General features: G+C 45.3%; 2 protein-coding genes across 3 annotated transcripts; one reads left to right on the top strand and one right to left on the bottom strand.

Moving 5' to 3' along the window:
- The first annotated feature begins 829 nt into the window (after nucleotides 1-829).
- On the top strand, nucleotides 830-17,313 carry DERL1 (derlin 1). Its single transcript, XM_082235925.1, has 9 exons — nucleotides 830-1,115; nucleotides 4,971-5,082; nucleotides 6,702-6,766; nucleotides 8,263-8,289; nucleotides 10,979-11,074; nucleotides 12,766-12,818; nucleotides 13,718-13,828; nucleotides 15,236-16,409; nucleotides 16,670-17,313. Exons 1-8 carry the CDS (start codon nucleotides 963-965, stop codon nucleotides 15,372-15,374), a joined length of 756 nt encoding a protein of 251 aa, XP_082092051.1. The 5' UTR covers nucleotides 830-962; the 3' UTR covers nucleotides 15,375-16,409; nucleotides 16,670-17,313.
- Nucleotides 17,314-21,117: 3,804 nt separating this feature from the next.
- Nucleotides 21,118-69,542, bottom strand: ZHX2 (zinc fingers and homeoboxes 2). 2 transcript variants are annotated; one of them, XM_082235590.1, is made up of 3 exons: nucleotides 69,170-69,542; nucleotides 24,920-27,490; nucleotides 21,118-22,288 (listed from the first exon to the last, which is right to left on the bottom strand). In XM_082235590.1, exon 2 carries the CDS (start codon nucleotides 27,328-27,330, stop codon nucleotides 24,925-24,927), a length of 2,406 nt encoding a protein of 801 aa, XP_082091716.1. In that variant the 5' UTR covers nucleotides 27,331-27,490; nucleotides 69,170-69,542; the 3' UTR covers nucleotides 21,118-22,288; nucleotides 24,920-24,924. The 2 variants fall into 2 exon arrangements, with proteins under 2 accessions (XP_082091716.1, XP_082091715.1); XM_082235589.1 differs by lacking the exon at nucleotides 69,170-69,542 and adding an exon at nucleotides 68,845-69,150.
- Between the last annotated feature and the right edge of the window lie 52,354 nt (nucleotides 69,543-121,896).

The raw sequence follows: 121,896 nt of genomic DNA, 5'->3' as shown, positions 1-121,896 counted from the left end.
GAGATTTTCCCCAAAAAGCTCAACAACGTTGGTGGTTTCCTTAAAAAAAAGCTCAACTCTGCGGGAGTCAGTAATTACACTTTTTGAAATATGGCAACCCTAGATTTGCGGTTAAGTGTCATGTAAGCTCTGAAATATATATATGACACTTAACCGCAAATCTAGGGTTGCCATATTTCAAAAAGTGTGTGTGTATATACACACGCCAATGTTTTAAATATTTATATTCACCCAGATCGGTTTAGAGAAGAGAGAGAAAAACTAATGCACTACAACTTAAGTGTCACACACTCTGATAATAGTTACAGGTAGATAGCCCTGTTGGTCTGCCGTAGTCCAAACAAAATAAAATAAAAAAATTCCTTTCAGTAGCATGCACACGAAAGTTCATACTAATAACTATCTTAGTTGGTCTCTAAGGTGCTACTGGAAGGAATTATTTTATTTTATTTTAATTATTTTATTTTGTTCCCTCTGATACTAGTAAGCCAGTCTGGGATAGTATATGCTTGAAATTGGCATTTAAATAAAGCGCACTTATTGAACATTCGTGCCGCGGCTTGCAGCAAACAGGGATGACTTGGGATCAGGATAAACAGTTAAAAAAACAAATTCAAGCCTCTGTATGTTTACTTCCGCGTTTCTATATTTCCCCCCAACACGCTCCCACGTGTATTAGTAAACAGGGGTGAGAAACGGCGCCCGCTGTCCCTTTAAGAGCAGGAACTTCCGGAGACGCTCCTTCCGCCCCGCCCCTCCTCCGAGAGAGGAAAAGGCGGAAACCGGAAGCGGCCGTTGCTCGGCCGAATTCGGCGCGGCCACGTCGGAGGAAGGCGGGCCCCTCCCACCGCCCCACCTCCCGCGGCTTGGCTGTCATAGGAGCAGCTCCGGTGAGCGCGTCGGGCAGCGGAAGGCCCCAGACGCCCAGGCCTCGCAGCGGCTAGACCGGCGGCGGAGGGGAGATGTCGGACCTCGGGGAATGGTTCCGGAGCATCCCGCTCATCACCCGCTACTGGTTCGCCGGCGCCATCGCGGTCCCCCTCGTCGGCAAGCTAGGCCTCATCAGCCCCTTCTACCTCTTCCTGTGGCCCGAGGCCTTCATCAACCGCTTCCAGGTAAGCGAGTGGGCGGACTGCAACTCCCGGCATGCTCGGCGCGAGCCTGGCGCTTAAGAATCACCCGCGACGCGGCGCTGTGCATGCCGGGAGTTGTAGTTGTTGGGAGACGGCGTGGGGCTCGGCAGCGCTGGTTGTCAATGGATCGCAGGGAGTTGGAAGGGGATCCCCAGGGCTCATCAAGCCCAGCCCCCTCCCAGCGATGCAGGACAGCTGCCTACCGCCGTCCCTGGGTGGGCTCGATCCAGCGACTTTCTGGTTGACAGTCAGGCGCACTGACCCCTTGTGCCACCCGAGGGAGCCACGCGGGAAGTGTCAGTGCTTTGTCATGGCCACTTGTTGCGGGGATGGGACACCACTTGTAAGGGGTTTCTTCATTCGTTTGCTTCCTCCCTTCTTAAACGGGAATGGGTGAGGAGCTGTGAAAAGGTGCCTTGTTTTGAGCCCAGGAGTTCCTGCCTCTTTTCTGAAAGCAAAGCACACTACCACGGTTTAGTGGGGAATGTTTAGGTCTTTACCATCATGGGTTCAAATTCCCACAGTAAGTCCTGAAACTCATTTGCCGCATCTGGAAGCTTGAACATCATCAATAACTCAAAATCAAACATTGTTACAGTGGTACATCGGGTTACATACGCTTCAGGTTACAGACTCCGCTAACTCAGAAATAGTACCTTGGGTTAAGAATTTGCTTCAGGATGAGAACAGAAATTGTGCAGTGGCAGCGCGGCGGCAGCAGGAGGGCCCATTAGCTAAAGTGGTGCTTCACGTTAAGAACAGTTTCAGTTTAAGAACGGACCTCCGGAACAAATTAAGTACTTAACCCGAGGTACCACTGTACTTTGTGTGCAGCCACTTTACCCCCTTTTTTGTGCAGATGAGTGAACAATACAGTATATGAAGCCAAGAGTTTAGTGTCAGCATCTTGGTTTGATCAGAAACCATTATGCTTAATCATTTTCTAGTTTGGATATAATAAGGAACTATGACGGAAGACTTTCTGGTTTGTTTGTTGGTTTGTTTGTTAGGTTATTGTTTTTTGCTTCCAAGATGGTAGGAGTAAAGCAGGCATGTGATGCTTGTTCATGGGCACAGCGCTTGCTCTACAAGTGAGGGGGAGCCTGGGCTAACAAAGTCCCTTTGCCCTAGTATTGAAATGTCAAGGTAACAGTTCCATTAATAGGGTGAGGAGGCCAGGGCAGAATAGGTTTCCATCTGGCCCTTGCTAGGCTTACAGGATCGCCATCTTAAAGCAGCCATAAACAGAACACCTTCATGGTGGTGCTCTCTGAAATGTTACCCACCCTACATACATGGCCAGCTAAACATTCTCAATGTGTTTGTGAGACAACAATCTGGATTTGTTAGGCACTGAGGAAACATTATAGAACTCTCTAGGCTTCTATGAAAGGGACAGGTTTCATTGAACCAGGGAAGAACTTGGTTCTTAAAATTAGCATTGTAACAGAGCAGCTTTAAAGTTGGTCACCGGAGGAACAGCTGGTTTGGAATATGCGAGGATAAACATGTTGTTTCGTGCAAGGGGGACATTATAGGAATTCAAAGAGGCCAAAGTAAAGTAGGATAAAATGCATGTGCCAGATACGTTTGGAAACAAAGATCATGAATAGACGTTCATTTGTTAATTATAGAAGCCTCCAAGCCAGAATGGATGTGCTGGAATGCTTGGTTTTAAAAGAGAGAATAGATGTATTGGGCATAGTGGGCAATGGTAGCACACCGTTGTCTCCGCATCTGGACTCTATAGGAAGAACAGAGAAGGGTGTTCTGGAGGTGGTGTCACTCTGCATGTCAAAGAGGACACAGAGTCGCGTGAGATTGAAATCCCAAAAGGGGCAGACTCCACCACAGAATTGTTACGTGGTGATATTGGACCCCAAGAATAGTACTGGGGACCTGCTATCATCTCCCTGATCAAAATGCTCAGGAAGATCTTGAGAAGAGAAGGAGCTCAAAGAGGCATCCAAAAGAAGGAATGTCATAGACAGGATAACAACAGGAAAACCCCCAGAAACCCAGAGGACAAAAGTCAGAGATTAATGTGCATTATAATGAGTGAAATATGTATTTGATCCCTTATCAACCAGCCAGATGTCAGGCTACCTGGCATCTTCACTGTATGTAACGAGCTGAGATGAGAAGCACCTGCTATAAGTGAGAGATCTTACCTGTAATCCCAGCTCGTTACAGTACCTGTACAAAAGACACCTGTCGACAGAAGCAATCAATCCAGCAGATTCCAAAGTAGCCACCATGACCAAGAGCTGTCCAAGGGGGAACTTGTCAATGATCTCAGGGCAGCTGGGACCATACTCACCATGAAAACAGTTGGTAACACTCTAAGCTGTGAAGGACTGAGATTTTGCAGAGCCCGCAAGGTCCCCTTGCTCAAGACAGCACATGTACAGGCCCGTCTGCAGTTTGCCAATGCACATCTGAATCACCCAGAGGAGAACTGGGTGAAAGTGTTGTGGTCAGATGAGACCAAAATCGAGCTCTTTGGCGTCAACTCAACTCGCTGTGTTTGGAGGAGGAGGAGGAATGCTACCTATGACACCAAGAACACCACCCCCACCGTCAAACATGGAGGGGCACATATTATGGTTTGGGGGTGTTTTTCTGCTAAGGGGAGAAATACTCATTACAATGCACATCAATCTCTGACTTTTGTCTTCTGGGTTTCTGGGTGTTTTCCTGTTGTTATTCGGTCTCTCACAGCTACAATAAACCTACCATTAAAATTATGGACTGGTCATTTCTTCGTCAGAGGGCAAACGGGCAAATTTAGCAGGAGATCAAATACTTTCCCCCCCTCACTGTAAGTGGCTGACTTCTTTCTGTGTCAGAAATGCAAGCATGATCAGCCCCTTGTGGCAAGGCTATTTTTTGTGGCTGCTGCTACTCAGAGTTAGCAGGGCTGGAAATGACATAGGCAGGGAGTTTGCTAGAACAGGTGGAATGTGCTCTATTTTTTTGTGTAAAGACAGGCGATGCTTGTGCAAGTCCTACAATATAGCACTGGGGACGTAGCCACCTACTGCTTGGAGATTTTTGAAATATTAAGTGTTATTTAAATGCTGTTATATATATGAAATAAACCACCCTTATAGAAATACATTACAGTGGTGCCTCGAGTTAAGAACTTAATTCGTTCTGGAGGTCTGTTCTTAACCTGAAACTGTTCTTAACCTGAAGCACCACTTTAGCTAATGGGGCCTCCTGCTGCCGCTGTGCTGCCACTGCACAATTTCTGTTCTCATCCTGAAGCAAAGTTCTTAACCCGAGGTAATATTTCTGGGTTAGCGGAGTCTGTATCCTGAAGCGTATGTAACCCGAGGTACCACTGTACTTCATTTCTATAGCATGTATAAATTTGGGTCCTCCAAGGAGAAGTTACTTGTGTACTGCCATGCTCTTGGATCAGAGCTTTCCAAACTTTTCATCTCGCTGACATACTTTTTCGATGTGCATCATTTTGCAACACAGTAATTCAGTTTTACAAGCAAGCTGGAGGTTTAACTAACCCCTTTCCAGCCCCAGGAGGAGCATGGGGAGCATTCGCACAACACATGTACAAACTGCAGCCGACATACTAACATGTTGCAGCACACAGTTTGGAAAGCTCTTGTCTTAAATGATTGTTACTCTGACTTCACCCCCCTACATTTCTCTCCCATCTGCTAGTCAAATGAGGCTTACATACCATGCATCATGTGGAGTTGCTAAGCTTATGCCAGAATAAATTTGTCAGTAGTTAAGGTGCCACAAGACTCTCGGTTGTTTCACTGTGATAAACCTCTGAATTCATACTCTCTCTTTAAAACGTTTGAACAGATCTGGAGGCCAATCACAGCAACCTTCTATTTTCCGGTCGGCCCAGGAACGGGGTTTCTGTACCTGGTGAACTTATATTTTTTGTATCAGTATTCATCACGATTAGAAACAGGTAATGTAACATCGAATATATAACATACTATTTAGTTTTCACATTCAGTGGCACTGGTTACTTTCCATTTTCTTTTATAACCTTCTGGGTCCATCTTGTGGAGATAGATGCTAATTCGGATGCATACAGAATGCATACAGAAGCTGCCCTATACTGAGTCAAGGCATTGGTCCATCAAGCTGTCTGCACTGACTGGCAGTGGCTGTCCAGGATTTAAAACAGAGGGACTCTCCCAGCCCTACCCGGAGATGCCAGACATTGAATCTGTGACCCTATTTATACAAGGCAGGGGCTCTGTCAATGGAGCTGTGAGAATCTAATCTTGCTAAGATGCAGAACTCGCAGGGTTGCATCCAAACTTCCACCCATTCTTTGTGTAGCCCTTAGCACTGCCTCCTAGCTGTCACCTTCTGGAGCAGCTTTCTGAGGGGCACGAGGCTGCAGGCAGAATTTGTGAAAACAGCCTCTCCCCTCTAGTGGGAGAGGTTCCTGGGCAGAGTACCCATGATAGTCTGGACCCATGGGAGGTTAATGAAAATTCAAGTGTGTGTGTGTGTGTGCGTGCAATGCTAGTCTTGGGGGCATTTGTCCTGTGAGGGTTTTGGGAATGAGAGGAAAATGGAGGCTGGTTATTTTGAATCAAGGTCCTGTTTTGAGGCTGCTGTCCTATTCCTGTGTGGTCTGAATTCACTGGTACAGTCACACCTTGGATTCCGAACGCCCTGGAGCTTTGGCTCCCGAACGCCGCAAACCTGGAAGTGATTGTTTTTTAGCGTTCTTTTGGAAGCGAAATGTCTGACGGGGCTTCCATGGCTTCCAATTGGCTGCAGGAACTTCCTGCAGCCAACCGGAAGCCTCAATTTGGTTTTTGAACGTTTTGGAAGTCGAATGGATTCCGTTTGACTTCCAAGGTATGACTGTACCTCAAAGATGCACTGCAGCTTTGTTTCCTGTATTTTTTGCAGAAAAATAGTGCTAGATACAAAGCTGGTACCCATATTGAATAAAGAGGCTTTCCTCTTCCCAAATGTGGAGATGAGATATTTCGTGTCTATTAAAACAGCCAGTTTTCCCCCCAAGCATTTCTTAAGTGGAAGAAAAACCTTCCCTGACTCTTCCTGCGGGCTCCTGAAACGGATCAGCCTCTCGTTTCTTCCTCTGAACGAAAGCCGCAATTGTGTCGTGCAATATAATCATAGCCCTTAAGATCCACCCAGTGTCTCTGGGGGGAACAATGCAAAACAACTGCCAAGGAAGAAGACTGGAAGAAATTTAAAGACTATCTACAGATAGCAACTAAGGGGTTTCCGGCTGTAATGATTTAAGGGAATATGAAAAAAGGGTTATAAATGGGTTAAAATCTAATGGTAAGGATTTGCTGAACCAATAAATTGAAGTGGAATGCAAAAAAGGGAGGTATGAGGAGGTCTGGGAAATAAGTTAAAAGAAAATAAGTAAAAGGAAAAATGTATGTTTTTAACTGTTTTTATTTTGTATTTTGTATTTTTCTTTTTCATTTTTACCGTTATATTTTAAAAAAAATTAATAAATATTTTATATATATAAAAAAACAACTGCCAAGGTTTCAGCTCGCTCTAACGCCACTCTTTTGTTCACAGGCGCTTTCGATGGAAGACCCGCCGACTATATGTTCATGCTTCTCTTTAATTGGATCTGCATAGTTGTATCCTTTTTTTATTTGCTACAGCAACATTTTGGCATGTTTGAGTTCTGCAGAGGGGTGGGAGTGGGCTGTGTGGTCCTCACCTGTGTTCAGTCACACATCCACTGCATGGCCTTAGTAGTTGTAATAGCATTTATTAAATTTGTATAACGCCCTTCATCTGAAGATCACAGGGCAGTTCATAACGTAAAAATACAAAACAAGAACACAAAATATATAATAAAAAACAGAACCTAATGCCCGCCCTCCCACAAACACATTCAAAAGGCCATAGATTGTTTAATCAGCCGAAGGGTAATATTTTCGCCTGGCAGCGCCAAATGAGCCTCTTTTGGGGGAGCATTCCACAAATGGGAGCCACCACAGAAAAGGCCCGTTCTCGTGTAGTGGTCCTCTTGTGGAGGGAGCACACAAAGCAGGGCCTCAGGTGATGATCACAGGGTCTGGGTTGGTTCATATGGAGAGAGGCAGTTCTTGAGCTATTGTGGTCCTGAACCATTTAAGGCTTTACAGGCCAAAGCCAGTATTTAGTCAAGTTAATCTGCTTCACTCCTTTCTGCCCCCTTTTTACTATGATGTGGTGTTAATTATTATTAATAATTTTATTATTTATACCCTGTCCACCTGACTGGGTTTCCCTGGCCACTCTGGGCAGTTTCCATCACATATAAAAACGTCAAGCATTAAAAACCTCCTGATACAGGGCTGCCTTCAGATGTCTTCTAAATGTTGTGTAGTTCTTTATCTCCTTGATATCTGGTGGCTTTGTGTTTGTCTGTACGTGTAGGAATAGTCGTAAGGATTGCAAGTAAAAAAAAACCTCAGAAAGATGCTGTATAAATAGTTTTATAATATGGCATCACTGGCCCTGTACTAAACCCTGATTGAGTGGCTGAGCCTTAACGAGCTCAGAGTGAAGTCTTGGGCCTGTGCCCGTCCACTTCTTGTGTAGCTAGGGGAAAGACTTCTGCCAAGTTGAGTTTAGCTTTCGAGGAATCTTGGCTTCGCATTCTGTAAAAGAACAGGACTCCTCCTGGCTTAAAATGACTAATGGTTTAACAGTGGCAGCTTCAGATTTGGCAACTGTGTTACACCAGGATATCTCATTTGTACCTAATGCTAAGATGAGATTCTTTGAAAGCAGAACTAAACTTTGCAGAAGTCTTCCTCCTGGTCCTGCCGGAGGAGAGGTGAGAGGGGAGCAGGCACATCCTTGGTTGCACTTGAGTCCAGCGAAGCTTGCCTGCAGAACAGTAATGGCAGTGTCTAGTATGTCCGGCTAACAGAACCTTTTCTTCTGCACTGTACTGTGTTGAATCTGATTCACTTGCTCTCTCACCAGCAATATTTCCACAGGCTGTTTCAAAGCCATGCTGCAGCTTTCCAGACAGATTCTGTCCAGCTCTTTTAGTCCCTTGAGTTAAATGTGCCTCATCACAAGGTTGCGCTTCTTGTCTTCTGTTTTAGTTTGGTTTTCCTTAGTGAAACAATGAAAGATTACTGGTTTGGCAATGAATATGCAGGTAAGCATGTCTGTTTTCAAAGCGACCTGGCTTCTAAAGTGCCAGGTCTTTCATCTACTTGCACAGAATTCATGTGGGCCAGATCAGATCAGAGTGGATTATGTGTACTGTGTATTCAATACTCTCCCATCTAAACCAGTGTGCTGGCAGGGAGAAAAAGGGCCAGTTTGTGTTTCTGAACACCTGAAAGAGCACTGAGCAAAACACTCATCATTCCTGTTCAGCAGGTTTGGTGTGGATTTTCTGCTGATACCCAAGTGCAAAACTGTAGGAGAAATAACCCTAAGAGAAAATGGCTGCATTCAGGTTTTAACAATACCTTGCTGCGACCCTCCATCTTTCTCAGAACATTCCCCAACCACACCCTCCCCAAGTCTGTCTGTCTGTCTGTCACACGATTGGCCTTGCTTTGCATTGAAAGGTGCCATTGAACACTGATAATGTTTCATGTTTGCCTGGAGGACAGAGAAAGGGGTGTGGGTGGGTGTTTTGTCTACTGTGCAAAGGTAAATTTTACATTAGTCGATACTGTTTTGTGGATGTGTCTCTTCGGCTCCCCTGCTCCTCTCACGCAGCTGCAAGGAGGAGAGATTGGAAGCTTTCCCTTCTGTTCTTATCTAACTGCAATTTTGCATCGTGTCCACACAGGGTGTATTGTGCTTTCTCTGTGGTGTGGCTGAAAGAAGCAGGTTTAGGAAGCTGACTGCAGATTAGGCATTGGACATTGAAAATAGGGGCCAGGGCTTCTGATCTTCTCACAGGCATGCTTTGGAAGGAGAAATTACACAGGCTTAAGGCTTATTCATGTAAGGTAGGGTTGGGAACCTCTGACCACCCAGACGACTACAACCCACATTGTCCCTAATCATTGCCTGTGCTGACTGTGACTGATGGGAGTTGGGGAGTCCAGCAATATGTGGAAACTGCCAGTTTTCCATCGCTGGTGTAATGATGCTAAACCACATCATACCCCTTGAATGCATTCTATGCAGGTGATAAGCAGTCTTACCAATGTCAACAGTGAGTGTGCCGTAGGTGCATTCCTTTTCAGCTGAAGCTGCCCTAAAGCCTTTGCCCTTTGTAGGAAGGAGAACTTCCGAGACGCGCCTGGAGCTTCAGGCAGAGTTTCCAACTGCACCCTGTTCTTCTCAAACTCAGAATCCCATATTTGGGCTCTAGGAGCTGTAAGACCTTTTGATTTCCAGAAAGAGGGAGAGGTGTGCATTCCTGCTTTTGATTACGTTTCCACTGTGAGACTTTGAGGCTGAAACATTTCCTGGGAGTTTCATAAGAGCACTTCTTGGGATCGTATCCATGAACTCCTCGCCAGCTGCATGGGGCCCAACCTCTCCCCGCTCTCTCTGAGGGTTTCCATTTCAGGTCCTTCTAAGCCACTCGTGCCCAGTTCTCCCAAATGCATGCATCATTTTGCACTGCAGAGAAGAATCGTATTTAACTTTACATCTAAAATAGCCAGTCAGCCTTCATTGTCTAAGACGTGTGTGTGTATGTGTGTGTGTGTAATATAACTTTCAGGTAATTAAGCAAGCCTGGTGCTGACACCTCTGTCAAACTGTCCTTGCCAATTGCACAATCACATCTCTCGGTCACATTAGCTTTTTAAAAAGATCTTGCTGAAAGTAAATCAACACCATTTTTTCTTGCGATGGAACTCATTACGCAAGAACCAATATGGATGTTATGAATAAGGAGGCCTAAAAACCTGCAAGCCCCCTGTTAGTGCTCAGTTCTGTCAGTGCAGAATAAGGAGGGGATAGCTGGACTTAATTTTAAAGTTATTTTTATTTCTATAATTTGAGCAGACTCCTGTAATCTCGAGGGCTGCGATCCGAGGTATATTTCCATGGAAAATACACTTGGTGAGATGCCGTGGGACTTAATTCTAGGAATAAACAAGGCTAGGAACCAAGTATTTCTCTGTGCACCAATCCTTCATCACTTGTGACCCCCTAAGCTGAAGGCAGCCCACAGGCCACGTATTGTGGTTTGACTGATCTTGACAACAGGCCTTTGTATTTGCTATCTGGGACAGGCAGCAAAACCAGATTTCTCACGCCCTGGCATGCTGTCCTGTCTGGTGATAGGCTGCTTTCTGCTTGGCGGATCTTAAATTAGGGAGCCTGGGGCAAAGAAGTAAAATGCCTTTCTAAAACATTTTCTTAATGACGTTGTGCTGTCAGGTGTGGAGAGACCTCTCTGTGGCAAGCATCCATGAAAGAGCCACAGCAAGCTTTGGGCTTCTGTGCTCTCTATCCTGCTTGCTCTGGCACAGCTGTTAGAATATCAGAAACTTCTTCATCTGTTTTATATGAACCACAGCTTAGTGTGTTGGATGAACTCTAAGCTATGGATAATTGTAACTATAGTTAGTGATAACAACTCAAGGTTATAACCACTTCTCAAATTCAGGTGACATGCTGCAGTTAATCAAAAACAGAAGGCAGAGATTTCAAACTCCCCTGCGCAACCATGTCAGGAGTGGGGAGGAGACACGCGCCAGAGTCTTGTTTCCATAATACTAAATCCAGGTTTGAAGTTACGTGCAAATTGGAGAGAACACTAAACAGGCCTCTGCATTTCTTTTTATTCTGAGCATTCTGCAGTTGCTTAGGTCTCCTGTACCAAATCTCAATCTTTTTGTCTCTTCATTCTCTTGCTTCCCTTGTAGCTGCTGATGATTCCCTTGATCATGTCTGTACTTTACGTTTGGGCCCAGCTGAACAGAGACATGATAGTGACATTTTGGTTTGGGACACGGTTTAAGGTAAGGCCAAAGGGCTTTCCCCTTTCCTCAAGCCTTCTGCCCATATCAAAGGAACTGCTCGCTCACTGAGGAAGGGAGACAGTTCCCCCCTGTGACTACTTGTCCCTTCCAGATTCTTAAAGGGATACTGGCATCAGAGGAGCTCTTTTGCTGCCACTAAAGGTGTTTCACTTCCAAGCCTTTCTGCAGGGTAGCCTCGGAGTTGATATCATGTGCCTTGGCCACAAGAGACGTAGACCCATGTGTGAGATGGCAATGTCTTTATACCACATTGTGTGCTCTAGAAACACCTTGCGATGCTGCAGCCAGGCATGGGCTTGTAGCAGAGCTCCTTGACCTCCACCCACCTCCCTGATGCTACTAACCACCTCATGTCAGATCGCCATGCTTTCTCTTGGCTGCCAGATACGTAGTTGTGGGGGCTATGCTATCATGGAATGTTAGGATTGGAGAAGGGGATTTGTCATCCTTGTCTGGTATGCAGTGAGGAGGTGTACAGACAAGGAAGATATTGGCAAAGGCAATGCAGGATGGGAGGGAAAGGCAGAGTTGGGAGAGAGATTTTGTGCCAGCGCAAGGGATAGAGGAAAAAAGCTGAAGGACATTTAACTGCAACTTGGGTGTCCTGATAGCATGTTGCAACCCAGGGAGAGGTACTGTACTTCTAAAATGTGAATTACATGTCGCCGACTAGATAGAGCAAAACCTCCATAGTTGAGGGGGGAAACGTCTATATCAGCTAGACTGGTGACTGGCAGCGGCCGCCGAGACCACATAACACCGGTCTTAAAAGACCTACATTGGCTCCCAGTACGTTTCCGAGCACAATTCAAAGTGTTGGTGTTGACATTTAAAGCCCTAAACGGCCTCAGTCCAGTATACCTGAAGGAGCGTCTCCACCCCATCGTTATGCCTGGACGCTGAGGTCCAGCACCAAGGGCCTTCTGGCGGTTCCCTCACTGCGAGAAGCCAAGTTACAGGGAACCAGGCAGAGGGCCTTCTTGGTAGTGGCGCTCGCCCTCTGGAACGCCCTCCCATCAGATGTCAAAGAGATAAACAACTACCTAACATTTAGAAGACATCTGAAGGCAGCCCTGTTCAGGGAAGTTTTTAATGTGTGATGTTTTAATGTATTTTTAATCTTTGTTGGAAGCCACCCAGAGTGTTTCCTGCTTGGCAGGGGGTTGGACTCGATGACCCTTGTGGTCTCTTCCAACTCTATGATTCTATGATTCTATGAAATAATAAATTATTATTATTACGTCATGAAATAACCATGGGGTTTCCAGTGAGGTGAGCAGAGCTCTGTTTGATCCAACTGGAGCGTGCTGGATCAGCCTAATAGCCCACCTAGTCCAGCAGCCTGCTCTCTCAGGGGCCAGCCAGCCACCGACTTTGCCGTTCTCTGCTCCTCAAATATGCTGCAAAATGGACCCCGACCCTCTGGAGCAGATTTTCAGGGTTTGCAGTGGGCTTCAGAGATGAGCTCTGTTGTGCAAGTGGAAGTCTTGCCCAAGTAGAACATCAACATTGGATGCAAACCCTGTACATTAAATGCTCAATAATGTATTTAGCTAGCTATATTTCTGTCAGGGACTTGTATTTGGAGAATTCTGAAGGAGGTGGAGACTAAATTGCGCTCTTCAGTTTCCTTGCTCACAGCAAGTTTGCATGTGCTCTTGTTGTCCTAGGCATGCTATCTACCGTGGGTTATCCTGGGATTCAACTATATCATTGGAGGCTCGTAAGTATTCCCAAATACCCGTTTTGTATTACAGTAAATGCAGTCCTTACAGTAACATGTGGCTTACTTCCATTCCCCGAAGGACATCTGAAACATCTGGATAATTAAGAGGAATGTGTGTGAATGCAGTAGTCTTTTTTTGCAGTGGCAAGGAGACGCCCTTTCCCTTGCATTGCCTAGCTCTTCCACTGACCTAACCTCCAGATCTTCACTGGCAGGTTTCTCAGTGAGCAATTTCCATGGCGAAAGGTCCCAGCCATAGTACCAGCCCTGCTCAAGCTGCAGTTTCTCCTGCATGAGCAGCAAGCTCCTGTGTCCTTCCCTCTCTGAAAGAAAAGGTGAATGCGGGAAGGAAAAGAACTTCCTGTGCCCGATTGACTCTTCCGTCTGCCTTATTTTTTAGCCTGTCCTTTGAGCATGGCAATTGCTAGGAGTTGTGGCTTTGTATGGTACATTTTTTGCTGCTATACAGGAGTATAGCAATATAGGAGTATTTTGTTGCTATACAGGAGAGTCAGCGTGGTTCAGTGGTTAAGAGCGGTGGACTCGTAATCTGGTGAACCAGATTCGCTTCCCCGCTCCTCCACATGCTGCTGCTGGGTGACCTTGGGCTAGACACACTTCTCTGAAGTCTTTCAGCCCAACTCACCTCACAGAGTGTTTGTTGTAGGGGAGGAAGGGAAAGGACATTGTTAGCCGCTTTGAGACTTCTTCGGGTAGTGATAAAGCGGGATATCAAATCCAAACTCCTCCTCCTTTCCTCTAGCCCCAGCTTAGTCTCCTTGGTTGTATGTTGGGGCAACCAAGGTTCCGTGTGTATAGATTGCCTTCAGGTCGGCAGCAGAAAATGCTTTACTACAGAATTGTCAAACGTTGATGCCATTCTCTTCTCCCTGCAGTATCATCAATGAGCTGATTGGCAACCTGGTTGGCCACCTGTACTTTTTCTTAATGTTTAAATATCCAATAGACTTGGGAGGAAGAAATTTCCTATCAACGCCTCAGTTCCTGTAAGTTGTTTTAAAAGGTTTTCTCTGTTTTTAAAAGGAAAATCAGGTTGCTTATTGGGAAACATTTGAGTTATCTTATTTGAAAAAAGGGTTTATAACAGTGATAACTAGAGAATTTAGGTGACCCAAGCAAGATTTTCCAGTTTGCTGGATCTATGATGGGGTCTTCCACATTTATCAGAGCATGCATCTCTGACAGTGAAACGAATAAGGAAAGCTTTTCAACTGAAACTTTTAGAAGCCATGAATCGAAGAGGAGGAAGGGGGAAGATGACAATAGACTTGTAAAATGAAGTTTGAAAACAAGCAATTCAACTTAAACTGACTTACACATGCTTACTCAAAAATGTCTTTCTGAATTAACGTGGGGAGGGAGCAGCAGCAGAGATACATTTCAGACATCGCGATATATCAGCATATACCAATATTTAGCTGTTGATATATCACAGTGCTGAAAACCAGATATTGTCCAGTCCTTGATGCAAGCACACATCCTCACAATCTCTCTCTCTCAGAAAACATATTGGTTCTATCCCAGTTCAAAGCCAAAAGGTGGGATACATCCACACCGTTTCGAGGAGAGAAATAATTGCTGTATCTCTTAAGAGAGCTGCCTAGCACTTCCTGGAACCCATAGGTGACACATTTGCAGTTGCTGCCAAATGTGACAGATCGTCCATTTTTAAACTGGGGCATTTAACACTTCTTAATGTATTAATAAGGGACGCAGGTGGCGCTGTGGGTTAAACCACAGGGCCTAGGACTTGCCGATCAGAAGGTTGGTGGTTCGAATCCCCGCGACGGTGTGAGCTCCTGTTTCTCGGTCCTTGCTCCTGCCAACCTAGCAGTTCAAAAGCACGTCAAAGTGTAAGTAGATAAATAGGCACCGCTCCGGCGGGAGGGTAAATGGTGTTTCCGTACGCTGCTCTGGTTTGCCAGAAGCGGCTTAGTCATGCTGGCCACATGACCCAGAAGCTGTACGCCGGCTCCCTCAGCCAATAAAGCGAGATGAGCGCCGCAACCCCAGAGTCAGCCACAACTGGACCTAATGGTCAGGAGTCCCTTTACTTTTAATGTATTAATATGCAGTGCTTTCCCTCCCACTAAGCTAGGAAGGGCAATGCTTTTGAGATCTGAGTGTTTGATAAAAGAATGAAAACTGACAAAAGAACTTCAGACTTGTTAGGGGGTCTGCCAAAACAGTTCCAATTAGGTTAAAACTGCACTCAAAGGGGCAGGGTGGGATTGAACAGTATCTTAGCCATATGTCATCCAATCATTTTGCTGTTTGGCCAGCTTATAGCTCTTACTGTGTAGATTCTACATGCACAATGCCGCAAAACTGGAACTAGTCCTGATTTCAGAAAGACCAGGCATTTCTGAACGGCTCTTTTGCTTGGCCCCCAGGTACCACTGGCTGCCGAACAGGAGAGGAGGAGTCTCTGGATTTGGGGTGCCCCCCGCCAGCATGCGCAGGCCTGCAGAGAACCGCCAGGGCGAAGGGAGACACAACTGGGGCCAGGGTTTCCGGCTGGGCGATCAGTGAAAGAACTTCCTGCTTTTTCTCTTCTTCTTCTTTTCCTTTTTGTGTGTGCGGGACATCTTCAACCATTCACGGGAATGGCTCCTACTGAGGAGTGTACTCAAGAACTGGGTTTGCTCGAGGGCAATTGGGTCTCGCCCATTAAGAAATCTTAACTTTTTCTTTTCGTTCCTGGTGGAAGATGACACAACGGAAGGCACAAGATAGATTTTACTCCAGGCTGTTGAATAGTGCTCAACTCAGTGCTGCCATTAAAAAAAAAAAAAAGAACACACATTTTTAATATTGTCTAGCACAGTGTATTTTCTTTTACCAACCTCTCCTCAGGTGAATTTTATGTTGTTGCATCTGAATTTCACGCCTTTCATTGCGTAAGAGCCCTACAGTCCAGTAAGAATCTACTCCTTGGGTCAGAGAATTGTCCAACACAGTAACTGGTGGTAAAAAGGGTTACTTCAGAGTTTGCTGTAATACTAACTAGCAGGAGCTCTTCGGGTATTGATAACTGTGTTGGTATTTATTTAGCAGGATCAGAGCCTAAAATTTCCTGTGTAAGGCATCAGATATGTGTTTTGACTGGAGGAGATGCGAACCTAGGCCACTGAGGCAGAGCGCTAGCTCTCTCTTGGGAAATTTTTGCTGCGGCCATCTAAATGCCTCTGCCTCTTCAGCTGTAGATTGGGGGCACTTTAATGCCAGTCCTGTGCACACACTCACTTGGTGGGGCTTACTTCCGAGTAAGTAACATGCATAGGACTGAGACAAAACTCAGTTCTTTGGAATCTGTAAGGTAATCATGCTTGGGTTTGTCTCTTGTAAAGGGGAAGGCAAGCCGTGAAAAACAAAGTTGGAGAGTTAGCAAAAATTATTTTGTGTTTTCAAACAAGACTCCCGACCAACCGGTGCTTCAACATTTCTCATCCTGGAAGAAAATTTGGGTACCTGCGAATGTTCAGTAGTAACCTTCATTGCAAGTTAAGCTGCTCGATTATAATATGAGTAATGGGTATCAAACGACTGATGACTGTTTTATGTGGGGTGACACTTGAGATACCGTTTTTTTTTGCTCTATAAGACTCACTTTTTCTCTCCTAAAAAGTAAGGGGAAATGTGTGTGCGTCTTATGGAACAAATGCAGGCTGCGCAGCTATCACAGAAGCCAGAACAGCAAGAGGGATTGCTGCTTTCACTGTGCAGTGATCTCTCTTGCTGTTCTGGCTTCTGAGATTCAGATTTTTTCCCTCTTGTTTTCCTCCTCCAAAAACTAGGTGCGTCTTGTGGTCTGGTGCGTCTTATAGAGCGAAAAATACGGTATTTGGATAGAGGGAGGAGAAAGCAGACCTAACCTTGTCCTCCCAATCCGCTGGTTTGTTCCTCTTCCTCCTCCTCTCCCCCAGCCCCAAGCAAACCACACCAGGTTGTGCTTACCTGTGGTCCCACCTGCAAAATGGGACTGCAAAACATTTCACCCAGCTGCGCAAAGTAGGCACTCTTTCCATAGCACTGCAAACATGGAAAGTGCTGTAGAAGTGATTATGAATGCTTTGGGTTGCAATTGCTACTGATATTTTTCCATGCATCAAAGGTGTAGCCAATGGGGCACCCTCAAGATGTTGTTGGGCCCTCATCAGGGCCAACTGCATTTGGAGGGCATTGTATTGTCTATCCTTGCTCTGTGTATATTTGTCTACTCAACTGGGGTGGGGTGGGGTTGGCGAGAGAGCAATATTTTCACCAGATGTTGCTTTCCCAGAGGTGTGAACCCACTGCGGCAGTCTTCATTGAGGAAAACAGAAACCTTGCAATTATGTGTCTTGATAGTGGAAAAAACGTATAGATTAAGAAATCATTTAGCAGTGTCCTCATGGTAATAAACCTTCCGGTGGCTCTTGCTTGATTTAAAAATACATATTTGTAATAAAAAAGATGGCATTTCCCCAAGGCCATAATGTATTTGTCATTAATTCTGGCTTGTAGCACGTGGGAACCCAAAGTCCTACAGCGTATTGTCATGAATTAATCCTGGTGGTTTTGTGAATTGGCTGTCCCCATGTGCACGGTGACAGTATAGCTTTGCTTGCTGTTCATTCACACAACAGGTTCCATTGGCAAAGAGTCCAAGCAGCTTCTTAACATTGCACTCTAGGCTTGCCTCTTCAGCAGTGGGAACAGTTGTACCGAAACCAGAAAGCAAAAGTTTCAGCTGTGTATGCAGTTCTTTGCCCAAGGCTGCTTGTTCTCTTTTCATACTGTGTAAATTTTGAATGTTACCCCAACCCAGGTTCTAAAAACAGGATCTCATTGTGAATACTTCTAAGGATTGGGATTTTGTCTTCTCTGCATTCTAGGAGAAATTGGTCTCTGTACTGCGTGAGGTTTTGTTTGGTCTGTACAAAAAGCTGAGTTTCTCCCAAAGACCATTTTGTAGAATGGAACACTGGATTACAACCAAAGTGAAATCCATGAACAGACATGACTAATTTGGGTCCATTAATTCTGATGAGTCTACTCTGAGTCAAATCTAATTGGCTACAACCCCATAGCTATACTGATCATAGAGCTAATCAACGCATCCATTTTAAGCCCGAGGTGCAGCCAACTTCATCATGTAGGTGGGAAATCGCAGCTCTGAATATGTTCTTATGTAGGAAGTACTCCATGAAGGGGAAGAGGGAGTAAGAATAGCTTTCCGTAGCTTTAATAATTGCTCCTTGGCAAGCTAGCATTCCAAAGCCAGGGATATTTTGGGGTCTTTGTGAAGGTGGAGGAATCCACTCATTTTCAGTTCTCCGCCTCTGTTGGAAATACTACTACTTCTGAATGGTGTAAAGGTAAAGGTAAAGGTACCCCTGCCCGAACGGGCCAGTCTTGACAGACTCTGGGGTTTGTGCGCCCATCTCACTCAAGAGGCCGGGGGCCAGCGCTGTCCGGAGACACTTCCGGGTCACGTGGCCAGCGTGACAAGCTGCATCTGGCGAGCCAGAGCCGCACACGGAACGCCGTTTACCTTCCCGCTGGTAAGCGGTACCTATTTATCTACTTGCCCCCGGGGGTGCTTTCGAACTGCTAGGTTGGCAGGCGCTGGGACCGAGCAGCGGGAGCGCACCCCGCCGCGGGGATTCGAACCGCCGACCTTTCGATCGGCAAGCCCTAGGCGCTGAGGCTTTAGCCCACAGCGCCACCCGCGTCCCCTCTGAATGGTGTAGCATGGCTCTAATTTAAGAGATCTCTTGCACTGTTTTAGCAGATCCATTCCCCCGATGCTGAATGGCAGCAGCCCTGCCGCAGCTGAAGAGACCTGCCAATCTTGTGTAGCCAACAAGGACCATTATTAAGCCTGCATTGCACAGCTTCTCACTTGAACCCTGGTAGCAGAAAGGGGAAAGCAACACCCCTCATCTGCTTGCAGCGGTTGCTGATGCTCAAAGAACCAAGCATGTTTTTAAAGGGAACCTGTAGCTTGGCTCTTAAGCCACGAGGATTGCTGTCCTACCGACCCAAGCTCCTAGTTCTGCAGGAAGCTGCTAGGTCACCCTGAACGGAGCAATGATTTCCACCCCTTTTACAAGTATAAAACACACCAGAGGAGCAGAGAAGGGGGCAGATTCGGTGTCCGAAATTTCTGTCTGCACCATAATATTAAAGCAAAAGTCAGATATTCAGGAAGGGCATATGGTACAGCAATTGTACCATGTGGCAGTGCATGTGAGGGGTGGCTTGATTAGCGAACACCTAAGCCAGTGACATTCTCCTTTTCCTCCCTGAGCCCATGTTGATTTTTGCAGTGGACTAGTCTCGTGGAAGACCAGTTCTTCTCAAAGCTGGATTTGGCTATCAGAATGTGTCCCTGCATCTCTGCACATAGGGAACACAGCAGGAAGACTTCTAGCCTGCCTTCTCACTAGCATGTTAGCCGTCCACATGCAACTGGTGCATATCCAAGCCTGGTGTCCATCCTAGATCAATACCATGTGCCTTTCCTGGATGTTAGAAGCTCACTTTTTGGGCACTGCGCACTACTTTGGTTTTTGTTCACCCGAAGCACTTTTCCCTCCTCACTCTCAAACTGCCACCGGCAGCTTCTGTTACGAAATGAGTACTTCTTTTTGTAGATAATTTCTCTTTTTGTAACCATTTTTTTTTTTTTGTTCTTGGCAAAGTTTTAAATTAAAGATGTAAAACTCTAGAAACCTGTCTGACACTGAATTTGTTTCCGCTTTGCATGCCTTCGACTTCACTGTGCAACCGCAGGAGAGCTTTGTAAGTGCTCCCCCAGCCATAAATTGAATACTGCTGTTCTCACAAAGCAGTAAAAATTCCCCACAGGGCAGTAGATTATTGTTGCCAACTTCTCAGGGAGCTCTTCCTACATTGTGTCTTGGTCAGCCTTGCAAAACGTCCTATGTAGCCGAGTAGTAATATCGGGTCATTAAAAGATGCATTGTCTAAGGCCATCTTTGAGCAATTCCAGCATTGCTCCATCGGTAAAGGTAAAGGTAAAGGGACCCCTGACCATTAGGTCCAGTCGTGACCGACTCTGGGGTTGTGGCGCTCATCTCGCTTTACTGGCCGAGGGAGCCGGCATACAGCTTCCGGGTCATGTGGCTAGCATGACTCAGCCGCTTCTGGCAAACCAGAGCAGCGCACGGAAATACCGTTTACCTTCACACTGGAGCGGTACCTATTTATCTACTTGCACTTTGATGTGCTTTCGAACTGCTAGGTTGGCAGGAGCAGGGACTGAGCAACGGGAGCTCACCTCGTCGTGGGGATTCGAACCGCTGACCTTCTGATCGGCAAGTCCTAGGCTCTGTGGTTTAACCCACAGCGCCACCCGTGTCCCATCTGTATTCCATCTGTAGGCTGTGAGAAAAACCCTTCCTCGTGCCAAGCCTATGGATGAGAGGACATGTGGCAGTATCCATAGAATTCCTTCCACAGGTGCCATTCAGCATCCTTTTCTGTGCCCGCTCCCAATCCTGGGCAGGAGCAAAAGAAGGATGTACCTTCGTATAGTAAGCTAGTTTCTTCGCATGCTCCTCTACCTTCCATTCAGGCAAGCAAGACGCACCAGTGTTTAAGGAAATATTCTAACCAGGCAGAGACTCTCAAGAGGCTGCAAAGCAAGGCAAGGGGGAGAATACATGACCCAGAGATAGGGCCAGACAGGAGTGGAAGGCTCCATTTGGGCCTTTTGCCTGAGGTTCCCTATCCACGATGCAAAACATGCCTGGGAAACTTCTGGCCTGTCAGGCCTCATCACCTGTCCAAGCTCCAATCTGCACCCTAAATTTCACCCTGCTTGCTGCATGCTGGGTGACGAAGTTGAGACCTCCTTGCATGCTAGACTGAGGGTGAAAATTGGTCCTTTCTCATTCATCATCCGATTGGAAACTTAGTGTTTGTGCACTTAAGGGGTGTGTGGGTGTGTCTATTTTAAGGGTGTGCGCACATCCATTTCCCATCCCTGCCCATTTTCTCCCAAGGCAACGGAAGCCCGAGAGAGGGGAAAAAGGTTCTTCCCTCTGACTATAGAGAATGATAGCAGTGGGATTTCAATGTCTCTGAATCCGGCTGGCAAAATAATGGCTGTGAATGACAGTAGGCCTTGCTTCTTCCCGGATAACTTTCTTTAAGCTGCCACTCAGCATTCAAGAGCAGGCACGCTATGCTGTATTTAAAGCTACTTAGCAGCATGAAGAAGATGTTGCATTTAAAAAAAAGAAAGAGAGACAAGAGGAAAAGCTTACCAAAAACATTAAAGCCTTTGTTTTACTGAGTTACAACAAACAAGCAAAAAGTTAGAAAAGTGTTTTGTTTTAATTCAAACTCCCTAGCAATTAGATTTGTGCAGTGTATGTTGGGATAGGAAATGGATCCGTCTCTCCAAACCAAAGCAACTTCACCATTTGACCGCTACCCAATAAGACAGTTCGTCCCCTCTCTCAGCAGTTATTTGGAGAACAAAAGTGCATTCTGAGGACCTAGAAACAAAGGAAAGATGTAGTGGCTGAGGGTTCAAGAAACCACGTTGTGCACTAGAGCACCTAAGGCTGACAAAAATAAGTCTCTGTATTTGCACCAAACAAAGAATTGTGAGCAAGTTCAGTTGTTAAGAAGCTTAAGCCCTCCATTGTAAAGTCTTTTTTTTTTTTAAAGGATTGTACTACATGTAGTAGAAAAAGGTGCTTAGAACAAGCCAAGGCGTACTGTCAACAACTCTGGAGCTCCATAATCCAGATGTTTTGGCAAACGGTGAAATGCAGGATGCGTTAAAGAGATCGGCTGTCTCTCCTGGACAAATGTTTTTGCTGCTTTTCCTGCATGCAGAGGAACAAAAGGGAGCCAACTGCAAATAAAAGGCTCTTGAGAAAGTCACAACGAGCAGCTAGCCCTAGACTGAACAGGTAAAAATGTGTTGAGGTGGGTAAACTCTCTCTGCGAAAATAGAAACACATCTTTAGAAACATGTGCAGGAGGCCAAAAAGGTTTCCAAGTCGTCATGGATGTAGACGCAGCAGTAACTAATTTTCAAGAAAACCGATAAGCCAAATCGTGACCTCGAGATGGCAATGAGAATCCACAGCGTACGCACCAGCCAGGAAAGGCAGCGAGACGTCTCCACGTTGTACATGGGAAGTTACAATGGGAGGCAAGCAAGTTGGATGCTGTGGGGAAAAACCTATGTACAAGGGCCCTTGTTAGTAAAGTCCCCTGGTGGAAATTTGGCACCGTGAGATCTGCAGTGATGCTCCCAGGACTGTCCTTTCTCCACCGCAGCTGTAGCCACGTGCCTTGAACCGGGAGGCAAAACCCGTTGGATTTCCCTGCTTCCAAAGATCCTGCTTGCTCCCAGGGTCAGTGGCGGCGTACTCCCAAAGAGTGGAAATATAGGTCTAGAAAGCTGAATGATATGCCTATGACAGATAAACAAACGAGTGCACGGAATACGGTTATTATTTTGCAAAACGGAACATAGTTTGCACACCAGCAACAATCCTCCTTTGTGCTTTTTGGCTGTGGGGCACTGACTCAGATGCATGAAATTCAATGGGTCTTCTTACCTGGATTGAAACAAATATAGCTGTGTGTGTAGGGGAAGGCTTTGGAGTGGCTGGATTCATTTAGACATGCCCATAATTTTATTTATTTTTGCAGGGGAGGGTGTATGCCAGCCCTGGAAGTGACATACTTAATTTCCCCTTGCACCAAGACCAGTGGTAAGGATTTAAAAACAAACAAACAAGGGCTCCAGTTACAGATAGGTAGCCGTGTTGGTCTGCCATAGTCAAAATAAAAAAAATCCTTCCAGTAGCACCTTAAAGACCAACTAAGTTAGTTCTTGGTATGAGCTTTCGTGTGCATGCACACTTCTTCAGATACACCGAGACAGAAGTTGCCAGATCCTTCTATATAGTGAGAAGGTGGGGAGGGGTATTACTCAGAAGGGTGGTGGGAATGGGAGATTGGCAGATAGCTGAGATGAGCCTGTTGACGACTCTTAACGACTGCAATAGGTCTTACAGGAAAAGGCAAGGGGTGAGAAGGTGAAAAATGTGTATCTGAAGAAGCATGCATGCACACGAAAGCTCATACCAAGAACTAACTTAGTTGGTCTTTAAGGTGCTACTGGAAGGAATTTTTTTATTTAAACAAGGGCTGGAGCCCATAAAAAGCTTCCGTAAAAAGAAGTCGTCTCAGCTCATCTTCATTCTCCCTTACTGGGTTGCTCTGCCTGGCTGCAAATCTACACACACTTACCTGGGAATTAAATCCCTGTTGGACTCAGCAAGGCTTATTTCTGAGCAAGCTTGCAGAGGAGTGTACAGTGGACGCTCAGATTGCGAACGTGATCCGTGCGGGAGGCACGTTCGCAACCCGCAGCGTCGCGTCTGTGCATGGGCAGGTTGCAATTTGGCGCATCTGCAAAGCACAATTTAGCGCTTCTGCGCATACGCGACTGCCGAAACCCAGAAGTAACCTGTTCCGGTACTTCCGGGTTTCGGTGTGCCCGTAACCTGAAAAAGCACAACCTGAAGCGTCTGTAACCCGAGGTATGACTGTATTTGTAAGAGACAGCATCTCTTCTCGCCCCCAGTAAGTTACCTGGATGCCAAATGCTTGCCAAAGGATAGACCTGCGCAACACACCTGGCGTATTGCATGTGATCCGCACCCGTCACCTCTCATTCCCTGCATTCTGTGCTTGCCTTATTAAGCCATACTGTGCCCACCTGGGCACAGAAAACTCCCAATTTTACTAACAGAAATAGTAAGGAGAATGCTGAAGCTAACCAAATTAATTTTTCAGATTTCTGTCTGGTACAAAGCAGCCCTTTACAGGGCTCCACTGTGTGCAGTTCCTGTGGCAACTGCATTAAGATACCCTACGATCAAAAAGAAATCTTTAGTACCTGACCCCAGCTTACAAACAATACAATACAATATTTTCAATAGCAAACCCGCTGACTTTAAGTGTTACCAATTCTTTGCTGGATGGTGTCCTGAAAGCATGATGAGACCATGTTAATAAGCATGTCAGAGTTTGTATGTTTTTCCCACTAGAGGGCCTAAGCTTGCGTTTTCAGCAATGAGGAGTGTTTAAAAAGACACTAAGCCAGGGGCAGATAAATGAAATCAAAATACACACACAGAGAATTGGGAGACTCCTTGGATTATGATTAATCAGTTAAGGTGGATCTGAAAAGCATGCAGAGGCTGCTGTCTCCTAAGCATATAAAACAGGTCAGTATTTTTCTTGATTCCAATCTAGAGCCAAATACATGCGGTGTTCGAAATTTGCCAGGCGTGTTGACATCGCATGCGTGAGCATCACTTCTCCCTCCCTAAATTGGGCAGGAGCTTCCTGGGCTTTGGGAAAGAGGTGCCAGGCCTCTAACAAGATGCCGCAGCCCTCCTGCCTCCTTCCCAAAGCAGGACAGGCTTTGGGGAGGTGGCGGAAGGGCTCTTGGACCCCGTCGAAGCATCACACAGAAGCTTCCCAGGCTTTGGGAAGGAGGTGCCAGGCTTTAATACTTTAATACAGTGGTACCCCTGGTTGCGAACAGGATCCATTCCAGAGGCCCGTTCACAACATGAAAGGAATGCAACCCGCAGCGGTGCGTCTGCGCACGCGTGGGTTGCGATTCGCCGCTTCTGCGCATGATGTCATTTTGTGCGTCTGCGCATGTGCGAGCATCAAAACCCAGAAGTAACCCTTTCCGGTACTTCTGGGTCGCCGCGGGACGCAACCTGAAAAAACATAACATGAAGCAAAAGTAGCAAGATATACGACTGTACTCTAATTTACCAGGAACATTTTGGGGGCAAGCCTAGTTCCCCATGTCCACTGATTGCACACCACCGTCTGCAAGTGTGTTGATGTTCCTCTAACACTTCAGAGCAGATCTGGGAACTGTGGGGGTGGGGAGGAGGAAGTCCCGCTGCACAAGTGGAAGCTGCTATATCTGGATGCAACCCTTGAATTAGAACGCTGAGCCAAGGAGGACCATGGCCAGTGTTAGGTCAACAAACAATTCCCATCATTACCTGTCTTAGGTGTGAGCGGTATCGCCAGGTATACTTTCAGAATCAAAACCTGCTTTGCTTCCCTGCGCTGCTTGACCCCAGCTGTCCATACAGTCCGAAGCGTCATCGTCATCGTCGATGGTGACTTCCACCCAACTCACATTTCCCTTGTTCTCGTTATTGCCTTGACTACCTCGGTCACTGCATTCAGATTTCTCCAGGCCCTCTATGTCCTGCTTCTCTGGCTTCTGAAGCTCTTTACTGGGTTGCTGAACCCCCTCACTACTGCTACTCGCCGTCTCGGTGGCTGCTGGTCCTTTTGCCTCGTCATATCCGTCGGCGGCATACTGCTGCTGGTATTGGTCCAGCCATTTTAGCGTCCCGGTTCGTAGGCAGCTCCTGTTCTCTTTGAACCAACGCACTATTTCAGTCCTCGTGAGCCCCGTCTGAGCTGCCAACTCGTCATACTCCTGTGGAGTCGGCCACTGCGTCCTCGCAAATGTGGTCTTCAGCAGGTGCGCCTGCTCTTGGCTACTTGGGGCAAATGCCGTTGAGCACCTGGACAAAGAGGTCGCTGCCTGGGAGACGTCAAACTGCTCTGTCGGACCGATGGCACCGTTGGAAGCCCCTTCCTCCTTATTCTTTACGCTCGGCCCCATCGAGTCCAAGACGGCTTGTTCCATATTATCCCTGAGCTTTCTGCGCTCGGAGAACCAGGCCTCAACCTCTCGACTAGTCATGCAGGCTTCGTTCCGGAGCCTTTCCAACTCGCTTTGGGTTGGAAAAGAACTCTTGATAAAGCTTTCTTCAAGGACCGCCAGCTGTTCTCTGGATTTTCCTTTGAACTTCTGGAAAGTGAAGTCCGGGTATGGATTATAGTTCCGCGCCTGCCTTGCAGCCACAAGAGCCACCTGGTCTTTGGCTAGCGACTCGCTCGTGATGTGGACAATCCCTCGCTGGCTCCGGTATCGGTGGTCGCTGAACCACTTCTTGATCTCGCTTCGGGAGAGGCCAGTGACTTCTATCAGCCTGTACACTTCCGCGTTATCGGGGAACTGGCTGACAATAAAACTCGCCTTCAGGGCTGCTATTTGCTCCTTGGTCTTTTTGCGGTCATTCGCCAGCAGCCCAGGAGACAAGGGCACTGCGGTCGTGCTCATCGGAGCAGCAGGGGCGATCTGCTTGGACAAGACCTCCGCGGCGACAACGTGCGGGCGCTTGACTTCAGGGACGGCCTTCTGGGCCTGCATGCTCCGCTTCTGCCCTTGGTTGGCCGCCACGGCAAGGGCAATGGGGGAAACATTGGACCCGTTTGAGACTTGCGTCAAAACCAGGCCGGTCTGGCTAAGGATCTGGCAAGGCACAGCCGTCTGGATCATTGGCTGCGGCATTTTTGCAGCGGTGACGTGAGCGGGCAGAACGGCAATGGTCTGGGCCGCTGGTTGGATAGTGCCGTTGAACATCTTCTTCCTTGCCTCCTCCACCTCTTCCGGAGACCAGCTGATGCCGTGCTTCAGACGCTGGGTGGCAAACCAAATCCGGATCTGCTCCTCAGGGTGCTTGGATGCGGCCGTCAACCACGACAACTCTGCCTGCGTCGGGTACGGAAACTTGTTGAAGGAGCTGATCATGGTTGTGTTGGTGTCCAGTGCGGAATTGTATTTGGTACTGTTCAGCGGCACGGGGACTTTGGGAACCAGGCTGATGTTCGGCGGGAGCTGCACAGAGGGCATCACATGGGCCAGGATATCGTGGAGGAGCTCTGCTCCGTTAATGCATGTGATAGGCTCTGTGGCCTCCGTAATCAGGTGAGGGATCCCATCCAGGTGGTTCTCTAAAGAAACTTTCCTGCCTTCGACTTTAGGCTTCCCAACGTTAATCACTGGGGTGGTCTTGCTTGTACCGCTAGGCCCGTCAGGAACCACCTCGATTTCGGGGGTTTCCACAGCAACAGAGCTGCTCGCCGCCTCAATGGACTGCTCTAGGACGGTCTGGTTGTTGAGCTTGATCAACTTGAGCTTGAAGTTGTTCTCTCCCGGGTGGAGTTTGGCGTTGTGTTCGGATAAGGAATCATACTTTTTGGTTGTGAAGTTGCACTCGGCGCACACGTACAGGGGGTTGAGGATGACGTTGGGGTGCTGGGTGTCTATGTGCTCTGTGAACTCGTTCAGATTCTGCGTGGAATAGGGGCAGTACTTACATTCGTAGCCTCCGAGGGGTTTCCTGGCCGGGTTGGCCGGGGAGGATTTCCCTTCGATCACCTCACAGTCATTTTCGCAGCTCTCCTTATCGGCCACCAAACCATTGCTCGCATCCTGCTCTGGAGTGCTGGTTGCTTCCCTTCCCATGCTACAGTCCTTGGGAACTTCCTGCTCAATGGCATCAGATGCTCGAACCATACATGGAGTGGTCGATTTCCTTTTGCTAGCCATGGCAGCTGTGCAACTGTCCTTGGCAAGAACAGCTTCTTCTCCCAGGCAAGATTGCTCTCCGAGATGGCTTATTGTGTGATGTTGTCCAGGATGTGTGTCCTAAAGAATTCTAGCCATGGCTTTCAGTTCTGGCCACCACAGCAATCGGGCTGCATGGCACCTGCAAGACAAGACATGCGCTGTTAATAATAAATAATAATAAATTTTATTTATACCCCGCCCTTCCCAGTTCAGAAAATCTGGCTCAGGGCAGCTAACAACAAATTTAAAACAATTGATGCAACAAAAACCAGCATAAAATACAGTATAAAACACATCATCTTAAATACACACCCCCCCCCCCATGACTGCTTTTAGTGTCTTGGAATTCTACTCAATATTGACCCAGAGTAGATTCCAACGTATAGTTAGCAGAGTACAGTGGTGCCCCGCAAGACGAATGCCTCGCAAGACGGAAAACTCGCTAGACGAAAGGGTTTTCCGTTTTTGAGCTGCTTCGCAAGACGAATTTCCCTATGGGCTTGCTTCGCAAGACGAAAACGTCTTGCAAGTTTGTTTCCTTTTTCTTAACACCGTTAATACAGTTGCGACTTGACTTCGAGAAGCACCTCATAGAACGCAGTGTACATAGTAGCCTTTTTTGAGGTTTTTAAAGACTTTGGTGATTTTTGAAGCTTTTCCAAAACTTCTTTTGCAGCCATTTGGTAAGTTAAGCTTTTAAAACTTTTTTTTTTGGGGGGGTTGGATTTTGGGTTGGGGTGTTTGGAATTCAAGGACTTGGTGTTGGGAAGGGGTTTGCAAGAATCTGGAAGCTTGTGTGTTTTTCTTCTGCATTTTTATGATTTTCTGTGACCATTGGGTCACTCTGCTGTTTTTTTTTTAAAAAATCTGGATTTCAATTTCTGTGTGCTGGGTGGCTGGGGGAACAGTTGGGGAGGGGTTTGCAAGAATCTGGAAGCTTGTGGTTTTTTTTCTGCATTTTTATGATTTTCTGTGACCATTGGGCCACTCTGCTTTTTTTTTAAAAAAAAATTCTGGGCTTGAATTTTGAAATGCTCTTTACAGTATGTGTGACTTTAAAGAGCACTTAATAAACTCTTGTTGTACCAAATTTGGCTTTGTTTGGACTTTTTTTTGACCATAGGAACGCATTAATTGATTTTCAATGCATTCCTATGGGAAACCGTGCTTCGCAAGACGAAAAATTCGGTACACGAAAAAATTCGCAGAACGAATTAATTTCGTCTTGCGAGGCACCACTGTAAAAACTTGAACCATGTTGCAGGATTCCCAAAAAATAGACCAGAGGCAATTAATATTTCATCCAGCAGAGCTTTACTGCTACTTGAAGGCAAATGAGCATAATGGTCACAAATCCAATACATTCAGGATTGGCACGGTCCATAACCCAGTTGCAGCGGACTTAACTTAAACTTATCATAACTTATTATAAGTCTAAACCTTCACTAAGCATACAATGTACAGAACACCATAGAGATAGAGAAAGTGAAGCCCGGGCTCCTTCTAGGCCTTCATTTATAGGCAGCATGACCGTGACAGAAAGACAACCAGTTTAAACCAGCTGTACTCAGCTTCTCTGAAGGAATAACCCAAACATCATGAACCTTCTGCTTGTTTCTTTCACACAGCAAAGCTTTCAGAAACGTCCAGAACCCTCTTGAATTAATTAGAATAGGAAAGATCTCTACATATCAGATCAATAATTTCTGCACCAATAAATGCAAACTGACATTTAGTTCCTATGCAAGTGCATATAAATTTAATAAACTGGATTAACTCGATCATTTGCCAGCTAAAATTTTGTTGGAATGAATGTCAGTAACCTAAAGAAATATACTCTAGTTTGGATACAATCTAGAAATGGTGGTTTGTTCAAAACTCTTCCCCAAGGAAAGCTGGCCCTGAACCCCATGTCATTAAAAAATTTTATTACTGAGGATCAACCATTTATTACTGAGGATCAACCATTCATTGCTTAAACATTGGCTATTTACTGGAAACGTTTCTCATTTTAGGACAGAAAAATGCAAGTGAAGTTCCCACTAAACATTATGTCCGCACAAATATTTCAACTTGCACATGAGAATCTTTGCTCTCCCCTCTTCCCATGCATGCCCTGGGATCCTGCCCAAATCTTCTCCAATCTACAATCCTGAGCATAGTAAGAAAGGAATAAATTACCTCCTTGCATGTTAAAATCAAGTTAAGCAAACCTACTTTGCACCTGTTACCATTCTTAAAATTATCTTTCTTACAAAATTCCTACCATTATGTACGGTTGTGTTAAGTTGTGGGTGAACATGTCAGACGACACAGCGATTCTTCAAATAGCTCTTGTTTATTCACAGGCCAGGACAGGACTGAACTGAAGGGTTCAGCCAGCCTGCTTATATAGAGCTCAACTGCAAGGCAACAGTAACAACTTTCTGTAACTATCCAATCACTGAATGTCACTTTCATTCCCTTATTTGCATATGTGGACCTGAGTGAAAACTATCCACAGCATCCCCCTGCTGGCCCAGGGTGAGAACTTCAGTACGTAACAGGTTGCTAGCATATTCAAATCAAATTAATGAAAAAGGGGGTATTTCCCTTCTCTTGGCTCAGACTGTGTTAAATAAGCTTATTTAGTTAAATGTCTTTTATGCTATTTAAGTAAATAGACTTAAAGTGGTTTTTAATGCTGCTCTTCTGGATCATAGATCCTGCCAAACTGGCTTACAGTAAAAGGACTGCAATAGAACAACAAAAACAAGAGCTAAAACTCTATACATAATTTAGCCGATTAACTAGACAAGTCAAGCAGATAAGAAAACCATATAAATGCACCAACAGAGCCATTGCCCTCATTTCTGGTACAGAATACCAGCCACTCCAGCTTATCTCAGCCAAGCCACAATTGGAAAGGAAAATTATTTCAGGCTTGTCTTAAAGGAAGCAAGGAGTCAAACACAGCTTTGGGGGAAGGGAATTCTACTCTTTGCCTCCTACTGAAAATGTCTGCCTGGACACATGGTTATCTCATATTATAATCATCAATCTGACAAACTTTCACAAGTGCCACATCGTGTTTGTTCTGTACCTTCAAGTAATCATTGACCCTTCCGTGTGGCAGCAACTAAACTGCCTGTTTTTGCTGCACAATAATTTTTTTTGTGTGTTTTTATATTACGTTGGAAGCTGCACAGAGTGACTGGGTCAACCCAGTTGGATGGGTGGGGTATAATGAATAAATTATTATTATTATTATTATTATTAACCCAGACGGGTATTTTAAATATGTCATTTTATGATACGTATTTTTAAATCTGCTGATTTTATTTCCAAAATGAAACAGGGTTGTTTGTTTAGGTTTCAATTCTTTCCGTTAGTAGGCTAAGTTGTTTTAAACATCTGGTTTTGTTGGTACTATTAATGTATATTTTATATCAAACGCTAAGATGTTTTGTATTGTTGCTTTGTTTTTTCATGGTAAATCTTTATTAGTTTTAAAATACAAATGTACAACGAAGGTAAGTACAGTAAAGTTAAATACCAAAAAAGAAACCATCAAGACATAAAAGTAATTAAAAAAGAAAGAAAGAAAAGGGGGAAAAAAATCAAAGATTTATACAAAATCATATCCATCAAATAAAAATTTCTGCATAAAACTTCCAATTGTTCTCATTATACTGTTTCTATTGTCATGGTTTTGTTGCACAGCTTTACTCTATATCCGTTTTCATTCATTACATTAAAGTATTTGTTTCGTTCCTTTTTGTTCACACGTATCATTCAAGTTCTGCTAAGATGGTATTATTTTTACAATATAATATTATATATTCCTTAAACATTTTCCATTCTCCATATGTTTTCTGATTTAAAGCTCCCCTAAGATGTTTTGATATACAAAGCCTGTTAAATATAAATGAGTAAAACCAACATTTCCCATACTCTGGACACCCACTGTTAAGTTGTGGGTGAACATATCAGACGACACAGCGATTCTCCAAACAGCTCTTGTTTATTCACAGGTCAGAACAGAACTGAACTGAAGGGTTCAGCCAGCCTGCTTATATAGAGCTCCAGTACAACGTAACTGTAACAACTTTCTGTAACTACCCAATCACTGAACGTCACTTTCAATCCCTTATTTGCATATGTGGACCTGAACTATCTACAGTATCCCCCTGCTGGCCCAGGGTGAGAACTTCAGTACATAACACCCACCCTCCTCCCAATTTGTAACTGAGGGATGGTCAAGCAGCAGTCAATTAATGTACCATCATTTTGACACTTTCTGATAAAACCATATTCTTAGCTTAACGCGTTGGATCTAAACGGTGATTTGCTTCTTGTGGTATTCTTTACTTTCATTTATCACAGGGATCTAAAAAAATTTTTTTTTTCTTAGGAGGCCACCAAAACATATCAAACGGTATCTGCCTGGCTGATCTTCACTTTTATAGAGAGCTGTCTCCAAGGACAGTCCACTGGAGTTTAGCACAGCTGGAAGGTGGTTTTATTTATTTCAATTGTGCAAGGTGGTTAAGGGTTTTAACAACACAGCATGGTCGGCTACTACTTTGAAATTAGCTGTCAAAAACCAATTCAGCAAAGATGATGATCAGATGATGTTTTAAGTAGTTTTCCTCATCGTACTAATCAGTGAGACAGAAATTGCTGCTTAAGAGAGAACAAGTCCTCTAGGAAACTCCCCAACTCCCAGGAAGAATTCTTTAAGGACAGTCCAGTGATTTCTTTACTTGTTTTTTCAGTTTTGTGGAAATGTACTGAGAACTGTAATTGGTCAAAAAGTTTTGCACAGAAGCAGTTATGGATTAATTAACTTTGCATATTAAAGAAACAAGATGTTTGCTACCTCCCTGGAGGAGCCTGGAGAGCTCAAAATAATTGGGCCACCTACAGAGTTCTCTCTTGTGCTGAGGGCTCCTGAGGAAATCCCCAAAAGGCTTTCCGCTGATGGGAGAAGCAATTCCCTGGAACTGCGTGATCGGAAGACTCTTGTGGAAATGCATAAAAAGGTAAAGGGACCCCTGATCATTAGGCCCAGTCGTGACCGACTCTGGGGTTGCGGTGCTCATCTCACTTTGTTGGCTGAGGGAGCCGGTGTACAGCTTCCGGGTCATGTGGCCAGCATGACTAAGCCACTTCTGGCAAACCAGAGCAGCTGGAGCGGTACCTATTTATCTACTTGCACTTTGACGTGCTTTCAAACTGCTAGGTTGGCAGGAGCAGGGACCGAGCAACGGGAGCTCACCCCGTCGCGGGGATTCGAACCGCCGACCTTCTGATCGGTAAGTCCTAGGCTCTGTGGTTTAACCCACAGCGCCACCCGCGTCCCACTGTGGAAATGCATAAAGCTGTAGATATCCCAGGATCCGTTTCCACAACCGAATCCCCAAGGGAGCTGGCTTCAGGAACCCATTGGCAGGCCAACTCTGCACTACAAAGATGTCTGCAAACGTCACATGAAGCCTGGCAACCTCAGCCCTGCTGTGTGGGAATCCCTTGCAGATGATCACAGTGCCTGGAAACGGACAGTGATGGAGAATGCTGACCACTGGCCATGCCACCTACAGCTGACGGGAGCCAAGCCCAGCAACATCTTGGAGGCTGCCTCTTCATACAATGAGACACAAATCCGTTTCTCTACAGCTGCCAAGGAACTTGCCTTAGTAGCGCTGCAAGACAAAGGGATTTCCCCATGCTCTCTGCATCCTTTTAGGCCTGGCTGGACTCCTGCTGGCAAGAGGAAGGGATAAATAGCGCACAAGGTCTTTATGGCCTCCGGAGATGTGCATTTCAAAGCATCACTAATCTGTCAGTGAATGTACAACCAAACTAGTGATTCTGACCTTACCACCACAAACATGGGCCTGCAAGGCCTACAGACGCCCAATGCCCAGAACGTCAAGGTGTCAAGGTTTGGAATACTGCAAGCTTTGGGATACATCTTATCAGGGCAAACGTATATCAAGAGGGTAAAAAAGGAGGTTCTTGCAAGCTGCCCTGAAGGTGCCAGTCAGTGCAAGGATAAAGGGGCTGTATGCCAAATACCCAGAAAATCACCTTATGGCTCGGGAGTGGCTGCCACATTTAATCCCAGAGCTCTTTGCAGGGGGTGCATGCGAATATCAGCGTTCTCTCTCTCTCTCTTTGAGGTGGAAGCATCCTGTCAAGGCATCAAAGCCTGAGAAGGGCAGCTTCCTCGGGAGAAAAGGAGCCTTTGCCACAGGAGAGGGCTGCACTTCCCAGGTTTCAAAGGGGCAAAGAAGGATGCCAGCTTATTAGCATGAGGCACCACACACCGCCTGCTGCTTGGCTTAATGATTTGTGAAAAAAAGACAAATGGAGGATCTGAGCTCCACCTGACTTTGAGAAGCAAGGATTTTGTTTTTGGAGGGCATTAAAAGAGCCTGGAGATGAAGCCACCTCATTCGAAATAAGTAGAACCTGAAGAAGATGATGAGGAGGAAGAAGATGGTGAAGAAGAGGAGGAAGATGAAGAGTGAAGTTATAAAGCTGCTGTAAAGATTTTGTGCTCAAAAGTCAACGATTTTGCTAAGAATGTGAAGTCGAGTGCAGCTCATTCTTAAGTATAAAAACTACAGAGTTGTGTATAGGTAATGTGATTGTATTGAGACCTGTATTCTAATGTAAGTAGTAGCTGAATGCCACTACTGTTAGATTTTTAAAAGCTGATATTGTCAAATGTTCAGGCATATTTAATTGTTCTTTGGATTCAGTGACAGCTTGATTTTGAGCAGAGTTTTAAAAAAATGGTAGTAAAATTGGTAGTCAACCTTGTCTTGCATACTATTGCAATGTATTACTTTTTAAAACAATTTTGTAATAAAATGATGTACATTAAAAAAAACCCCCAAGGGCTGGTTAAAATTGCTACCTGCAGTAGTGCAAGAAGTATTATATTGCAAACTACCCGGTGATCTTCAGATGAAGGGTGGTATAAAAATTTATATAATAATAATAATAATAATAATAATAATAATAATAATAATATATTGCACTGTGTTTACGAGAAGGCGATTGGGCCGCATCCAGCTCCCTGGCCTTAGGATGCCTACCCCTGGATTAAATGTTGAACAGAACTCTCGCCAAACCTCTCACATCAAAGACAGTGCTTCCCAAAGGAGCTGGTTCAGACATTCAGTGCCGAGTCATCAGCTGATGAGTCACCAGCCTTTGAAAATCATATCCAGCCGTACTTCAGAAAGGAATCCAAGGTGGCTCGTGAGTCACCAAGTGAAGAGCCATCAAGCAATCACGACGACTCACGATGCCTATATTACCTGCCGTATCTGAATTCCACTTGGCAGGAGACGACAAGTGGGATAGGGCTGGATATCTGTTTACCCACTATGGGAAACAGGACGTCGGATTAGACAGGTCTTTGGTCCGGTCCAGTAGGGCTCGTCTGATGTATGTGCAAATTTCACAGAACGAAATCTCCCTCAATCCTTGGGCTTTTTGAAATGGCAAGAAAAGCCACAGCACTCTCCGTTTCCTCCGTTGCCATTTCCCACCCTGCTTCCACTATTTCACCACTTAACTTCCTTTACAGCGTTACACATAAAGGGGTAGGGACTCTGTAGAGATTGCTGGACTACAACTCCCATCGTTCCTGACCACTGGCCATGCTGGCTGGTGCTGATGGAACCTGGCGTCCAACAGCATTTAGAGGATCACCCCTGCTTTAGGATAAGCCATTCCTCAGGTTGTTGCTCACAGCTCTTCAGCTACTGAAGAGTGACTGCCCCATTCAAATCCATCCCCTATGTAAGGCAATGGCCATGTGCACACTATGCATCTAAAGCATTCTCCCCTCCAAATAATCACGGGAACCGTAGTTTACCCTTCACAAAGCTCCATTTCCCAGCACCCTTAATAAACTATACGGTGGTACCTCGGGTTAAGTACTTAATTCGTTCCGGAGGTCCGTTCTTAACCTGGAACTGTTCTTAACCTGAAGCACCACTTCAGCTAATGGGGCCTCCCACTGCCGCCACTGAACGATTTCTGTTCTCATCCTGAAGCAAAGTTCTTAACCCAAGGTACTATTTCTGGGTTAGCGGCGTCTGTAACCTGAAGCTTCTGTAACCTGAGGTACCACTGTAGTTCCCAGGAATATTATTTCTGGGGAGGAGGGGAAACGTGCTTGAAATTTATGGTGTGTATGCAGCCGATGTTGACTCCTTAAAGCAGGGGTCAGCAAACCTTTTCAGCAGGGGGCCGGTCCACTGTCCCTCAGACCATGTGGGGGGCCGGACTATCTATCTATCTATCTATCTATCTATCTATCTATCTATCTATCTATCTATATTTTGGGGGGTGAACGAGTTCCTAGGCCCCACAAATAACCCAGAGAAGCATTTTTAAATAAAAGCACACATTCTACTCATGTAAAAACCTGCTGATTCCCGGACTGTCTGTGGGCCGGATTTAGAAGGCGATTGGGCTGGATCCGGCCCCCGGGCCTTAGTTTGCCTACCCATGCCTTAAAGTTGCACATACTTTAGGTTGTGGCGCAAACCGAGAGGAGTAGATATACCACTCATTTTTGTAATGAAATATGACAGAAATTCTAACCAGATGTTGATTATCAAATTTCCAGCTCCTTGTCACTGTAGATTAGTCGTAAGAAAAACTGGTACACTATTTCCTGAGCTCACTACAAACTTAGTGACACAGTTGTACAATACATTACAAACACACAAAAAAACAACATTAAACTTGTACGCTAAGCTCACGAAGAAAGAAGAGAGTTCATTGATTCTACTTGCCTTTTTTTAAAGCTCTTGTCATTAAAGAGCAATAAATTATTTTGGTGCCCAATTCCCTGAACCTTTGCATTGAGATCTAATGTCGTTTAGAGCACTTAATGGAAAGAGACAAAATAGCTGTAAGACTAAGAGCATTTTTAAAAAAGCTAAAAATTTCATTCACTTAATGTATCATCTTTAAGAGAGTCTGTAATAACACTTCAACATTTGTCAGCTGTTTACAAAGCAGTAAGAATCTCATTTCTCATTGTGCTACACCCACATTATTTCAGATGTACATCTGAACATCTTTGTTCCTTGTTGTATGTCCCAGTATATGTCTGAAATGCCAGAAAGCTTTCATGTGAGCACATTTTTCTCCCTGGCATCCAGCAGAATGAAAAAGCAAGTGTTAGATTTCAGAACGCTTTCTTAAATCATACCCGTTGGAACAGCTTGAGTCCTTAGACAAAGGGGCTTAATGCAGACCCTAATCTCAGAGGTAGGGAATGTTTTTCAGGACTAAGGGCCACATTCGCTTCTGGGCCACATTTTGAGGGCCATATACCAGTGGTGGCTGGGGCCGTGGCAAAAGTAAGACTCAGCAAGGCCTGAATGAAAAAGGGCCTGAATGAACAGGCAAATTCAACTGAAATTCTGAAGGCCTGACTACAATGTTAGAATTTCAGGTATATGAGCTAGGTGCCAAATGGCTCCTTAAACCAAGGTTGCAGTCGCCAAAACAAAATATATAGTTGCCATTTGGGGGCAAGACAACTCTAGTGTCTTATTTTTCAAATGATGGACTGACTGTGATTGATTCTCAGTTAAACATCTGGCCAGTTCAGATGACAACCTTGAGCTCAGTTAATGACTTTGAGAACTTAAAGGAAAGTCACTTGGTCCAGGGACAGTCCTCATAGATATTGGCCTATTCCAACCACTTTTTCCTTAATGGCGACTGCTCCTGCACAGAAAAAGCATTTTGGTTCCAGAAATTCATTCCGATTGTGCAGATAAAATATAGCTAACAGAATTCTACAGCATGGGATATTCGTGTGTGAAAACAGTCCAAATGCAATGCTACCTGTTTAGGGAAGCTTTTAATGTTTAATAGACTATTGTATTTTAATATTCTGTTGGAAGCCACCCAGAGTGGCTGGGGAATCCCAGTCAGATGGGCGGGGTATAAATAAATTGTTGTTGTTGTTGTTGTTATTAAGTCAGGCGCCATCCTGGCAGCCAGACATCTGTACTTGGGTTGGCTGTAGGGTCGCACCCGAAGGAGCTTCTCCACCCCCATCGTTCTGCCCAGACACTGAGGTCCAGCGCTGAGGGCCTTCTGGCAGTTCCCTCGCTGCAAGAAGCAAAGCTACAGGGAACCGGGCAGAGGGCCTTCTTGGTAGTGGCGCCCGCCCTGTGGAACACCTTCCCACCAGAGGTCGAAGAGAACAACAACTACCAGACTTTTAGAAGACATCTGAAGGCAGTCCTGTTTAGGGAAGCTTTTAATGTTTGATGGACTTTTGTATTCTAATCTTTTGTTGGAAGCCGCCCAGAGTGGCTAGGGAAACCCAGCCAGATGGGCGAGTTATAAATAATAATAATAATAATGTGCAGTGGTACCTTGTGTTACAGACGCTTCAGGTTACAGACTCCGCTAACCCAGAAATAGTACCTCGGGTTAAGAACTTTGCTTCGGGATGAGAACAGAAATTGTGCAGAAGCGGCACAGCAGCAGTGGGAGGCCCCATTAGCTAAAGTGGTACCTCAGGTTAAGAACAGTTTCAGGTTAAGAACGGACCTCCAGAACAAATTAAGTTCTTAACCTGAGGTACCACTGTAGTTGAAATCCAGATTCAAAATGCACCTGGTGCCTGGCTAATTTCGAACATTGCCCATGTATACTCATATGGGCTGTCACATGAATATGGAGCAAGCTTGTTTTCTCCTGCTATGGATTCAAGTTACAAGAAAGGAGATTCTGATTAAACTCAGGAAGAACTTTCTGAGTGTCAGAGCTGTTTGACAGTGGAGCAGACTCGCTTCAGAGGTTGTGGACTCTCCTTCATTGGAAGTTCTTAAGTAGAGGTTGGATGGCCACCTGTCATGGATGCTTTAGTTGAGATTCCTGCATTGCAGGGTCGTTGGTCTAGGTGACCCAACTCTATGATCATGAAGCACTTTACAGCAAGTAGACAGCAGCAGTGGCCCACAACTTAAATTTCAAATCCCCCATTTGGGCCTCAAAAGAACTTCTAATTCATGTAAATAAGGTCAAAATCCAATCAGGAACAATCTCAGACCATAACTCGGTATGGGCATGGCTGAAAGGAGATGAGAAGAAAAGCAAGAAGGTGGAGACTAAAGGAAAGTCTGTTAAATGATGAAGCTGTCCTGCAAAAAAGCAAAATCAACACTAAAAGGATTCTTTGAACTTAACCTGAACCAAGGGACTGACATTAAAACCGCGTGGGATGCGAGTAAAGCTGTTATAAGAGGGTTCTTTATACAACAGAATGCATATCCAAAGAAAATCAGAGAGAAGAAAAAGAAGGAGATATGGGAAGAAATGAAAAAGAATTATTTAATAATCTGGATAGCGAACTAATTAAACAGAACATAAAAATGTTACAGACACAATTATCGATGATTATAAATCAAGAGATTGAATGGAAAAATCAAGTGGTTAAAACACAGGAGCTTCGAGTTTGCAAACAAGCCCAGCAAACTGCTAGCCTAGCAACTTAAGAGGAAACAAAACGAAAGAATCATGAACAAACTTAAATTTCAAAGCTGTACAAAAATACCATCTCCACCCAAGCAGGTGTAAAAATTGTGATAAAAATAAAAATAAAAATCACATCATTGAGTTCAAAGCCTCTGCATGGTACAATGCATGTTCTAAATCCCTTAAAAAAAATAACCTTATTTCTGACCGGCACTATTGGGGTAGGGGTAAGGGTGGGATGGAGGTCACATAAAACATAATTGGAAAGCCCTCTCCTGTTGCTAGTTGTACATTTTTAAAGTTACATCTTGGCCTTGTGATAGCGATTTTGAATCATTAATCACTTTGGTAAAAGATGCTTTATAGGACAGGCTGGCTTTCACATTTTGAAACATTAACAATACAAGACTTGTGGCAGCTGCTGTTTTCTTTACCTCGCACCATAAAATTGCACCTAACATGGAATCCCTGAGGTGAGCTGAATTGTGCCACTAAACCACTCAACTTCCTGGGCCCAAACAGCATGAGAGAGGCAGCATGGAAGAGTGGTTAGTGTTGCAGTAGGACCTGGGAGATCAGGGTTCAAATAACCACTCTCAGCCTGCCCTACCTCACAGGGCTGTTGTGAGAATGAAATGGGGAGGTGGAAAACTGTGTACTCCGCCTTGCCTTCCTAGGAGGAAAAGTGGGATATAAATAATGAGCAAATAAACAAACAGTTTGAAATCCAACAGGATAAACCGCTAGCTCTCAAAAAACCAATGGCTGAGAGAGTCTGAAATGCAACTCAAGCACAATGGTTCTGTTGACATTTTCACTCCAAGAGCCCCCCTGTTCCAGACAAGACGGGATACCTTTTTAATTCCCCCATGTTGAAAATACAGCGAAGGGTGGACTGTGAAGGGGTGTAGCCTGGTGTGAAAATATAAACAAAAGGATTTTTTCCCTGCATTTCAAGATCTTCCTCAATGCAGCATACTTGGAATTCTGTTTTTTTTAAAATAAAAATGTCAAGCCTGCATTGGGCCAGCTAAATAGAGTTTTGGAAGGGAAAACCACAGGGGATATGCCTGCAAAAAAACAACTACTCACTTTTGCAGAGTGTGCTGAAAGGGCATCTCTCTTTGAAGAGAATGAGAAATTAATGATCTGCCAAAGAGCCCTGGTGGGAATGATAAAATCCGAAAGTAAAGCGCCAGAGAGTTGGCACTAATGAAGAAAAAGAGGCCTGAAAGCCTGACCGAATATGCTCAGGTTTTGCCTCAGAACGAGCACCTGTCTGTTCTGCTCCAAGGTTTTTCCTTATCTCAGTGGTTCTTCAACTTTTTTTCTCTGGGCCACAGTTTCAGAATAAAAAAATTGTTCATGCCACACCAAATTGTTTTACTGATAAGAAATAGATGGGGGAACAAAAAGGATCAACTCCCAGACCAGATTTGATTTAAATAATGATTTAAATCACTAGCCTGTAAGACTTTATTTAAATCATTTTTATTTTTTTTTTACAGAAAGACTCATTCTTGCTGGTATAATCTTAATATTTACAACCAGGTGAAGGTTTCATTTTTGGAATAATAAATTTTCAGAGTAGTTTTTGCAGTTATATCAGAAATTACTGATTTGGTTATACTATTATAAATACATACAAAAATTTATGAAATTGTTGTGAGGTTTAAGAAGTTAACTGTTTATATTGGGACAACTTTTCTGCTGTACTTTATTGGAAGGAGAAAAACAATATTTTCCTTAATAACAATTTAAACAATTTATTTAAGTAAAAGAATAACATTATAGCCTATGTATCCATGTTTGTTATCTAATGTGGTTAAACATTTAAAAAAACAAAACAAAAATCCTTAAGACTGAATTTTAGCATGCATGAAGAACTTAAAACAAATCTTTATTTACTGATGAATAGTCTCTGGACTAGAATGTAACTTAAATAGAAAACGATCTTTAGAAAGATTTTCCTCCAAAAAGCATTTTATTCTAAAAATCCATTAAAAAAAACCCTTTTAAAAAAAATCACTGATTTTTATCCACCCAGTCCCAGATGCTGCTGTTAAGTTGTGGGTGAACATATCAGACGACACAGCGATTCTTCAAACAGCTCTTGTTTATTCACAGGCCAGGACAGGACTGAACTGAAGGGTTCAGTCAGCCTGCTTATATAGAGCTCCAGTACAATGTAACTGAAACAATTTTCTAAAACTATCCAATCACTGAACGTCACTTTCGGTCCCTTATTTGCATAACTATCTACAATATCCCCTTGCTGGCACAGGGTGAGAATTTCAGTACATAACAGCTGCTTTATACCAAGTCAAACCATTGGCTCATCTAACACAGTTTTTTTAAAAATGGAAAGAGCTCCCCAGGATTTCAGACTGAGGTTTCTCCAAGCCCTACCTGAAGATGCTGAGATTCGAATCTGGGACCTTCTGCATGCAGGGCAGAGGCTTTAGCCCTGAGCAACAACCCTTCCCTGACTCCTTGAACCCAAAGACAACATCATTCATGGAAGGATCTTTGATAGCAATACCTGGAGGACCACCGCAAGACATGAAAACACCTGTGATTTTGGCCCCATCACAGGTAACTGAGGAAAGGGTGGTGGAGGCAAACAGGTGGACACAGAGGATTTTAAACCAAAGAAAGGTGAACCAGGAGGACATGCTTTCCTCTAGGCCCAAAGAGAGGAATCGTAAAGGCTTCTAGCAAAAGTAATCTTGCTGCACCCTTGGCTCCTCAAGGTTGTTAAAAAGAAACGTTGAAATGAAGGTGTCTAATAATAGTGCCTCTGATCGTCGTTTCCAAAAGGCGCAGCCCCCAAGCAGGAGGGAAGTGAAGGATGACGCGAAGAAGAGACGATCTTTTAACTTGGCCTCCTGCTTTTGCTGCTGACCTCAGAGCAGCTCAAAGAGTGCTGCTCTCTGAAGACGCGCCGCAGCAGGTCAATCTTTCTCAGTGGGCTAGCCAGAAGAAAATCAATGGCTTGTAATTGGGGCTTGCTAAAAAGAAGAAGGTAAAGGTGGGGAATTTGGGGATGAAAGACTCTTGGATCTGTATGTACCGCAGCGGCAAGTGCTTGAAAAAAATAAAATAAAATGGAGAGGAACAAAGAGCTGTTATTTAAACAGAAGGGGGAGAGAGAGCGAAACCTTGCCCCCTTTCCTTTTCAGAAAAAAAGATTGATGCAATTTCTGCACTTTTATCTACAGACTTTCATCAGCACCTTGGCATTGTTGCGGACCAGATGATACTTTTCCAATTTTCCTAATAAAATTATCCTAGCAGGGACCTTCGGTCTGTCTCCATTGCGTGACACCTGTATCTCTCTTCCTGCGAGGCCTACCCTAGGGTGTCCAGGTGTCCTAATTTAAAGGAGACTGTTTTCAGTTTGCAAGGGTTGAAGACAAAGAACCATGAGAATGAACTGTGGAACTGGTCACAGTTTAGGATGTGCAAATCTGTGCGCTCTTTTTTTACATATTCAAAGCATTTCCTCCTTCACGTAAATGGCAGTCTCAGGCCTACTGACCAAATCCTTGAGCCTCTGTATTTAGTATAGGACCTGACCAGGCAGCCATGGGAAGCACAAATTTTGGCTGGCTACCAAGGCCAGTAAAAAATGCATATACAGTGGTACCTCAGGTTACATACGCTTCAGGTTACAGACTCTGCTAACCCAGAAATAGTACCTCGGGTTAAGAACTTTGATTCAGGATGAGAACAGAAATCGCGCAGCAGCGGCGCGACAGCAGCGGGAGGCCCCATTAGCTAAAGTGGTGCTTCAGGTTAAGAATGGAACTCTAGAAGGAGTCAAGTACGTAACCAGACGTACCACTGTACCCCGATTGCAGGTTATGTGGAAAAAAAGATGTGTCAAAGACTCCCTGGTTGGACTCTGGTAGAACTAATATGGTGATGTCAATGAAATGCGACTACATTGTACCAATGAACATATGACTAGCCTCAATAATCCCTACCCCTAAAAGGAGATTTATAATTATCTGTTCTCACAGCAATGTCAAAAGCTTTATTTGTTACAAGTTGCCATGAAGGCAGAAGTGCCAACGAGTCATTTGCCAGTCAGCAGATTCTCAATATGCCCCATTAATCTTGAGGAGAAGACTCTGGTGATGGTGGGTCTTTGGGAGCGAGTCATTAGAGTCAGAAAACCCTTTTCCGGGATGTATCCAGCTATGTTTTACTCACAGTAAAGCCACTGAAATTAATGGATCTCAGGTAGTCATGCTCATAATTTCAATGAGTCTACTCTGAGGACGACGAGTGTTGCATGCAACCCTATGATCTATAAAGTTTTGGAGTCTGCTGTTGGAAACAGAACCTAGGGCCAAATGGACCTTGATTTAATTCAGCAAAACTGTTCTTATGATTCAGCGCAGCTTGATGCCTGATTGCCCTTAAGACAAGGGATGAAGATCTTGTAGCCTTCTTGGTGTTGGTGGGTTGTATCTCCCATTATGCCTGACCACTGGCCATGCTGGCTGGGCTTGGGAACCGACAGTCCCACTACATCCTGAAGGTCACAAGTTCTCCATCTCTGCTTTGTAACAGAACCATCATGGTCTCATACAACATAAACAGACATCCTTTAGACTTTACCTGGAAGCCATCCAAATCACAAAAGCTTCCGACTGTGTTTTCATTTGTTTTATGGCAAGAAGAAGGGAGCCTTTCTCAGTCTGAGAGCTGCATTCCCTTTCCTCTTGGCACAATAACAACATCATCACACGTGCAGGTTTTGCAAACAGACCTGGAAGAGATTTCAGGGATTCAACCCCTCCCACTGCACTGCACTGCACAAAATGTTCAGTCTGTTAAGTGGTCTTATCAGGGACGAGAAATTCTTGGTGCTATAAAAGATTGCTATACTGTAATTTTACTGGAGGTTACGACCATGTAGGGACGCAGGTGGTGCTGTGGGTTAAACCACAGAGCCTAGGACTTGCTGATCAGAAGGTTGGTGGTTCGAATCCCCGCAATGGGGTGAGCTCCCATTGCTCGGACCCTGCTCCTGCCAATCTAGCAGTTTGAAAGCACATCAAAGTGCAAGTAGATAAATAGGTACCGCTCCAGCGGGAAGGTACCGGTAAACGGCGTTTCCGTGCGCTGCTCTGGTTCACCAGAAGTGGCTTAGTCATGCTGGCCACATGACCTGGAAGGTGTACACCGGCTCCCTCGGCCAATAAAGCGAGATAAGTGCCGAAACCCCAGAGTCGGCCATGACTGGACCTAACGGTCAGGGGTCCCTTTACCTTTAGGACCATGTATGCCAACTTAGGCTCTTGGAAGGCAGGAGATAAATAAACAATTGACTAATTTAAAAGATGCCCCTGAGCAGCAGACTTTTAAAGACCTTCAAAACCATTTTAATGCAAGAAATTACAAAAAGCCTGAATACCCTTCTAGCGTATAAACTATGCTACCCAATCCTCTGCATGTTTACTGACAAATAAGTGCCACTGGGATCAGCAGCACGTGCTCCCAAAATAAGAGTGTACAAGATTGAAACTGTAATTTAGTTCAGTTTACAAGCTTCCTTTTGCAGCTACAATATATATAAAAAATCAATTTCTTTCCACTTTCACAACATGTTATCACTTGGGCATTTGTATCAGATTCAAAATTAATTTCACTACATGTATCTCAGCTGAACTAGAAACAATAACTAATAAAAGAGATTTACAAATGCACACACTGCCGTGATACATTCTGGTAAGGGCACTATCAAGGCAAGACTTGGCAAGGGAACAATATCAAGGCCTTGCTTAGGAAGATGAGTAGGAGCACCCCCAAAAAACAGCAAGATCATGGGCCTCTGCAGAGATTTTTCCAGCAGGGGGCAAATTAAAACACAGCAATGGGTGGCTGCAGCACACAAGCTAGTTTCTCTCTCACACACAGAATTTTGCCTGTGCCTTTTGCGTCGTATTTCAGGTTCTACAAAAGCTAGAAACTTAGGTCTTATTTTTAAAATGAAAACTGGGAATCTGGAGGTTATGGTTCATTCTGGGCGAGAGACTTATCCCCTACTGCATCAAACACCCATGGCTACCATTTTGAAGTTAACTTAAGTAATACACATTGCCATCTAAAAAGGAATGGAAACACAATACTATTAATTCCATAGTCTTCCAATGCAGGTATCTGAGAGACCTGGAGAAATATGAGAAACCAGGAGTAGAACACTATATTGCTACAGATCTGCTTACAGTGGTACCTCGGGTTACAGACGCTTCAGGTTACAGACTCTGCTAACCCAGAAATAGTACCTCGGGTTAAGAACTTTGCTTCAGGATGAGAACAGAAATCGTGCGACAGCGGCACGACAGCAGCAGGAGGCCCCATTAGCCTTCAGAATGAATTAAGTTCTTAACCTGAGGTACCACTGTATTAGGCGTGGTTCTTCCACAAAACCAGAGATGTGGGATCTGTGGCCATGAAGATGCAATTGGGACTCCAACTCCCATAAGCCTCAGCCAGTATAGACAACAGCCAGGGATGACAGGAATCACAGTCCAGCAACATTGGGGAGGGGGCACGTGTCTCCCCACCCTTGCACTGAACCCATGAAACAATGAAACCTTTGAAAGTCACGCATGAAGGAAATGTTCCAGGAAAAAGTGTCCCCTCTTGCTACGGCAGCGACAGTTAGTGAGGCAGAATGAAATCACCAAATTAGGCCATGGTCTGAACTGGCGGAGTTTGAAGTGCGGCCGATATGACAGGGCGAGAGTTTCTCTCCTTCCAGTTCAGCCTTCGTGAAAATCACCACCACCACCCGCTTCCCGGGAGATCAGAAGTGCACTGAACCTCATTTCTGGAACTGGGTTACGTCCAGGTCCTGAAGGATATCTCCAGGCTTAAACAGCCCCGAGAAACATGGAGGATGACAGTCTTCTTGGCTAGGCACAGAGATGCACAGTCCAAAGTCAGAATGTGTGCAGTGAATGCTAGGTCTAACAGCTATCATACAAAGGTCCACAACAGACTCCAGGGCACATATAGGGGGGGGGGAAACAGTAAAGAAAGTAACCCCCCAGTTTTCCAACAGGTGTTTTTTTTTGTTTTTTATTTGCAAATCCAACAAGGTAAGGAAAAAATAAAACAAAAACACTCAAATAATAATACAGTGGTACCTCGGGTTACAGACGCCTCAGGTTACAGACTCCGCTAACCCAGAAATAGTACCTCGGGTTAAGAACTTTGCTTCAGGATGAGAACAGAAATCATGCAGTGGCTGTGCAGCAGCAGCAGGAGGCCCCATTAGCTAAAGTGGTACCTCAGGTTAAGAACAGTTTCAGGTTAAGAACGGACCTACAGAACGAATTAAGTTCTTAACTCGAGGTACCACTGTATCCGAATAATACTAATAACTGTAGACCATCGCCAGCTCACATTGTGGATACAGCAACAATCGGTACACAAATCTTAAAAATAAATGTAAGCCCCCTAGATTCCACATGAGATGGATGCTTATATGAAATATGTTGCCAGGGCTGTCAGGTGCTCAGACTGTTGTGTAATAGACGGTGGGTATTTATTTTTCCAGGCTCAAAATTGAAGTCTCTTATCCACCATAAGGGCTCACAAACCCCACTTTTGTTGTCTGTCTGATAGTTCCCATCCCACAGGGATATAGTTTAAAAGCACATGAGCTCCTGCAAATATCAAGAAGTTTTTCAGTACAAAATTGATGTAAATAACCACTTCAGTCCAAAAGAAATATATCACTGGACAAACCCACATCTTATATCTCAAAGGCGCATTTCTCAGCATTACACCTTCCAACATCTATCTGCATTAGACAAAGCGTGCCTATACAAACGCCGTAAAGTCCAATGTACTAGAAATATCAATTTGCGCTGTATCAATCTCAATTTCAGGTCCCAGGAAACCATTCTGTATGGATTCTAAAGCAATTTCCCATTCCTTATCTTCCAATTCCCTTTTCCACGCTTCTCTAAGTTCCGGAACGTCTACCTTATACCAAAATCCATTAAGAGTTCATAAACAGTGGTTATAGGTTTGGTTTTCTGTAAGTAGTCAATAATTCCCTGTAACAGTTTAGAAAATGCCAAAGTACTCAAAGCAGATGGGCCATAAATAGATATCAGCAGATGTTGTAATTGAAAATATTGCCACTCTCGCACTCATTGATAATTGACACTTAAGCTGTAAAACAAGAAATGATAAACATCCTGTATCTGAGTCTATCAGCTGGTCTAATATGTGTATTCCACATGCCATCCATTCCTTTCACAAAAAAAGACTGCCTGTCTATCTTCAGAACTAGATTACCACATAAAGTTAATTTAGTGTGAGTGTGTGGATCATATTGTAGCTGACAGGCCAACATACGCCATCTCCCTCCCTCTCTCTCAAAGGTGCTACAGGTCCTTTTACCATATTTAGACACTATTATTAGCCATCCAAGAACAAGCGTGAAAAAAACCATCTCTAGAATCACTCAAGCTGGGGCACTGATAGGAGGAGAAACTTGCCAATCATTTGTACACACTGACACACCTTAAGATGCATACTAGTATCTGGAAAATTAAAGCCACCTTCAGTTACTGGTGGTTGCATTATCTTAAAGTATTGCCCTGAATTAACTTCCCAAATAACCAAATTTTTTGGGGGAGGGGGGATATATTTGGGGAATAGATAACAAAATACCACTAAGTACATATATTACCAGTGGCAATATTAATCTGTAGTATGTTAACCTTACCCCAAATGCTAAATTTAAGTAAAGCGCATTGTTCTAAATCACTAGAAACCTCCTTTATCAACCTGTTCAGGTTCAGTTTAATCCTTTGAGAAATATCTCTTGGAATCAAAGCACCTAATATTGTTAAGACCTCTGGACACCAACAAAACCATCACTTTGTATACAAATAATCTATTGCCCACTGGCATTACCCATTTTGACCAATTAATTGTATACCACAAAATTCTACCCAAAATATTATTTTTTTTATTAACTCTGGTACATATGCCTTGGGTCTACTAAGCACTAATAGTAAATCATCCACATACAAGGCTTGTTTAAATTCTACTTGCTCGTGAACAAAACCACTAATTCACCTATTCTGTCACACTGTGCATGCCAGTGGTTCAAAACATAAATCAAATACCAATGTAGACAGAGGACAGCCTTGTCTTGAAACTCTCCAAACCAACCGTTTGGAAGAAGTCTATTTGTCCTTGCGATTTAGGAGAGAGGTATCGATTTCTAGTCCGTTTTGCAAATTCTTGAGGAAATCCACATTTTTCCAAAGGAGTAATCACAAACTGCCAACATGCTTTCCCAAATGTTTTTTTTCCAGCACCCAAATAAATAAATCCGTTCCATGACAGTTTAAGGCCATGAAATTGGTTACCAGGCTTTGATGGCTAGCTTCCTGCCTATGCCGAATGAAATCCACTTGATCTGAACGTCCTACTGCATGCAGTGTCTTAGCCAAAAATCGCTGTTCATATTTTGGTATCTAAATTTAAGATGACTATAATTAATATTATTAAGGTTCTTTTAATCCTGTTGTTGTTATTGGTCGTATTTGCACCGTGCAGTTTCTAAAATGTTGTTAGTTACTGGGAGCAATATATTTCGGAACTGCAAGACTTCCTCTCTGCGGATAGGGGCTCTGCAGTACATTTCATTGTCTCCAGGTATGCGTTATTTATTTTCATTTATTCATTGAATTTGGGACACGGGTGGCGCTGTGGGTTAAACCACAGAGCCTAGGATTTGTAAATCAGAAGGTTGGCGGTTCAAATCCCCGCAATGGGGTGAGCTCCTGTTGCTCGGTCCCTGCTCCTGCCAACCTAGCAGTTTGAAAGCACACCAGTGCAAGTAGATAAATAGGTACTGCTCCGGCACCCCCTGCCCCCAAAGCAACGACTGCAGAGTCCATCGCAAGCTGGACTTCCCCCAGCCCAAGCTCATTGCTCTTCACCTCTGTTACTCAGCGACCGCAACAAAAGTCACGACTACCGGAGAAGAGGAAAAGGAGCCGGCGGCCTTTGAGCCCATTGTCTGGGACACAATGTTCCGAAGCAAAAGTTCCAGCATAAAATATGAAAGCTGAGTGAATTATTCAGGCTCCGCAAATATCTGCAACAACTAGCCCAGAGTCCTCTTTCTGCTGTTTTTAAGTCTCCTGCAAAAGATTCGTTTCCCTAAAAATCACATCTGCCGATTGAGGCTCTCCCTCTTGCCTTCCACTGCCTCTCTTTCCAACTGCACAGCAACCCACACTTTACGTTCAAGCAGAAAAATCGATGCGGCAAACGAGGAAAATCAAGCCTGAACCAAACCCAGCTCAGAGTTTAGAAAACAGGAAGTGGCAGGATGGGAATTTCAGCTGTTCTCAGTAAACGCTATTAGACGATACATGCATTAGTGGGTTTTTTTTTTTGTTTTTTTAAAGTAACTACCGTCGACCGAGGAGTACTTGTGTTTTCCTTTAAACTGCATTTGGTCTCTGGCTATGGGACAGGCATACATTTTCAGACACCTAATGAATTGCAGCAATTCGTCAGGGGAGCAGAGGGTTTGATGCCAAAAAATTTGGCTCCAGAACCTCTCTTTGCCACTAGCTCTTATGCAGCAGCGATACAGCGCCTATGCGCGGCCTTGCCAGAGGCAGGGCTTCCGTTAAATATTAAGAAGCTGTTTGTTAAAATAACATTGCCATGGCAACCAGGGAAAGCTCAAATAGCGCCAGGTGGCTGTGCTGGAGCTGCTGACTCATGACGGCATGTTAAACTGCCAATCAACTCCTATCTGAATGATCTCGCTCCCTCTCTCAGACTCTCTGGATCGAGACAGGAAGGGAATGCAGGTAGTTGCTGAGAAAGCAACAGGGATGCAGATGAACATCTGGGTATGATGCACTGCAAACACCCATCAGCCCCGAACCAGATGGCCAGTGGTCCAGGGTGATGGGAGATGTTCTAGCCAGAACCAAAGGCTCTCCCATACCAGCTGTAAAGTAATGCAAGACTCTTGGGGTTACTCCAGCAATAATAATAATAATAATAATAATAATAATAATAATAATAATAATAATAATAATTTATTATTTGTACCCCGCCCATCTGGCTGGGTCTCCCCAGCCACTCTGGGCGGCTTCCACAAAGACAAAAAATACATTAAGGTGTCACACATTAAAAAATTCCCTGAGCAGGGCTGCCTTAAGATGTCTTCTGAATGTCAGGTAGTTGTTTATCTCTTTGACATCTGATGGGAGGGTGTTCCACAGGGCGGGCGCCACTACCAAGAAGGCCCTCTGCCTAGTTCCCTGTGACTTGGCTTCTCGCAGTGAGGGAACTGCCAGAAGGCCCCCGGAGCTGGATCTCAGTGTCCGGGCAGAACGATGGGGGTGGAGACACTCCTTAAGGTATACTGGGCTGAGGCTGTTTAGGGCTTTAAAGGGCAACACCAACACTTTGAATTGTGCTCGGAAATGTGCTGGGAGCCAATGTAGGTCTTTCAAGACAGTGTTATGTGGTCTCGGCGGCCGCCCCCAGTCACCAGTCTAGCTGCCGCATTCTGGATTAGTTGTAGTTTCCGGGTCACCGTCAAAGGTAGCCCCACGTAGAGCGCATTGCAGTAGTCCAAGCGGGAGATAACCAGAGCATGCACCACTCTGGCGAGACAGTCTGCAGGCAGGTAGGGTCTCAGCCTGCGTACCAGGTGGAGCTGGTAGACAGCTGCCCTGGATACAGATTTGACCTGCGCCTCCATGGACAGCTGTGAGTCCAAAATGACTCAATAGGGGAGCAGGGTTTCTCCTCTCCCACAGTTCCCCAATCCCCTACACAACAGTCTTCCTCAACGTGGTGCCCTCCAGATGCTGCCAGAATTCCAACACTCCTCAGCTGCATGGCCAATGGTCATTTATGGTCTAGGCTCCCATCTGCAGCACTTCACGCTCAAAGCAGTATCCTTGGCAACAGTTATGGCTTCACCAAAGATTCCTGGGAACTGTAGCTTGTTAAGGGTGCTTAGAGTTGTTAGGAGGTGCCTAGTCTCCCCACAGAGCTACAAATCAACTCCTCTTCTCAAGGAACTCTGGGAATTGTAGTTTTCAGAGGGGGCATTGGGTTCCTCTGACAACCCTCACCCAGCTTTGCAGAGAAAGACGTACAGTGGTGCCCCGCAAGACGAATGCCTCGCAAGACGGAAACCCCGCTAGACGAAAGGGTTTTCCGTTTTTGAGCTGCTTCGCAAGACGATTTTCCCTATGGGCTTGCTTTGCAAGACAAAAACGTCTTGCAATTTTTTTTCGCTCCCCCCTTTTTCTAAGCCGCTAAGCCGCTAATAGCCTTTTAGCCGCTAATCCGCTAAGCCTTTAATAGCCGCTAAGCCTTTAATAGCCGCTAAACCGCTAATCTGCTAATAGGGTCGCTTCGCAAGACGAAAAAACCGCTAGACGAAGACACTCGCGGAACGGATCAATTTCGTCTTGCGAGGCACCACTGTATAAGCACTTGTGCACTGTTTCTGAATTTCAGATATCCTGTTGCTGATTCCCCCCTCATTTTTCAAGAGGCCTTTGCTATTACATGTGCATTATGTTTAATAGTTGCATCCAATTTATGAGACTCTATTTCACGGGGTTGTAAAATTTACTGCTGGGATGATACTGTGCATAATTTGTCATTGCTGCTTCGTATTTAGTTATTAGGTTCGATATATATTATGCACTGTTGTGTATTATTTATTGGGCTGTATGGTTCAGATTATTGAATTGTATTTGTATAACTGTTTTAATTTGCATCCTGTGGATTTTATGTTATGTACTGACATATCAAGTTTATTATGTTGTAAACGCAGAACCTAGAATTGGTGGTCTTTTGACAAGGTTCGTGATTTAAAGGTTAAAATAAATGATGAGAGTGCTAGCCACAGGGCCCCCATCCAGATATTGTGAGAAGATATTATTGCTTACTTTAGATGGCATATGATGTCCTGGTTGCTATACTCTAATTACCGCATATTTGTGCTGTTGGTAGTGTTTTTGGCAACGTTAAAATGTCGTTTTATATTAGTTGCCTTAAGATTTTTGCATGTTTCTAAATTGTTGTGAGTTGCCTGGAGACCGCTCTGTGTTAGGCAACTCACCAACAGAATAAACAATAACGTTGCATTTAAAACATCAATGTATCGCCCTTCACCAAAATTGGTTCCAAGGCAATTTGCACAATTAATATATCAAATCCATAAAAACTGTATGGTAAAAGCAATCAGCAACATCAGCCATCTAGAGAGCTACAGGTTCCTTAATCCTGGGCTAAAGTGACCAGATACAAACGCCAACTTAACAAAAGGAATTCTGCCTCTTGTTGCCTTAAAAAGTAATCTCTGCTTCTTATACCCTTAATAAGATTATAGCTCTCTATTATGACAGTTGAGCCCCTTATTTATGATAGTCAAAACATTTTCAGCACAAGGTAATTATGCTTTGCAATTAAAATCCACATCGGGCCTATGAAATCAAAGAAGCGATATGCTGTAAGTCTTTTGAAAAAACAACAACAAATAAATATATGCCAGTGAGTCAGCTAGTCAGTGGTGGAATGAGAATTTAGTGTTCACAGTATTCAGCTGTGCTGTCTGGGGTGGAGAAAAGTTGTAGTTCGAAACAGCTGGATGACAGGAAACCAGTTGGGGAAAACCGAGCTATGGCTCCTTGTTGCTGTATTTGGGTGCATCAACCCATGGGGCTATGACAACTGCAAGCAACGCTTGCACTGATGCAATGCAATGGTGTTTGGTTCAGGGAACAATAGCCTTTAATAAAGCTGGTTTGGGGTTGAAGAACACTTTTTTTTCTAAAAAAAAGGTTTTTAATAAGAGTCTTCTCAAAGTTCACTCCAATTGACTTGTCAGTTATTGTTCAAGCAATAATCAGAATTGCAGAGGCAAAAGCAACTATCGGTGGAGCAATAACAAAATAGAGACAGACTGGTGCAACACTGCCCAGCATTTTGTTTTAGACTGCAGACACAGAACTGGGACTTGCAAAGGGTTTGAAAGGACCGAGCTCTGTTAACTTTACCTTGACTGATGTGGAAACTGAGTCCTTGTGGAGAGAAGTGAGGCCTTCTGGATAGAAAGGTTAAACAGCCCATTCCATTCAACAAAAAGTTGGATCTCTCTCTCTCTAGAGAAGCTAGACTGGCTCCCTCCTTGCTGTCCCTCCAACTACAGTCGTACCTTGGAAGTTGTATGGAGTCCATTCAACTTTCAAAACCAAAGCACAGCTTCTGATTGGCTGCAGGAAGCTCTTGCAGCCAATTGGAAGCCGTGCTGGATGTTCGGTTTCTGAAATCATTCGAAAACTGGAATACACTCACTTCTGGGTTTCGATCTTTCGGGAGCTGATTTGTTTGGAAGCCAAGGTGTTTGAGATCCGAGGTATGACTGTATCTTGCTCCATCAGGCTTTTGAGAACTGACTGCTTTTAATGAAAAGGCTGGTGCCATGCTGTTTTGATTGTAATTACATGTATGCTTTTAATAGACCTTTAATATTTGTATAGTTTTCGTATTATTGGTTTTTATTGATTTTATTGGTAGTTTTAGTTTCATTAAAGCAGAGACATCACTTTGCTGACAAAGGTCTGTATAGTTAAAGCTATGGTTTTCCCAGTAGTGATGTATGGAAGTGAGAGCTGGCCCATAAAGAAGGCTGATCGCCAAAGAATTGATGCTTTTGAATTATGGTGCTGGAGGAGACTCTTGAGAGTCCAATGGACTGCAAGAAGATCAAACCTATCCATTCTGAAGGAAATCAGTCCTGAGTGGAAGAACAGATCGTGAAGCTGAGGCTCCAATACTTTGGCCACCTCATGAGAAGAGAAGCCTCTTCTCTTCTGGAAAAGACCCTGAAGTTGAGAAAGATGGAGGGCACAAGGAGCAGGGGATGACAGAGGACGAGATGGCTGGACAGTGTTCTCGAAGCTACCAGCATGAGTTTGACCAAAGTGCGGGAGGCAGTGGAAGACAGGAGTGCCTGGCGTGCTCTGGTCCATGGTGTCACAAAGAGTCGGACACGACTAAAAAACAAAGTTTTATTGATGTTAAATGGTTTCTTAATTATTGTGTTGTCATCCACCCCCCCCCAATGTTTTTAGTTGTTCCTATTTTATCTGTAAGCCACCTGAGTTTCTGTCCGGGGGGGGGGGGAGGCAGGGTACAAATAAAGAATAAGAATAATTTATCTCCCTAAATTAGACTGGGTGTGTGGTGGGGGAACCAGGGAGTGGATGAAGCTAATTGTTTATCTAGAAGGAACAAATCCTGGGTTGAGCATGTGTCAAGGCACCTCGACCCTTAATTCTATGTCTGCTCTTCTGAGCCAATATTTGGCATCCGGCTCCAATTGATAGCTGCCAAAGTTTGCCTTTACTAAGCAAACAGCAGACTTTGGCAGGTCACTGGCATGCATCAACAGTGTGGCAGTGGCTGCCAGTCACTCGTCTCCCCAGCTATAGCATTACTTGGCTCTGCGGTGGGAAGACTATAGCTCTGTGGCAGATTTCCCTGAAGGAGCGTCTCCACCCCCATCGTTCTGCCCGGACACTGAGGTCCAGCGCCAAGGGCCTTCTGGCGGTTCCCTCATTGCGAGAAGCAAAGCTACAGGGGACCAGGCAGAGGGCCTTCTTGGTAGTGGTGCCTGCCCTGTGGAACACCCTCTCATCAGATGTCAAAGAGATAAACAACTACTTGACATTTAGAAGACATCTGAAGGCAGTCCTGGTTAGGGAAGTTTCTAATGTGTGACATTTTAATGTATTTTTATTTTTTGTTGGAAGCTGCCCAGAGTGGCTGGGGAGACCCAGCCAGATGGGCGGGGTACAAATAATAAATTGTTGTTGTTGTTGTTGTTGTTATTCCCAAGATGCAATGCCTAACATTGACACTGGTGGGTATTGCATCTTAGGGACTTTTCAGCTACCCACCAAGCAGCAGCTCTGTATCCAGAAGGAGCGTTGTGGCCTGCGTAAATGCATCGAGGTAGAAGAGGTGGTAAGCGACTGGTGGTAGAAAACAGGAGTGTCCATGTCATGTGAGGTACCTGATGGTGCCAAGGGAGGCCAGGGTTTGGTGGCAGAGGCAGCAGCAACAGGCCTCTCCAAGGCGCAGCATCTCTGCCAACTCCAGGTGCTGGCCCTGAACAAAGTAGGGCATGAAAACCTGGTACCTGCACCCCTGTCCTAGGAGAAGCCACCCAACATTATCTAGAGCTGCACACTGCAGAGGAAGAACAGGAAGAATGTTGCTCAATGGTCAATGCCTTGCGTGATCTGATTCACAAATAAGGCAGCTACCCAGTAGTAGTTGCTGGGAAACTGTGTACGTGCAGCTAATCACACAGAGTCAAGTAAGGTTTGGCAGCCAGCCAGAAGGCAATCTGAAGGAGTAAGTCTGCCTGGTGATAACAGAGGCATAGAGACAGCTCCCTGACTGGTCAAGCTCTCTCAAGGGAGTGATAATTAATGGCTTACTAACTGGTAGTTCAGTGGTTCAGTGTGTCAGTGTAGGAGTTGTGAGTCGTGTCAGAGAGCTAAAGATCAGTGTTCTGTTCCTGCAAATAGTCCACTGTATATAATGAACACCTAACTACAAGTTCCTGGTTCCTGCTTCGTCTATCCTGTCTGCAGCCAAGTCGCCAGTTGCTTCCGTGGATTCTGCGTGTACTCTGTTAGGTCTGGCTAAGGTCCTGCAACTAGTCAGAAAGTAGTGAAACACCAAATAGTAGTGACTGTTTTATCAGGGAAGCATCTCTGCAGTCAATCATCATCTTACTGAGAAAACGCAGGGGTCTCTGGAATGCAGTTTGAAAAACTCCCGTGCATTAAATATCACAATAAAATAATCAGCATGGGGGCAAGGAATGGATGCCACAGGCACCCCTCTGTACATACCGGCTTGCAATACATCAGCATGATTTTTCATCTGATGGCAGTTCACATTAGAACTATATTACATGATCCAATTTCCTTATCGATTTATGTATCAACAAAAGGCCTGGGTTGCCAAAGTGGATGTGAATGATTGGCGCATCTGTTTTGGAGCAGAAGCAACCCCAGCTCTCCAGCACCAATGAAAGTAAAGAACGGCGCCTGTTGCAAGGAGGGTGGCAACAAGAACGCCTTTGAGATGCTACCTTGCCGTACCTCCTGTTGTTATGAAAGGAAAGGGATATGTCAGAATAGAGAAACTTACAAATACACTGCATCCATTTTAAACACTGAAACCATTAGAACTCTTTTTGAGGAAGGCTCTTTTTCCTCCAGAAACATGCCCCCAATGAGAAACTGGGGAGCAGCATGGGAGAAATACTCATTATCCGTGATGGCACAGACACTATCCAATAGGTGCCCATGACAGATCCACAAGCAGAAATATATTATTATTATTATTATTATACCCCACCCATCTGGCTACTTTCCCCCAGCCAGTCTGGGCGGCTTCCAGCACATATAAAAACATAAAAAAATGTCAACCATTAAAAACTTCCCGATACAGGGCTGCCTTCAGATGTCTTCTAAAGGTTGTGTACCTTGGTTCACAAATGCCTTGGTACTTGTACGTTTTGGCTCCCGAACGCCGAAAACCCACAAGTGTTCCGGTTTTCGAATGTTCTTTGGTAGCTGAACATCCGACGCGGCTTCCAATTGAGTACAGGAAACTCCTGCAGCCAATCGGAAGCTGCACCTTGGTTTTTGAACAGTTCCGGGAGTTGAACGGACTCCCGGAACAGATTAGGTTCGACAACCAATGTACCACTGTAGTTCTTTATATGACACCTGATGGGAGGGCATTCCACAGGGGGGGTGCCACTGCCAAGAAGGCCCTCTGCCTGCTTCCTTGTAGCTTCACTTCTCACAATGAGGGAACCACCAGAAGGCCCTTGGAGCTGGACCTCAATGTCCAGGCTGAATGATGGGGGTGGAGACGCTCCTTCAGGTACACAGGGCTGAGGCTGTTTAGGGCTTTAAAGGTCAGCACCAACACTTTGAATTGTGCTCGGGATGGTACAGGGAACCTATGCAAATCTGCAAGGCTGATGCCAAGACTAGAATGTGCTGTGGTATACCTTGTTATTTTTCACATGCTCCTCCTGCAGCGCTGGACCTCAGTGCTTGGGCTGAGGGATGGGGGTGGAGATAGTGGCATGGGGTGAGAAGGGGGGCCCTAGGGGGTTAATAGGGGGAGTGGCAGTGGTTGGGGAGAAGAGTGAGCAGGGGCACAGCCCCTAGTTAATCACATTCACATATTTGTGAAAAGGGGGACAAAAACGGGTAAGCCATTGCAACAGTGAGAAAGTGACTCTTGGGAAAAGCATGGGTGGGGAAATTGTGGATCTTCAACTCCCACATCAAGGGACGCGGGTGGCGCTGTGGGTTAAACCACAGAGCCTAGGACTTGCTGGTCAGAAGGTTGGCGGTTCGAATCCCCGCCACGGGGTGAGCTCCTGTTGCTCGGTCCCTGCTCCTGCCAACCTAGCAGTTTGAAAGCACGTCAAGTGCAAGTAGATAAATAGGTACCGCTCCGGCGGGAAGGTAAAAGGCGTTTCCATGCGCTGCTCTGGTTTGCCAGAAGCGGCTTAATCATGCTGGCCACATGACCTGGAAGCTGTACGCCAGCTCCCTCGGCCAATTAAGCAAGATGAGCGCCGCAACCCCAGAGTTGTCCGCAACTGGACCTAATGGTTAGGGGTCCCTTTACCTTTAACTCCCACATCATGCAGCCCAACATAAAGGGGGCCACCGACCCATGGTTCCTTGTGCAAAGCAAGCTATGGTTGGATATAAACAACTATAATGAGTTAAGATGTATTAACGAGGCTGCTGCTGCTGCTACTGAAGGCAATATGAACTTCCAAAGTAAAATTAATCAAAAATTGAAGCTGGCAGCTTTGAGGATGGGGAAGCGAGGAAAAAGAGAGGGGGAGATTTTAGGGGAAAGAAGCAATCTAATTAATTCGCCGCGGAAAGCAAAGAAGTAATGAACTAGCTCTCAAGTGCTTTTCCAATCTACAGTTCCTTTAGAGATGTGCTTGCATATTTCTGCCAACGGTACAGCACCGAGAGAATTTAAATGCCGGCCAGGAATCTAATTAAGAGCTGTCTTTCCCCTTAAAAAACAAGATTTGCAGTTTGGGGAGAAGTTGCTTGCTGGAAGAGGGGTGAGGGGCAACTGTAGCCCACCCTAGTCTCCCATCCCCTCCTGAAAAACTGTCAGAAAACACATGAAGCTGCCTGAAGCCAGACTATCGGTTTATCGAGGCCAGCAATGTCTACTTTGAGCAGCAGCACGCTTTCAGGATTTTAAGCATATTTCTTGCTTTTGGGTGGTTTTGAACTGAGGATATTATCAGTGTTAGAAGCCGGGATAGAAAAGCTAGGAGACAAATAGCTTCTGGGACCTGGGTTGTGGGTTGTGGGTACCAAAAAGACTGTCTAGTCATCACTGGGGTGTGTGTGTCGGCAACACTTTTTAATTCTTATTTTGATAAGCATGAACTAATACGTAATTCACGTAAGTGACACATTCTTAATATCACGCTCTTAGCAGAAATTGTTAATACATGTTTAATTGGGTGCTTACAATAAAAACTATTGGTACCATACTTCAGTCTTCCAAACACTCTACTCTTTATTGTTAAACTCCTTAACGTATTGTCTATCCTTAACATATACTTCGAGGCTTCAAAGCACATACATTTCAGAAATTATTGTGTGTCAGCCAGGCGCAAAAAAATAAAAAAATAAAAATGGCACCCAGACTTTTTGAGGTGCTCGCAAACAGAGAATCTTTAGGCGCAAAACGCGCCTGGCGCCCTGCTAATTTCAAACCATGATTATTACGCATGCCTATGGCATTGCCATGATCTGCCTGACACAGCCCTGCCAACCAGTGGCGTAGTGTGGGGGGTGCAGGGGGGAGCCGGCCGCACCGGGCGCAACATCTGGGGGGGGCGCGCTCGCACTCGCAGCTCTCTGCCCCTAGGGCAGAGGGGGTGCAAATTACTTGCCTTGCCCCGGGTGCTGACAACCCACGCTACGCCACTGCTGCCCACTTCAAGAAGCTTCTTTGAACTCTCGAACAAAAATTCACTCCCCTTTTCCTTTAACTTGGGCAGGGGGAAGCGAGTAGTTACTTCCTGGATGGAGAAACCTGGATGGCTTCTCCACCAAATAATAATAATATTTTTTTTATTTATTTATACCCAGCCCTTCCCAGCCAAGACCAGGCTCAGGGCGGCTAACACCAGGTATAAAAACAATTGATTAAAATACAACTTAAAAACAAGATTAAAATACAACATTAAAATGCAGCCTTGTTTCAGTAGAAACTCAAATTAAAAACTTTTTGGGGATGAAAATGTCAAATCTTCACCAAGGCCAACTATCCAGACTGGTCCTACGTGGGCCAGAAAAAAGCCAGGGAAGTCCCCAAATAGGAGTTCCATCACAGAAGGAGAAAGGAAGGGGGGGTCAAGTTGATTCCAGGCCAAAGGCCAGGCGGAACAACTCTGTCTTACAGACCCTGCAGAAAGAAATCAGATCCTGCAGGGCCCTGGTCTCATGAGACAGAGCGTTCTACCAGGCTGGAGCCAGTGTTGAAAAGGCCCTGGCTCTGGTTGAGGCTAATCTGACTTCCTTAGGGCCCGGGACCTCTAGGGTGTTGCTATTTATGGACCTCAAGGTCCTCCACGGGGCATACCGGGAGAGGCGGTCCCATAGGTACGAGAAATCTGGGGCTATTTTTTTCACCATGCCAAAGCAAGTCAAACGCAGTCAGACTTTAGCCCAAACACCAGTTTATTGGCCTTGCAAGCAAGTCTACAAAAGTAGCCAGTGACCATTGTAAAGGGTAAAGGGACCCCTGACCATTAGGTCCAGTCGTGACCAACTCTGGGGTTGCGGCGCTCATCTCGCTTTATTGGCTGAGGGAGCCGGCGTACAGCTTCCGGGTCATGTGGCCAGCACGACTAAGCCGCTTCTGGAGAACCAGAGCAGCGCAGGGAAACGCTGTTTACCTTCCCGCCGGAGCGGTACCTATTTATCTACTTGCACTTGGACGTGCTTTTGAACTGCTAGGTAGACAGGAGCAGGGACTGAGCAACGGGAGCTCACCCCATCACAGGGATTCGAACCGCTGACCTTCTGATCGGAAAGTCCTAGGCTCTGTGGTTTAACTCACAGCGCCTGCCCATCTATACCAAGGCTATTCAAGTGCAGTGGTGCCTCGCAAGACGAAAAGAATTCGTTCCGCGAGTCTTTTCGTCTTGCGATGTTTTTCATCTTGCGAAGCACGGTCCGTCGCAACTGCGCCTCTTCAAGCGGCTTTAAAAAAAAAGCGCAAGACGTTTTCATCTTGCGAAGCAAGCCCATAGGGAAATTCGTCTAGCGAAGCAACGCAAAACCGGAAAACCCTTTCGTCTAGCGAGTTTTTCGTCTTGCGAGGCATTCGTCTTGCGGGGCACCACTGTGCAACTTAATAGGTGAAAAAACCAGACTTCTGCAGAGCTTCCCTGTCTTGTCACTTGGAGAGAATTTCTGCTTGCCACAGATTACCATGTAAGTGGCTATTTAAGTCTGCATTAAATGCTGAACAACAATTCCTCCAGCACTCCCTAGGCTGCAGCTAAGTGGCAGAAGATAGAAGTTTCCAGATTCAGTTCCTGGCACCTTCAATTAAAGTGATATTGGGTAACAGGTGGTAGCAAAGACCCTCCCTCTGAGACATAGAAGAGCCACTGTCAATCAGAGCAGACTGGACTGGACTAGACAGGCCAATGGACAGACTCAGGACGTGTTCACAGAATGCCATCATATCTCTCTCTTCCCTACTGGCTGCAGATGACCTACATTGCATTTCGCCTTGGCTGTCTGTTGTTAATTGATTTCTTGGAGCTTTGTGGTTTTTGCAGGAAGGGCTCCTGAAAAGCGAGGTCTGGGTAAAATAACTTGGGACAAAGGAAAGAGGCTAACCGATTGCTAACTAGGCAGGAATAAAGCAGTAAACCTATCTAGGCCAGAGCTCTGTTTACAAAGTATCACACAGTAAAAGGATACTGTAGACCTTGATAAAATGCACACAGTGTGACAATGCCTGCAGCCTAATGTGAGCTTCATCTGCTTAAGAAATGTGCAACAGACTTGATGGGGAAGGAAGTCCCGTCAATCTCAAAAGTTACTTGCTTCCAATTAAGTAACCTTTCCCCTGTTACTTGGGAGGAAGCCCTGGTGAACTCAGTAAAACTTACATGCTTAGGACTGGTCTGTAGAGGCATTAGCCCTGCATCTTAAAACCACAGAATATTTAGGCTAAACACAGTTTAGTGTGTTGTTCCCACTCTAAACTGTGGTTAGTTTTAACTACAATTGGTTAAAATAAACCAGGTTCAGAAACCAGTTTGAAGCTGCCCCAGTTTCCATTGACTTCAGTTAAAATTATCCATAATTTGTCAGGTTTGGATGATCAAAAACAGAAACAAATGCTTTTGAGCATCTCCTCTCAGCCACACTATAGGAAGGTGTGGGTGGCATGAATCTAAGGCTCCCCTACACTAACTGTCATCAGAGTAAACTATGGTTTAGCATGACACCCAAGTCAGGCTAACTGTTTAGCTGAATAACAGCCAATCTTCCCAAAGAGAAGATCATGGGGTAAAACTGGCCCCCAATGGTATTACTTAAGACTGAAGGTCAGGGGTGCATATTTGAATGTTTCCCCATGTTACAAAGACAAATAGCCTACTAGGACAGCCCAATTTTATACTTCCAGTTATAAACAAAAACAAGAGTTTTATAAGTTACATTATAGCTGTTCTCAAAAACAAGCCAACAGGAATGATAATAACGACTCAGCCATTATGACCCCAATTACAACATAAATTTATTTCTTAAAACAGATAATATTCCAGTCTTTTGCACTGGGGGGAAATCAATTCAGAGCAAACAGTAATTGAAGCCTGTAACTGGAAACATTCCAAAAAAGGGGAGACTAAATTGGTTAGAAAAGTAGGTAAAGGTAAAGGGACCCCTGAACATTAGGTCCAGTCGTGACTGACTCTGGGGTTGTGGCGCTCATCTCGCTTTATTGGCTGAGGGAGCCGGCGTACAGCTTCTGGGTCATGTGGCCAGCATGACTAAGCCGCTTCTGGCGAACCAGAGCAGCGCACGGAAACGCCATTTACCTTCCCACCGGAGCGGTACCTATTTATCTACTTGCACTTTGACGTGCTTTCGAGCTGCTAGGTTGGCAGAAGCAGGGACCGAGCAACGGGAGCTCACCCCGTCGCGGGGATTCGAACCGCCGACCTTCTGATCGGCAAGTCCTAGGCTCTGTGGTTTAACCCACAGTGCCACCCACATCCCTTAGAAAAGTAGCATGTCACATAAAGTAAGTTCTGAGCCTAACCTCCGTAATATTGGTTTTCTACATGTCGTGCTTCATATAAATATGTATGTATAACAGACAGAGCTGATTTTTGTCAACTCGCTCTGTCTTGTGAGGTGAGACCCTGTTTATCCTTACCAATTTCCACTTTTCCAACACCTTCTCACATCTCTGCATAAAATCACCACCCAAAATGACACAAAATAGTCCGACTGGACCAAATGTCAGGGAGCAACTAGGGAAAGTGCTAATTAAAACACCTCAATCCTTGGAAACATGGGAAAGGTGCAAACCTTCATGGCCTACATATCACCAATTTTAGGCAGTGTTAATTTCTATGTCAACAAAGACGCAGTTATATATTGACAGCTTAGAAGCTGGGGGCGGAATCAGAGAGACAACTCTGAAACAGTATACAAAAAACTGCTTTACAAAGTTAGGCAAATCACTGATTGCAAGTTCCCCCCGTCCGCAAACATTTATAAGTTTATTTGTTTTTGTTTTTAAACCTTCTTGGTATATGGAATCATCTCCAGAGGGAACCCTGTTTTTCCTGGATTATGGGACCCAAGTCAGACACACAACAAATTGCCCTCTACGGAGAACCCTTGTTTAGGGTTCCATCAACCCAGCTAAGACTCTTTGCTCCAGGAGTAGCCAATGTGGTTGCCTCCAGATGTTTTGGGCTATAACCTCCATCAGAGGGAAGCTGCAGTCCACATCTGGAGAGTATTCCAGCTCTATTCCACCTCCCTCCTGGTTTTCCGGGGTTGTCCCCCCACAACTCTCCATAGCACCGTCTATACTATAAGAGGCCACAAGACTTTTGCCGCGACCTATAGCTTTATTTGAAAGCTGCCTTGAGTTTGGTTTTGATCACAGAAAGGCAGGGCATAAACGTTGAAACATATCCATTTTACAGAAATAATATTTGTTCAAACTTATTCATGTTGTTTCCTCATTTCATCACTTTAGCTTTGGGTACAGAATCATAGAATCATAGAGTTGGAAGAGACCACAAGGGCCATCGAGTCCAACCCCCTGCCAAGCAGGAAACACCATCAGAGCACTCCTGACATATGGTTGTCAAGCCTCTGCTTAAAGACCTCCAAAGTAGGAGACTCCACCACACTCCTTGGCAGTAAATTCCACTGTCGAACAGCTCTTACTGTCAGGAAGTTCTTCCTAATGTTTAGGTGGAATCTTCTTTCTTGTAGTTTGGATCCATTGCTCCGTGTCCGCTTCTCTGGAGCAGCAGAAAACAACCTTTCTCCCTCCTCTATGTGACATCCTTTTATATATTTGAACATGGCTATCATATCACCCCTTAACCTCCTCTTCTCCAGGCTAAACATGCCCAGCTCCCTTAGCCGTTCCTCATAAGGCATCGTTTCCAGGCCTTGGACCATTTTGGTTGCCCTCCTCTGGACACGTTCCAGTTTGTCAGTGTCCTTCTTGAACTGTGGTGCCCAGAACTGGACACAGTACTCCAGGTGAGGTCTGACCAGAGCAGAATACAGTGGCACTATTACTTCCCTTGATCTAGATGCTATACTCCTATTGATGCAGCCCAGAATTGCATTGGCTTTTTTAGCTACCGCGTCACACTGTTGGCTCATGTCAAGAATCTGTTGCCTTCTAGATGTTCTGGGGAGCTCCTACTTCGATCAGGTCCAACCAGCATGGCCAATAGTCAGGGATGATGGGAGTTGTAGTCCATCAATATATGGAAGGCCACAGATTCACCACCCCTACTTTAGCTACATACAATGACACGGAGAAAGAACAAGGGGAAGCAAAGTGTGAAGCCACTTGCTATTATATACAGACGCTTCTTCACTTATTTCTACAGTGGTGCCTTGGTTCTCAAGCTTAATCCATTCCGGAAGTCCATTCCAAAACCAAAGCATTCCAAAACCAAGGCGCGCTTTCCCATGGAAAGTAATGCAAAATGAATTAATCTGTTCCAGACTTTCAAAAACAGCCCCTAGAACAGCCATTTAACATGAATTTTACTACCTAACGAGACCATCGATCCACAAAATGAACGTGATAAACAATGTACTGCAGTCACACAATCAACCAATCAGTAGCTGAACTGGGTTCCACACAGTCACAAAAACAAAAAGAGCCGCAAAAAACAAAAACACAAAATAAACAGCAAAAACAGACAGATCTCAGTGGAACACTCAAAACGGAAGCATAACACTCAAAATGGAGCACATTCAGCTTCCGAAAAAGGTTTGCAAACCAGAACGCTTACATGCTTCTGGGTTTGCAGTGTTTAGGTTCCAAGTTGTTTGAGTATCAAGGCGTTTGAGAACCAAGGTACCACTGTAATTCTCTCCCCCCCCCCCCGTGTTTGATGTGAGTAAATGCTTCTTGAAGCACTTCAGGCAAAGTTCACTTTTTAATTTTTTTAAGAATTGCTTGGAACAGTAAAAGCGTATTGTAATTCCTGATTTTACACAGCTGTTGGCAGAAATTAAAATGGGGGAGGGGATGGTTTCTTCTCTACTTTTACATAGAATGATAGAAAAGTTGAGTACTATGTTGGAAAGCAATTTCTGGTCAGGAAATGGAAAATTCCAGGATATGACAATGATTTCCAGAATGCCTGAAAAGACCTCAATTCTATTAAATATAAGCTATAATTGCCGAACCCTCTTAGACATGCTCCAGTCCTGCTGGAACCAGAAGGGTTTAAGACAACTCAAAGTGGGTGGTGTCCTCTTCTTCTATGGCTATGGGATTTTTAAAGGGTCAAGAAAACCCTCTGGCTTCTGACACCTCACTCTCGCATCAGCTATGGCTTCTATGCTTCATAAATCTCAGTTCCTCCGTTTCCCATTTTTTAAAATTATTGTTGTTGTTCTTATTGCCAGAGCAACAATGAATTTAAGCACAGTGTATTAAAAATAGCTCAGTAATAGGAAACTTGGAACTTAGGACTATATAGAAGCTTGTCCTACATGAACAGCAACCAGACAATGATGTTGATGATCAGATTTTCTCTATCTTTGCATTTCTCTATAGCCCATCAAGGTGTATAAATCACAAGAGCAGCTGTGGTGGATCAGACCAAAAGCCCATCTTGTCCAGCACTCTAGGGTCACAGTGGCCAACCAGATGACCACAAGAAGCCTCCAAGCAGGACCCTGGACACAGTAACACTCACTCTACCTGCAGCTGGCATTTACAGGCTTTCTGCCTCTGACCATGAAGGTAGAAGACTGTGTTTAGTAGACATAAACGGACATAAATAGTGCTAAAGCTCCTAGGTTTGTTGCCTGTTAGGAATGGCAGAAGTGTGTTGGGCTCTAAATCAATCACCTGCCATGTAAGGCTGGCATACAGCACAGTAGGTCAATAGCCGCAGAGTCCTGCTTTACTGAGCTTTGGCCCTAGACACCTAAGTTAGCGTTTTAATAAACATGCCCAGGATTGAGCTGTGAATACCAAATCCAACAAAGTTCCCGATTCGGCTTTCTGGATGTAAGAAAAGACCGGCTGGATCAGGCCAAAGGTCCAGCATCTTGATCTCATAGTCCCCAACAAAAAGCCTGTGGTAAGTTGCAAGCGGGACCCGGGTGCAGTTTTCAACTGGGCAAAGTGGATTTGATAGCTGCAAACTGCACAGAGCTGTTCACATAGAAAAGACAAGTCCTGTACAACTCAAAAGCTGGCTTGATTGCATTTAATCCAAATGCTCCCCCTCATTTTTCCCATCACACAATTTTATTCCCCTTTTTTTGTTGTGGGGCTGGAAACTGCCCCCATCTAGCTACAAGTGTTAATTAACATAGCAAAACTGGGGTGATTGATTGTATTAGCACCAATTACCACTACTGTGCATGGTCACAGGGTTTATTTTACACAAATTTAAGCTTTAACTGAATCGTCACAGACCATATTTTTTTGCAGGTCACTCATCACTGTTTAGTAGGGATGCAGGTGGCACTGTGGGTTAAACCACAGAGCCTAGGACTTGCCGATCAGAAGGTTGGCGGTTCAAATCCCCACGATGGGGTGAGCTCCCGTTGCTCGGTCCCTGCTCCTGCCACCCTGGCAGTTCGAAAGCATGTCAAAGTGCAAGTAGATAAATAGGTACCGCTCCGGCGGGAAGGTAAACGGTGTTTCCGTGCACTGCTCTGGTTTGTCAGAAGCGGCTTAGTCATGCTAGCCACATGACCCGGAAGCTGTACACCGGCTTCCTCGGCCAATAAAGTGAGATGAGCGCCACAACCCCAGAGTCAGCCACGAATGGACCTAATGGTCAGGGGTCCCTTTACCTTACCATCACTATTTGACCCCACTGTTTACACCCCCCTTTATGCTCATGCATATATCAATCAACTGAGGACGACACATTATACATTTGATTACTGGAGTCTAGGCCATGAAAGCTGTTTGACAGTGGAGCGGTCTCCCTCGAAAGGCTGTCGACTCTCCTTCCTTGGAGGTTTTTAAGCAGAGGCTCGATGGCCATCTGCCATGGATGCTTTATTTGAGATTCCTGCATTGCAGGGGGTTGGACTAGATGACCCTCAGGGTCCCTTCCAACTCTACAATTCTATGATTCTATCAGAGCACATGACGTAATAACTGTAGATTCCTTTAGGGTGCAAAAAGATTGCTTGTTGTTGCTGCAATAGGCTCACACCTGCTCTGAAAGCTGCCTGCTTCTTATTGCTCTTAACTGACAAGTGCATTAGGATCACCACAATTTAGGGTTCAAAACCTGAAGCTGCCAAAAGTACAACAGTGCCCTTTAAAAGGAAAGACAAGACAACCAACTAATGTACCCAGCTTGGCACTGAATCCCTCCAGCAGGCAAACAAAAGGCCATCGGGAAACAAGTCTAGGGCTCTGAACCGTCTCACATGGCTTTGAAGTCAATCAACCAGGTGGAACTTCTCAGCAAATCAAAACTTCACTTCCTCAAAAACCAAGCCTCTCCCACAGCACTTTATCTCAGGGGTTGGGGCAGCCTTTGTTGTTGCCTTTTCTCTCTCGCTCTCCCCAGTGAGACAGGAAAGGAGCAAGTCCAATTCAAATCCTATGAAAATAAAAACTGATGGGGGGAGGGGAAGGTTTTTTTGGGTGGGGGAAAGGATAGACCTGGAAGTCTCTCCAAAGGAAATGTGGAATGATGACCAGAACACCTTAACATTTCCCAGGATTGTGGAGATCTTTGGAACGGGATCAAATCAGAAGTAAAACCAACAACGGTTAGGAGTAACCTCCTTTTTTCCTCATTTCGGGTTTTGTTTCGGTTTTTCAACAGGGCGTTGGAATACACCAGGCAAGATTTATATTTTTCATTTCTTAGCAAAAAAAACAACAACCAGGGGATGCGCCAAGAAGATGATCGCCCCTCCCCACCCGCTATCAGAAGATGGGGTAGTGGTGGGAAAATTTGGGGGTGGGGAGGAGAGTTAGCCCGATGCGTTATGCTATGCAAGCGTGGCTTCTACAGAGCCATTCTTTCCTATTAATAGGGGGGAAATACAACGTGTCCTGTCAATTTACAGATTTTTTTCCGGGGTTGCAAAGGGGAGAGAGAAAGAGACTGCAGCCCAAACGCGTCATGGTGCCTCATGCATGAAAGACAAATCTGGTGTGTGTGCGTGGAATTGCAGCCCAAATCTATGCCTGCTCGGAGCCTGGAAGGGCTACCCCTCCTCACTCCCACCCCCTCCCCACCTTAAAACTCTGACCCCGTCTTCCAGGAGGCGCGCGGGGAACACGAGGGCAAAGGCGTCCGGCCCCCACCCGCTCCACCAACGTCGCAGTTATGGGGGGAAGGAGGGGGCGGGGGTGTCCCTCTTTCTGCAAGCCAGGGTTTCCGAGATCGCCTTCCTCGCCTCTACGTAACGCCTTCTCGAAAGCGGACGCCATATTTTGTGTGGCTGATGTCGACATAGGGAAACGTAGACATATTTTTTTTATGTATTTTTTTTTTTTAAAAAAAAAAAACACCCTTCGCCTTCTCTCCTTTTTTGCTCCCCCCCCGCCCGCCCGCCCGGCATGCAGCCCCCTCCTCCCTTGAAACAACAACAACAACAACAACTTGAGATCGGCTTGAAGAGAGAGCGAAGGGCCTCCTTTCCAATACTCGTGTATGTTTTCCTTTTAATCCGATCTTTTGCCACCTTCCTCGCAATCTTTCCTCTCAACGCCCCTCCCTCCCTCCCCTCCCCACCCGCTCTCAAGTCCTCTTAACAAAACGGGAGCTTTTTTTTTTTTTCCTCCCCCGGAGGAAGAAGCAAAAGTTAGGTCCGAGTGGCTTGCCCGATCGGTCGGGTTTACAGGGCAAAAGCAAAGAGCATCTTAAGTCCATGTGGCAAAAAGATTTAGCAGCGGGGTTGTTGGTTGTTTTTTGTGTGCAAAGAACCGCACTTCCTTGTTCCTTCTTAAAAACAAACAAACCAAAAGCCTAATGATAATAATGGGGGCGGAGGAAGGGAGGGCGAACGTTGTTTTCTTTTGCTTTCTTTCTTCCTTCCCCTTCCTTACCTGCGATCAAAGCTTTGGAACGCCGAGACACGAACTTTCCCCGGGAATGGAACTCTCGGTGCGCGTTCTAGAACGCGGGGGAGCCAGTCCGGGACTCTCGGTTTTAACACTCGGCCCACCGCGCACCCCCCCCACCCCACCCCCGCCGCGGAAAAAAAAAGCAACCACCACCACACTCACGCACACAAACACTCACACACACACACACACACAAAAAAAACCCCACAACCCAGGAGCAATTTGGGGAAAAAAAATAAAATAAATTAAAAAAAACCCTCTCCGATCGGTGGTGGTGATCTACGCCAAAACCCACATGATCTCTTACGTCAGCTTGCGTATTTGCATACGATACAACCCGCGGCTCTTCTAGCAGGGTCCCTCGATTTTGGGCAAAGTTTTCATTCTCTTTCTTCTTCTTTTTCCCCCAACGTGAAAAACCTGCAGCTACTTTCTCTACCCGCCTTCCAAATGTCCTGCCTCCCTTAAAAAGCATGCCTTCACCTTCTGTTAATTAATCAAATCATATCTTCATTCTGTTCACATGCGGGATGTTTTTGGTTTTTTTTGTCTCCGCGTTCTTTGTTACGTGCATTTTGCTCTTAACTTTAATACAGTGTAAAGAGAGAAAAAAGACGTTTAAATTTGTTGGCGGGGGAGGGGCGGTCGGAAGAGAAGGTTGCCTCTAACAATATCAAGGATGCTTTATATTTATATATATATATAAAATCAATGCACTTCTATAATGTTGCAGTCTTTCTTTGGTTATTAGTGCATGGTCCGAGGCTGCACTAAGCGCTCACTCGGGAGCAACTTCCATTCTGGGGTCGCGCTGCAGCCTCACGCGCGATGCTTGGGGAGCAACCCCACTCGAGCTCCGTGGGACTCCACGTGCATGCTGAACTAAATCCTCACTTCGTTCCATGGGTTTTGCTCCCTCGTAATCGAGCGTGGGACTGGAGCCTTCGGACCTCGATCTTGTGCACGTTTGCAGAAAGGAACCAGACTGCTTATGTAGAAATATGTGGAACACACTTGTCCGCTTAAATGACCTCAATGTAGCTGTGCGCTTTTATCTCCTCCGAAAAAGTCCCTCCGGCCTCGCCTGCTGTTTCCGAAGTACAGCAACCGCGCAAGTTGTCATAATGGACCCGGACCACTTTCTCACCCGCGCCCCCTAACTTCTCATTGCAACGCCGGCGCAAAATGGTTCTGAATTACGCACGCGCGCACAGGTCCCCAAATCCGGACGCTGGGTCCCTAGAGAAATCACGCAGAGGGTGCAGAACTTCCTATGGAAGAGACCACCGCTCCTTTTCCACACACACCCCCAAATAAAAATCATTCGGAGCCTTCAATCCTATAATCAGAGGTCCGGGGCATTCAGGGGCACAGCCCAGAAGTTTAGCTGAAATCAACAGAATTTGGGGCTGGCTATACGGTCGCTCCTTGCTACCCCTCGCGCCGGTTATGCTGTCGGATATTCCTTTTAAATGGGGGGGGGGATGAGCCTTTCTTACGTCCTGGAAGACTCCGAAACAGCTGCACCCTGTCCTATAATGTGAACCCAGTTAAATTTAAGCCCTGGCCGTTATGATTAAGACCCTCTGCCCTATGATTAATGGACAAAGTAACGCGTGCGCCCCACCGCACCAAAAAAATAAATAAACAAAAAATCAAAATCCCTTTGCAAAGGCTCTGGTGGGTGAGATGTGGATTATTTGGGGGGGGGGTGTGTGTGCACTGAGATGGCAAAATCTGAGAGTCCAAGAAAAGCGTAAAAGCTGCTTGTGCGCACAGCCTCAGGCCGTGCAACGGGGCGGCGCGTAATTGTGTGTGCCGTCACTTGTTCCCTCCCCTCTGATCTAATTTTAATTGTTAAAAAAAAAATCCCGGACTTCCGGAGGCGGCGCGAAGCAAGTAATGGCGGTCCTCTTTGCGCTGCGAAGAGGGGCTCCGCAGGAAAGGGTCGTTCGCTGCGGCAAAGCGACGACCCACTAAGAAAAACCACGAGCAGAGTGAGCTCGTGGCCGTGGGATCCGGCGGGCACCAAGAGCGACCCCCGAAACGAAGAAGGGACCCCGTAAGGGGTTCCGGAAGCGCGGAGGGGAAGCGGTGCTGTGGATTCATCGCTCTTTCTGCGGGAGTGAAGCCGCGCGGCTGTTACTGATGAGCGCCGACCTTTCTTCCTTCTACATTGGATTACAAATCAACTACTCGTGAGTAAGACTTACTCGAAATTGGATTACAAATTTATGAATTCGGCTGAAAGCGGGAGACGAGAAAAAGGAAGTCCGTCTCCCGACGATGCTTAGTGATCAAAGGCAAAGATCTGACAAGCTGGAAGCAGCACAGAGAGGTTTTAAAGTGAGAGACATCATACGTCCAGAGAAGTCGGAAACTGAAGGAGGCAAGTTACTCTTATTTTCTTGTTTTTTCTGTACCTTATTTGGGGACTTTCTCCTCTGCTAGACCTTTAAAAACTTTAAAGACTTTAAAACCCCCAGTCCCCGGACTTGCAGCGGGACAAAAGGCTACTTTGCGGATACATTTACAACCTGAAATGGATATTTAGAGGCATTACTGTTGGATACAATTAAACAACTGTATTTTGCACCTTTTAAGAAACTTGTGGCAACATAGTGAGAGCTCTGCTAGAGGGAAAAGGTCTTTTCCAAGGATTATTGTTAATTTACTTAACTGAAGGAACTTTAATGGCGACTGAAACTTTGTTTCTTCTTTCCTGAACTGTAACATCACTCCCTCTAGTGGAGTTTGGGATTTACAACTTTCTGGGAACCAACTTTGCTTTGTCTCTCTGCGGTTTGGTTGTTTACTCCAAGGCCTGCCTTTCTCATGAAACCTTTGACAGTTTGACCTTGAATCCTAAGACAGGTGTGGAATGAGTGACAGAGTGAAAACAAGAGCTGCGTCGAAGGCAGGGAAAGGCAAACTGACACAAACAACCCTGTTTTCTCAGGGACGTAGATCTTCGGTCCCTGCTGTTTTACAGACTGCACCCTCGCCAACAACTCCAGCTGAAGAAGCTGAACAATTAACAGGCGAGGATATGGCATCTGGAGGATCTAACACTTTGTTAGAGGAAATGCTACAACAATTCGCAATTTTGAATAAAAAAGTGGATGATCAAACTGCAAAAATTGACTTAGCCACATCCTCAATTACCAAACTTTCAGAACAGGTGGCTAAACACTCACAAGATATTGGTAATCTAAACGACGTAACATCTGAAAATCGAAAATTGGCGGAGGCTGCGATTGGGAAAGCAGAGGCTGCAGCCAAAGGAGTGGAGGAACTGAAAGGAGAGGTAAGGCCGCTCCACAAACATATTACGGACCAGCAGGCCTACCTGTCTTTGGTGGAATTGCGAAACAGGGAAAATAATTTGAGATTACGCTCTATCCCAGAGATTGAGAAAGAGGATTTGACTGGTTTCTTAACGGCAGAATTTTCCAAATTCTGGGGTATAAATCAAGATACAGACTTCAAAATAACGACTGCATTTAGATTGGGAAGAGTTGCCGGGAAGGACAGGCCTAGAGACTGTTTGATTATTTTAAGGACTAAACAGGAGAGAGACAAGCTACTTGATTTACACTTCAACAAAGCACTTGTGATCCAGGACAGAAGAGCACAAATTTACAAGGATATTCCTAAACAATTACTGGATCTAAGAGCTAACTATACGGATCTAGCTGGACTTTTGAGAGGTAACGGAATACCTTACAGGTGGGAGTTTCCACAAGGTCTTTCGTTTAAATACAAAGGAAAGAAGATAAAAATCAAAACGAAAGAGGATAGCCAGAAGTTTCTACACGACCACGGAGAAGACTTACAGAAAGGAGCGGCAGCTATTTGGCCACCACCAGAGTTAGGAAAAGAGTTACCACCCTCGGATTCGGACAAAAAAGAAGATACCCAACAAGAGTAACAACAGATTGACACAAGATGTCTCTGCAGCTGTATAGTTGGAACATTAATGGCGCGAATTCCCCTGAAAAACGCAAAAGGATCTTCCATATTTTAAAGAAAGAGAATTTGGATATAATTTGTTTGCAAGAAACACATGTGACCAGGCTACACAGGAAGGTGTTAACAAATAAAAGATTAGGCCAAGAATTTATCTCATCAGACAGAGTAAAGAAGAGAGGCGTGGTGATTTACGCCAAAGAGAATCTTTCACCAAAATTTTTGTTTAAAGATGAACAAGGAAGAATCCTGGCTATTGAAATTTCGACCCAAGGAGAAAAAGTTTTGATATTGGGAATTTATGCACCAAATGAGGGGAAATCAGAATTTTATAAGAAGCTGCATGAGACATTATTGGACTATCTGGACTATTCTAACATCATTATGATGGGAGATATGAATGGGGTTGTCTCTACTTTGATGGATAAGTCACAGAATCAGAACTTGACTAAAGATGGAAGACTACCAAAAACTTTCTTTGAACTAACTGACAATATGGATTTAATCGATCTATGGAGGACGAGAAACCCCCTAGGTAAAGAAGGAACTTTCTTTTCTGAAGCCCACCTGTCATGGACAAGAATCGACCAAATTTGGACAACTAGAGGGCTGGCACCTAAGACTACAAAAATAGAAATCTGCCCAAAGACTTGCTCCGACCATAACGCTTTGAAAATGGAAATGAGATTTACTACTACCGATTCCTTCAGATGGAAAATGAATGACAACCTGCTAAGAGATCAAGAGATTGTAAAGAAGGCCCAAAAAGCTTTAAAGGACTATTTTGAAATCAACTTAAATACCTCGGTGGAAAAAAGAACAATCTGGGACGCGAGTAAAGCTGTTATGAGAGGGTTTCTGATACAACAGAATACGATTAAGAAAAAACTCTGGAATGGTAAAAAAGACAAGATATTGGAGAAGATAAGAGACGGTGAGAAAAAATTAAGATTGAATCCAAAATCAAAAGAGACTTTAAGAGAAATTAAATTCCACCAGTCACAATATGCGCAACTGATCAACCAAGAAGTGGAATGGAGAATTAAACAAATGAAACAAAGATCATTTGAGTCGGCAAATAAATGTGGGAAACTGCTAGCTTGGCAGTTGAAAAAGAGACAAAAATTAAATTATGTTACCAATCTAGAAGTTGAAGGAAAGAACATCCAGAAACCCGGAGAAATTAGAAAGTGCTTCCAGAAATATTTCAAAAAACTATACACACAAGGATCCGAGGATGTAGCCGAGATAGAACAATTTTTGAAAGAAAATGGCCTTCCAGAACTATCTCAAGAGAAGAGATCAATCTTGAATTGCAAAATAACACAACAGGAAATTGAGGATGCCATTCAGAATATGCAGTTGGGCAAATCTCCAGGACCGGATGGACTCACCTCCAAGTATTATAGGACGTTAAAAGACTATTTGATACAACCACTAGAGGAGGTTTGTAACCAGATTATGGGGGGAGGGAAGGCACCGGATACGTGGAAAGAAGCATTCATCACACTGATACCTAAAGTGGAAACTGAAAAGACTCAACTTAAGAACTACCGCCCCATCTCACTCCTAAACGTGGATTACAAAATATTTGCGGATGTTTTGGCTAACAGATTTAAAAAAGTATTAAATGAAGTAATCCATAAGGACCAAGCAGGCTTTCTCCCAGGTAGACATTTGTTTGACAACACCAGGAATATTATCGATATTCTGGAACTTTTACAAACAAATATTAACACCAAAGCAGTGTTAATTTTTATTGATGCGGAGAAGGCCTTTGACAATATTTCTTGGAAATTTATGAAGAAAAACTTGGAAGGGATGGGAGTGGGAAGGGGGTTTGAGAATGGAATAGAGGCAATCTATTCTGAACAAAAAGCTAAGTTGATAGTGAACAATGTGGTGACAGAAGAACTTCATATTGAAAAAGGAACACGCCAGGGGTGCCCCCTATCCCCTTTATTGTTTATTTCGGTCCTGGAAGTTTTGCTGAACATGATAAGGGAGGATCGGCAGGTACAAGGAATACGGGTCGGAGCGAAACAATATAAACTGAAAGCATTTGCAGATGATCTGGTTTTAACACTACAGGAGCCAGAACCCAGTACAAAAAGAGTTTTGGATCTGATCCAGAAATTTGGTCGGGTGGCGGGTTTTAAGCTGAACAAGCAAAAAACTAAGGTGTTAGGGAAAAATCTGACGGCTATGGAAACAGAAGGGTTTCAGAAAGAGACAGAACTAAACATTGTTAAAAAAGTGAAATACCTGGGGGTGAACTTGTCTTCTAAGAATTTGAATTTATTTAAAGACAATTATGAGAAATGTTGGCTAGAAGTTAAAAAAGATTTAGAAATTTGGTCAAGACTGAAATTATCCTTGTTAGGCCGAATTGCAGCTATAAAGATGAACGTTTTGCCAAAGATGTTGTTTTTGTTTCAGGCCCTGCAGATTGTGGACAGAGTGGAATGTTTTGGAAAGTGGCAGAAGGATATTTCTAGGTTTGTCTGGCAGGGCAAAAAGCCCCGAATAAAGTTCAAAATATTAACTGATGCAAAAGAGAGAGGGGGGTTTGCCCTGCCGGACTTAAGGTTATATTATGAAGCGGCGGCCTTCTGCTGGATGAAAGATTGGATTTTACTAGAAAACACTGATGTCCTAGATCTGGAAGGCTTTAACAATTCGTTAGGTTGGCATGCGTATTTGTGGTATGACAAGGGTAAATCATATGGAATGTTTAAAAACCATATTGTCAGAAAAGCAATATATATGGTCTGGAAAAAATATAAAGACTTATTGGAGAGTAAAACTCCGAGGTGGATTTCACCAATAGAGGCCAAAGCTCGGAAAACAACCAATATGGAGGCATACTGGCCGAAATATTGGGAAATAATAGAAAATATTGGAGGTAATTGGAGACTGCAGAGCTTTGAAAAACTAAAGGATAAGGTGCAAAACTGGCTGCATTATGCCCAAATTAATGAGGTTTTTAAGTTAGATAAAAAAACAGGTTTCCAGGTGGAAAAATCGAAACTTGAGACAGAATTGCTTGAACCAAAGACCAAGTTATTATCGAGAATGTATAACTTGCTGCTTAAATGGAATACTCAGGATGAGACAGTTAAATCAGCAATGATAAAATGGGCCCAGGACATTGGTTATAATATTATGTCTGAAGACTGGGAAAGGTTATGGACCACCGGTATGAAATTTACTGCATGTAATGCTTTGAAAGAAAACATTATGAAGATGGTATACAGGTGGTACATGACCCCGGTTAAGCTAGCTAAGATTTACCATTTGTCCGATAACAAATGTTGGAAATGCAAGGAAGCTGAGGGGACATTCTTTCACCTCTGGTGGACTTGCCCAAGACTGAAGGCCTTCTGGGAAATGATCTATAATGAGTTAAAAAAGGTGTTTAAGTACACCTTTCCCAAGAAACCAGAGGCCTTCCTTCTGGGCATTGTCGGCCAGAAGGTGCTTAAAAAGGATAGAACCTTTTTTATGTACGCTACAACAGCAGCAAGAATTCTTATCGCCAAGCATTGGAAGACCCAAGATTTGCCCACACTGGAGGACTGGCACTCGCAACTGATGAACTACATGGAACTAGCCGAGATGACTGCAAGGATCCGGGACTTGGGAGAAGAAGCAATGGAGGAGGACTGGAAAAAATTTAAAGACTATTTGCAAAAGTATTATAAGTTATATGAAACATAAGATGTCGTATGATTGGGAACTTAGCTCCAGTAATGAAACTTGAATATTTAAGAAATTTGATAAGATTTATGAAAGAACCAAGATTTAAATGGGTAAAAACGATATTATGGTATATTTTTAGAGTATATGGTGACCAAGAGATTTAAATCTAAATTGCAATTGAAAATATAAAGAAATACACGAAATAAGGGTATAATTTGCTGATAAATTTATTGTTAAGAATGCATTGTGCGGGGGACGGGGGAAGTCCAATGGAAATTTGAAATAAGTCATTGAAGTGGTTGTGTTTCTTTTCTTTTTTATTTCCTTTCTTCTTGTCTTTTCTTTTTATTCTTTGATTGTTCTGTTATTTCTGTAAAAAATGTAATAAAAATTATTATAAAAAAAAAAATTAATTGTTAAAAAAAAATCCCAAGTCATTGGAAGAAATAGGCAGAGAGTAAACCCCAGCCCCAGCCCACTTGCTGTTCCACGTTCATTGTTTCATTGCCGTGCTTCAAATGGAAATGTGCGTGAGGGTGCGGAGAGAGGGAGACAGGCAGCTGACCGTGTGTCAAGACGCGCCTAGGCGCATCTGACGGGCGTCTCCCGTCTATCTTCTGCAAAAGGGGAAAGTTCGAAGCGCGGCTGGTGACTTCGACAAACTCTTGATCGCGGCCACGCGGGAGCTGCGAGAAGAAGCCGTCCCGAATGAATCTGATGGTTGCGGAAAGAGCAAACGCTGGGCTGAGCCTCATTCCCGCGTTGCTCCTTTAGGTGGTGTTTTGTTAGCTTTCCCTTACCTCCTTTTCATTTATTTGGAAGGAAAGAATGGAAAAAAGCTCCCGGCTGCCTTAGGGAAAGGAGGAAATCGCTCCGGAGGAAAGTCAAATCCATGGGGTGACTCTTGACAATCGCCGGCTGCTCATGTCTTGAAGTGCAGCAGAAGTAGATTGACAGATCCGCCTGATTTACATCCCTGTAGAACAGCGGCCATTTTATATTAATAGATTAATATACTTTATGTGGTGCCGGGCCATTTATCCATCGGGGCAGTTGTTGTTCTCCTCCTCCTCCTCTCTTTTTGTCTCCTCCCCCACCCACCCCAAAAACCACCCAGGCTCCTATAACAGCTGCCCAAGAAGCCAGCTGGTGTAGTTTATCCCAGAATAGAAAGTGATGGGAGACACTTCTTCACCTGTTGCATTTCTGCCTGTCCTGCACAGCTTTTACACTGTTCTATGCATTACCTTGTTTGCCGGGGGACACTCCAGCCCACCTGTCCTTTGGCATGGGAATCTGTCTCATTTAAAAGTGCAAGGATATTAACAGCTGAGATCACAGAATTGTAGAGTTGGAAGGGTCACGGAGGATCATTCTAGTCCATGGGTAGGCAAACTAAGGCCTGGGGGCCAGATCCGGCCCAATCGCCTTCTAAATCCAGCCCGCAGATGGTCCGGGATTCAGCGTGTTTTTACATGAGGAGAATGTGTCCTTTTATTTAAAATGCATCTCTGGGTTATTTGTGGGGCATAGGAATTCGTTCATTTTTTTTCCTTTCCAAAGTATAGTCCAGCCCTCCACAAGGTCTGAGGGACAGTGGACCGGCCCCCTGCTGAAAAAGTTTGCTGACCCCTGAATTCTACTCCAACCCCCTGCAATGTAGGAATATGGAACTGTCCCATATGGGGATCAAACCATCGACCTTGGTGCTATCAACACCTTGCTCTAACTGACTAAACTAGATCATTCTCATAATATTTCCTCACGATTTTGGAAAGGGTTTTTTTATGTAGAACTCATTTTACTGCCTTGCTTGTCCTAGAGAGCAAGATTCAATCTACTAGACAAGCAGTTGGGTTTTTACTGGTAACAAGTAGTGTTTTAAGTTCCTTGGCTGGCTGGCTTTTCGGAGATTCTCTCTCTAGAGAATCTGAAAAACGGCCCACCTATCAGAGTGAGGATGTGTTAAATATTTTGCAGATTTAAAAAGTGAGTAGGTTGCAACAGGTCTATTGTTGTTGTTTAGTCGTTTAGTCGTGTCCGACTCTTCATGACCCCATGGACCAGAGCACGCCAGGCACCCCTGTCTTCCACTGCCTCCCACAGTTTGGTCAGACTCATGCTGGTCGCTTCGAGAACACTATCCAACCATCTTGTCCTCTGTCATCCCCTTCTCCTTTTACCCTCCATCTTTCCCAACATCAGGGTCTTTTCCAGGGAGTCTTCTCTTCTCATGAGGTGGCCAAAGTATTGGAGCCTCAGCTTCAGGATCTGTCCTTCCAGTGAGCACTCAGGGCTGACTTCCTTCAGAATGGATAGGTTTGATCTTCTTGCAGTCCATGGGACTCTCAAGAGTCTCCTCCAGCACCATAACTCAAAAGCATCCATTCTTCGGCGATCAGCCTTCTTTATGGTCCAACTCTCACTTCCATACATCACTACTGGACTCCATGGACAAAGGCAACAGGCATAAAGGTAAAGGTACCCCTGCCCGTACGGGCCAGTCTTGACAGACTCTAGGGTTGTGCGCCCATCTCACTCAAGAGGCCGGGGGCCAGCGCTGTCCGGAGACACTTCCGGGTCACGTGGCCAGCGTGACATCGCTGCTCTGGCGAGCCAGAGCCGCACACGGAAACGCCGTTTACCTTCCCGCTAGTAAGCGGTCCCTATTTATCTACTTGCACCCGAGGGTGCTTTCGAACTGCTAGGTTGGCAGGCGCTGGGACCGAACAACGGGAGCGCACCCCGCCGCGGGGATTCGAACCGCCGACCTTTCGATCGGCAAGCCCTAGGCGCTGAGGCTTTTACCCACAGCGCCACCCGCGTCCCTGGTAGAATAGAACAGGTCTATTACTGATCTGCATAAAATGTTACCTTTGCGTGCATATGCTGAGGTTTGTGTTGCAAAACGCCCACCTTTTTAATTGGCGATGAATGAACTTGGCGATTATTGCGCTTGGCTCTCATTCTCCCTTCCTCAATAATGCTTTAATTATATTTCAACTGTGCAGAGAGTGGTGCTTTCACTGTTTCAAATTGCTGCTATGGGCACATGCCCTTTTGACTTTAAACAAGAAGAATACCTTTCAGCAGAGTTGATTTCACACTTGCTTACGTTCACTGAGCTTTAAAATCACCCTGCTTACTGTTTTGCATTTAATTTTTCCTAAATACCAGGCTCCATGTTGTTATGGCCTCTGAGAAACACAGCAACAGTTTAACATTGGTTAAAAAGTAATTATATAGGGCACCCCTCGGCAGAGGATAATTAATAGCTTTGTTGTGCTATCTTTGTAAATCACAGGAGGACTGGAGTTTAGGCTTGGAATCCAACAACACACTTTACAGTGGTACCTCGGGTTAAGAACTTAATTCATTCTGGAGGTCTGTTCTTAACCAGAAACTGTTCTTAACCTGAGGTACCACTTTAGCTAATGGGGCCTCCCGCTGCGCCGCCAGAGCACAATTTCTGTTCTCATCCTGAAGCAAGCGGAGTCTGTAACCTGAAGCGTCTGTAACCTGAGGTACCACTGTACACTTATAAGATTGGCTTGTGAGACGGTGTAGCTCTGTTTTCTCATGTGCCTTCCTCCCCAACCATAACAATACAATCTGTAGAAATTTACTTTGTTTAGACCGAATTATTAGCACACCAGTCTCAAGTTAAATGAGATAAAATCTGGCTGAAATCAGTGGGATGCAGGCAGGACTCTGTGTCCACAGGGTTTCAATCTATAGTGAAAACACAGCATTGGGGAAGGGGGTAGTGTCACAGTTCATGTGCTTAGTATTTTCCTTCTCGTGGAAAAAAGAATGGAGCACCCATGCTTGGCCAATTAATTTAGCACAAAGGTGCAAGCCAGGTTTGCATTTCTATATCAATGCAACAGAGTTTGATCCCCCACTTGCACTGATGTGTAATAAGCAAAGGGGAGAGGGATCTTGTAGAAGCAGGAATTGTGATGAGCAGAGTGTCTTTACTCTGGCAAGGCAAATTGTTCTTGCCAACATTTTCTGTACAAATAAGTTGACCCTTGCCTGCCTTTATTTCTGGTCACCATGAACATTAATGCAAGCTGAGAATTAAGAACTGTGTTTCAGCAACAGAGCAGATTCGTATAGACCCATTTCCCTTACAAGGTAAGAGCTGTTTGACTGGAATGGACTCCCTCGGGAGGTGGTGGACTCTCCTTCCTTGGAGAGGTTGGATGTGTGGGATGTAACCTAAGCAGTTAAATACAACATTTCCTATTTGCCCAGAGTGGACACACGGGGGAATGTTGCTCTAGCCAGGAGGACTTCCTGTCACACCTAGATGACTAGATGACTCTCAGGATCCTTTCCAACTCTTCTATGAGTCTATGATCCTATGAAAATGTGCAATGTAGGTAAATCTGCATTGCATTTCACAGTGATCTTGTTTGGCTATCATATCTTGGCTTAACAAACAGATGCATGAGGCTTCTGCCCACAGGTGCAGCTGCTTCCCTTCTCTGTATGCTGCAATAAACCAAGTCTTCAATGAGCCATAAAGGTACAGTGGTACCTCAGGTTAAGTACTCAATTCTTTCCGGAGGTCCGTACTTAACCTGAAACTGTTCTTAACCTGAAGCACCACTTTAGCTAATGGGGCCTCCTGCTGCCGCCGCGCCACCGGAGCACAATTTCTGTTCTCATCCTGAAGCAAAGTTCTTAACCTGAAGCACTATTTCTGGGTTAGTGGAGTCTGTAACCTGAAGCGTATGTAACCTGAGGTACCACTGTAAAGGGTAAAGGGGACCCCTGACCATTAGGTCCAGTCGTGGCCGACTCTGGGGTTGTGGCGCTCATCTTGCTTTATTGGCCGAGGGAGCCAGCATGACTAAGCCGCTTCTGGCGAACCAGAGCAGCGCACGGAAACGCCGTTTACCTTCCCACCGGAGCAGTACCTATTTATCTACATGCACTTTGAGGTGCTTTCGAACTGCTAGGTTGGCAGGAGCAGGGACCCAGCAACAGGAGCTCACCCCGTCACGGGGATTCAAACCACTGACCTTCTGATTGGCGAGTCCTAGGCTCTGTGGTTTAACCCACAGCACCACCTGCATCCCTTCAATGAGCCATAAAAAGGTAAAGGTAAAGGTACCCCTGCCCGAATGGGCCAGTCTTGACAGACTCTGGGGTTTGTGCGCCCATCTCACTCAAGAGGCCGGGGGCCAGCGCTGTCCGGAGACACTTCCGGGTCACGTGGCCAGCGTGACAAAGCTGCATCTGGCGAGCCAGCGCAGCACACGGAACGCCGTTTACCTTCCCGCTGGTAAGCGGTACCTATTTATCTACTTGCACCCGGGGGTGCTTTCGAACTGCTAGGTTGGCAGGCGCTGGGACCGAGCAGCGGGAGCGCACCCCGCCGCGGGGATTCGAACCACTGACCTTTCGATCGGCAAGCCCTAGGCGCTGAGGCTTTTACCCACAGCGCCATCCGCGTCCCCCCAATGAGCCATAGTTTCATCTAATTCAGAGGTGAGGAACCTCCAGCTCGCAGGCCAAATTCAGCCCAGCTCAGGACTCTGTTTTGCCCACCAGGCTGTTTTCTCCAAACTGAACTCACCAGCTCTGTACCTGACACATCATGTGATCTCAGGTTTGGGGCAAGCAGAGACACGGTTAAATCAGCTGCGTGGCCAAGTTCCCCATGTGAAATAAAAAAGGAATTGATTGTGCTGCAGAAAGCAGGCCTGAAATCACCACCCATGAGCTGATAGCCAATAACTTCAAGGTTGCTAACTCACCGATACAAGTCCCAAAGATCATAATCCTAACCCACTTGTTAAATTTGGCCCATGAGGATGAGTAGGCGAGATAAGGATCTGGTCCTTTGTAATCCCTTTAACTGCACATTCCAGGGGCAGAAGATAGGACCATTTTGCCAGTCTTGCAGCTCAGCGATGTTGCTGGAAAAGTAGAATACAAATATTAAATCAAATATGGCTTTCAAGTGTCAATTCAATGGAAACCTGCAAAAGGGGCTGGCTGGCTGGCAAACACCCTGTACAGAAGAATTCCAAACTGCAACATTTTGTTGCAGGTTTCACTTGTTTGTTCATAAACTCAATTTGTATATAATTCTTCCACCAAAGAGCTCAAGTATAGCTGGCCAACTGGAACCCTGTGCAACAGCACAGGCTCGCTCAGTTTTTGAACCCCATAGCCATAATAATAATAATAATAATAATAATAATAATAATAATAATAATATGTCAGCACTTAAAAGCTAAATAAGGCACTGAAAAAAAGTTTTTTTATCTAACAAACGAATTTCTACCCCTTTTCTGCGCAAATGCACTAATTATTGAGGAAAAATCTCACTTTCATGCAATGTCACAGTTGGTATTAAGGATATGACAAAATCTGTATCATATAACCAAAAAAAGAAAGAAAGAGATTGTCTCTTAACAAGTCACACCTCTTATTTGCTTTAATTTGCAGCTTTAAGCTTAGGAAGTATGTCATGTTTTAATCTGATGCACATAAAAGCAAGTTGTGAAGCTTATTAAACAGCAAAAAATTAATAGGTGTCTGAATCCGAGGTCCCATTGGAGCCTGAGGCTGCCCGGGCCAGATTGCCCTCCTGGCCCCCACTCTGATTGGCACTGCAAAGGCATTCCACATAGCAATACTTTTTTGTGGATTAAATTTGTCTGTTAAAAAAAATTGGATATCATCCTTCCTTTGAGGAGTTCAGGGTGGCAAGGAAAGGGGTTCTCTCACTGCATTTGAGCCTCACAACCATCTCTTGAGATAATGTCTGTCCTGTGAGCATGCAGTTTAACAGAGGTGTGGATGTTTGAACGTGGTTAACCCATATCTTGGGACGCAGGTGGCGCTGTGGGTTAAACCCCAAAGTCGGTCACGACTGGACCTAATGGTCAGGGGTCCCTTTACCTTTACTAACCCGTATCTATATTATAATGTTGCTATAAAAAGGTAAAGGTAAAGAACCCCTGGATGGTTAAGTCCAGTCAAAGGCAACTATGGGATTGCAGCGCTCATCTCACTTTCAGGCCAAGGGAGCCAGCGTTTGTCCACAGACAGCTTTCCAGGTCATGTGGCCAGCATGACTAAACCGCTTCTGGCGTAACGGAACAGCGTGACGGTAGTCAGAGCTCAAGGAAATGCCGTTTACCTTCCCGCCGCAGCAGTACCTATTTATCTGCTTGCACTGGTATGCTTTTGAACTGCTAGGTTGGCAGGAGCTGGGACAGAGAAATGGGAGCTCACCCCATCGCAGGGATTCGAACCACCAACCTTCTGACTGGCAAGTCCCAGAGGCTCAGTGGTTTAGACCACAGTGCCACCTGCATCCACATTGGCTCTCAGATATAATACAGACAAACTAAATATTATAAAGCTTTCGCTTTCATTGTTCCATCAGGCTAAGTACGGTATTGCCTGTCGATGGGCAGTGACTCTGCAGAATCTCAAGCAACGACCTGATAGCCCTTTAACTAGAGTTGTTAGCAAGTGAACCTGCACACAATGTCACTGAGCTATGAAACAAACCATAGTTATTTATGATAATAGTACCACCATTGGTTACTCCTTTAAAAAGTTTGTGTTTTCAAAGGTATGTTTGACATTTCCTTCTTTGTGTTCTGAGGGTTGTGTCACCTAAAGCCTTGACAGCCATTGGCTGTCTGTAATTTGATAAAGCAAACTGTACCCCCCCAAACAACAACAACAACGCAACAACACCTTATTTGAAGGTGTAATAAAGGAAAATCTGCCCTTATTCTCTTATGGGAGACACAAGAGCCCTTACAGAGTCCTTTGTAGGTTCTCCATCAGTCAGAGAAAAGAACAGAGGCCAACCAGAGAATATTGAGAAGCAAAGCAGCTCATAAGCCTGATCTTCATTGAACTGTTGCAACATGGTGCTCCCCTCACATGCAGGAGGAGACCCAGAACCTAAGTGTGCCCGCTCTTATATAGACATTTTAAATTGCCTGCCCTGGAGTCCAAGACCACCCCAAGAAACATCATACAAACATCACAGAAAGGGGTGGTCTACAACAGAAATCCGAGTGTGTTGTTTACCAGAAATCTGAGTGCGTTGTTTACCTCCTTTCTGGCAGGTTACCTGTTAATGGTCACTTGATTGGATACCCTGGGGAGCCTGGCCAGTCTTTTGTAATGATAAATACTTGGTTCCTGAGCCAGGTCACAGGCTCACCCTATTCATACACAGACATACCCTTACTGTAAGACAGGATTTGTGAAGGAAAAGACAATGGGGAGGCTTTTCCATTTTCCTTTGACTTTGCAGAGAAAACATTTGGTCAGTTTGGGAGCCAAAATGGCTTCATGGCTGTTTTCCTGTGCTGTTTCAGACATGTGGTTTATATATTCATGTACGTGTTTGCTTGGTACATTTATGAACATTTATTATATATATATAAGACCTTAATTTTTTTATTTCAAGGGACTTAAAACATTTTCAGAGTGGGCAGAAGATATTATTTGGTACAATAACATCCACTTCCTTTTCTTTCTCTCTTCTTTCCACCTGTCAAATACTTGGCATGATGTGGAGACCTGTGTGACTCAAAAGCTTGCCCGCAGCATTCCAAACCCTAGTTCGTCCAAATAAGGATGTAATTCCACCCATGTGGTGTGTGTGTTTTGCATTGTGTATTCTTCTTGTACTCTAGAGGCAGTAACCAACTGTAATGGGTATGAGTTATTCGTGCGTAAACTGGTGCCTTTCTCGGTTAAATTGCCTTGTTAAACCTTTCTGACTGCACAGCCCCTTCTCATCGTGGCTGCCTCAGTCACTGGCAGAATCCGTCAGTGGGCGTTTCTTGAACCTCTTCCAGCATAAAAGTTGTTTGACACCCAGTCTCCTCCTCCTCTCCCTGTGCGGGAGTCTTCTGCGCAGGGAAGGCGTGGGTAGCGGAGGACCTGGGCTCTCCTCACTGATGTCCAGTGAAGAGTCCTGGAGCCCTCTCTCCACTTCCCCCGTCTGCCTCCCTTTATCCCCGGTGTTGCGCTGATTGGCTTCCCCCTCTACTGAGCTGTTTCTCCCCCTGCTGCTGGGTCCTTCGCCAGCATCATCTGGAAGCCTCCCCTTCGCCTCTCACTCCGATGTCAGTTCCCTGACACCAACCAAGAACCAAACTACTATACTTCAAGTAATTGGAGTCCAAATGCATGATCACATTTAACGGATTTGTTCAATAAAAAACATCAGCTGCAGGGAGAGAAAACAGGACCAGGACTCTAGCACATGGGCCGGGCCAGGAGGATTAACCCTCTCTGTCTTCAGTGTTTTAGTCCTCAGTTGGTGAAATTCACCCCAGAAAACTGCTATTTGTCCCAGGTCAGAAGTGGTTCCAAGCTGCATGTGTAAGGGATGGTGGAGGAGGCGAGTTGTTCTTGCATGGACCGCACAATGCCCATTGACCCTGCTGTTCCCCACGAGGGGCTTACTGGCAACAATACAGTGTAGAGAGCTACAACTATTGACTCCAGGTTGTGCTTGAGGATTGTTTGGCTGGGATTTGTTCAAGCAGAGCAGGCTTGGGGAGGCGAGAGAGAAAGAGGTCTCCGTCAAAAATGCTCTGAATTTTTATGGATCATTAAGCACTTTGCAAGGGCTGCCTCATTGAAATGACAAAGATGGTGAGCCAGCGGTTAACTGTATCCCTTATGGGAAAGCCATTTCATGAATAGCACACACATGCACATACATGGTGTTATGTACTGAGCTGAATAGGATCCAAACTGCAGCAGTCTGATTGGTCCTAGAACAAAAGGATCCAAACTGCAGCAGTCTGATTGGTCCTAGAACAATAGGATTCAGAATGCAGCAGTCTGACTGGTCCTAGAACAATGCAGCAGTATGATTGGTTGGCAGGAACCACCCAATCATGCTCCAGATATAAGTGAATCTACAACCTGATTGGCTTAGAGTAGAATTCCGGAATTAGCCAATCATGTGCAGCCCATTGTGTAAATAATGTACTGTATATAAAGCAGATACTTTGAGGGGACATTCATTCATTCCTCCTCACCACTATGAGCTGAATAAAGAGCATGAAATCACTTTGCGACTCTGAGTATATTTCACATATTTCACACCCCCAAGACCAATAGTCCGTTTTTGATCCAAGGGCAAAAATAAAATAAAAATCCTGAATAAGACTCCAAGCATTAGCAGGTTTCAGGGGCATCCTTTTGCAGCAGGAGTAGCCAATGTGGTATCCTACCAATGCATTGGACTACAGCTTCCATCATTCTCAGATACTGGCCATTCTAGCTGGGGTTGATGGGAATTGGAGTCCAAAACATCTGAAAGGTACCCTGCCGCCTAGCCCTGTATTGCAGGGTCCATTCTATTCTAGATAAGATAGGTGTTGCTTTTTTCCTGCTTGCTATCTTGCTCATTTGCAAGATATATGCTTTTCTCTTTATGTACCACACTTTCTGTCTGAACGCACCTGAATGCCAGGGTGGCACATGATTATTTCTTTAAAAAAGAAAACGTTCGCACGCTACAGATCCTAAGACAACAAAATGGTGAGATACCAGCAGAGCAAGTGCTTTGTATGAAAATCTCCATTCCTGTGGTTTTCAGCAACTGGTATTCAGAAGCATTATGGCTCCACCTGGTACGCAGGCTGAGACCCTACCTGCCCGCAGACTGTCTCGCCAGAGTGGTGCATGCTCTAGTTATCTCTCGCTTGGACCACTGCAATGCGCTCTATGTGGGGCTACCTTTGAAGGTGGCCCGGAAACTACAACTAATCCAGAATGCGGCAGCTAGACTGGTGACTGGGAGTGGCCGCCGAGACCACATAACACCGGTCCTGAAAGACCTTCATTGGCTCCCAGTACGTTTCCGAGCACAATTCATAGTGTTGGTGCTGACCTTTAAAACCCTAAATGGCCTCGATCCAGTATACCCGAAGGAGCGTCTCCACCCCCATCGTTCTGCCTGGACACTGAGGTCCAGTGCCGAGCGCCTTCTGACGGTTCCCTCACTGCGAGAAGCCAAGTTACAGGGAACCAGGCAGAGGGCCTTCTTGGTAGTGGCACCTGCCCTGTGGAATGCTCTCCCACCAGATGTCAAATAGAACAACAACTACCAGATTTTTAGAAGGCATCTGAAGGCAGCCCTGTTTAGGGAAACTTTTAAAAACTTCCCTGAACAGGGCTGCCTTCAGATGTCTTCTGAATGTCAGGTAGTTGTTTATCTCTTTGACATCTGATGGGAGGGCACACACACACACACACAAACACACAACATAGCTTTAAAGCATACTTAAATTACAAGGCTTCCCCAAAAGAACATCGCCAACTCTAGTTTGTTAAACGTCCTGGGAATTGTAGGTCTCTGAGTTCCCAGTTTGCGGGAAGCAACACACTTTGAATGTATGGTTTGCATGCAGCCTTAATTTACCATATCTGTTTGTAATTCTTTGTTAGCTGCCTGTTGAGGGACAAGCTGTTCCTTTGCTGACATGGTATATAGCATCTTGGGGGAGCAGGATCCTGTCTTGAGCATATAATTCAGTCCAGCTAGAGATATAACGTGCACCATTCTGTTTCATTACCCATAACAAGAAACCCAATGCAACAATAATTTTACCCCTAATAAAAAATAAATAAATCCCCATATGAAACAAAGCTTAAGTGTATGCAGCTGCATTTGCTCAAAACCACTCCTGGCTATTCATGATATTTATTGTTAAAATTGCTCCGAGACGTTTCATGAGAAGCAACTTGTAAACGAAATGAATATCCTTCTCTCTCTGGCCCATTCAACTTTATTTATTTCCTGCTTCTCCTCCAAGGAGCAAAAACGTGTTTTTTTCCCGCCCGTCGCCCCACCATTCTATCCTCTGTTGTTGTTGTTTAGTCGTTTAGTCGTGTCCGACTCTTCGTGACCCCATGGACCAGAGCACGCCAGGCACTCCTGTCTTCCACTGCCTCCCGCAGTTTGGTCAAACTCATGTTCATAGCTTCGAGAACACTGTCCAACCACCTCGTCCTCTGTTGTCCCCTTCTCCTTGTGCCCTCCATCTTTCCCAACATCAGGGTCTTTTCCAGGGAGTCTTCTCTTCTCATGAGGTGCCCAAAGTATTGGAGCCTCAGCTTCAGGATCTGTCCTTCCAGTGAGCACTCAGGGCTGATTTCATTCAGAATGGAGAGGTTTGATCTTCTTGCAGTCCATGGGACTCTCAAGAGTCTCCTCCAGCACCATGATTCAAAAGCATCAATTCTTTGGCGATCAGCCTTCTTTATGGTCCAGCTCTCACTTCCATACATCAATACTGGATTCTATCGTCTACCTGTGAGGTAGGGAAAGCTGAGAGATGGCGAATAGCCCAAGATGCTTCATGCCTGTGTTAATTCGAAAGCTGGACTCGACACTCCTAGTTTGACACTCTCAAGCACTGAATGTAGAGAGAACAGCACGTGCATGGAAAATAACCCATGATGTAGCAGTGCTAAGGCAGGAGGAAGGAACCATACATTTTCTGTGCCATTTGGTGGCTATGTATTTGATCTGTTCCTTCGTCTGTAATAGAGAGAACACAATGCAGATCTCGACTTCCTGGTTGCTTTCCCTTTGTTTAAACCAGGGGGCAGCAACCTTTTTCAGCCGTGGGCCAGTCCATCATCTCTTAGACCATGTGGTGGGCAAGACTATATATTTTTTTTGCGGGTGTGTGTGTAGAATGAACGAATTCCTATGCCCCACAAATAACCCAGAGATGTACAGTGGTACCTCTGGTTACGTACTTAATTTGTTCCGGAGGTCCGTTCTTAACCTGAAACTGTTCTTAACCTGAAGCAGCACTTTAGCTAATGGGGCCTCCCGCTGCTGCCGTGCCACCGGAGCATGATTTCTGTTCTCATCCTGAAGCAAAGTTCTTAACCCGAGGTACTATTTCTGGGTTAGCGGAGTCTGTAACCTGAAGCGTATGTAACCTGAAGCGTCTGTAACCCGAGGTACCACTGTATTTTAAATAAAAGCACACATTCTAGTCATGTAAAAATACCAGGCAGGCCCCACAAATAACCCAGAGATGCATTTTAAATAAAAAGACACATTCTACTCATGTAAAAACAGGCTGATTCCCGGACCTTCTGTGAGCCGGACTGAGAAGGTGATTGGGCCGCATCCTGTCCACTGACCTTAGGTTGCCTACCCCTGGTTTAAACTATAGGGCCCACTTAGACTTCCCAAAAAATCCAGAGTTTGCATAATCAAGCTGTCCCCTGGCAGTCTGTACCTCTATTTCCTGTTTTGAGCAACCACACCTCAGAAATCACCCACATCAAGAACAAAACTACTACAACAAACAGGTGTCCACAGAAAGCTGGCAGGAGCACTATTAAAGGACAGCAAAAGCCATTTTTGGATTCTTTAAGGATAGGGAAACTCTGGATTTAGCAGCAAGAAGGCTCCGGAAAGCATCAGTTTTCAGGGAACCAGAGACAACGAGTTGTGCCCAGCATTGGGGGGTGGGGCAGGCGTTGCGTGTGTGTGTGTGTGATGTCACACACACACACACACACACACACACACACACACGGCACTGGTGCTCTGGGCTTGTCAGAGAGTCATGCCACAGTGCTGGACCTTGTTAACAGAGAAATCTGAGGGCTCCCTTGGACAAAAAACAAGGACACCAGCCAGGAATACAGTACCAGAGCAAAACAGTAGCCAGTAGGCTTGGTCTTTACTGAAGACTGTCGCAACAGGACTCCCACCTGCCACAAGATGGAACAAGGTGGAAGCCCTGAACAAAAGAGCCCACAAACGTTTATTAGCTGCTAATCCCCCTGTTAGGTAAAGGTAAAGGGACCCCTGACCATTAGGTTCAGTCGTGACCAACTCTGGGGTTGTGGCACTCATCTCACTTTATTGGCCGAGCGAGCCGGCTTACAGCTTCCGGGTCATGTGGCCAGCAGGACTAAGCCACTTCTGGCAAACCAGAGCAGCGCATGCAAATGCTGTTTACCTTCCCGCAGGAGCGGTACCTATTTATCTACTTGCACTTTGACATGCTTTCGAACTGCTAGGTTGGCAGGAGCAGGGACTGGGCAACAGGAGCTTACCCTCTCGCAGGGATTCTAACCGCCAACCTTCCGATCAGCAAGTCCTAGGCTCTGTGGTTTAACCCACAGCGCCACCCGCATCCCAATGTCACCCCCCCAAACTACATCACTAATACATCATGCTTACATCATGAAAGGGGAGGTCTGGTGGCAGTAATCTGAGCATCCTGGACCCTGCCCCATGGTTCCCGTTGCCCTCCACCAAACACCCATCAAGTGTAACAAAAATATATTTACATTTCCCTGTTTCCCAGCCAGGTTAATCCCACCCTTTTGTCTTCATCTGGGTTTCTTATTTCTGGAATGGCTACCTGTCTGGCACTCAGGTATCAGGATGCCAGGAACGATCACTCTGGCAGAGGGGCTGCTGAGTAGCTGAGCTCACATGTCTATATGAATTTCTGAAGTTTTCCCAGTGAGCCAGTACACAAATAAATTTATCAGTGAAATGTTACATTTGGTATTCTGCAGCAGAGGCCCTTTGAATAGATAGGAAGAAACTGTGATGAAGTGTTTTGTGGGGACAAATCACAAAAGTCACAAAAGTGGTTGTGCTGATTTTGGTAGTGGGCTGCATATGTCAGGAAAAAGCAGCAATGCAAAAGCCAGCTGCAGGTAGCTGGAAAGCAAAACAGGATGTTGTGGTCTGGAACTGTACTGGTGGGAAAAAGGGGCAGTCTATTCTCTGTACTGAGCACCGGATGTTAGCTCAGAGTGTCATCTGACCTGTACTGGAAGTACAGGGGCGGAGTTGTGACTCTACTGCCGGAGTCTGGAGGGTACAAACACGTTTCTCTGTACTGCTGAATGACAGGAATAAAACATGTAAATAGGACTCCTGTCTGTCTCTTTCCCCCTCCCTGGGGGAATGCAGGGAGGGAGAGGAGGAGGGTGTGTTCTTCTCACGTTTGAGGAGGATCGCCGATTTATGGCCTTGCCTGTGCCCTGCCGGGAGACGCAGTGGCGAAGGTCAACAAGGATCTCAGCCGATTGCCTGGAGTGTGAGGCCAGTTACCTCTGACTGCGGCAGAGATTCCTGACAGCATGTACATGATATCTGCTGGAGGGGCAACCCCCCCAACCCATACATAAATTCCTGCAACAACCTTCAGCGGATGCAGGATGATGTGTGTTGCACTATTATGGAATATAGGGTGAGGATATGATCTAATATAGGATCCCTGTTGAAGGAATGACAAATATATGCACACAAACAAGAATGATGATAAAATAATGAACTATGGAAAGGAATACTTACCAGGATTCTGATCTACGGTGGGGTGCGAATGAGGAGACTTACATTTTCTCTTTGTAAGGATTTTTCAAGTGGGTGGGGGGGGGAGCAGACTCCCCTGACACTAAAACCCCCAAATCTGCTTTTCATTTTGCTTCTCGTTCCTAACAGCAAAATGTATGTTTCTTGATTAGCTGTTATCTCGGCTTGATTGAGTTTTCCTGCTGAAACGATCCTCGCTCAAAGGCCAAATGCAGAAGAGTTCATTAGCAAAGGATAAGCTTATTATTTCCCTCCAATTAATGAAAAGTTGCCATAATTGATTCTGAGAGCGCATTAGGATTTTAAATTTGATACCGTTTGTTGAAACAAGCCACTGTTTGGGCAGTCAAGAGGTTTGCATGGGATAGATATCTGTTCCTTCCTCTTAGATTAAATTAATATTTATAGAGCAATCTTTCGAGGCAGACAGATGCCACAAGAGAGTAGGACATGGAGTGATGGAGAATGTCTCACTTTTCTGCAAAATGCATTTTGTTTCTCTTCCTCATGGGAGCACTAAAGAGCAGTCAGGGACACATGGACCACTGGAAATAGCACTCAGTTACCCCTTCGCCTTCTGAGATTCACCAGGTATTTCCCCCTTACTTTCAATATAACCATAAGGACTGGAAACTTTTTTTAAAAATGAAAGCTGAGCCTCTTTAGAGGCCAAATTCTGCAGGCAAGGCACCTTCTCCTTGTTTCCTTGTGTTCCTATGGAATTACGGCATCCATGCAGGTGACTGATATCTCTTCTTCCTGGTTTTCAGTACAACTGAAGCTTAGAGCTGCAAATTCTCATTCTTCTCTGGCAGTGCTCAATGCTCAGTGGAGCATGCACCAAAAATTCACAGGAACGGTTTCCATTCTTGAGTATACTACATTGGAGGAGACAGCTATTTCCATAGCAACCACATATGGCATGGTGACTCTTCAGGGTCTCTCCTCCCCAAAAGCAATGGTGTTGATGCTGAATTAATTAATTAATTATATATTGAACTTATTTTCTCCTGTATTTAGTCTGCTGTTTTTGTTGGTTGATAAATACTGGGGGTTGGGTAGTATGCAATGGGTGACATTCAGCTTCTGGGACACGTTCAAAGACTTGTTAACATAGGGCTGCCATACAACCAGAATTTTCCGGACGTAGCCGGGATTTGTCCATCGAAAATGGTGTCTGGGCGGAATTTTCAAAAACCCGTTAAAATGTCTGTAGTGGCAGACTTAACAGGCACCTCATATCATATGTGGTGGACCTGTAAAAGGGTTAAAGAGTATTGGGAAATAATTCATAATGAATTGAAATTTTTTTTTTACAAAAAACCCAGAGTCCTTTTCATTGGGGATAATTCAGGTGGAAATTCCCTGGTGTCAAAAAATGTGATTTATCTATGCTTTTACTGTGGCCCATGTTTTGTTAGCCCAAAAAATGGAAAACAGGTGAGGTTCCAACTAAAGAAGAATGGCAACTTAAACTGATGGAATATGCGCAGCTTGCGGACCTGACATATAGAATAAGAGAACAAGAAGAACATATGTTCTTTGCACTGGAACCTTTATTGATTATGTTCATGGAACGTTTATGGAATATGATTATTGATTATATGGGGGGAAATTGTGTACATTTGAAAACATTGGAAGCATTAAGATAAATTCAACAGTGTAATTAAGTTTTGATGGATGTAATAATGGAATACTGAATGGTTTAGTTTATGTAAAATATGCAGGGATTTATGTTATGCAAAATGAACTATGGAAAGAGAAGAAAGGAAGCCATTGATACTTTAAGGTTGTTTAAATGAATATTCTAAAATGTAAAACAGAAAATTTAACGAAAATTATAGGAAAAAAGAAGAACCTCTGTTGGAGACACTGGAGAACCACTGCAGGTCAGAGCAGGCATATACACCAGAGACTTGAAATAAAGAGAGATGGTCCTGTAGCATGTCAAGTCACATTCCTACGTCACTAACCACCAGGGAAGTGGTGGGGATGTCTTCACTAATGCACATTACCTGATTTGTTTCCCCATGCTGAACTCCAATAAGGCTTTCATCTGCACATGTGCAATGGCTGTCTGAAATGTACACACCTCAGCTGAACCCTGGTTGGCGCTTTCAAAACAAATGCCTCAAATCAGGATATTTCAATCCCTCCATCTAGATGCAGGCTGTATATATGTGCAAGAAACCAACAAAGGTCCGTATAGTAAAATCTATGGTTTTCCCAGTAGTGAGGTATGGAAGTGAGAACTGGACCATAAAGAAGGCTGATCACTGAAGAATTGATGCTTTTGAATTCTGGTGCTGGAGGAGACTCTTGAGAGTCCCATGGACTGCAAGAAGATCAAACCTATCCATTCTGAAGGAAATCAGCCCTGAGTGCTCACTGGAAGGACAGATCCTGAAGCTGAGGCTCCAATACTTTAGCCACCTCATGAGAAGAGAAGACTCCCTGGAAAAGACCCTGATGCTGGGAAAGATGGAGGGCACAAGGAGAAGGGGACGACAGAGGACGAGATGGTTGGACAGTGTCCTCGAAGCTACCAGCATGAGTTTGACCAAACTGCGGGAGGCAGTGGAAGACAGGAGTGCCTGGTGTGCTCTGGTCCATGGGGTCACAAAGAGTCGGACACAACTAAACAACTAAACAACAACATATGTTCAAGAAGTTAAATTATTATAACAGATTAAAAGTCACTGCAGCATCTCTAAGCATCTGGGTAGGCTTGTCTAAACCATATTGATTGTAGCAGCTGCCAAAAAGAATACAATGATGGCAACTGCTTGATCTCAATAGGCGAGGAGTTCCACAAATGCAGAAGGGGTCTTATGTGAGGCCTGTAGTAGTGTGAATTCTGCCCATTGAAGCGGTCAAGTAGGCACATTTAGGATAAGGTGATCTTGTAGGTAAACTGGTCTCAAGTTATTAAGGACGCTGTGTACCTTGAACCTGGCTTAATAACAGATGGGCAATTGGTGCCGTTCTCTGAGCACAGGTGTTGCATGCTGACAATTCATTGCATTTTTAAAATATAAAAATTATTACAACAGCAAAAAGGTCAAGTTTGTGCAAGTGATTGTGAGGACATGTATTATGAATGGCATGGATTATAAAATTCCCAAGCTTTTCTCTTTCTCTCTCCCCTAGATGGCACCAAACTCATTTAAAAAACAAGGACACAAAAGCCTTCTATGCTCTGCAGTCTGCATTCATTTCCTACTTTGCTTCTGGTCACTGATAGTTCTATTATCCACCCCAATTTATTCACCAGGTAACACCCCCCCAACCTTCATTTCCACTATGGACTGTTTTCATATTTTAGATCCCAGTAAAGATGGCATAGGGATGCAGGTGGTGCTGTGGACTAAACCACTGAGCCACTTGCGCTTGCCGATCAGAAGGTTGGCGGTTTGAATCCCCGTGATGGGGTGAGCTCCTGTTGCTCGGTCCCTGCTCCTGCCAACCTAGCATTTCAAAAGCACACCAGTGCGAGTAGATAAATAGGCACCACTCTGGCGGGAAGGTAAACAGCCTTTCCGTGCGCTGCTCTGGCTTCGGTGTTCTGGGGCACCAGAAGCAGCTTAGTCATGCTGGCCACACGACCCGGAAAAACTGTCTGTGGACAAACACCGACTCCCTCGGCCTGTAAAGCAAGATGAGCGCTGCAACCCCAGAGACATCTGCGACTGGACTTAACTGTCAGGGGTCCTTTACCTTTTGAGGATGGCATAGCCATACCCCCACCTCTGTGGGTCACCTGTGCTTTTAACAGTAGCATAAATCCAACAGGTGAACTCCCCGAAATGCTTGGTTAAATTCAATGGGCACACACAACCCTGCACGATTTTTAGAGTGCAGATCTAGGACCTGAGAGACCTGGGTTCTGATCCCCACTCAGACTGAAGCTCGCTTGGTGGCTTTGGGGCAGTCACTGCCTCTCAGCCTCCCCTGCCTCACAGGGCTGTTGTGAGGAGGAGAACCATGTAAATGACCTTGTAAGCAGAGTTCTGACATTCAGCCAAAGATATATTGGGTGGTAGCCAATGTTAGACATACTCAGAGTAGAGCAGAGGATTGGAAATAATGGGTACAGCTCCAAATGGAACTCTCCATGGTGCTGCCTTCAGCTCAAACTTTGCCTTGCTGGGAATGGAACATTGCCTTGCAAATTGAACTTTGCCTGGCTTGGTTTGCTAGGACCTGAGTCCCTGCCTTGAATGCCACACACATACTGGGGCTAGAACCTCATCTGACTGTTGTAAGAAACCCCCCCTGCTCCTTTTCCCTTGCGGGGTATCCAAGAGCCCATATAGAGTGTCAGGAAAAAGCAGCAATGCGAAAGCCAGCTGCAGGTGTCTGGAATGCAAAACAGGATGTTGATGTCTGGGACTGTACTATTGGAATGATGTTAGCTCAGAGTGTCATCTGACCTGTACTGGAAGTACAGGGGTGGAGTTTTCTCTCTACTGTTGGAGACTGGAGAGTGCAGACACGTTTCTCTGTACTGCTGGAATGACAGGAATAAAGACATGTAAATAGATTTCTGTCTGTCTCTTTACCTCTCCCTGAGGGAAGCAGGGAGGAGGGGGAGAGGTGTGTTCCTCTCACGCTGAGTGGGATCGCCGATTGGTGACCTTGCCTGTATCCTGCCGGGAGACGCAGACGGGGAGGTCAACAGGATCTCAAGCCGAATGCCTGGAGAAAAGGCCAGTTACCTCTGACTGCGGCTCGTAGCAGAGGATGGTCCTTAAGTGGGTTGCCTCTTGGTAGGAGAAAATAACCAAGACCAACCAGAGTATATTGAGGAGCAAAGCAGCTAGTAAGCCTGATCTTTATTAAACTGTTAGAACAGGGTCCCCACTCACTACATGCAGTAGGGAGGAGAACCCTGAATAATGGTGTGCTAGCCCTTATACTGTATAGACTCTTGAAACTGCCCACCCTGTAGTCCAAGACCACCCCCCAAAACATCATACATACATCACCGAAGGAGGTGGTCTACAGCAGGATACCTGATAATAGTCAATGACTGCATTACCTAGGCAGTCTGGCCATTCTTTTGTGATGGCTAATACTTTAGTTGAGAAGAGAAGACTCCCTGGAAAAGACCCTGATGTTGGGAAAGATAGAGGGCACAAGGAGAAGGGGACGGCAGAGGACGAGATGGTTGGGCAGTGTTCTCGAAGCTACAAACATGAGTCTGACCAAACTGCAGGAAGTGCCTGGCGTGCTCTGGTCCATGGGGTCACGAAGAGTCAGACACGACTAAATGACTAAACAACAACAACAACAACACTTTAGTTCCTGAATCCAGGTTACAGGCTCACCCTATTCATACACAAATATACCCTTAAGATAGGATTTGCAGGCAAAAAGACAATGGGAAGGCTTTCCCCATTTGCCTCTCTTACTGCAGAGGAATATTTGAGGTCATTGGGTGAGTCAAAATGGCTTCAGGATTGCTCTCCTGTACTATTTCAGACACGTGGTTTATGTACTTATGTATGTGTTTCCCTTGTACATTTATGAACATTTAATTTATATATTTGAGACCTTAGAATCCTTATAACATGACCAAGGCCACCACTTAGGAGAGAACAGCTGCAAGGGATCTGGTGTGTGTTCCAGGTTCCACTCTGGATCCCCTGGAACCAAATGCTTCAGGGGAGGTTAGTAAAGGCTGGCAAACCATCTTCCAGGGATCTTCACACTGAGGGAACTCAGGACTCCCTGGAACACAGTCTGAAAGCCAGAGATGTGGTTGAAACGCATCTCGGACTCACTCACATCAGGAAATCTTAAGCAGCCGCTGATTTGACCAGTGCACTGTGGGCTTTTTCTTGGGGCTTGACCTACCACAGCTGAGCAGATTGCAGATCACAAACGTTTCATTCATAAGTGCAGAAAAGGCTCCTGGCTGCCATTGTCATTGTCAGCAGCCCATGCTGAGCAACGCTTTAAGCGCCTTTCTCGGAATGACTTAGCAATTGTCTCATGGCTTGTTTCCTTGCCCAGATCGCTCATTCCCTCCCTGCAGTTTCTCTTTCAAAGTGTCTCAAGAGAATGGTTCAGACAATGCCATATGAATCTCGGTGAAAGTCCCCCAGTTCATATGCAAGGGAGCCAGGAAGTTAGGCATCAAAGGAAAACAGCCAGGGAAACACGCAGGGCAGACATGCTGCTCTTCTAGTGGAGGGAAAGCTTTCCTAGGAAAAGAGGGAGAAATTCTGAGGTTTTTCGTGGAACTGCACAATAAACTTACGTGTGCAGCTAACAGAATTAATTTCAATAAGGACAAATGTCAGGTTCTGCACGTAGGCAGGAAGAACCAGATGCACAAATATAGGATGGGGGGCACTTGGCTTACTTGCAGTGCATGTGAAAAGGATCTAGGGGTCTTGGTAGACCACAAGCAGAACGTGAGTCAACAGCGTGATGCAGCAGCAAAAAAAGCTACTGCTACTCTAGGTTGCATCAACAGAAGTATAGTGAGCAGATCAAGGAAAGTAATAGTACCACTATGTTCAGCCTTAGTCAGACCACACTTGGAATACTGTGTCCAATTCTGGGAATGTCCAATTCCAAGCTGGAATGTGTGCACAGGAGGTCTGGGAAGCAAGCCTGATGAGGAATGGTTGAAGGAGCTGGGTATGTTTAGCCTGGAAAAGAGGAGACTGAAAGGAGATCTGAACGTTGTTGTTGTTTAGTCGTGTCCGACTCTTCGTGACCCCATGGACCAGAGCACACCAGGCACTCCTGTCTTCCACTGCCTCCCGCAGTTTGGTCAAACTCATGCTGGTAGCTTTGAGAACGCTGTCCAACCATCTCGTCCTCTGTTGTCCCCTTCTCCTTGTGCCCTCAATCTTTCTCCACATCAGAGTCTTTTCCAAGGAGTCTTCTCTTCTCATGAGGTGGCCAAAGTATTGGAGCCTCAGCTTCAGGATCTGTCCTTCCAGTGAGCACTCAGGGCTGATTTCCTTCAGAATGGATAGGTTTGATCTTCTTGCAGTCCATGGGACTCTCAAGAGTCTCCTCCAGCACCATAATACAAAAGCATCAATTCTTCAATGATCAGCCTTCTTTATGGTCCAGCTCTCACTTCCATACATCACTACTGGGAAAACCATAGCTTTAGCCATCTTCAAATATATCAAGGGTTGTCATATGGAAGAGGGAACAAGCTTGTTCTCTCCTGCTCTGGAAGGTAGGACCCAAACCAATGGCTTCAAGTTACAAGAAAGGAAATTCTTCCAGCTAAACTGCAGGAAGAGCTTTGTGACAGTAAGAGCTGTTTGACAGTGGAACAGTCTCCCTCGGGAGGTTGTGGACTCTCCTTCTTTGGAGGCTTTTAAGCAGAGGTTGGATGGCCATCTCTCATGGATGCTTTAGCTGAGATTCCTACATTGCAGGAGGATTGGACTAGATGACCCTTGGGTCCCTTCCAAGTCTACAATTCTACGAGTCTAAGACACAGGGTGGCAGGCAATGCTAGTTAATGGACACAACTAACTTAGGTTTGTTGATTTCAGTGGACCTGCTCTGAGTCACTACAAACAACAACAACAACAGAATTTATATACCACCCTATACCTGGAGGTCTCAGGATGGTTCACAGAAGAAAATCAACATATAAAACCACAAAATATATAATCAAAATAAAAACAACAACCCAATAACTCGCCCCCCTTGTAACAAAGCTCCAGTAAATCTCTCATCATACGTAGCGCCTGAGCTACAATAAAGGTAAAGGTAAAGGGACCCTTGACCATTAGGGCCAGTCGTGGCCGACTCTGGGGTTGCGGCGCTCATCTCGCTTTATTGGCCAAGGGAGCCGGCGTACAACTTCCAGGTCATGTGGCCAGCATGACTAAGCCGCTTCTGGCGAACCAGAGCAGCGCACGGAAACACCATTTACCTTCCCGCCAGAGCGGTACCTATTTATCTACTTGCACTTTTGATGTGCTTTCGAACTGCTAGGTTGGCGGGAGCAGGGACCGAGCAACGGGAGCTCACCCCGTCGCAGGGATTCGAACCGCTGACCTTCTGATCGGCAAGTCCTAGGCTCAGTGGTTTAACCCACAGTGCCACCCACGTCCCTGAGCTACAGTACTGATATTTAAATTTTGTTGGGTGGCTTCTTAGGGAAGCAAAATTGGTTGGTGAAATCTACCTGAGGCATTTTACTCCCCCTGTCTACAAAGGAAAAGGAAAAAGGGGTTGGAAAATGCACAGTCAGGTTGGGTCTAGAGAGAGTTTATAGAAGACACAATTGCAGCACATGAATAAAGACTCTACAGGACAAAGTGTACCTGCAGCCTTCCGAAATATATGGTCGAGTTAACATCTTCCTTTATTTTGACACCAGCAATTTTCACACTCTTTCTTCACTTCAGTGCTTTGATGACCTTTACTATTATTATTGAGATCTAAACTATGCTTTTAGGTTGGGTAAAAGTGGGGTGGGAGGTTCAGCCATTGTTCACTATGTAACAATAATATATATATTTAAAAAAGAAAATTCAAAAAAAAAAAAAAAAAGAGAACAAAAGACACAGCTGAGAATGTGCTGACAATTTCTCCTAGACATCACCTTCAGGAGCTATTTCTGACAGCGACTTCCTTCTTCCTTAGCTGGAATTGATAAGGGTCGTTGTGAAGTGGGTGAATTAAGCTGCTCTTCTGACTGATCCCAGGAATTACTATTTATCAGCCAGTGGGGGGGGGGGAATACAATCTCTTGACTAGTGTTACCAGTAAGTGAGGACAATAAATGAAAGAAAGGCAAACTGCCTTCCTATACACTTTAAAATATTTCTCTCCATAGTCACTCTAGGAACAGCATGTTGTAAGTCCTGGGTTCAGATTCCCCTTCAGCACTGGACTGATTTGGGGCTCACAGCCTTAGTAATAATTCATTTGTAAAAAGAGAACACTTCAAAAAATGCTTTTATATCATTAGTGAGATGGGGAAAGCAGTGAACTCTAAGCAAACACGCTAAGCCAAAGTGTGGGGAACTGGCTTTAGCAATGGCAATATACTGTTTTAGATGCTGCATGGTTTAAAAAATTGCATTTGAATTGCTTCTTTTATTGCCCATTTTGTTATGTTACAATCTGAATACAGAGAATTATTTTCATGGCAATGAAATGCAAAAAGTACAGTGTGTGATGAGATAAGCAAAGTGTCGTTCGCAACGCTGGTAATTGGTGATAAAGCGCAACCATTGCAGCTTTGCTGTCCTAATTAACACCTACAGAAGGAGAGGAGAGCAATGCTAGCGACTCACTTGTAGCAATGTTTAACAAGGCAAAACTTAAGGCAAGAATCAGGACAGATATTTATTAGGGGAAAATAAGGACTATTCCTGGCAAATAAGGGGCAGCAGGAACCTGTAGGATTGTTTGTTGGTTTGTCAACTTTTATTGTCATTTTGTTATGGGAGAAGAAGCACAAGTTACATAGTGAATTTTCACAATTAAGGAAATGTAATCATGGAGAACCGCTGCCACCCCGTGTAGGCAATATTGAGTTATACAAACTGATAGTACAAGACAGCTTTCTATGTCTCTGTGCAGAGGAGGGTGGGAAATATCTGGTTGTGCTCAGTGTTGAATTGTTATGACTACTCTCCACCAAAGGGTAATCTGAGTGCAAATTTGAGCCAAGAAATTGACTGATGTTCGGCTCAAACTGATAAAGCCGTTGCAATTGTCTCTTTTCGCATCGTGGATGAATGAAGTTTAAGCAGTCAAAAATGTTAATGGGAAACACATCACATGGAGCATTCGCTTTGACTACAAACGCCCGGGCCTTAAGCCAAACAAAATACTCTTTGCGATTTTCTCAGCTTTCTCAGTGAGATATATATCCCCCTCCTAGAATGCTAGTCTGGGGGCATAATTCTGCTTCTCAGTGGGAGGGGGAAGAGTTTAAATGAAATATTATATTTGGATCACCTTTAAGTGACAGCCAAGTTAAGTACATGGGCTACAGAAGTGCTTTTCAAACTGTGTTTCACCAAACTCTGGGATTCCTCAATGGGATGATCGGTCAGGGCAGATAAACATCCTTGAAAAAAAGATTGCTCACTAGAACCAGACTTCTACTCCACAGAGGGGCTTGCTCTGTGCACTCTCATGGCATGTGGAGAGGGTCTGAGTATTGCCCGGCATGAGGATAGGACTAGAACGAATGGGCAGATATGAGAAGGCAGATTTTGGCAAAACCTCAGGAGACGCTTAATAAGGACATAAAAAGACCACAACGTTGGAAGGATGTTGACATGCTGCAACATTTGCAGAGGAGGGCAACCAAAATGTTCGAGGGTCTAGAAGCCAAGCCTTACGTAGAACGGTTGAAGGAGCTGGGTAGGTTTAGCCTGGAAAAGAGGAGACTGAGAGGAGATATGAAAGCCATCTTCAAATATCTCAAGGGATGTCACATAGAAGAGGGAACAAGCTTGTTTTCTCCTGCTCCAGAGGATAGTACCCAAACCGGTGGCTTCAATTTACAAGAAAGGAGATGGGGGCCACCTAAATTATATAATTTGGTATTTGAATGATTGTTATTAGTAGTTGTACCATAATTTGGCATTGTTATAATGAGGCTATTTTTGGAATGTAATTGAAAACTACTAAAAAATTATTATCAAAGGTGCTTCACAGCCAAAGGAATGAACATGACACATAGTTAAGTATTTATTGCCAGAGATAACAAAGTCATTTCTACAGCTCTGGATATTTACAGACACCAATCTAACTGCTAGGCAGCTATTCCCAGGTCCGTGCTCTATATATCTTCCCTCTACAGGCCGCATGCCTGCAGATGGAGACTGCGCCTGCGTGGAAACTTCCTTTGCTCATCCCTTTTCAACCCCCTACTGGTTCTGGGAGACGGTGGGGAAAGAGAGGGTGGGGAAGCACCTGGCCCTTCATTTGCCTGACCTGCCTCTTCCTCCTCTTCCTCCGTCCCTTCCTGTGCTCCATCCTCCAGCTATGAAGCTCCCCCTGCGTCTGTCTTGCCTCCTGCCTGGCCCGGGTCCCCACAAATCACTGTCCCCCGTTGCCCGAGTCAGACTCCAGCCCCTCTTCCCCAGTGCACACTTCTTAGCATCCTGCCAGACCCCACGTCTGGAGATAGTGAGAGGCTGAAATAAACAAGGAGATATCTGCATTTGGAGATTCAACATTCAGCCTAGATGAATGGTGCTCTCCAGATATTGGAAGCTCTGAGGGCCTTCTGGTGGTTCCCTCATGGCGAGATGTGAGGTTACAGGGAACTAGGCAGAGGGTCTTCTCAGTAGTGGCACCCTCCTTGTGAAACGCCCTCCCATCAGATGTCAAGGAAATAAACAACGATCTCACTTTTAGAAGACATCTGAAGGCGGCCCTGTTTAGGGAAGTTTTTAATGTTTGAAGCTTTATTGTGTTTTTAATATTCTGTTGGGAGCCGCCCAGAGTGGCGGGGGAAACCCAGAGAGATGGGCAGGGCATAAGTAATAATAATTATTATTTTATGAAGATAGCTCCAGCCAGCATGGGCAATGGTTGGGAATTATGGGAGCTGAAGTTCAGATAACCTTCCTTCCTTCCTTCCTTCCTTCCTTCCTTCCTTCCTTCCTTCCTTCCTTCCTCTCTTTCTCTCTTTCTCTCTTAAATAAACTGAAGCAGCAGAGGGAGCTCTCATCTCAAAAGCCAAGGATCACAGAAGTTTGGGATGCAGAATTATTATTTTTTTAAAGAACTAGGGCCATTTCCACAAGTGAGGCTGAAAATGAATGCACTGTAGTGGCTGACAAAAGGTTGCATTGCCCGTTTGGTGGACTTGAGAATAAAAAATGAGCTTGCTGAGGCTTTTAGCCGAGGCTGCATTCAGACACGGTGGTCTATTGAATTGGTTTTACTGGTTATAACGCTAGCACTTCTGTCTCAGTTTCTACCAATTGCAGCATGGAACTGTGGTGCTGCATTTTAAAAGGGTGGGGGGGGGGGGAAAGAACTGTAATTTCATCCCTAATTTCATCATGTGAAATTACAACGCAAAACTTCTTGTATTTTAGAGATGGAACAACTAAAGAGTAAGGAAGTTATAGCACAGGACAGCAAAGGTTGGAACCTGGAAATGTTTACAATTATCGAACATAGAAAATCAGTGCAAAAATTAAAATTAGCAAGGCGACCAAAAAAAGCAAAATAATTTTTATGCGGTCAGGTGTGGCTTAATTAATTATACAAATATTACAACACATGGAAGAGAAGTGTCTACAGTTTATACTACAGTTTGGCATTTATAGAAAGTTCATCTCTATTTTCCATTTCTCTTTTCTTCTTTTGATGTATATTTGTTGTACCTTGAAAAACAAAAGTAGGGGATTGATTTTAAGTGTGCAAATGTACTTAGGTTATTGGTGAAAGTCAAAATCACAATTACTTGTTTATTCCAACCTGTTTATTCTATCATTTTGGACTAATAAACCATGCTAATTTTTTATCATACCTTCTTGAGATCCAGTTTCAAAATTTTGCATTTTGTTCACAGATAACAAAATGATTTGCAATTGCCTTTGCCAATGGGAAGAAGAGGCAAGCAATCTATTTCATCTCTGTGGGTCTCCAGCAAGGGCAGGATCCTGTAACATACTTTGGCGACAACAAATCAAACAGAGGAACTTAGCTACTGTCTTGGTGAGCTCCTGGTCTCTCCCCTGTAATAAGAAGCGTATGACCTCTGTCTCTGGTTTCCATGTTGGAATACATAGATGGTCTAGAAATTGTTGTCGGAGATCATACCTGGAAAGCTGTCTGTGGACGAACGCTGGCTCCCTCGGCCTGAAAGCGAGATGAGCGCCGCAACCCCATAGTCGCCTTTGACTTGACTTAACCATCCAAGGGTCCTTTAACCTTTTACCTACACAACTGAGGACTGGGAAATTAGGACTTCTTGTATTTGCTCCTTATATGAGTGTCCTTTGGCTTTTGTACAATCCAAAGCAATGGAGAAACAAGCAATTGAGACTGAAGGGTTCTCCAACCTATTTATCAGCGAACCTATTTATCTCTTGCGACCAGAGGCCAGGAGGATACAGTGAAGCAACTGTTTTCACCCATCCAAATGATTGATGGTAATTGGGAACAAAGTTAAGTGCCCCCCTGCCTCCAAATTCTTAATTTAAAGAAAACTCCCCTCAGGTTCTTCAATATATATATATATATATATATCCCATGTTCTGCTGACTTCCCTCTGCAGGGATGGCTGAGGATACTCCACGTTGGGCCTGTGATCCAAGCTTTCGAACATCTGTTCCTGCTTTGGAATGCTTGAGCACAGCTGACCGGCTTGCCAGAAAATATTAACCATAATCCAAAACACTAGATCAGACTGAAAGAAAAGTTGTCTTTCCTTTCCTTCATTATAAATCTATAGAGCGGCAAACTGGGACACGGGGCTAGTAGTTTGCCAGTAGGGGGTTGTCTTAGCCTTCCGCATTTGGTGTTTATTAGCAGAGGCGTTTGGAGGACGCGCCTGTAAATCTTGCTTTTATTTTATAGGGCAAGTTTATGTGCTGCAGAAGAGGGAAGCAAGCCCATCACTTAGCCTGCTTCTATAGAAAGCCGCTGAGAGCCAGTTTGGTACAGTGGTTAGAGTGTCAGACTAGGACCTGGGAGACCAGGGGTTCCAATCCCCATTCAGCCAGGAAACTCCCTGGGTGACCTTGGGTCAGACACTGTCTCCCAGCAATAACCTACCCAACAACAGAGGGTTGTTGTGGGGATTAAATGAGGAGAGGATGGACCAGGTGCATTGCCTTGAGCTCCTTTGGAGAAGAAGTTGGGATAGAAATGCAATTTTTTTAATAAAAAAAATAGAATACTGATTTGGAGCCCCTTGGGAAGAACAGGGTGGGACATGGAAACTTAGGGGGTTCCTGTTGGTAACTTTAGTCAAGACATGGTTAGATATAAAATTCTATTAGTGAATTTCAGTTACCTGGAATTGCCCAGTTTCCAGAATGAATTACTGTATTTTTCTGTGTATAAGACTAGGTTTTCCCCCTTAAAAATAATGTCAAAAATTAGGGGGCGTCTTATACACAGATACATTTCCCCTCATTTTCTTAAATCTGAGTCCCCCCAAACAAAGTCCCACTGCACCTCCAGTCTCTTCTCTGCCCTCACTGATGTCAGACTTCAGGGAATCTGATCTCCCTCCCTCCCTCCCGGCTGGCAGCCAGAAATGGGAAAACAAGAAGTTCTTACCATGGTATTTTATTCAATATTCACACAGAGAGATGGATGATACTGCCTCTCAGATAATGGCTTTGCTCCAAGTAAAGTCTCACCCCCTCTGTCCAGTGGAGAAGCTGCATGCTCCGCTACCGGGGGCGGAGAGCAGGTGGGGGCGTGGCTGGCGCCCCAAGGTGTGGCACACATCTTGGGGGATGGCATGCTGCCTGTGGGGGCATAGCATGTTCTGGGGTGTGGCACCTGGCGCAGGGGTGTGTGTGCTGCACATGTCCGGAATAGTGGTGCCAGGGGTGGTCCGGTCCCTCTACACTCCCATTCCTCTGTCTCTTGACTGTCTCGCCAGAGTGGTCCATGCTCTAGTTATCTCCCGCTTGGACTACTGTAATGCGCTCTACGTGGGCTACCTTCGAAGGTGACCTGGAAACTACAACTAATCCAGAATGCGGCAGCTAGACTGGTGACTGGGGGCGGCTGCTGAGACCACATAACACCGGTCTTGAAAGACCTACATTGGCTCCCAGTACGTTTCCGAGTACAATTCAAAGTGTTGGTATTGACCTTTAAAGCCTAAACGGCCTCGGTCCAGTATACCTGAAGGAGCGTCTCCACCCCTATCGTTCACCAGCGCCGAGGGCCTTCTGGTGGTTCCTTCATTGCGAGAAGCAAAGCTACAGGGAACCAGGCAGAGAGCCTTCTCGGTAGTGGCGCCCGCCCTGTGGAATGCCCTCCCATCAGATGTCAAAGAGGTAAACAACTACCTGACATTTAGAAGACATCTGAAGGCAGCCCTGTTCAGGGAAGTTTTTAATGTGTGATGTTTTCATGTATTTTTAATCTTTGTTGGAAGCCACCCAGAGTGGCTGGGGAAACCCAGCCAGATGGGCGGGGTACAAATAATAAATTGTTGTTGTTGTTGTTGTTATCATCATACGTCATCCCTGTACCAGCTGAACTGTGCTTTCTGCCTCTGAGCCTTCTACTACTCTCAATGCTTGCCAGGACCTGGGAGAGGGGAGGGGTCTGGCATGCTTTCCAAAGACACTGAGTCTGTCGTCTGTCTCTTCCCTGGTGCTTCTTCTTCCTGTTGGTTCCTCTCCCAATATCTCCCAGCTTCTCTCCTCCGCCGCCTCTGAGCTATGGCCTTCTGCAAACCACTGTTCTAAATCTATACTGTCCTCCTGTTCTCAGGAAGGTTCAGGAGGGGGGGCAGTCTCCACCATTCCTCCTCATTCCAGTCCCTGACATCTGAAGTCTTCCAGGAAAGGGTCTCCTCGTGAGCCATGAGGCCCCCGCAGCTCTCTCCTGCCATTTTGGGTATAATTATTTATTTCCCAGTGCCGTGCGTGAACATGGCCCTGTGCGAGTTGAACGCTCATAAACAGGGCTGTGTGTGCCAGACCCTCTGTGGCAGAGCACCAATGGAAGCAGGTAGAATTGTGGCAACGGAATATTGACATTCGAAGACTGTTCCAGGAGGACCATCTGAAGATAGGCATCGCTTGGTTACCGTTTAGCAAATGAGCCCTGATAAGTCTCTCTAGGCTGGACCACCACCAGAACACCCCAAGGTATCATTTCTTATATATGGGTTTTGACTGCACGACTGTTCCATCTGTGCTGTGAAGCCTTTTACTATTTTTTTGAAGAGAATGGCAAATAAATCACGGTAGCTGAGAATTTCCTAGACATTTATTCCCATTTCGGATGTCTCCATTTTATGGAGGCATTTCCCCATCTGCCTCCCAGTCAGAAAGATTTAGTTGCAACGCAGCCGTCAGGTCCAAACATATCACCGTCTTTCTTCTAAATGCATCCTCGACTGTGATGAAGAGCCGTGTGAAAAGTCATATTCCATGTCATGGCATATTTTCTTATTATTTGCATAGGATTTTTACACTTTGGGTTGCATCTAACTAAGGCTGCAGTCACACTGCAGTTTGTTTCAGTTCATTGATGTTTCCGTAACTGTTAATTCCTACATTACGTTTGAGGCTTCACATGACATAAATGCCTCTTCTGGAAATCTAGCAAAATAAAAACAAAAGTTTAGCACTGCTTTTTAGGTTAATTGCTTCCAGAAATATTGATTTGCAACCCCATTAACCCAGAAAATTGTGAAAGTAATATGACAAAAATTGGGGTGGTAAGACATTCTACCATTTTTTGTGGGTCAGCCATAGGGGATCAGAAGCATGCATGTGTGGAAAGAGTGGGCGACTGGCGACATTGTCCAATGACGTATGTTACCATTCCATTATGCAACAGGAACATGTTAGAGGAATATTAGAAAACACGACAGAAGGTGCTATCATGATAATCAGGAAAACTTAACACAATATTTGCATGTCTGAATGAACACTAAGTTCTCCTCAGAGTTGACCTATTGAAATTAATAGATCTAAGTCAGCCACATCAATCAGTGGATCCACTCTGAGTACGACTAACAGTGGATACCACTCCCTGATTCTAAATGTGTTAGATTTCCTTGCATGGAAATTCACTGGAATTCTTAGAGTTCCCCTGGAAAGAAGGACTGATTGCTAAACCTCTCTGGGAATTGTAGCTCTGTGAGGGGGAATAGGGGGTCTCTTAACAACTCTCAGCACCCTTAACAACTGGGCCAGCGCATCCTGTTTTGCCACCCAAGGTGAAATGGGAAAGTCCCATTGCTCTCCACTGCAGCCTCCCTTAGCTGAGTTGTGTGGTGGCACCCTGCCCAGTTCAAAAGCACGTCAAAGTGCAAGTAGATAAATAGGTACCACTCCAGCAGGAAGGTAAACAGTGTTTTTGTGCACTGCTCTGGTTTGCCAGAAGTGGCTTAGTCATGCTGTACCCTGGCTCCCTTGGCCAATAAAGCGAGATGACAACCCCAGAGTCGTCCGTGACTGGACCTAATGGCCGGGGGTCCCTTTACCTTTACCTAAGGAGCTGTTAAATTTAAAGAGAGAGTGAGAAGGGAGTCTAATTAGCTCCCTAGAAATGGCCCATGGACTGTTGAGAGCAAGAATGGCACACCATTCTCAGGTTTTGCCTCGTCCTTTTACCTCCTCAGACTTCTGAAGGCAAAATGCGGCTGCAAATAAGAGCGACCAAATCAGAACCATGTTTGTGTACATTTAAAAAAAAACTAAAAAAATCACTCAAGCTGGGAGTTCACCAGCCAAGGTCCTCGCGGGAAGAATAACACAGGTCTTTTCAGTCATCTGGATGGCTTCCGTCTCGAACGGGTGCCTTTTCTTTCTTTCTTTCTTTCTTTCTTTCTTTCTTTCTTTCTTTCTTTCTTTGCAGTTCTGTTCTTCAGGAATGTAACGTGTGTTCTTGGAACACATAAACGCTCCTTGCCAAATGCAGGACGAGTTCGTGACGACTCCCTCACTCCTTGGGTGCCACCAAGGAGCCAGAAAAAGAATGGGGGACAGCGGAGACATTTGAAAGGCCTCCTAGCCATGGAACACCCCAAATCAACTGTCACAGCTTATTTAGAAAATACTAAAGCACGTCTGAAGAATCATACGGAGAGGTAAAGCCACAATGGATCCCCACGGGGGGAATTCGTCAGAAGCTACAAGCCCGAAAACAGATGTTTTTGGAGAGAGAAGAGGGACCTTTAGCAATTGCCTTTTGTGACTTAACTGCCATCTCTGCTTGTTGGACTAACAGGCGCTCTCAGGAGTGGAGAACCTTTTTCTCACCTGAGGGCTACACTCATTCATGGGTGGGGCCAGAGGCAGATTTAGGGGAGCGCAACCTGTTTAATAGCAGAGCCCCAGGAGGTGTCACAACGATTATGTAAAATGGAAGGCAAGAGGTGAGGGGGGCGGATTTCGGCACTGCTGAAATTTGAGACTCCAAGGTCTGCCACTGGTGGGGGCAGATGCGCAAACAGGCAGAGCAATGGAGGAGACATTTGGTAAAGTAGGTTCACACACCTTCCAGGCAAGCAAGAGGAATTGATGGTCTCCATTTAAGGACATATTCCTGCCAGGCAAAAGCACATAAGGAGGGTGTGAAGCAGGGCTGGTGAGGGGTGTGGCCTTGAAGAGGGGGAAAAGGCTGAGGAGGGGTGTGGCCTAGGATAGGGTTGCCATACGTCTGGAATTTCCCCGGGATTCAAGCGTCCAGGGGGATTTTGAAAAATCGCCGAAATGCCTGGGTTTATGCCAACACAACCAGGAAGTGTGTGCTTGAGTAACCCTAGCCTAGAGAGAGTCCCAAGGACCAGCTCAAAAGGACTAGAGCAGGGGTCGGCAAACTACGGTCCCCGGGCCGGATCAGGCCCACCTGGGTCCTAAATCCGGCCCACGTTGCGAAGCCGAAACCTGCCACAAAGCTGATACTCCCGGCGATGGCAACGGGAGGAAGAAGCCGAGCAGCGGCGGCTCTGCCAATGAAACGCCGCACCTGGTTTACTTCAGCATGGCGTGGGGATGTCTCTGCCAATCAAACACTGCACCTGGTTTGCCTCAGTGGCGTTTGATTGACAGAGCCGCTGCTGCCTGGCCTCCTCCTGCCACCGCTGCCCTGGTGCTCCTGTGGGCAGAGAGCGGAGTGGATGAGCTCACTCTGCCTACTCGCTTCACGAGAAGCAGCAGCAGCAGTGGTGGTTTGGGCAGCCCCTGGGAAGGTAAGCACAGCGCCTTCTCTCTCTCTCTTAATAAATACATCTTTATTGCTTTAAAATACCATCTTACAATAAAGGTAGGTACAACAAAGTTAAGCACAGAAAAGAAAAAAAGGAAAAAGAAAAGAGAAAAAAAAAGAATTCTCCACATCAAAAAGTACAAAAAGTTTAAAAGTAACAAGAAAACAACAACAATTAAAAGTACCAGATATTTATACAACATGTCTTATCCAATAAAGTCTTCTGTGAAAAGCTTCCAATCGTTCTCATTATACTTTTTCTATTGTCTTGATTTCATCACACAGTTTGTTTTATACCTTTCTCCATATATTCCTCTAAGATGTTCATTCCATTTACTTATTATACACAAATATCATTCAAGTCTGCTAGGAAATAAGCGCCTTCTTTCTCTAGGGCTTTCTCTTGAGGAAGCCCGTTTTGTGCCACTGCCGCCAGCCCTTTGGTGAATGAGGCAGGCGGCAAACCGAGAAGGTGGCTGGGGCTACTTCCCCCCCCTCGCAGTGTGCATAGGAATTCATTGTTTTTTAAAAAAAAACAGTCCGGCCCTCCACAAGGTCTGAGGGACAGTGGGCCGGCCCCCTGTGGAAAAGTTTGCTGATCCCTGGACTAGAGGACCACATTTGGCTGCCAGCAAAAGAGCATCGTGGTATACAAGGCTTGTACAGCCTCAGATGCAAATAGGGAAATATTCTGCATCAGTGTCCCAGCCCTGCCTCTTCCTCAGAGGCTGGGGCTCAGAGGTTGGGACCCAGTTGCAGGTACAGCGACCAAACAATGCAAGCTGGATCCAAGCAACTGTAGCAACCGCTCTTCAGCACCCCTTGCGGACAGGCCTTGCTCCCATTTCTCCTTGACCCCCACGGCTTTCTTTATGGGAGACTGGCCAACCGAGGAGCCGAAAAACAGTGAAAAAAACTTCCCTAGGGGCATTCTAGTGACCCAGGTCTTGTTTTGATAAAAACAGGAAGTGGCGCCATATTGAGGGGTGGCGGCGGAATGGAGCGGGAGGCATAGATCTAAGAAATGCGTTAGAGGGACACACGGGTCTGAACTTCCAGTAACACGTTGAACCACTGTAAGGTCCCTTGGGAATTTGGGGTTGTGCATGAAATAGCGAGAAGCCGTGAAGGCTTAAGGGTTTTTCTGTGACAATCCTGGTGTTTTCGGGGCAGATGGAGGGTATGCAGCTTGCAATCTACAAAGCTAAAGACAATGCGCCAGACATGTATGATGAGCCTTCAGGGAGTCAGAGACCACCCTTTTACCGCAGGGGAACGAACCTGCATTACGGATGCACAAGAGGCATTCTACCACCATGATTCTCTAAACAGCCCCTTGGCATATTCCCTTGCATAACCTACTTCCATGCTTCATTCATTCCAGCCCTTTTACGTGGGGAGCAAGGAATCCACCCCCAGCCCCAGTTAGCTGTGCTGCAGTCTCTTTTCCTGGATGAAGCCTTTCAATTTCCTGCAAGCAGAGTAACGGCAGGTGCAACACCCCACTCCACCCCCCCCGGACTTCTCTTGCACACTTCCATATGGACATCTGGTAGGCAAGTAAAAGACCAAAGGAGTCATAACTACTCAATGCCGCTTTGTTACCAAGTCAGTTGTAATATGTTCTATTATTATAACGTGGCTTTTGCTTTCACGGGCAGCAGGCACTGAACTCTTGCCAGATTTCCCCAAGAGCGGATGCCCTTGTAGTAGCGGCCGGATTCCGCATGGTTGTTTGCTGTGCAGACGTGGTGAGCCTTGGCTGGCGAAGGATGTCCTAAGCATTGCCCAATTTCCTTGTTTATATCCATGTAAACTCAGTAAGCCACATCTAATTTTTTTCTGTTTGTTCCTGAATTCTGCTTTCTCCTTTCCTCATGAGACCTGCTGTTTACTCTCTGCAGTGCCCTTTGTTCCAAAGCTGTCTGTTTTTTTTTTAAAAAATATTAAATTAGGATTAGATCTGAAATCTGAACTATTTAGGTGCCGCAGATTTAGCAAAGTTCGTCTTAGTTTGCAGAGTAGCTGACGTCTTGCAGAGAGATCGAGCACCATGTAGGCCTATTAGATATGAAGGTCCTGGGGCTCAGATTGCTAAATCAAAGTGGAAGCACTTTGCAACCTTTGCACGAGAGCTGAGGTATTGCACCTCTTTTTTTGGCCTGATCTCAGAAGGGTTGGCTGATCGCCGAAGAATTGATGCTTTTGAATTCTGGTGCTGGAGAAGACTCTTGAGAGTCCCATGGACTGCAAGAAGATCAAACCTATCTATTCTGAAGGAAATCAGCCCTGAGTGCTCACTGGAAGGACAGATCCTGAAGCTGAGGCTCCAATACTTTGGCCACCTCATGAGAAGAGAAGACTCCCTGGAAAAGACCCTGATGTTGGGAAAGATGGAGGGCACAAGGAGAAGGGGACGACAGAGGACGAGATGGTTGGACAGTGTTCTCGAAGCTACAAACATGAGTCTGACCAAACTGCGGGAGGCAGTGGAAGACAGGAGTGCCTGGCGTGCTCTGGTCCATGGGGTCATGAAGAGTCAGACACGACTAAACGACTAAACAACAACAACAGAAGGGTTGAACACCTACAGTTGTCATGGGCCAGGAGTCAGCTTGGTCGGCTGGACAGCAGCCCGAATGGGGAGAAGGCAGAGTGACCTTCTCTCCCATCAGGCTGCTGTACTTTGCTGTGCAAATCAGAACCCTGCACAATCAGAGTTCTAAATCACATGGTGAGTCTTCTGCAGACATTTGCCCTGATGTGATGGAGAGGGTGGGGCCAATGACCAAGACCTCAATCCCCTCCTTCATGAACTTCACATACAATCGCTCAAGGACATGGATGGGGAACCTTCGGAATCCTTCAGCCTTCCAGGTGTTGCTGGACTCCAACTCCCATCATCCCCAGCCAGCAAGACAAAAGCTCAGGGATGCTGGGAGCTGTAGGAGCGTCTGAAGGAGCATCTCCACCCCCATCATTCACTGAGGTCCATCGTTCACTGAGGTCCAGATCCAAGGCCTTCTTGGTAGTGGAGCCCGCCTGTGGAACACCCTCCCTTCAGATGTCAAGGAAATAAACAACTACAGTGGTACCTCGGGTTACATATGCTTCAGGTTACATACGCTTCAGGTTACAGACACCACTAACCCAGAAATAGTACATCAGGTTAAGAACTTTGCTTCAGGATGAGAACAGAAATTGTGCAGCGGCGGCACGGCGGCAGTGAGAGGCCCCATTAGCTAAAGTGGTGCTTCAGGTTAAGAATGGACCTCCGGAATGAATTAAGTACTTAACCTGAGGTACCACTGTATCTAACTTTTAGAAGACATCTGAAGGCAGCCCTGTATTGGGAAGTTTTAAATGTCTAATGTTTTACAATTTTTATGTGCTATAAGCTTCCCAGAGTGACTGGGGAAACCCAGCCAGATGGGCAGGGTATAAATAACAGATGATGATGATGATGATGATGATGATGTCCATTTGGAGGTCAGCTGGCTCCCCATCCTTGCTCAAGGAGAATCTACTTAAAGCCTAGGAGATTTATTCCGTCTGTTCTGTCAATAAATGATTGAGATAATACCATGAGTCTACAATTATGTAAAAAGCCTAACAAATGGTATTACAGTGGTACCTTGGGTTACATACACTTCAGGTTACATATGCTTCAGGTTACAGACTCCGCTAACCCAGAAATATTACCTCGGGTTAATAACTTTGCTTCAGGATGAGAACAGAAGCAGGATGAGAACGGCGGTGCGGAGGCAGCGGGAGGCCCCATTAGCTAAAGTGGTGCTTCAGGTTAAGAACAGTTTCCGGTTAAGAACTGACCTCTGGAATGAATTAAATACTTAACCCGAGGTACCACTGTAGAGTGGAAGAACAAAGACAAAGACCCCCCTCAAATGCCTGGCTACTGTGTGAACAAACTGACGGATGAGCTGGGCCTTTGGTTTGATCAAGTAGACAGGCCCTTCTTCTGTCCTAGCCTAGCAATATGACCAGACAAAATTATATTCCGCATTCTTCCATCCCTTGTCCCCCCAGACTCTACTTCATTGGTTGCTGTTGCAGGAGGGGGGCAGTCAGGAAACACTGAGCATGATGACGTCACATCACTTGTTTCTTTTGGTAAACGCCAATGAGGAGATGCTTTGGGGAGATGTGCTGCTTGACATAATGTCCCCTCCATAATTTCTCATTAGGATCATTCATGGGCTCCTTAGTATAATAATAATAATAATAAGCCGTCGTTGCTTGGCTTGGTAATGGGGCTCACTGCTCCCCACTCCCACCAACTTCCTGTGCCTTGTTAAGAGGTTGTCTGAAGGGCAATAAAATTGGAAGCATGGAAATTAAAAGTCAAATTCATATCGAGCGGCCTTTATAAATCTGGCCTCCCCTTCCTGCTGTCCCCAAATACCCTATAAATAGAGCTCGCTTGCTGCATATGTATCTCGTTGCGGGGGGCGGGGGGAGAATACAATTGGAGGCGATTTTACAGTAAGAGTTCCTCTTGATGTCTGGAGCGAGCCCCGGAGGTCAAAAGGCAGCTTTGCAAATTGACTGTTTCTAAAAGTGGTTCTCAAATGCCTCATTGTTGCTGTTTGAAGTGTGATTGCCCATGTGCGGTTGAAAAAAGAAGGGGAGGCAAGAAAGGCACAATAACTGTGGATAATAAGAGGACAAGAAAGAAGCGTTTGTGAGTTTTCCTTGTGTGGAAACGTCCCCTTCCGAAAACCTTAACAGCTAATCTTTTTAGCAGGGGAAGCAATAGGCAGAACTGTAGCCTTAAATCAAGACCTGGGGGAGTTGATGACTAACAGATTTTGTGGGTCTCTCTCTCTCTCCCCCCTTCCCCAACGCTCCCCACTCCTTATTCAGAGGGGATACGTAAAGTTTTCAATTTGGTACCAGCTGTTCCTTTGAACAATGCCATACTTATGATTCAGATCATGGAAGCAGTGATTCTGATTATTTCCCTCCGTACTCTTACCGAAGGAAACATTAGGTGGGCTTGAAAGATAGGAGAGCCTCAAAAGCACTTGTGAATCAGTTTCCTGGTCTAACTGCGGCCACATGCGACTTTTATTGAAAACACATGTGACTTTGATAAAAGATTGCATTTGAAAGAAGGGGCTGGAGGAGGGCTACGGACAACGAGGCACTGTTCCTCATCAAACGCTGCGCTCCACACTTGCGCATGTTTCATGTTAATGGGCTCGGGGCAGTTTCGAAGCAGTCTTTTCGCTCAGTGACTTGGCCGAAGGATGCTGCAGACACCGCAGTCTTGCTACACGGGGAAGAGCTTTCGTGCAGGACTGCTTTGGAGGGGGAGAGACTTTTTCAGACCCGGGGCCACATTTCCTTCTGGGAAAGCCTCTCGGGGCTGCATTCTAGAGGTGGGTGGGGCCCCAGACGATAACGGGCAGATAAACAAATGTGCCCCCCCTTTGTGCAGAAGGTTAGTTTGTACACACACTTGAAGAAGTAAACACATGTTCTCAGCATCAGCTCAGTATACAGGATGCACGGTTCAAAGGCCCATAAGCAGAGTTCTAGGATACATGGCTGCATCCTGCATCAATAGGAGTATAGCATCTAGATCAAGGGAAGTAATAGTGCCACTGTATTCTGCTCTGGTCAGACCTCACCTGGAGTACTGTGTCCAGTTCTGGGCACCACAATTCAAGAAGGACACTGACAAACTGGAACGTGTCCAGAGGAGGGCAACCAAAATGGTCAAAGGCCTGGAAACGATGCCGTATGAGGAACGGCTAAGGGAGCTGGGCATGTTTAGCCTGGAGAAGAGGAGGTTAAGGGGTGATATGATAGCCATGTTCAAATATATAAAAGGATGTCACATAGAGGAGGGAGAAAGGTTGTTTTCTGCTGCTCCAGAGAAGTGGACACGGAGCAATGGATCCAAACTACAAGAAAGAAGATTCCACCTAAACATTAGGAAGAACTTCCTGACAGTAAGAGCTGTTCGACCGTGGAATTTGCTGCCAAGGAGTGTGGTGGAGTCTCCTTCTTTGGAGGTCTTTAAGCAGAGGCTTGACAACCATATGTCAGGAGTGCTCTGATGGTGTTTCCTGCTTGGCAGGGGGTTGGACTTGACGGCCCTTGTGGTCTCTTCCAACTCTAAGATTCTATGATTCTATGGCTTGCTGACATCCATTTGTCTTGGGAATCAATAAGAGTGCACCTCCAGGGGAGTAGTGAAACCACTGCATTAGCAGCGCCAAAGTGACCTTCCTGGGACACAAGCCTGGGCAGTGTGTATGGAGGCCCTAGGTTGCTCAGATGAAGGGCTCCCACCCCCCTTTGGGTGTTAGAATTCCTGCTCCATGACTGCAGTCATGGGATTTTTCTCTATCACATGACAGTGTATGTTTTGACTCCACAGAGTGGGAAGTGACGGAGACAGGATGTTTGTGTTACTGTGTTCCGTGAAGTGGGACTATTGTCCTTTGTTCTTTTTCTCTTTGCTGTCTGATGCTAGAGGGACAGGGAGCCATGTTGCAGTGCTCTGTGTGTGTTTATATGTAAATAAAGTAGATTAGCCAAAATGCTGAGTCACTGAGGTCTGTCACGCATGAGGTGCAAACTCTGCAGATCCCTAAGTGTGCCGGTGTCGGTTGGCATCGGTCGCTGTGTTATTCGGGCAGAAGAAAGCTTTTGAAGCTCCCGAACGATTGACCAGGAGGGAGAGAACATGCCAGTTGGGCATGTGTCTCTGCCAGGGTCCTATTCGAGTGTAGGCTGAACTCCTGACATTGGGCTCATTGATGTGGTCCAAAGGAAGGCAGAGCAATATGTTGGGCACCAGCTTGGCTTCATGAGCTACCAAAAGGAGGCGTACAAGGCACCATCCAACCATCTTGGGGACGTCACTCTGGATTTGTGTTGGGTTTACTCCTTAGCCCTTGCTTCTCCTGAAGATAAGGCAGCAGAAGTTTAGGATCAGTTTTCCTGCTCTTAGATGGGCTGACGAGTTCCATGTGTCTCTTCCTTCCCTCCACAGCATGTGCAGAAAACACCTTCTTGACCATTAGACAGTGGCGTAGTGTGGGGGGTGCAGGGGGGGCCCGGCCGCACTGGCTGCAACATCTGGGGGTTAGGGTTAGGGGCGCAAATCCATGGGTTAGGGGGCGCAAATCCACGGGTTAGGGGGTGCAAATTACTTGCCTTGCCCCGGGTGCTGACAACCCACGCTACACCACTGCCATTAGACCCACTATTGGTCTTGTCTGCTCAATCCGCCGGAGCATGCAGTGGAAGTCCCTAACTTAGCAAAGATTTGCGACCTATGGTTTAGCTGACTAGTCGAAGGTATTCCCTGGGTGTAGCTGCTGACAGATTCTAGGAGCCACAGGTGAGGGCTGAGTGCAGGGAGAGGACCAAAGGTGGACAAGCTACCCCAGAAGGAGCACAACGTTTCTCCCACCAGAGGAGAAATGTAAAGGTAAAGGTATTGATGTTTCGCAACTTTAACCAGTTGCAGGATCTTAGCCAGACCCAGTTGAATATAGCAGAGCACATGCAGACTTCCAGAAGCAATCAGTTGCAGGCAGGTAGGACAAAGAAAGAACAAGACACTGCTACCAGTAACTTGGTTACTTTGAGGTGTTTATTATTTACAGCAGACTCACAAGTTACTATATACAGGATAAAGACACGGATCTTAACTCTCTCTCTCAACAAACTCCAAACGACTCTCAGAACACACACTGACCAACCAACTAACCAGCCAAGGAAGGTCATGAGCCATCATGCCTATGTGGAGACCTCGACCAATAGCAGAGCTGTAACCAAGGTCCCATATCTCTAGGCAGAATAACTCCCTCTGCTCAGTCTTCTTGGCCTTCGGCTTCTTAATTGCTTTGTGGGAAGCTGCACATAGGCAAAATCCCAACAAAAGGGACCCCTGGATGGTGAAGTCCAGTCAAAGGTGACTATGGGGTTGCCGTGCTCATCTCTCTTTCAGGCTGAGGGAGCTGACATTTGTCCACAGACAGCTTTCCGGGTCATGTGGCCAGCATGAATAAACTGCTTCTTCTGATGCAACGGAATACCGTGATGGAAACAAGAGTGCATGGAAACGCTGCTTAACTGCCCACCACAGTGGAACCTATTTATCTACTTGCACTGGCATGCTTTTGAACTGCTAGGTTGGCAGGAACTGGGACAGGGCAACAGGAGCTCACCCCGTCGCAGGGATTCGAACTGCCGGCCTTCTGAGTGGCAAGCCCAAGAGTGGTGCTGTGGTCTAAACCAGAGATACTACCCCTCTCCTAACACCCCATACATGGCAAGGCATAAGCGGATATGTTGTCCTAACACCTGACATTCCCTTCCCGCTCCACTTTTAAAGAGCAGGGCAGAGTCCACTCTTCCCATCCTATGCAAGAAGACTTATGAACTTGCAAACAAGAGCTTCTGTGGGGAAGGGGAGGCTACTGGGTTTGTTTGCACCCATGCAGATGATGGTGCATCCTTGGCAACGGGAGCCCACCCCTCCAGTTCTCACTCGCCTTCAAATTCAGCTAGCTCCACTGATTGAGCTTTCCATGGTAGCTGATCCCATGGCCATTCTCTGGAGGTAGACAGACTCAGCCAACTCCTCCCTTGCTAAGACATTCATCAATGGTGGGTTGGAACCCTCTTCCCTGTCACTGCCAGAACTCTCCCCAATTCCAGTCATGGGGTCCTCCTCCTGTTCTGACAGACTCTGCCACCCCAATCCCAGCTGGTGCCATAGGACCAATGTTCCCTCCATCTATCCGTTTGTCTGTCCATCTGTCCATCCACCCACTGCAATTTATAAAACTTACACTGGCAGCTTGTGGAAGACGGTGCTTGCAAACCCATTCGCTACCAAAGCGGCCTATCTCTGGTGCCTTTTATTCATTGTGTAAAGGCTTCCCCACCATCTGGACCACCTATGAGGAAATGTTTTCTTTCAGGCGGCAAGATTAAGGAATAGGGATTTACACCTCAGCCCCAGAGGTAATTACCAGATGGCAAATGGCTTGTTTTCACTTAATGATTCAGAGCAACTGACTCAGGAATATAGACGCGAAGGCTGGATCTAGTTTCCAGGCAACTTTCCCCCTTTTCAAACAGCACGGTCCCATCCATCCTTCCTCTAGAACACTAGGGCTGAAGGCCACAATTCCCACGTTAGAAGTTTTAGTGCTGCTGAACAATGCCCTTGTATGAAAATCCTTGTGTGATTTTTCCTGATCTTTCCAGCAGAACATTTTCTTCTTAAGAACATAAGAAGAGCTTGCTGGATCAGGCCAATGACCCATCTAATCCAGCACCCTTTTCTCACAGAGGCCAACCAGATGCTTGTGGAAAACCAGCAGGCAGGATTTGACCACATGAGCCTGTCTCCCCTTCTGTGATTTCCAGCAACCGGTATTCAGAACCACTGCTCTCTCCAATTGTGGAGACAAAGCATTGACATCATGGCAACCCTTTCCTCCATGAATTTCTTTAATCCTGCTTTATAGCCATCCATAAACATCTATCATGTCACTCCATCTCCTTGGTCATTTCGGCTGCCCTTTTCTATACCTTTTCCAACTTTACAATATGCTTTTTAAGGCAAGGCAAGTAAAACTGTGTATAGTATTTCAAATGCCGTCACAACGTAGATTTGTACAATGGAAATTTGATTGGCAGTTTTATTTTCAATTCCTTCCGCCCCCCCCTTTTCTTGAAAAATGTCTATTACACCTTGGAATCCAGGAAGATGCCAATCAAACTTTTTTTTAAAAAAAAATATATTAATGGAATTTTATTTACAACATAACATAAACCCCCCACCCCCAATGCACAAATCCACCCTCATTAAACGTGAACATAAATACAGTGAGCATAACATACAACAATACAAACAACCAAATAAAAGACTTCCTTTATCCTGTATCTGGCCTCCTTATTTACTTCTTATAAACTGTTTCCTTTATGAATAATTATTAAGATTTTTCTAATTATAACTTAAATATCCACAAAGTCTCCTGCAGTCATTAATCGAAACAAGTCCAGGTGTGTATTTTAGGGCACTGTTTTGTGAAGTATTCGCTGCATTTCCCCCATGATTTTTGAAACTCTTGTCTAGTGTGATCTCTAATTGCCTCTCTTAATCTAGCCAGTTCAATATACTCTAACAGTTTGTCTTGTCATTCTTTTTTTGTTGGCACAGTTTCTTTCCCCCCAGTTTTTAGCAATTAGGATCCTTGCCGCTCCTGTGGCCAGTCAAACTTTTGATACAGATTGGTGTTGACTTATCGGTCGATCCTAAAGTTACAGAGTTGGTGGTTTAAAATTGTGCCTTTTCAAAGGGTGTAGGCGGGACTTAAAATGTGACATCATAGAATCATAGAGTTGGAAGGTACTCTGAGCGTCCAATGCAGGAATCTCATCTAAAGCATCCAATGGAAATGAAAAGGGAATTCAGTAAACCTGTTTCCCTGCCTGTAGGAGGCATACCGGGAAACCCATATAAGAACCTAAAAGGTTACCTGTCGGTCGGAGGAAGGAAACAGAGATCAACCATCGTCAAGTTGGAGCAAAGTGCTATTAAGCCTGATCTTTATTAACTGTTGCACCAGGGTCTCACAACCACAAGCAGGAGGCAGGAGAGACCCAGAACAATGGTGTACAAGCCCTTATATAGACTTTTGGAATTGACCACCCTGTTGCCTAAGACCACCCCCCAAAACATCATACATACATCACAGAAGGAGGTGTGCTACAGCAGAAATACATCAAAGGGGGCAGGCTACAGCAGAAATCCTGTCTGGCAGGATACTGATGTTGTTGTTTAGTCGTTCAGTCGTGTCCAACTCTTCATGACCCCATGGACCAGAGCACTCCGGTCTTCCACTGCCTCCCACAGTTTGGTCAAACTCATGCTGGTGGCTTCGAGAACACTGTCCAACCATCTCATCCTTTGTCGTCCCCTTCTCCTTGTGCCCTCCACCTTTCCCAATATCAGGGTCTTTTCCAGGGAGTCTTCTCTTCTCATGAGGTGGCCAAAGTACTGGAGCCTCAGTTTCAGGATCTGTCCTTCCAGT

This window comes from Podarcis vaucheri, assembly GCF_965113315.1.
Source record: "Podarcis vaucheri genome assembly, chromosome: 8".
In the NCBI taxonomy this organism is placed as follows: domain Eukaryota; kingdom Metazoa; phylum Chordata; class Lepidosauria; order Squamata; family Lacertidae; genus Podarcis; species Podarcis vaucheri.
The sequence above is the reverse complement of the archived record's forward strand: the minus strand, read 5'-3'. Positions and strand labels throughout refer to the sequence as shown.

Bases quoted from the DNA above. Each gene is read 5' to 3' on its own strand.
- DERL1 (XM_082235925.1), top strand. From the start codon at position 963: ATGTCGGACCTCGGGGAATGGTTCCGGAGCATCCCGCTCATCACCCGC. The intron at 1,116-4,970 runs GTAAGCGAGTGG...ACGTTTGAACAG, and splicing joins CCTTCATCAACCGCTTCCAG to ATCTGGAGGCCAATCACAGC. The intron at 6,767-8,262 runs GTATCCTTTTTT...AAACAATGAAAG, and splicing joins TTAATTGGATCTGCATAGTT to ATTACTGGTTTGGCAATGAA.
- ZHX2 (XM_082235590.1), bottom strand. From the start codon at position 27,330: ATGGCTAGCAAAAGGAAATCGACCACTCCATGTATGGTTCGAGCATCT.